This window comes from Dreissena polymorpha, chromosome 7 (assembly GCF_020536995.1).
Source record: "Dreissena polymorpha isolate Duluth1 chromosome 7, UMN_Dpol_1.0, whole genome shotgun sequence".
Taxonomy (NCBI): Eukaryota; Metazoa; Mollusca; class Bivalvia; order Myida; family Dreissenidae; genus Dreissena; species Dreissena polymorpha.
Window position 1 is genome coordinate 83,465,612 of NC_068361.1, and position 123,933 is coordinate 83,589,544.

General features: G+C 35.6%; 1 protein-coding gene and 1 long non-coding RNA gene across 4 annotated transcripts; one reads left to right on the forward strand and one right to left on the reverse strand.

Annotated features, from left to right (window-relative positions):
* Positions 1-12,547: 12,547 nt before the first annotated feature.
* On the forward strand, positions 12,548-115,752 carry LOC127838088 (ecotropic viral integration site 5 ortholog-like). Of its 3 annotated transcripts, XM_052365661.1 has the most exons (21): positions 12,548-12,668; positions 32,088-32,143; positions 37,311-37,912; positions 38,871-38,954; positions 60,409-60,551; positions 62,957-63,042; positions 65,396-65,620; positions 66,428-66,502; positions 68,129-68,254; positions 68,790-68,933; positions 70,221-70,408; positions 94,897-94,957; positions 96,902-96,955; positions 97,687-97,857; positions 100,237-100,392; positions 101,922-102,068; positions 102,851-103,024; positions 106,407-106,553; positions 106,904-106,999; positions 109,019-109,105; positions 110,691-115,752. In XM_052365661.1, the coding sequence occupies exons 3-21, from the start codon at positions 37,347-37,349 to the stop codon at positions 111,360-111,362; spliced, it is 3,402 nt and encodes a 1,133-aa protein (XP_052221621.1). In that variant the 5' UTR covers positions 12,548-12,668; positions 32,088-32,143; positions 37,311-37,346; the 3' UTR covers positions 111,363-115,752. The 3 variants fall into 3 exon arrangements, with proteins under 3 accessions (XP_052221621.1, XP_052221622.1, XP_052221623.1); XM_052365662.1 differs by lacking the exons at positions 12,548-12,668; positions 32,088-32,143; positions 37,311-37,912; positions 38,871-38,954 and adding exons at positions 47,431-47,576; positions 48,564-49,142; XM_052365663.1 differs by lacking the exons at positions 12,548-12,668; positions 32,088-32,143; positions 37,311-37,912; positions 38,871-38,954 and adding exons at positions 47,458-47,576; positions 48,587-49,142.
* Positions 83,000-85,567, reverse strand: LOC127838095 (uncharacterized). The gene is made up of 3 exons (XR_008029656.1): positions 84,939-85,567; positions 84,271-84,381; positions 83,000-83,651 (listed from the first exon to the last, which is right to left on the reverse strand). It is a non-coding gene; the product is annotated as an uncharacterized LOC127838095 (long non-coding RNA).
* Positions 115,753-123,933: the final 8,181 nt, after the last annotated feature.

Below are 123,933 nucleotides of genomic sequence, written 5' to 3' on the forward strand. Positions count from 1 at the left end.
TTTTCTGGTCTACAGTCTGTCGTCGTCTCTATTGTCTGGTCTACAGTCAGTCGTCGTCTATATTTTCTGGTCTACAGTCAGTCGTCGTCTCTATTATCTAGTCTACAGTCAGTCGTCGTCTCTATTTTCTGGTCTACAGTCAGCTGTCGTCTCTATTATCTAGTCTACAGTCAGTCGTCGTCTCTATTTTCTGGTCTACAGTCAGTGGTCGTCTCTATGTTATGGTCTACAGTCAGTGGTCGTCTCTATGTTATGGTCTACAGTCAGTGGTCGTCTCTATGTTATGGTCTACAGTCAGTCGTCATCTCTATTTTCTGGTCTACAGTCTGTCGTCGTCTCTATTGTCTGGTTTACAGTCAGTCGTCGTCTATATTTTCTGGTCTACAGTATGTCGTCGTCCCTATTTCTGGTCTAGAGTCAGTTGTTGTCTCTATTTCTGGTCTACAGTCAGTCGTTGTCTCTATGTTATGGTCTACAGTCTGTCGTCGTCTCTATTTTCTGGTCTACAGTCAGTCGTCGTCTCTATTTTCTGGTCTACAGTCAGTCGTCGTCTCTATCTTCTAGTCGACAGTCAATCGTTGACTCTATTTTCTGGTCTACAGTCAGTCGTCGTCTCTATTCTCAGGTCTACTGTCAGTCGTCGTCTATATTTTCTATTAGCTATTTACAAAATACCAGCGTAAGATTAGACAGTTTATACAGCAGCATCTGTCAACCATAACGTGCGTCATAAATTACTATGTAGTTATATGCTCCTTGCATAAAGTAATTTTACAATTGTCCTTTGTCAAAACAATAGCATGAATAGTTTCCCAATGAAATCACATTAAAACACTATTACTTCTTGTCTTAGTCGGCGGCGGCAGGGGTGGCGAAATCAAATGTCCGAGTTGCCCGAGTCGTACATTTGCTTGTCTGGGCAACTGATTTTTTTTCAATTAAGTTGTCCGTGGACAACAAGTTTTTTAAAAGTCGCGTCCAGGTGTATAAAAATACATTGTATCGTGTAAGTACCTGTTATCGAACAGCACCTATTATCGGACGTTTTGTTTTGATTCTGAATGCACATGTGCAAAAGTGCGCATGACGTCACATTGATAAACAAATGGTCGCACATAAAGTGCATGACCTACTTAGCTTGAAACAAATGCGCCGAAAACAGGTTAAAAAATGTATTTATTGTTATTTACACTTTTTTATGTGTTTTTTTGCTATTACTTTTTGAATGCATTTATCAAAACGTGCATTTACACACCAAAAGCATATTTCTGTTTGCAATTTTGATTGCAGCAGACGCAGATTTTTTCGCCGAGTCCGGGTCACGTGATAGTCATGTGACTTTTTATATGCTTGAGTAGTATTTATGAAGTGTCGGGTAATAGGTCATGTTTACATCGGCCGCCATTTTGTTTTGTCTGCTAGAGGTGACATTAACCAGGGAATCATTGTTATGAATTCTTGAAGGATATTTGCTGGCAAACTTTACAGATAAGTTATTAAATGATTAAACTGTTAGTCATTTGTTAAAACAAAATGTTTTTGTCATTTTAAGTGTTCCAATTTTAACATATTTTAAGGTAATTTCTTATGTGTTCGATAACTGGTTCGTCCACCATATTTAAGCCGTAATTAAGTTTTACAAAACCGGATGTTGACACGCGATTACATTGTCAGTGCTATTTGCGGCGCAATCAAGCTAAAATACTTAACTGGTCCCCCGTTGAATATAACCGTTGACTTCGTTGACTATAATATACAACAGGTACAGGCTAATGTATCGGCGATTTTAATTGGATAACGCGAAGACCAATCGGTAGCGCCGTTCGTGACGTGACGTTACAATGTTATCGTTCGCGCGCGGCATTCCCCGGATTATTTTTTTAAATCTCTCTATCATTCCGTTGATAACTAGATCAAATACAAACATTCAATTGCTCACAAATCAAGAATTTACACTTTTAAGTAACGCGAGGATATTATGTATCATGTAGTACTCAAGTTGCATATGTATTATGAATCTTATTTGACTAGAACGAACTTTCATTCTTACCTGTCAGCTGTCAAAAAGTTCGGGAAATAAACCGGAAACGGTACACGGATTATTTCCCCTGACATGTTTCTAAAAATAACCGGTCCAATTTTGGACCGGTAAAATTAGCTTGTACCGATCCCTATATTAGCGAAAGATAAGGGGAGGTAACCAATCTAGCTAAAATACGTGCACTCTCCTGCGCAGTGATCTCCCTTATTCTATAAGATACCGGGAGCATGCCGCATTTTCAACATTCGGCCCGACTGTTAGACAGCGTACAGACTGGTTTCTTTATTTTTACAATCAGACGGAAATAAAAAGTATCAAAGTAAGATAATCAAAACACGGTCTACCTTGTTATTTAAGACGACTTTAAGGTTACACATTCCTTCTTTGTTATATATAGAATTCGCAATCTTTGATCTCAAATTTCACCATGACCGAGCGATAAGCCAATATATTACTATACATGACTGGAAAGGTGGTTTCATAAGCTTACAAAAAAACTGCATTTGAAAAAATTCTATACGGCGTAACTCAAAATAATTACCTTAGAACATATGAACCGGTTTTGACAGCTATCGGCACTGCCATTTGAAGGCAAAAACCATGCCCTACTATTCAGGCTGGCAACCACTAACATACAAAGAAATGCACAAATCAGGCCTTTTGCCCTGTGACTTACACATGTACCTTTAAACTGATACCTAAACTCTTCATTTCAGATACATTTTAAAAATCTTATGCACCAGGACCTGCATCATATGTACTTAGTAGCAAACTGACTGCAACCCCCATAATTCCACTTCCGTTTAGGATTATGTAACCTTAATGGTAAAGATGAGACTTTTTTTTAATCTTCAACAACGGAGCAGAAACCCGAAGCTTTGAGCAGCCCACCTCCCAAAAAACTAAGAAAGATTATGATAAAAAATATGATCTAAGTAAACGCACCAGAACTTTTCAAGAAACTTGGCTAACAGATTTTCAATGGTTACCAGTTGATGATAATCAAATTGCTACCAGTAGCGTCGCAGATCCTCAGTCTGATGAGGTCCACATAATGGACTAGTTTAATTTGTTAAGATAACGATGTACTTATGTTCAACACATGTTTTAATAACACTAGCTTCGCAAGATTTAAAGTTTGGGAAAGTCTTTATATTGTTTATAATATACTACTATAATGAATGTACCATTGAAATACAGTTATAAACAAAAAAAGCAAATCATACTCATTTTGATATATTCCACATTATTTAACATTAATCAATAAATGCGTTTATAATTTATATAAACATTAACGGACAAGTGTAGTTCAGCAACGGACAAGTTAAATTTCCTAAATGGTTGTCCGTGGACAAGTATAGTTTTTTTGAGATTTCGCCACCCCTGCAGTCTTTTGTACAAGAGAACGGTATCGAGTTATGCGGTTACATTTGAAGTTAATTCCTTAGTATTGTTTAAAAAAAATGCACATACCTCGAAAGGAGAAAAGGATACTATTGTTGATAATACGACTTGAAGGAAACAGTTTGAACTCGAGCCAATTAATATTGGTATTTTTAGTATGGGTAAATATCCAGCAAGCAATCAGACTACGAAATTATTTAAGCTACGTCAAATCGACCAGACAGCAGTCGAATAGGTCGAATAGAGAGACATGCAGCAACAATTGACTGTTCAACAAAGAAAACTGAACTACATATATACTAAGAGACTTTTTTAACGCAACCCTCTTCAAACTTATCTCTGTAATGAGTTAAGATTTTGACTTAAAATGTGTAATGAGATCATTTGACTACATTCTGATCAAGGTCATGATACAATCATTCATCCGTAACGATTAGACGCTTTAGCGGGTATGTATAGTTTCGCCTTTTTGCACGTGGAAATGGCGAAACACAATATTATTATAAATTTATTTAAATTTCAGCATTTAAGGTGGATTCTTCCACCAGGAAAACATAAAAATAATTAAAAAAAAACGTATGGCTCATATGAACATTCAGAAACGCAACCGAGCATTCTGGCAAATTGCATGCTACCCAACAACTAAAAGCTGGTAATTACAATCCATCTATGTGATTGTTATAATTATTTTAATGGAAGTAGCTCGATGCACGGACCCGTACGGCTAGACAAGAGGCTAGCCATACGGCCCCGTACAGCTAGACAAAAGGCTAGCTGTACGGCTCTGTACGTATAGCCTTTCCTATGGAGATTGTCTAGCTGTGCGGCTGTTATAACACATATAATATTTTATGCACACATAAAAGATTTTATGTCATTGTACGATTTCTTAATTGTTGAACATTATATTGGTTCAAGCCTTATATTTAATTACTTGTGTATAACCTCAGGGTGGGGTCACATGGGCTCTTTTGACCAATCAAATTCAGTGTTGGCCATTGTGGCCCTTTGTATCCTTTTAGACTAACGAGGAATCCAATATGGTCGAAATTAACAATTACGCTCTTAGGCGATACTTCCAAGGATTAATTTTAATAGGATATGATGCCGTTTCATTCCGTTTATGTGAAGGATTATCTCTCGTTGTACGAAGACTTACACCAATGGTGTTATCCCGTGTGATACTAAGTTTAAAGGGCAGTTGAACGAGTACACATGCTTATCACTATCAGTGCCGTGTAAACAAGGGTAAATAAAAATGAAACTTTATTTTGCCAAACAACAATTACAGCAATCAATAGAAATCACAGCTATGGAGTATATTAATACGCATTGTACAGGCAAATATCAAATGTATACAATAAATATATAGTAAATAAAAAAAACATCAATAATGAAAACGCTATCCTATTTACCTCTGATTTTGCTTGCCTTCGCCTTCTGATTTGAAGTTCTTCCCTCCATGAATACAACTGTATGTTATTTCCGACACTTTAAGACTTTCATTGAAAGTTTTCTTAGGGCATCAGCTTTTAGCAGCCTCAATTTTCCTTGAACTACGTTTGTAAAACTGTACACAATTTGAACGCTGGTACAGTTCAATTTTGCCCATAATGCACCATAAGTGGAAAAAATGTCCCCAACAGTTAACGACACTGCCATTTTAAGGGAACCGATGTATTGCTTGTATGAAACTATCTATTTATCAATTATCTATAAGATAAGTAAATTATCTGTGTAACTCAATTTCTGAGAACTACCTTTGACGGCTGCCGTGATTGAATTTCATATCCATGGCGCAACTAATTAAGAACAGTTTTCACGTCTTACATAGGAACGTTGACTTATTAAAGAATAAAATTAGAAACCGAAGTAAATTATGTGTGTAGCTCAATTTCTAGGACTTAACTTTGACGGCTGCTTTCACTGAATTTCATTACATCGATAACAACACTGAATGACAATTCTGACGTACGGCTAGACAATATCCGTAGGAAAGGCTATACATACAGAGCCGTATGGCTAACATATTGCTAGTTTATTGTATATTTTAAATCCTGCAATCGTTGGGTAACTGTTTGGTTACCGCAGTTTGGTTACCGTTGGGAATTTCCTACACAGTAATGCGCTGGGCCGTGATTACTCCGCCCCGCACGGTCAATAAATACTCACAATATGCTTTATAATTTTAATTTTATAAAAGGTAACCTTGAATCTTCTTCAAAGTGGTATAAAATCTATTTCAATGCATTTAATACTTCAAACTTCTTTTTTTTTTCAATCTGGATTTTTTTTTATTAATTTTGTCCTCAATTAAAAAAGAGATTTTTAGCATTTATAAATAAATGTGAAGGAAAAGCGGCTCAAGAGACGACTGTTTTGATTGGCTGTTCAGAAAATTTGTACGTCGAAGTTCAAACATGTACGTCGAATGACAAATTGTACTTTGACGTACAAATATATACTTCAAATTGTATTTCATATTTGTACGTTGAAGTACAATTTGTGTACTTCGACGTACGCGTACACATTGTACGTCGACGTACAATTATCTTTTTACCTAGTAGGTCTTGTAAATTGACCCAAATGGAACGCCATAGAGAGATCGACCGGGAAAGACAGTGCGAAGACACCCCCGGACCGAAAGCAGTATTTCGGTTCGAGGGTGGGGAGGTGGCGAGGGGTCACTCCTGAATGTGGCTTCCTGTGAACAATCAAACGCTTTGTTCTCAGGGAACGGTCCAAAGCCCGTGTAAACACAGATGGGGGAGAACACAATTTCGATGAGAAGGATTATAAACATACTAAGGAAACATTCCCAATCCATGTTTGAATTTAGCATTTGTTATGCGTTATTTTGCCATTTACAGGCGACTTTTCACCCAAGAAGAACTACATCGCAGTTTGCGCACTGGGGAAAAGGCCTGGTAAATGCCCCAAATATCGGCCACAGCGAAGTTCCTTTCCCTGTTCTTCTTAACTTTGATTTAAATTTTTATTGGAATATATGCATAAGTTTTTTTTACATATTTTATATAAATTCTTAAATATTTGACAAAATCCTATAATCTCGCCATAAAATTCTTTTTTATTGTTTCAAAATTATTTAGCAGTTTTATAGTAACTGTTATGTTCTGTTGACTCAAGTTGATAGTTTTTCTCCAACTGATGAGTCCCGGAATTACGATTTATGAACTGTCCGTCTGTCAGTCTGTCTGTCCGTCCAAAACTTTAACATTGGTCATAATTTTTGCAATATTGAAGATAGCAACTTGATATTTGGCATGTATGTCTATCTCATGGACCTGCACATTTTGAGTGGTGAAAGGTCAAGGTCATTTTTCTAGGTCAAAGGTCAAATATATGGCTTCAAAGCGGCGCAGAAGGCGGCATTGTGTTTCTGGTCAAAACCCTAAGCTATTTCAGCATAATTTAAATCCAAGCCAGTTTGGTGTGTAAGATCCCAAGCTATTTCAGTATTAATAAAACCCAAGCCATTTTTGCGGTCAAGACTCCAAGCTTTTTCAGCATAATTAAATTCTAAGCCTCAAGTTGTTTCAGGCTTATTTAAGTCCAAGCCAGTTTGGTGGTCAAAATCCTGAGCTATTTAAGCATTTTTAAATCCAAGTCAGATTGGTGGTCAATACCCCAAACTATTTCAGCACAATTAAAATCCAAGCCACTTTGGTGGTCAAGATCCCAATCTATTTTAACATTATTAAACCCAAGCTATTTTGGATGTCAAGTTATTTCCGAATAATTAAAATCCATGCAAGATTGGCGGTCAAGACCCTAAGCTATTTCACCATAATTAAAATCCAAGCCAGACTGGCGACCAAGACCTAAGCTATTCCAGCATAATTTAAATCCAAGCCAGTTTGGTGGTCAAGATCCCAAGCTATATCAGTATTATTAAAACCCAAGCCATTTCGGCGGTTAATACCCCAGGCTTTTTCAGCATAATTAAAATCTAACCCATTTTGTGGTCAATACCCCAAGGTATTTCAGGCTTATTAAAATCCAAGCCAGTTTGATGGTCGAGATCCTGAGCTATTTTAGCATAATTAAATCCAAGCCAGATTGGCGGCCAAGAGTTGAAGACCCCAAGCTATTACAGCATAATTAAAATCAAAGCCAGTTCAGTGGTCAAGATCCAGAGCTATTTCAGCAAATTAAAACCTGGTCAAAAATCAAAATCCCAAGCTTTTTTAGCATTATTAAAACTCAAGCCATTTTGAAGTCAAAACCCCCAGCAACTCTGGCATAATTAAAATCCAAGCCATATTGGCAGTCAAGACCCCGACCTATAACAGCATAATTAAAAATCCCTGCCAGATTGGTGGCCAAGACCGCAAGCTATTTCGGCATAATTTAAATCCAAACCAGTTTGGTGGTCAAGACCAAAAGCTATTTCAGAATTATTAAAATCCAAGCCAGATTGGCGGCCTAGACCCCAAGCTTTTTCAGGATAATTTAAATCCAAGCCAGTTTGGTGGTCAAGACCCCAAGCTGTTTCAGTATTATTAAAATCCAAGCCAGATTGGCAGTCAAGACCCCGACCTATTACAGCATAATAAAAAATCCCTGCCAGATTGGCGGCCAAGACCGCAAGCTATTTCGGCATAATTTAAATCCAAACCAGTTTGGTGGTCAAGACCAAAAGCTATTTCAGAATAATTAAAATCCAAGCAAGATTGGCGGCCTAGACCCCAAGCTTTTTCAGGATAATTTAAATCCAAGACAGTTTGGTGGTCAAGACCCCAAGCTGTTTCAGTATTATTAAAATCCAAGCCATTTTGGCGGTTAAGACCCAGGGCTATTTCAGCATTTTCAAAATACGTGCCAGTTTGGTGATCAAGATACCAAGCTAATTTTTTTCGTACCCAAATAATTTTTTGCATAATTTTTACGTGCCCAAAATTTTCGTACACACATTTTGTTTTCGTACTCATATTTTTATTTTTTCTTCCCAAATTTGTTTTTTCGCACCTAAATTTTTTTTGACATAATTTTTTCGTACCAAATATTTTTGTACCCACATTTTTTTCGTAACCTAAATGTTCGTACCTACATTTTTCTTATCCAAAATTTTCGCACCCACATTTTTTTAGTCCCTCTCTCGGTTAATGTGCTGGGCCCCTCTGGGACATTGTCGCACAATTGTGAACTATGTACACGTGTGAAGGGAAGAACAATGGTTAAAAACCGGATAAAAACATTTTGCTCCAGAATTATACGCACAGCTCCCCCATCCTAGTCTTGAAGACATCTATGGATGGGGAAATGACCACCTGTTCTGGGAGACCATTCCAGAGGCGTATTCCAGTTGGGAAGAAGCAAAACTGGTAGGCATTTACGGTGGTAAATGGCACTATGAAGCGGTTTGCATGGCCTCTGATGTGCACTCCTGCTGGTATGAGTACACTTCTGGAATCGATGTCCACCAGGTTGTTTACGATCCTGTACATCATGACCACTTTTGCCGTTTGGCGTCTGGATACAAGCGTTGGCCAACCGAGCTTGCTCATCATTGCAGTGACACTGCTGGTGTATCGGTAGTCGCCTGTGCAGAAGCGGGCATTTCTTCGTTGGACAGACTCCAATTTGTTGATGTTGGATCGGGTTTTGGGATCCCAAACAGATGCCGCATACTCAAGCTGGGGTCTTACAAGAGATGTGTATGCCTTTGCCTTGATGTCTGTAGGGCAGGTTGCCAGATTTCTACGAAGGAAGGCTGATGTTGAGTTTGCCTTTTTAGCGGTGATGTATATATGGCTGTTCCACGTGAGTTTACTGTCTATGGTCACACCAAGGTATTTGGCTTTATCTGTCTGTTTAAGTGTTTGGAATTGGATGTTGTATGAGCCAGGTGTGATGTTCCGCTTGTTGGTAATACGTATCATTTCGCACTTGTCCGGATTAAAATCCATTAACCACTCCCGCTCCCATACTTGTAACTGGTCGAGGTCATCTTGAAGTGCCTTGGTGTCATCTGCCGATCTTATGGTCCTGTAAAGTAGACAGTCATCGGCGAAGAGGCGTACAGTTGATGAGACTCTACCTGTGAGGTCATTTATGTAGACCAAGAACAGGAGAAGCCCGAGGACGGTACCCTGACGGACTCCTGATGTAACAGGGGCTGGTGCAGATACCTTTCCGTCAAGTACAACTTGCTGCTGTCTATCCGATAGGAAGCTGTTAATCCACCCCAGAGTCTTGCCGCGCACACCATAGTGGTGCAACTTTGTTGAAAGACGTCGGTGGGGCACCTTGTCGAAAGCTTTAGAAAAATCAAGTAGTATCCCGTCAATCTGTTGCTTGTTACTCAACCCTGCTGCGAGATCTTGTACTGTATTGATGAGTTGTGACTCGCATGATCTCCTCTTCCGGAATCCGTGCTGTGCATCGGAGAGAAGCTTGTTTTCATCCAAGAACTTCATCAAGTGGCTGTGAACAATGTGTTCCATGGTCTTACAGCAGATAGAGGTAAGTGACACAGGACGATAGTTGGAAGCTTGGGTCTTGTCTCCTTTCTTGAAAAGTGGAGTGATATTGGCATGTTTCCAATCAGTAGGGACTTGGCACTGATAATGAGACGCTTGAAAGATGAGGGTTAGTTCTGGGGCTATGACCGATGACATCTCCTTCAGGAATCTGGATGATATCTGGTCTGGTCCTGATGCTTTGTGTGGGTTCAGGGCTTCAAGTAGCTTCCTTACACCATTAACATGGATCATCAGTGGGGGGGGGGCCTCCACTGGGATATCCAGTCCGAGGTCTGGAAGGTTCTCGCAGTCTTCCTTTGTGAACACTGAGGAGAACTGGTCGTTCAGGATTTCTGCTTTGGCACTAGCATCAGAATAGGTGGACCCATCTTTTTTCAGGGGAGCAACGCCTGAACTGAACACTGAGGAGAACTGGTCGTTCAGGATTTCTGCTTTGGCACTAGCATCAGAATAGGTGGACCCATCTTTTTTCAGGGGAGCAATGCCTGAACTGTCGCTTTTCATGCTTTTTACATATGAGTATAGCTTCTTGTTGTTGCCTCCAGGTTCACTTATCATGTCTCTAACATACTCATTTCTGGCATTTCTACAGGCTTTCTGGTTTTCTTTCTGGATCCGTCTGTAAATATTCCATTCTGTCTGATCTTTAGATTTTCTGGCTCTACGATATGCCCGTTTCTTTCTTCGAGCTAGTTTTCTAATATTTCTATTGCACCATGGTTGGTTGAATCTTGAAGATGTTAGCTTAGATGGTACATGCGATTCGATGACTTTGTTACATTGTTGTTTGAAGTCTGCCCATAGTGTGTTGATTGGTGAAGCGGTGCTGTGGTTTCCAACAAAGGTTTTGCTAAAGCTGTCAAGGTCTTCTTTCATGGCAGGTGTATTCGCCTTCTTCCATAAAAAGATGCGTCGTTGAACTGGTTTTTGACGTTTCGGGATCACATTTGTGTCTATGAGGACCGTATCATGGTCACTTAGGCCAGGCATGGGTAGGCATCTGTCGACAAGAGTTGGGCGGTTTGTGCAGAAAATGTCAAGTGTATTTTCGTTTCTTGTTAGGAAAGTCACTAGTTGTTCACTGGCGGTATCATTAATTGTGTTAATAAATGTCTCATTGATCTGGATGGAGTACTGATGACCAATTATGGTGTATGTGGTCCAGTCTACGTCTGGGAGGTTGGCGTCTCCTCCGATCCAGATGATATTATTGCGATATTGAAAGTGGAGGTTCCTTATCTCTTGGCAAAGGTTTTATGTGTAGTCAAGATTATTGTCAGTAGGCCTATACAGGCAACCTATAATGATGGGTTTCTTTGTACTAGATGTGTTAAATGGGGCTGCAATAAATTCTGAAGTAGTACTGTTTAGGATCTCTGTGCCTTCCATGTCGTGTTTGGCAATTATAGCAACTCCACCATAGGTGCTGTTCGTTCTATCTCTGCGGGAAACAAACACGTAGTTGTCCGGCAGGATCTCTCTTTCAAAAATACTTGAATTTAGCCATGTTTCGCTTGCGAGGATTATGTCTGGGCCATCCTGTTCAAGTAGTGCCCAAAATGTTTCACGTTTGGCCATTATGCTTTAAAAGTTAATGACAAGAATTTGCAGCTTCTTCTTAGGTGTTGGTTGTCTATGGCGACTTATAGTAGGCGATGATGTGAAAAGTGGCGAGCCTAAATTGGTACTACTGTGCGAAGAAAAGGAGGAGGATGTAGGTGTTGAGCAGTTGGACGCTTCATAATCCATAAATAGGCTGGAGTTAAATTTTGGCATGCCGCATTGACAGCAATGCCAGGTGTCGTCGTTTCCCTCAAGGGCATTGTAAACTCCTGATGACATTTGTAGACAATCCTTGTGGTACCAGGTAGTACAATCACTGCACTGGATGGACTTGACGGTTCGAGACCATGTGCAAGCCCTGCCGCATTCACCACAGGGGTACTTGGGCTTCTTAAAAGATGTAGGTCCGGGGTTTGGGTGACAATCTGATGCATTTAAAATCAACAGTGAAAACAGTTACAGAAAGTGACCAGACATGCACTTCTTTGGTGTCATCTTTAGGGCATGTTTGTTGAACGTAGAACGACTGCCGTGGAAAATACCAGGGTAAAACACAATATGTGATGGTGATTCAGGTCTGCATGGGATTACTATATCATACCAATTGCAACTGGTGGACAGGAGGATGATCAAAATTGACGACAGAAAAAGTACATTCATAATTGTAGTCTAGAATTCGAATAGTGCGCCGATTCGGACAGTAAACATTACGATTTCCGGTGGTGACGTCACCACTCTTTGTTGGGTGGAGAAAAGTAGATAAATCGTCAAGATGGAATCAGAATTTATCGGGAGTGGTCTCGTTGCAGTGAGTAACAAAAACTACATCTAATAAACCAAAAAGATGGAATAGGAGAGGCCAGGAACTCCTGGAACAAAATATTTCCTCAGCGATCAATTGCCAGAACTTCTTCCCTTCACGCATGCGCAATCCAAGTCTTCACTCATTCCATCCCGAAAAACCCTTAAGGTGTCGCAACTCAAGTAAAATTAAACAGACAAAAACATGCTGGTGGGTTGTAGCCGTAAACATTTGCAGTTTTTACAACTAATTGAAATTGTGATTATAACGGATTTCGAGGGCGTAGAGTGCAGCTGTCAACTTGTGTTTTTACTTGGAATACTAAACTATTGACAGTTACTAATGTTCAGAGGTAATTAAAAACATAACTTAAATTATAAGTGAAGAATTTCGCTGATTACGGAAATGTTTCAAACAGTCATAATGCCTGTTTTATCTTGTGTTATTTAATTTAACTATCAACATGATCAAAGTATATTTCATAAAACAAAAAGTTTTAACTTAAGAATAATAATTCTCTAGAATAATTTAATCTGACAGCGCAAAAACATAAAAAAGAGACAAGTATAGATGTTTCTGGAATTAATTAAACAATTAATTTATAAACGTAGAAAAGTAAGGTGTTTGTTCACTTATATGACAGACATTCACAATATTTACTGTCAGACCACAAAGATTTCCTGGCAAGACAACTACTGATAAGTAGATGACCAAAATCTAGGCCAGTATTTAAAATTATAGCAGTTTCATTGGCGTTGTAAAAGGACTGACAGACTTTCTAATAGTTCTAATCCTTGAAAAGGGTATTTAATGCTGCTATATCCATACATGCCATATGTCCCGATCTTGGCGGGACAGTCCCGCTTTTGGGCCCTTTGTCCCGCCGTCCCGATATGAGGCGATTTGTCCCGACATTCGTAAAAAACGATGTAAGGTCTATAGGTTCCCAATAAAATTCGCTATTCAAGCTCTGTTTCGCTAACACTTACCCCCGCTAATCCCTTTATTGCCCCCAATTAACAATCCGATTCTACTTATCGTGTGTACCAGTGTTGTTTATGACACCTTATCAGCGATTTATCGGCTAATTATTGATTTCATCAGGCATTCACACCATGGTGGTCTTCAAGATAGTGGTCGCTTATTGCTATCGATAGTTGTATTATAATGAAATAAATGTTGAAAATTTGTTTATTTTTGTATTTGTTTGAAACGGTTTACAAAACAATTGTTTTGTAAAATTAACTCTACGTCATTAATGAGTCTTTTACATTCAATGTTTAGTTCATAAATAGCGGGATAATCCGAATGTGAAATATACCAAAATCGCAACAAACAGTCCAATAAGTGATACCCATCCTGTCTAGTGTAATTGGGTGTAATTGTAATAAAAACAACGAGGTGCTATGCATGACAGTTTGACCCTACTCCAATAAAGCTAAAAACCACGAGGTGCTATGCATGACAGTTTGACCCTACTCCAATTAAGCCGCGACAATTGACAAGTAACAAACTGCGCATGGATACATGCTTAAAAAAACATCGCAACAAACAGTAAAAGTGGTACCCATCTTGTCTTGTGTTATTGTAATAAAAACAACGTGTTGTTATTCATGACAGTTTGACACTACCCCAATACAGCGCCTGACAATTCACAATTCAGTTTAATCTGTGTATATAAGAAGAAAACAAAATATGATTATTAACATTAGAGAAAAATAATTCGAGTAAAGCATCCATAGACTTCTTTTGTCCTTTTGTTTTTGTTGGTGTAAATACGGTTGAGGCGTTGTTGAGAGTTAAAATGAACACAAAGACAGTTTGCTTCCACCAAAAACCTACCTCTGAAATGTGTACGGCCGCGCATTCCGTGTGTAACTGATGTAAATGTTCGGTAGATAGTTTACTGTAACCAGTACTTTCAGTGTACTGGATAGCCTCCCCTGCGTTAATGTTTGCCATTGCAATTAATATAATGAGTATTGTTGTCGTAATGTTCTAGATTTTGTACTCTAAACAGATGAATATTATCCTCGTTGTTTGCTATTGTCTTATTTTATAAAACTGTTATTGTTATGTTTATGATTCCATGCTTCATATCAGATGTTTTATGTATTGAATAAAAGTTACTCACGAGTATTTGTTAGTACTATACTGACTACAGTAAAGGTGGAATGATAAATCGTTTTAGGTGTCCCGCTTTTGGGTCAAATGTCCCGACAATTTTTTATGGAATGTCCCGCTTTGGACCTAAAAAATTATGGCATGTATGCTATATCTAGCCTGTTTTCCTGTCTATTCGTCCACCTAAGAGGTTGAACGCGCATGCGCCTTACATGTTGATATGGATTAATGAAACTATTACACAAAGTTCAAGCAATATCTTATCTATAAGTTTAAACAACAAAAACATGTCGATAACTTCGGTAACACAACTTATTTACTTACAAAAAGGTTGCTGTCGACAAATCAGAATCATCCAAACGTTTCCTATGTATTCGTTCACATCATTCAATGACGTCACGCGCGCACAATTTGAGGCCTCGGAAGGGGAAACACAGATCGGTGAATTGCACTATGACTGAGACATAAAAGATGAGCCCTTTCGCCACGAGAATATATTACATATGCCGTCCGAAATTATATTTCCTGTCATTAATCATAAAATAAACACAAATTACAACTGTAGAAATAAGATACACGTCTAAACAACAATAAACTTTGAAATATTAACAACAAAAAAAAGATAACAAAGTTTGTCTTTCGAAGTTTAAATTATGCAGTGCATGCACCGAAAAGCATCTCCCCTCCTCAAGACTCTTTTCTTGTCACAGAAAGCAAGGTGAACCCAATGTCTGCACTCATCACACTGTGCCCAGTTGACTATTTTAATAAACGAATTTTCGTCAGCTTTGCGTGGATAAAAAAGTCCACATACGCAGCAAACCTCGCTTTCCCCTTCTGAATCAATTGTCGCTGTCATTTATGTGCATGTCATTTATGTGAATGAAATTTAACCCACTTGTAGAGGGCTGTGGACTTTTTGTGAGCTGCAGAAAGGCTGGGGTCACGTCATCCTTTTGGGAGGAATACAAGTCTATTTCTTCAATGTACTGCTCGCTCGTGTTTTCCTTACCACCAGGGTTTGGTTTAGAAAGTTTTTGTTTCTTATTCATGCAGTTACATTTATTCTTATTTGTTTGCACAGTTGTTTTATTTTTTTCTGCTTCTGACTTTTTTGTAGATAAGCATCGATTGCCTCTTTTCCTGAACAAAGTGCATTTATCTTTTGAAGCGGTGTCTCGTCTCTAAATGATTCACACGGGTATAATTGGTTCTGTGAAATAGCTGTCTTGTTAAGTGGGTATATGCCTGTTTTCTTAAAGGCAGACACAATGTTCCACGGACTCATAGTCTTAAGATACGCTTGACAGGCGATTGCAGCTATATCGTTTTTAGTTACGATTTTACCCATGTTGGTTTTCATGTACGCAACACATTCGCTGTAATAAAACCGCTTGAATGGCCCGAACACTGCAACATCAAGAGGTTGTAAAACATGTGTAGTGTGAGCCGGCAATGCAAATATGTGTATGTTGTTGGAAAGCGCCCATTGGATCAACTCGGATGATGTATGAGTTCAGGGGGTTTTTGTACTAAGAAAGTGACGCCGATAATCGGCGTCTTCCCCTACCAGAAATTTTCCCCTAAAACTACCATTTCCCCTCCAAAAATATAATTTTTCACCAAAATATAATATTTTACCCTCAAAGAAATGTTTTTTTCTTTCTTTTGGGAAGTCGACACTTATCCTATTTGTACCATGTACAACGATCTCGCTCTCTCTCTCCCGACGAACACTCAAATCTGGGAATCCCAGTGATTCTATATATAGCTTTTAAATTACGTCATGGAAACCGGGCAACTAATCGTATTAATCATGTGACTATTTTACTGGATTCCCGTCTTGCGCGAGAAGGGTGATTCGTCAATTAATTACCGGAAACCAGTCGAGTTATCATCCGGGTTATGTGAAAGCCAAGATGGGTATAAACGTTAAAACAGAAAAAAAGTCTCACAATTGGCGTTCATACACGAACAAAATAAAACGTTCGGACTCTGAAAACATTAATTGCGTTGACGCATTTTTTAAGAATGAATCATCAAAAACCGTTGAAACCCAGCAGGATTCGGAGGTACATGTAATCAACATCGATTAATACTGTCGGATTATTGTGAAAGTGAAAGTAGACAATCGGCAGCTGCCGCACCTTTCCCTTCCAATACTGTAGCAGATCTAGATCGTCAACCCATTCATCATGAAATTGAAATCACAATATTGAAATCTTTCCCCTGCCCCAGTTGAAAACATTTCCCATTATTAGATCTAACCCTGCAACTTTATTTAGGACTTTGACTTTAATACCATACTTGTTCATGTGTTTAAGAACAAAAAAGTCAGAGACATGCCTCTTTTTCTAAAAAAAAACCTGAAGTCTTTAGGCGAGTTATAGACATTGAAATGATCAGTTTTTATTTTTTCCCCAAATATGTCTCTTTCGCGGTCGATTTTCCCCTTTTACCCAGCGTCCAGCGTCTTCCCTTTTTTCTAAAAAAAAACCCTGGAGTTGTATGTCCATCAAGTATAATTAGGATGGGTTGATTCTCGTGGTCCCGTTTAACATGTTTTAGAAAATGGATTTTTAGGTTATCCTGAAAAACTGTGGTCGTTGACCACCCGGAATCGGACATAGCATAACCGGCCCCAGCAGATGCACCCTTCATGAAGTCTTCGTTGAATCTTTTACCTGTTAAATTATAACATATTATTTAGATTTAAGTCCGAAACATATCGTTAGTATTGATAAAAAAAGACGTAATATCATTTGGTCACTATCAATTTATCGTTTTAAATGAGATACATATTGAGTTTCTCTTTCTTTTACAGTGTTTTTTTACTTATAAAGTCATGTTCGTAATTAAAAATTGTCTGACGTAAAGTTGTATAAACTATGGTAAATGGCATAGATATTCGATATTCGTTTTTATACCTCACCTTTAAAAACAAAGTAGGGAGGTATGTTGCTTCCAGCTGCGTCGGCACATGCTATAAGGTCGTCGTTGCTGATCGTGGGGACGTTACTGAATGTGGTTTTTCATTGGAAGGGGCAATAATATCCCAATCTTGCACATTGTTCCGCATGTTCTACCAGCCCCAGTTCCTCTTCTGTCTCAAGTACGGTTTCCCTCGCAAAATCGTCAGGATCAACTTTGCCAGAGACTCTGTCCCTCAATGTCTGGTAGGGGACACCATATTCCCTCGCCGCCTTGCGCAGAGACGATCTATGTTTCTTTACATCATAGTAAGCCTTTAGAATTTTATCTTTTGTATAGTTTCAATACTTGCCATGATATCTGGATGGAGTTGGCTTTTGAACGAAAGAAATTATTAGGAATTATCGGGCTCAACAATTGTAGAATTTGCAAAAAGATAAACGCCAGAACGTTAATTGAAAATTAATTGACTACAGACATCGCAGTAACCCCATTGCGGGCCTCAATTTTTGAGCTAAAGCGTCTGTGTTACTTGATAAAATTAGGTCATTTGATCCGGGCAATCCAAACAGCCTTGCAGACGGAAAGACAAATGTAAACACGTAGAAAAAATGTGAATTACATGCATATTTCATTAAAAGGATGTCTGTTTTGGGCGAAAGGTTAGTTTATATTTTGAAAAATAGTTAAATTGAATAGATTTCTTACATTTTTAGTTCGCATTTTTCACATATCTGGGTAGCAAAATATCTCCTGTCAAAACTTGTATAGAAACCGGGCATGCGCGACTGTTCGGATTGCGGCAAATTTCGCGTGAAGATTGTTCACGAATAGATAGGGATGAACGAATAGATAGGAAAGAAGGCTATATATGATTCCCCACAGAACGATTTTCCACAGATAATACAATTAATTGTGATGCTTTTATAAACAATAATTGCTGCAAATTGTCATAAATTTTATTGGCACCTATTTCAAAAATGTGGTATGTCCTATTGACAAAACTATGGAGGGACCTTTGTACCCGTATAATTACAAAATGTATATTCCCTTATAATGATTGTCAACTTTAAAGTTATGTAATTACAAAATTAAACCCGTGTAATCTTAATAATACATTTTCAATACTAAAAATAATTTAGAATATTTACATTATTTTGATAAAATACATAAAGCAGTCTTGGCATTATTTTTTTAGGCACTAGCCCGGTCGGGCTACCAGCTTGGAAATTTCACTAGCCCAAATTAATTTTAACTAGCCCGAATTAAAGTTATATTCTGTTACATTTGTAACTATGTTTGTATTGAAGAAACATAGAACAATGAAGATTAAACAAATAAACACTTGATTCTGTTTTTATTCACAGTAAATGTCTGACAAAAAATTAACACAAGGTCTCCAGACATCTCCATTCTATCATGATCATTGTCTGAGTCAACGTGACATCCAGGTCTGACATGTCAGGTTTGCTCTTAAAGGCGGCCTGAAAAAAATAATGTTATAACATGATACAAATGTTCCACACAAATATCTGAATAAAGTAAATGCACTGTCAAACTAGCAATAAGCAATAATACCTGTGCATTAGAAGAAGAACAAAAATGCAACTTTTCTGCCCCAACTTCTGAGTCTTTTTAATCTATAACGGCATTTGTAGCAGTAGTACCATCGCCTAAGCCTCATCTGATTTGTCTCGGATGGTACCAGCATCTAAAATGCAGTATGTTACACATTTGAATATACTTTCAGGATTTGTTCCACAACATACAAACTTTATCTGTTAAAACTATACTTGTAAGTTAATGCAGGATATCTAATTGCATGTTGTTTTTTATGCCCCCGGATCGAATGATCGAGGGTATATTGTTTTTGGCCTTTCTGTCATTCTGTCCCAAAACTTTAACCTTGTTCATAAATTTTGAATTATGGAAGATAGCAACTTGATATTTGGCATGCATGTGTATCTCATGGAGCTGCACATTTTGAGTGGTGAAAGGTTAAGGTCATACTTCAAGGTCAAAGGTAAAATAATTATTATATGGCTTCAAAGCGGCGCATTAGGGGGCATTGTGTTTCTGACAAACACATATCTTGTTTACATGATTTATGAAATGCACTTACCAGCCAGTCAGAAATGTAGACACAGAACATGCAGAATCAAATTCCTCCTTACTTCGTCTTGCAGACATCAAAACGAAGCCAAGACCGAATATTTTTCCATGACAGTTGGAATTTTCACTTTGTTGACTGTTCATATTATTTCTTGCTACCTTCATTCACATTTTACGGTTGATGTTTGTGCGTTGCACCTTCAAAAATAACACAGAAAAAAACATTAACATAAATTAATCGCCGTGAGTTCTCCAACCAGTAATAATAATAGCTATAGCATCTCACAACATTGACTTACACCACTGTATGATAAGCGTCTAGTCATGCAATGAGTGCTGGAGGTAAATGACCGATTCTGTTTTAAAAAGTGTCTATATGAAGCTATTTCGGACTTGTTACTTAGTTCCGACATGAAAACAATTACTCGATCGATCGGGCTTCCGACTTGGAATTTTCACTCGACTGACGCAAAAATTATCGACTCGGTCAACGGTCGAGTGGGTTACGTCCAAGACTGCTTTAGTAATACATGAGCTATAATATAATGTTTATGTTTTTATGAAATTGAATTTTGTTTACTTTTTTTAAATAAGAGCTAGAACATTGAAAACCATAGTTTGTTTAGTTTTTTAGCTGTTTTCGGATAAAACCCGAGGTATTGTAATAGCCAGCTCGGCGTCTGTCGTCCGCCTTCCGCGTCGTGCGAAAACCTTAACATAGGCTCTAAAATCAAAGCACTTCCACATACAACTTTGAAACTTCATATGTAGATGCACCTTGATGAGGCCACAATAAAAATATTGTTGGTTTGCCCTTTACCGACCCTAAATTTTACAGGTGGGTAGGTAGGTAGGAAAATTATTTTATTTTATTTGAGAAATTATATTTTTAATACACTAATAGTCTATGAATATTTAAAACACTGTTATTAAAGCTTGATTGGTCATTGTCAGCTTGGGTACTACTTACATGTACCCCGGGTACTCTTTAGTATACTTACATGTACCCCGGGTACGGTTAATATACTTAATATTTAAGTCGATATTAGACTGTACCCGAGTAGTATTTCCTCCCCAAATAAGATGTTGTAAAACGCGCTTTCGATTAGCTTAAACAAACTTTTCTTTAAAAAAACTGCATCAACATGCTTTTTGAGTATGAGTTTCGATAATATAGAAGGCCATTTTACAGAAAATTGATATAAATGTCAATATAATTAAAAATTTAAAAAAATAGCCGACAACGACCGATTTAGCGTCAAATTTCCCAGGTACGATTAAGTATATTTATCGTACCCGGGGTACATGTAAGTATACTTAAGAGTACCCGGGGTACATGTAAGTAGTACCCGAGCCGACAATGACCAATCGAGCGTTATTAAAGCACTGTTGCAGTGTACGAAGCCCTATGTAGCTTTACATTATCTTGTTTGGTGTTTCTTGCATATATCAATATGAAATGCATGCTTGTGTGTTATAACATCAAATACGTGTTCATTATAATATGATGTTAATTGCTCAAATGCATTTGTCATTATTTAACTGCCAGACAGCTTTTATTTTTAACTTCAACCTTTCCCTTCAATTGGGCTTAATTAGCATGCAACAAGCATTGAAGGAGTGTAGAAAGACAGCCCAAAGCCTTTAATGGAAAAATTCAGACATTGCGAAAGACCGTCACATTTAACAGGCCAGACTTGCCTACCAGGAGAAACAATTCACAGGCCAGTTGAAATTTTTACAGGCCTCAATTTAAAGTGTTTGACCGGTTAGTGCATAGTGTCGGCATGGCAAAGTAAATTCACGGAAAGGCAAACTGAACATAAGCATTAGTTCTTCTTGAATGCTCTGAGCTTTAATGAGTACATTCGTACAGCTCAGAAGGTCAATAGCTGGGAGTTGTATTATTGCAACTAACATTAGCATGAAAACTTGATTTGGGGAAATAAATTAAGCGTGTTAGTTTCAGTTTGTGGATATATTAACGCTTGAAACATATATACTTGAGTGTTGTCGATGCATTTAGCTAAGAGACATTAAATTATATTAAATAAGTTTACCTTTAAATATCCATTTCACTAACATGCCATTACAGTAAACTGTTTAGAGTGGCAAGCAAAATAAAGCAGAATATGCACATGAATCTGATTAAACACAGATCCACTTGCATATAAATCTAATCATGTTTGTCTTTTATTTTGCATTTTCGAACAATAATCCTGTAACTGTTAGATGTATTTTTCTATGGGAGTAGACTGCATTTCAATTTTCAAACACTTGTTCTGTGACATTCAGTTCATACATTTTCAAAAAAAAAGAGTTTTATTTGTATCTAAAACGTATGCTTCATCGTAGAATGACACTTTCTTTTCATTAATCCATACTAATTATATGATGTCCATCGTAAATTCGATAGTTAGTATTCAATAAGACTACTTTCGCGAACCAATAGTTAAGTATGATGTCGTTTGGCCATTTTCACGGAACACCGCCGATCGCGATGCTGGTTATAGACGCTTGCATTACTGTCTATTCTGGGGTTATGAAATTCCAACCATCGGAGCGACCTAGCGACCTCGTCAGGGGCGATAAGAATGGACAGGGATATAAATATGCGCAGAAATAAATATTGCATTCGGCTCTTTTATGATTGGCGAAAAAAAAAAAAAAAAAATATGTTTTCAGAAATCGCAATAAAATTTTTTGGGTCGGGGGGTAAAAAGTGGGTCGGTCGGTAAAGGGCAAACAAACATAATTTTAATTTAGGCCTGAGTTCTACACACCACACCCATTTTTGGGTCACTAGGTCAAAGGTCACGGTCACTTCGTACAAGCTTTCATTTATTCAAAACTGCATCCACAGCCGAGCGTTGGCACCCTCTATGCGTTGCACTTGTTATACAGTATACCATTTTTAACCATGGTCTCACATGAAAGGCAATTATAAGTCTGGCAATGCTTCTTTCAACCATGACCAACCATTCTCATGACAATGTTTTTTTCACGGGATTTGATGTGTGAATATTGTAAAAATATGTCATCAAAATCAATAAAATACTGTTGTGACCATGTTGACATTTCACCTGTGATCATTATTTAACTGTAGCAAATTGTTTTGTGTGAATCATTACAAATTTGAATAAAGGTATTTAAAGCTTATTTATTCATTAATTCAAAGACTGTAACCCCTGTCAAATTAAATTGTCCAATCATAGATAATCTGATTTTTATTTATGTAACAGAAACATCTTGCATTGAGATGGAGAAATGGACATTTTATTTGCCCATAGACATACATGTACCATAATTACTCTATGTTTTCAAACACACTAAGTTTTCGGACACCCCTTTTTTTAGCAAAAATATTTATTTTTCGTGACTCTTAATTTTCAGACACACGAGTTTTCGACCATAATTAATGTCTCTAAGTTTTTTGACAGTATATTTACCAGCGCTATTTTACCAAATGTCTGTCCTGTTTTCGATATCTTATGACACTTCGATCATGGGGTTTTACAACCAGATTAACATCATAAAACATGGCAGGTGCATGCCTGAGGGCAACGGACCATTACATTTGCGTTATTGTGTAAATTACCTTGTAAACCGGTATTAAACAATTGTTTCGCCCGATAGCATAAGCGCTGTGACAATTACCATTGGTAGTGCCAATTAACAGTTCAATTATCAACCGCAATGGTACTACACCTTCTCAGTAAAATAACTGTGACAAATACTAAACGCTTCAAAGTGTAATGGAAGGTGTTAGACAACAACTATCGGAAATGAACAAACAAAGAATTCATATATTGCTTTTTTATTGCGTTAATTACAGGTTCATACTAGCGATTATCGGTACATCACTTGCTCATCTTTGAACTCGTTGGTCAAAGTACAACCTAATAGTAACTTTCTGTCAAATAAATTAAGCATTTAAAATTATTTAAAATGCATTGCAAACATATATAACTAAAGTAAAGTGAATGTGCCTATTACCTCTACATGTACATGCATGGCCCTTGCTACACTTTGGGGGATTGTGGCCGGGGCCCTTAAAGGGGGGGATTTCGCGTCGTTTTGGGCGAAAAGGGGGAATTTTAGAAGATCTTTTCACCGACCATTCAGCACTTAAAATTGCTATATTTTAATGTAATTTACATAAATATACATTTAATCAAATGTTAATAGTACAATACCAGCTGCAAGCTAAGGTATAAAAGTAAAAAAAAAATTATTTTTTTTTGAGGGGGGAATTTTTAGCTGAAATAGGGGAAAAAGTATTCTATTTTAAGGGGGGAATGGGGCCGAATTTCGGCCCCAAAAACAGCCAAATGAGGGCCCTGACATGATAAGATTATTTGCCATCCATGTTTATGTGACACGCATAATTGAATTATTTGCAGCAAATTGTTCAAAAAGTTACCCCTTAATCATAAATTTTCTTTAACAAATGAGCAAATATAGTTAACATGATATAAATTCATGTAGAAACGGATGTACAGTGTTGTACAACTTAAGTAGCGCATCAGGCAATAGACCATATAATTATGACATTCACATTTTTACCAGGTTGTGTATAAAACATGTGCTGAAGTCACCTAAATGCTTTAGGCCCTAATGATTCATGACCAGTTAATGAAAGATTGTGGTTACTAGTCCAGAGAAGTGGTGGCCAAGTGGCTACTGTGGATGTGAAGTTGTAGTTACTTTGAACAACACAATCTGGATAACTGTTTGTTACGGTAATCATGTTCATGTACAATCTAATCAGCGTTCATCATCATTCATGGTTATTCTCATTTGTTTCATTTATAAAATTTGAGGTCCTATCATTTTCGCAATATGTCCTTGTCAAAATGTGTAATTTTTTTAATGAGTTTAAATTATTGTGTAGGGATTTTCTTTACCATTTGAGAAATTTTGTTCATAAGATCTATATGTTTTGACAGGAGGACTGGCTTGAAAGCATTTCAAATATCAATTTGTAACTTTGAAGGGATGCGTTCACAGTTTGGTAAAATGAAGTTTTTCAAAATAATTGTCATAGTTTGAAAGAAGATCAATGCCTACATTATGTGTAAACAAGCAAAACAACACTTCACTTAGATTTTTTTTTAATAGTGCCAATGTTCGATGAATAATTTCAATTTAAACAGATAAAATAGTGAAGCTAATGTAATGCTTTTCTGGTTCTGGTTTGAAATGAAAGGACATATTTTGTATTAACCTTTTTTTCTTTCTTTAATAATATAATTATTACTTTTCAAAACATTATAGATTTTTAGGTAAAAATATTCAATATCATTTTTATACTAGAATAGTCTAGAGATACCAAATCTCTGAGATCTGTGCAGTTCTGCAAATATTGACAATATCATAGTATACATGTACAACTGACTTGTTGGCAACAATTTGGTTTCCCTACAATTTTGCTGATGCAACATAAACAGATTAAGGTTTTTTTAGTTATTGGATCGAAGGACGACAGCAAATTACTTTCATCTGCGAAATTGAATTTTCAGATGCCTTCAGCAAATGCATTTAGGAATTATCGACTTTAATCAATTGAGGCTTCATATGGATCAATATCACTCTCTCAGAAAATGTGCATTATTTGAAGTATGTGGAGGAATTTCTGAGCTTGAATTCCTTAACTCTCCAATGACCAGTAAACAAAGTGACAGTCTACCAAGTCACTTAGGTGTCTGATAAGATGAAGTCATAAATATGAATTAATAATTCAAACAATTTTAATTTAATGTATATCCTCAGGGCTTATTTGTTACCCACTGTCAAAACTTCAACTACAGTGAGCGTTCAGCAAAACTTTTTAACTCTGAGGCTTGAAAGTACAGACTTCCTGTTATCAAAACTTATGCATGCCCTGACAGGACTTGTTTTGAAATTTAATAATACTTGCACATTCACAATTTCATCAGTAAGGAGGTGAAATCGTTCAGTGGCTCTATGTAGCATTGAGGGCTCTCCTCATGCAGGGCCGTCAAGCACATGCTTGCAGTGTATTTTGTACCATTTAGGGAATGGGACGAAGTCCCTTTGGATTGGGAAAAACTGGGTTTACCAGACCCAAATTTGAGCAAAAAAACCACACAATACAGCTGTATGTTGCCACTGTGTCTGAATTTTCAAATCAGTGGTTACATTGTGCCTGAGTAAGTAAATCAGGAGTTACACTGTGCCTAAATTTCATGAAATTATTATTATGTGCTTGTCGTGTGTTAGGTCTTAATATATGTAGAAATCAATGTAGTACTCGTGAATTTAACGAAAATGAATCCATTGCCAAGTAAGAATCTTTTCCTTTGTGCATGAACAATTAAATTGTGGGGAAAGGCCTGGAGACATGAGATTAAAAAAATAATAATTAAGAGTACATGTAGATACCATGTTTCTATGTAATAAGCCTATAAACATTCAACAAAAAGCATATAAATATATGAAAACTATGAATATAAAGCAAAATCTTTTCAAAATGTGCATACATGTATTGTGGAGCAGAACCTGTAAAAATATTTGTACACTGTAGTTACCAGTATGTGACCCAGAAGAATGTAATTATGTTATAGAATTGTTAACAAACATTTATTTTCCTGTTAAAATAATATTTGTTTTATATAAAATTCTTCCTTAATTGACATGTATAGTGACATGCATGATACTGTGGACCACATACATTTCTAGTACCACATTGACTGTACGCATATACTTTTTATACGCCCGTTTTGAAAAAACGGGATGTATTACAGGCCTTGAAGAATTTTTCCAGAGCCACTCGCCCTGCAGGGCCAGTAGGCCTGACATTATCCACTCGCCCTTCACTCTAATTTACTTGCCCTGCCTTTAAAAAAAATATATATCTATATTTAAAGTTATGATCAACCAGAACCTTTTTGTTAACTTTTTGTTTATTAATAATTATTTTTTCTGTTTATTTTTAATTAAATATAAGAAGTATTATAAATAACTAGTTATGTATTATTTTTTTATTGATATTTACATTAAAATGAAATTTTATTCTTCACAGAATGACCAATATATTTAACTGTTTTTTTCACTTTTAATCGATTAGCTACGAGCACTGACACCTACGAAAAGAGCGCAGCCAATTTCGAGAATAATTTTAACTGTGCCTGTGACGTCATTTTTCATTGTCAAAACGAAAGTGCAGTTTCTTTGTGTACAAAACCTTTCTTTTTTTTCGAAAAATTGTTTGCAATTTGTATCGATGTGGCAGGAGTTCTGGAACTGAATTTATATTTCTCAACTTGAAAAACAGCACTCGCCCGGTCGGTCGAGTATTTAACAAACTTTACTCGCCCGACCGTCATCTTCACTCGCATATGCAAGCGGTCGAGTGGATTCTTCGAGGCCTGTATTATAGTTTCACCCTTGGCAGGCGGGTGGGCGGCGGTTTCCACAGCAGTGTCTGCTCTCTAATTCAAGTAGATTTCATCCGATCTTCACCAAACTTGATCAGAAGTTTTATCTAGACAATATCTAGGTCAAGTGGGTCACTTAGTGCATTTCAAGCATTTAGCATGGTGTCCGCTCTCTAATCGAAGAACTGTTCATCCAATCTTCACCAAATTTGGTCAGAAATGTGTCTAAATATTATCTAGGTCAAGTTCAAACATGGGTCATCCTGGGTCAAAAACTAGGTCACGAGGTCACTTAGTGCATTTCAAGCAATTAGCATGTTGTCCGCTCTAATTGAAGTAGTTTTCATCTGATCTTCACCAAACTTAGTCAGAAGTTGTATCTACATGATGTCTAGGCCAAGTTCGAACATGGGCCTTGCCGGGTCAAAAACTAGGTCACGGGGTCACTTAGTGCATTTTAAACATTCAGCATGTTGTCCGCTCTCTAATTCAAAAAGTTTTCATCCGATGTTCACCAAACTTGGTCAGAAGTTGTATCTAGATGATCTTAAATCCAAGTTCGAACATGGGCCTTGCCGGGTCAAAACCTTAGGGTCACGGGGACACTTAGTGCGTTTTTTAACATTCAGCATGGTGTCCTCTCTCATATTCAAGTAGTTTTCATCTGATCTTCACCAAACTTGGTCAGAAGTTTTATCTAGATGATCTGAAGGCCAAGTTGGAATATGGGCCATGCCAGATCAAAAACTAGGTCACAGGGTCACTTAGTACGTTTTACACATTGAGCATGGTGTCCGCTCCCTATTTCAAGTTACCGTTCAAATACGATCTTCACCACACTTGGTCAGAAATTGTAACTAGATGATGTGTAGGTCAAGTTCGAACATGGGCCATGCCGGGTCAAAAACTAGGTCACGGGGTCACTTAGTGTGTTTTAAACCTCACCTTGTTGTCCGCTCTCTAATTCAAGTAGTTTTTATCCAATTTTCACCAAAATTGGTCAGAAGTTGTATCTTGATAATGTCTAGGGCAAGTTTGAATATGGGTCATGCTGGGTCAAAAACAAGGTCACTGGGTCGCATAGTGTGTTTTAAACATCACAATGTTGTCGGCTCTCTAATTCAAGTAGTTTTTATCCAATTATTAAGACTTCACCAAACTTGGTCAGAAGTTGTATCTAGATGATGTCTAGGTCAAGTTTGAATATGGGTCATGCCGGGTCAAAAACTAGGTCACGGGGTATCTTAGTGCGTTTTAAACCTCACCATGTTGTCCGCTCTCTAATTCAAGTAGTTTTCATCCAATCCTCACCAAACTTGGTCACAAGTTTTTTCTAAATGATCTCTAGGACAAGTTTGAACATGGGCCATTCCAGGCCTAAAACTAGGTCACGGGGACACTTTTAACATTCAGCATGGTGTTCGCTCTCTAATTCGAGTAGTTTACATCAGATCTTCACCAAACTTGGTCAGAAGTTTTATGGAAATGATCTTAAGGCCAAGTTAGAACATGGGCCTTTCTGGGTCGAAAACTAGGTCAATGGGTCACTTAGTGCGTTTTAAAAATTGAGCATGGTGTCCGCTTTTTTTTGTGAAGACGACATGCAAAATATTATGTGTCAATGCGGCATGTGGGGGTATTCGTCATGTCTGTGACAAAGCTCTAGTTGAAGTAGTTTTCATCCGATCTTCATAAAATTTTGTCAGAAGTTGTATCAAGACAATATCTAGGTCAAGTTCGAATATGGGTAATGCCGGGTCAAAAACTAGGTCACGGGGTCACTCAGTGCATTTCAAGGATTTAGCATGGTGTCCGCTCTCTTATAGAAGTATAGTTTTCATCCGATCTTCACCAAATTTGGTCAGAAGCTGTGTCTAAATGATATCTAGGTCAAGTTCAAATATGGGTCATGCCGGGTCAAAAACTAGGTCACTAGGTCACTTAGTGCATTTCAAGCATTTAGCATGGTGTCCAAAACCTTCAAACGGAACATTCATTCCTTGGTCGCCATGACAGAGATAAACAAAGATTTTTGAGCTTCTGTTCTACAATATAAAGAAATATAAAGAAGAGGGTCCAGCCATCAGACATCTACTACCACCACAACAACCTACAACTCCAATGTCCCTTGCCTGTTAATTGTTGTTTTTTTCTTTTTCTATTTTAGTATTTCTACAAAACTTCGGACGTCATTTGATATTCGGAAACTTCTTTTGGCTAACTTTCAATTTTACAATTAAAACTATCAAATGACTTAACTTCTTATCATTAACTATATTTATACACTATATTGGGTTGTTTACCGGTGCGGTGCCAGTGTTTTTTTATGGAAATTTCGGGGCCGATATTCGGCCCATTCCCCTCAAAAAAGAGTATATATTTTTCCCCCCTTTTGTAAAAAAAAAATCCCCTCCAGAAGTTAAAAAAAATATATATGTTTTTTTTTTTGTTTTTTTTTTAAACTGTCTCATAATCATGATAAATATATCTCAAATTTAGTTCATAAACAACTAACAAAGTATATAACTTTGATTTAAATTATTTTGAATTATTATAAAGAGTTATATTAAATAGTTTTTCCCAAATCTGTGGACTTTTCACATTAATTGCGTTTTTCTCCCAAATTTAAATGGCCAGGAAAAAGCCTGATATATCTTTATTGTGTCAATATTTGTTGATAAAATCATTCCAATTTGGTTCATTTTATTGATTAAAAATGCTCAAATTTGCCATTTTATCGATTTAAAAGATCCCAATTAGACGCAAAATGGCTAAGAAAACTGAGACTGTGCATGACGGCTGAACTGTCTGAAACTTATGTTGAAAATGAAAAAATCAATGATATATATTTTCATTTTAAGAAAAAGGACAAAGACATTCGGCTGTGAATATTATATTCATACAAACATGTGTATGTGCTCATACTTTAGGCTTTACTTTGTAACAAGCCGTTATAATATCTGTGATATTTGTTTTATTTAACCGATTAAATATCTGTGATTTTTGTGATATTTATGATATCCTATTATAACTTATACTCAGTCTATTCAAGTATTAATCAATGTAATTATTCCTTTTTGTTTCATACATTTCCTAATGAAACTCTTCTTTGTTTACATTTTAAAAGTGCAAAAGAACAGACGCCATACAATATGATTGGTTATCTCTTTCACGTCCATGCAGGAGCGGACGCCATTTCAAGGTCGTTCTTTGTGTGAATTTTTCCATCTCAAAACGGATTGACCTACTTGAGTTTGTGCTGACGTGAAAGAGATAACCAATCAGAGCCAGGCTTTTAAATACTGTCAACCAATGAAAACGCCGCTTTCTAAAAGCTTTAGGCAAAACATTGTCCATTAAGATTATCGAATACCGCGTTCTTTAATTTACGCTTTTTGATTAGAAAAGTATAGATATTTTTAAACCAATAGATAATTATTGAAGAACCGCATCAACACTGCAATGTATTGTTGTATTATAAATGGTACAGCCCAGTAAAATTGGGCTGACCATATTATAGCCGTTTTCGGCTTCTTTAACGTAGAGTTTTATGTTAAGCAGTGTGCTCGGGCAATGGTTTATTAACCAAAGTCCCGAGGGTAAACAACCCCTTTAGTCAGTCAGTTCAAACGGGCGTATCTTGTGACAGTTTGGCAATCTTGTTAACTGATAAGAACATTGATTGACCATTATGTCACATTTCATCAGACATGAAAGCAATACGTTACCAAGAATATTAACGTTAAATAATGTGAAATATAAGACTTGATTTGTGTGATAAAAATATATGTATGATACACCTTATTTTTTGCATATATACACATCTTACATTAATAATTAAAGAGCTTTGGAAATGCTAATGAAAGAATTGAAAATACCAACATTTCCAAGAATATAACACTCAACTTTTTTTAGACAAAAGGTTCTTGACTCTTCTTCTTCTTTTTCTTTTATAATAATGGCTATGTTCAATACTTATACATTATGGCCATGCGTGGGGGTTAAAAAGAAATAGATTGATAGGTTACCCGAGTTACTCAATCCACTCAGGAAAATCCTATCAACAGTGATAAAAAAAAGGTGCAAAACCTAACACCTTAAGCCCTTAAGACTTTAATATATACATATACAACTGTGCATGTGGTGAGAATATTAGTCAAGTTAAAAACAGGATAAAAGCAGAAACATGTGATCTAAGGAAGGAACACTGATGTAAACAGCACTGATTTAAATCCAGGGATCGTATCAGCGCTGACTACATAAGATGGAAGTGTGTTCCATTGTACAACTGTTCTTGGAAAGAAAGAAAATTTGTGGTAATCAGCTGTACTTGGTGGTATTTGGTATGCCATGTGATAGTATGGCGTGAGTGTCTATTGTATGGAGTGCGATAGTGAAGGGGATTGATGTCAACATGCCCTCGATGTCGATGTCTACGTAGTGGATTTTGTCAAGTACCCCCGTTGAAGTTGAAGTTGAATTATATACTATTTTATAGAACAAAATTAGTCGATCTTGTTGTCTTCTTGATTGCAAGGTATTCCAATTCAAATCCTTAATTATATTTGTGACCGTGCCCGGTGTCTTGCTGTAATTATTTGTTACAAATCTGGCGGCTTGACGCTGAACATTTTCAATTTTATCAATATCTTTCTGATGGTAATTAAGGGTCCCACACACTAGAGCAATATTCCAAGGATGGTCTAACAATGCTGTTATATGCTGCTGCCTTAGTTTCCATTTTAGAAGAATGAATGTTTCGTTTTAAGAATCCTAAGCTCTGGCTTGCTTTACTTCTAATTTTATTTACGTGAGGTGACCAGTTTAAAGTTGAGCTTACTTCAACGCCAAGATAAGTAGCGTATTCCACTGTGTATTAGACATGTATGTGAACAAAATATAAATATATAACAATTTTAAGTAAAAAAATCATAAATCTTTTACCGGTAACTTGTTTTGTCAACTTGTTTTGTTTTGATAAAATGTAATATAAAATGCAAGTAAAAATTAATGAAGATAAAAGTAGCTGTCAAATTCATTTATTTTCTCATTTAACTTTACAATTTCCCCCAACCAAGACAATTTAAAGCAATTTTTAATTGGATAGAGAAATCGAACGCAACAGCAATCAATTGAAGAGTCATGTTCGGGCATTCTTCTTTTCAACTGTCAAAGGGTAGACACTACTTGTTCTTTTTTTCTAGAGAGCTGAAGCTGAGAACGCACAGGAACTTAAGATGGGAGGCAGAAGATAATACAAGTGAGTATTTTTCATTTACATCAATCCAATTCATGGATTAGTCAGAGATATATTACTTCCTCCAATGTTGGGTGTCTGTGTCTGCACAATGCTCTAGTTAAGGAAGAAGTGCAGCATCTTCATACCAATGTTCCAACTAAAGGTTTTTAGTTGTGAGCATAAGCTCACAACTAATGTAGAGGCAGTTTTGCAAGTCAGTCTGCTGTTAGCTACGCTAGGAAGGATAACTGCAAGTCAGTCTGCTGTTAGCTATGCTAGGAACAATAACCACTGCCTGTTTATACTTAATCACTGGTACACTGCAGACAGCCTGTATGTAATCAATAGTGTTAAAGAGCTTGTGCGTCAATATTGGCCAGTCTAGTGTTTATACAGTACAGGCACCGTGTACTTAAACAAACGCCACTCGCCCTGGTGTTCATCTCACTGTGTTCGCTTACCAATATCAAATCAAATGTCGCGGGGCCGTTTGCCATAAGGGGAACACCGCGAATCACCGCGGACCCATAATATCTAACGCGGTGTTCATCGTGTTCGCTAACTAAAAGTAAAAGTAATTGAACAGAAACGTATTGTATTGATCCCTTTCATTTAAGTGATAATGAATAATACTTTTCACACCCATGCCCATGACAGTGTTTTCTGTTCTTTTTAAACACAGCGTTTAAAAGAAGACCGTGTTTGAACCCAGCTGTAGGATATCGCACCTGGAGGAGTGTTAATTGCGTGTTTGATTATGCAATTAACAGTTTGAAGCCCTGGGCCCGATTGCTCAAAACTTTAACAACCAGTTAAGGTAACAGTCTGTTAACTTCAGAACCAAATAAAATTAATTCTAAAAGCAATGCTATTATCAAACATTATCAAATTATTCAAGCAAACAAATATGTTTATAATTAACACATATATTGAAGGGTTAACAGTTAAGTCACACAAATAACTTGATCCAAAAATTAATGGCGGTTTGCTTAACTGGCCGTTATAGTTTTGAGCAACCGAGCCCTGGTGAACTCATAACTGATTGTAGTAATCGTATTATCCGGAGTCTCTGGATTCAGGGATACGTAAGTGTCAACTGTCTCAATCGCATTCATGCAACTTCTCCCATCTTTATCCATTACTCGATAATCCCATATAAGTATCAAATGAATTTTGGCATATTATTCTATTTAAAGATTTGATGAAATAAGCGCCCAAGCAGGACAGTTGTATTCCAACACGCGTAAATCACCTGACACGGTTTGCACGCGTCGTGTACAGCTATCTAGCAAATTATTTGGCATTGACATTTCCTCTTAATAAAATATAATTTAAACACCCTGTATCCTTACAGTTACGCTGTTTCAGTTCCTTCATTATTGAAACAATTATTGTATTGTGTACTTACTCCCTTATCCCCCCCCGCCCCCCCCCCCCCCACCCCTCCCCCGCGAAATGTCACCCATCGGGAAAAGTGAACGTCGCGGACAGGCGTTTTTGTTTAAGTTCACTGTACTGTAACAGCTTGTGCGGCGACATTGGCCAGTTTATCTTTTAATCTGCACATATTGGCTGCTTTCAGGGCAAAACGTGGCTTAATGCTGCATTTAAAGTCTGTCATGTGGGCAAAATTGTTGCTCAATAATTTAAAGAAAATAGATATTAAGTATAAGATACACATAACACATGTACATGATTAAAGGCTTGTTTTTCTTTAGCAAGGGGCGACCAACCATCTAAAGATGGTTGCCAGTGCAGCAACCAATTGTGAAAAAAAAAGAGACATATTGTTGTTATTTTGTGTAAGTTATCTCTATTACATAAATATGAGGATAAACAGTGCACACACATCTCGACCTATGCTTTAAGACACACTCTTTATAAATTTGAATGGGTTGTGTTCATTTCAAACTTGTGATATAAAAAGCTATAACATAATTTTGAAAACTGAGTTGCGTCTAAGATTACGCAATAGCGAACAACTTCAGTGCCTTCAGCGCTTTGATTAATAAAGACTTTTCACATATGTTTGAGTTCATTGTGTGAGGCCACTGGATGAGTTCTATAACTCAGATTTAGCAGAATTATGCCCCATTTCGTGCCTAGAAATTCGGTTGTTTAAATAGAACGCATATGCATTCAGGGTCTGTATGAACATTCACTCACAGGATGATGGCAACAAGTATATATAAAAGTCCTGTTTAGGTCTGTGTGCAAATTGTTGCAATTGTGGTTCTAATTATCCAACATTAAATAATATTTATTCTCATGATTCATGAACCAAATAGGGTATGTGAAAAATGAATTGTGGTGTTTGCTTATTTTCATTTATGTTAATATTCAACATAACTGCCATATCATTTTTATTTGTGAGTGTTAGCTCACAAATAATGCAGACCGAATTTTGCAAATCAGTATGCCTTAGCTCTGCTAGGAACCGTAACCCATGACTGCCTGTGTGGATAACTCAAGTAAAATTTAGCAGATAACAGAATTCTAAAAGGCTCTGCTTTAACCACCGCATCTGCCTGTTCTCACTGGTACAGTACATAGTGTGTATTTAACAGCTTGTAAGACAACATCGGCCAGTCTAGTGTTTATCATTGAAATCAGTACATATTGGCTGCTTTCAGGGAAAACGGGGCTTAATGCATGTCAAATAACATTAGCCTGTGCACAACGATTAGCTGTATCAATGATTTGGAAAAAAACACATCTCGACCTGTGTTTTAAGACACACTCTTTATAAATTTGAATGGGTTGTGGTAATTTCAAACTTGCGATATAAAAATCTATATCATAATTTTGAAAACTGAGTTGCGTCTAAGATTATACAACAGTGAACAAATTCAGTGCCTTCAGCGTTTTGATTTTACTCTGTTATGAAACATTAGGCTGTGTTTATAGTTTACTGTCATTTTGTTGCTGTTGCACAATTTACAATCTTTCATTACATTTCTCCACTTATTTGTATCAACATTCTGTGGGAAATCATAACATGAGAGCTGTTTTGATTAGATGCCTGTGTGATGCATAACATGTTAAATATAGGAGAAAGTGCCAACAATAAACACTGGAATATGTGTGCTTTTTAAGCTTTTAGAAGCATTAGTGGGATCATTATTTTAATGGAATTAGATTATTACAAAAGATTGTGGGTGTTATACTTTGGTTTGTTTTGAAATGTGTGAGAAATAACATAGTTTCACAAGAACTTAGTTTCTTAATTAGGTTTTGTATTTAACCCATTTATGCCTAGTGGACTCTCCCATCCTTCTAAATTTGATGAATTTATTTCCACAATTAGGGATGTCTTGCATATTTATTTCTATATTAAGAATATTTCTTACAGAAATTCCTTTAAGCAAACAGCGCAGACCCTGATGAGACGCTGCATCATGCGGCATCTCATCTGGGTCTACGCTGTTTGCCAAGGCCTTTTTTCTAGACGTTAGGCATAAATGGGTTAAATTGAACTGCATGTTTTAAACTCTCATTATCTCGATCAGAAAATGGATTTTATAGCAATTTAAATATCTGTTCGTTTAATTTCAATGCATTGGGTTCAAACAGTCTGCACTTACCGGTAAGAGATTTGCATACAAAAGATCACTCAGTACATTCTGTAAAATGGTGTTTGTTAATCTGTATGGGTTCACATCAGTCTTAGTGTAAATAATGTATACAGATGTATTGTGTTAGTTAATTAACTCAATTTGTTATTGAAAGCAAATTGTGCTCAGATACATGCTGAGGTACCTCACTCAGCCTTGGCAGACCTTAAAGTTGCAAGTTTCAAAGCTGCACATTATGGATTATGGATTATAGTGGACTTGTGATAAAAGTTATTTTGAATTTAATGTATTTTTTTTATGTTAATGTTAAAAATGGTAATATACATTTTTTTGTAGAATTATGAATTATTATTTACAGTAGTCCACAAATATTTGTAAGGCCTTTGTCTCTCGCAATTTAATTTTGATATCTTTATAAACCCTTTACCATTTAGATACGTATTTTGAAGCATTTGTGGTCCCTTAGAAAGGTAAATTTAATCAAAGACTTTTTTACTAGATTCAAGTTTTAAAGGCTTCATTTCAAACCCTTAGCTACTGATGAGCAGCAAACAGCATAAAACCTGAACAGACTGCGAGTGACTCGCAGGCTGTTCTGGTTTTATGCTGTTTGCAAAAGCCATTTTCACTTTGCTTATGATGAGGGAAAGGGTTAAGACACAATTATGGATTTTTTTTGTTGAGAAATTACTTCGAAGCAAATGCATGAAGTACAAATAGTACAATATTACAAGAATGCATCTGTAACCTAGGTGTAATTTCTTAGTTAACGTAATTAACAGCAACACTAAAATTAATAGGCATATTGTTGAATTCCCTGTTTCTTTTAATGTTAATAAACAACAAAATTGACCACACATCACCATGTATAAACATTATACAGACAACATATTAACTGTATAGGGAATTTTCCAAATTTTCTCAAATTTTGTTGCACCAGTATTGATTCTCAAAGAGAAATTTTACTTCTTCCATTGGGTTCATTAATTCTTTGGCTTGTCTGTTCCATGTGATTGAACAGTTTGACTTTACGTTGATGTCAAGCCCTCCTATAAATTGTGTATAATTCCAGACATGGAATCATTTGGGAGTTTCTTATGGAGAGAATCCCTAGTTATTTTGGTCATGCTTTTGGGGGGTTAATGATTTCTGTCGCACTATGAATGTGTCTACGTGTGTTAAATGTCAAGAAAACTTGTTATCCAAAACGAATTGTGTTTTTTTCTATGAATGTTTCATAATCAATATGTATTGATATGTTAACTTTGTATCACAGTGCATGTTATTCCAAATGCTTCCAATTACTAAAAAGTGTTTTTTTCAATATGTAATCTTATAATATGTTGTCATAAATGTTAAGATATTATCAAATTCAGTTTTTCTTGATCTTATACAAGCATGTAAAAAGTCAATTTTAAAAGTATAGGTTATTGAATGTACTATATGAAAGTAGCAATTGGCGGACTAAACGTGCAGTGTTATACTCAGTATTAATCATATAAGAAGGTTGCAAATGTACAACTAAAAGCACAGTATAATACTGTATCAATTATTGTATGAATATAAAGGTTGCAAATGGAAGACTGAAAGGGCGGTATTTTATTGTATTTCAGGCCACTGTATGCAGATGTGATCTATGAGGCAACACTATGTCACATAGCAGTGGTGGGGCACTAGGTGGGTACCATGGCAGGTCATCCACGGCAACACCTGCAGAAACCACCCTTCCTTCATCAGCTGAACAATCTGCCACCCTACTGTCCACCTTTACAAAAGATGGCACCCCACCTTGTTCAGTATCAAAAGATCACACCCTGCCATCACACACAAAAAGCAATACCATACCTTCATCTGGAGAGAAAACTGGACGTTTTCCAATGTCAAAAACAGATAATACTCATCAAATGTCTTGCCAAAATGTTCCTGGCCAGTCAAATGCTTGTGACACACTTTCTAGCACCAATTTCTTAACAGGAAGTGAAAATCACCTGTATGTTAAACACAAAATAGCTGACTCATCAAAACACAATCAAAATAGTGGCACAAAACCCGACTGGGTAGAGGGAAGTGGTTGTTCTCAAAAGGTTGAAGTTGGGGTCGATAGTGGTAAGAAAGACTACAAGCCAGAGAGTGGAACAGCAACAACAGACAGAGGTGTGGAAAAGTTAGCACCATCTGAACTGGAGCTTCTGGCCAAAATGGAAGAGGCAAACAGGTAATGTGCTAAACAATTCAATATTATTTCTTTTAGTACCATCCGTCACCAGTTTCCAGCTTTGAAGTCATCATTGAGGAAAGTTATTAATGTTTAGTTAGAGTTGACTTAAATTATGTAATAATGATATTCTATAAATATACATTTTTAAGCCCCCACACAGTATTATACTATTGGTCCTACTCTAATTTTTTTATGGATATTTGATTGAGGGTCAGCTAAACCATGAAATCTAATGTTCAACAAATGTTTGTGTCTCAAGTCTTGTATAAGTTATTAAAAGAAAATCTATTATTTAAAAAATACAATCTAATGGCCATTACCAATTTTACATACACATATCCTCAAAATATCATGTCAACAAAATAACATGGATCCACACTAAGTATATATGAGGGCTGTAAACTAACACCAAAAAAAAGGTATTTGACCTACGCAATCATTATTTTAATGGAAATCATAAAACTAACCATTAGATCTGTTCACCATGCCACTCATTACCAGACCTTTTTTAGCTGTATCTACAGGTCTGTTAAACGACCTATATCCAAAGTAAAATGGTAAAAACTCCCTCTTTGCAAGTAAAAAATCTAAATTTGAAAAAATAATTTATTTGATTTGTTTTTCCCCCAGTCTATACTGGGGGACATATTGTTTTTGCCCTGTCTGTTGGTTTGTTTGTTTGCATCAAACTTTAACATTGGCCATAACTTTTGCAATATTGAAGATAGCAACTTGACATTTGGCATACGTGTGTGTATCTCATGGAGCTGCACATTTTGAGTGGTGAAAGGTCAAGGTCATCCTTCTAGGTCAAATATATAGGGGGGACATAGTGTTTCACAAACACATCTTGTTTTCCTTATAATTTTATTTATTTTATACTTCATTAGTTTTTGCCCAAGAAAAGGCTTTCCTGCACTGATGCTTATACTCAGTTTGTTTGTTTATGTTGCAGGCAGATAGGTTTGAGCCCCGCGTCTGTGATCACTAGCAGCCCAACTGAGCTTGAATTGCTGGCAAAGTTGGATCAGGCAAACAGGTAATATCCCAGTATGCAAGCATTACCCTTTCCCCCTCAGAGGGGAGAAGTGACAATGGCCATATGCAACCAGCATAAAAGCAGACCAGACTTCGAGTAACTCCCACCCATTTCAGGTTTTATGCTGTTTGCTGCTCATCAGTGTTTATAGTTGGAAATCAAGGCTTAAGAATTCAAGTAAGAAAGGTCTTTACTTGAATCGATTTTTTATTTTTTGATGTGTTGTTGGGTTATCAGTGTGTGTGACACATTTCCAGTTGGATGTCCACTACCAATTCATTGTAATAATTATCCTGCAACTCTTGGGTAATGTTTTCCAAGCTTTTATCATTGATTGGCCTTGTTCAGAGACCAAAAACAAATGGGTCAATGCTTTACATAATTATCAACCCAGTTGGGACCCCTGTATATTTTTCTACTCAAAGCAGACTTATATAATCACAGAATGCCAACTCTTTATTCATGTTTGTATCAAAGGTTTATTTTAACTTAGAAAATCTTTTCTTTTTTGGGTGGGAGTATGTACTTTTGTTTTAATCTCTTTGGCCCTGGGTGTAATTTACAGAGCAAAAACTATTTGCATTGTAACTTTGTCATTCGTTTACTTTGTTCAAATAGCTGCTGGGCGTTTAATTTCAGTTCTTGAATATATTAAAACAACAATTGATCATTGTCAGGAGCTATGTTTTATAGTTTTATGTTGATTTTTTCCTTTGATGTTGTTTTGTGTGGTAAATATTGAACACAACGCTGTAAGATGATCAATTACTGTTTGGTTATTTGTATGCAAAGTTAGAATTGCCCGGGGAATACATTGAATTTCAATGAGGCTCTATTAGGCTTATTTGCTGAGCATGGAATAAAAAATGTTTGAATTTTATTTAATTCAACTTTGTATTGACCTGACATTTCGTTGACAGAAGAATTACCTACTGTTCACAGTGCAATAAAATGATATTATTGTCGAAAAGCAATTTGTTTTGTTTATTTTTTAAGTAAAAAAAGTAGTTAATATCTTTCTTTGTGAAAAATGATTTGTAGAATCAAATGTAATGTGTACTACATGTTCTTTCTACATAAAAAAATCTAATAAATAAACATCTGATAGGAATCTTGCGTATTGTTTTGCTTGTCTGATTTCAACAGAGATTCACTGCGCGCTTGAAAAACAAGTGCATGTGTTTATGTTTTGGACCCAATGTTGGGTGCATTGATGGTAAAATCCTTGCTGTGAAAATGTCTTTATGCCTGCCCTTTGATAATGGTGTTAGAAAATATGGTGTTGTGTTTGGGATATTTAATGTCCTCAAAAATTTGTTGTGAAATATGGCATTTTGAAATTTATTGGCATAAATGATCACCATATGAAGTGGCGATTTCTCCAGTGTAACAACCGTGGTGCTTGCTTCTCAGTCAAGGTCAAAGTGGACATTTGAAGTTTGTGCTAATAGTGATAGTAGATGTTCATGTGACCGTCAGTTCTGATACTATGTAATGTATTGGCAAAACATTTCATCATTTCTATATCAAATTTGGCCGTGCTCTGTGAAAAGGGGGTTATATGCATGTGCGTCCACACAGGCTAATCAGGGACAACACTTTCCGCTTTAATGATATTTTTCGTTTCAAGAAAGTCTCTTCTGTGCATGAATCATGTTTAGGCGCAAAGTGTTGTCCCTGATTAGCCTGTGCAGATGCACATGCTAATATGGGATGACACCTGCGTACATGCAATAAACCCCCCTTTTCACAAAACGCTGCTCAATCCTATGTGCATCGACTCTGGTGTTCGCTCAATAGCAAAAGTCAAAATTGCTAAATCAGCTTATAAGTAGAAATAGTTAAAAAGGACTCAGGTATTTAGTACATGCTTTATTAATTGTTCACATTATTACTGCCAGTCACAACACTGGTTTCTGTGTCCAGTGACATATAGCATTGACATTTGTGTCCTTTGGACACTTCTCTAGTTAATAAATAAACTTATATACAAATATTGTTGACATAAATTGTCTTAACCCTTACAGTGCGGGAACCGGATTTTGAAGGCCTTTGCAAACAGTTTGGATCCAGATGAGACGCCACAGAACGTGGCGTCTCATCAGGATCCAAACTGTTTGCTATTCTGATAGTGTTCTTTGAAAAAAATCGAAGAAAATGCTAATTTTAGAAATTCAGCAGAAGACATTTTAGCAGACGACAAATTTCCCAGCATGCAAAGGGTTAAATTTGTCACAAAAGCTATATGCTGTTAGGCCAAATGAACAAAGGTCTTCTTGGAAAAAGATAATATTCTTGAGTTTGCTTGGTGGTGAAGTCTTTAACCCTTTGCATGCTGGGAAATTTGTCGTCTGCTTAAATGTCGTCTGCTGAATTTCAAAAATTAGCATTTTTTTCGATTTTTTTTCAAAGAATACTATCAGAATAGCAAACAGTTTGGATCCAGATGAGGCGCCACGTTCTGTGGCGTCTCATCTGGATCCAAACTGTTTGCAAAGGCCTTCACAACTCGCACTGTAAGGGTTAAAATGTGTTCTGATAGTATAAGTACCTGGTAGATCTTACTTTCTCATTCAAGTATTAGGCAGTTTGTATTGACTTCCTCTATGATTTCCATTTAGGTCTTAACAATATTGATCTTGAATTTACAAATTGATTTCACAATGTGAGAAAACCGTTAGGTGACCTCAAAATATATTCATCTGGATTAAAACTTGTATGATCTCAAGTAATAACATTCCAAAGATCACTCAATGTAACCACCTGTGAATACTATAGACAAAAGCACTTGAATCCTTAAGGGCTAGTAAGGACCAATGTGTTTAAGTGGCTTCTATGCATATTAGCACATTAATAAGTTTAATTATGTACTTTCTTTGCCTAAATCACACAGGAACGAGTCTTTGTTGCTGGCACTTTTGCATGGGGAATGTCTGCCCTGTATTGAAAGGGCTTTACAAAGGCTCCATTATTTACATGAAACATGCTACAAATTTAAAAAAAAATACTGGTTTACTCTAGTTGTTGACTTAACATATCTTGGAACTGACTTAATTTTACCATTAACGATTAATATTATAAACATTTTCACATTTCACAAAGTGTTAACAATATCATATTTATTTACTAAGGTTCAACCATTAGAGCTGAATAACCCTTTGCATGCTGGGATATTTGTCATCTGCTAAAATGTCGTCTGCTGAATTTCCAAAATAAGCATTTTCTTCGATTTTGTTTCAAAGAATACTATAAGAATAGCAAACAATTTGGATCCTGATGAAACACCACGTTTTGTGGCGTCTCATCTGGATCCAAACTGTTTGCAAAGGCCTTCAAAATTCGGTTCCAGCACTGAAAGGGTTAAGAAAGATTGAACTGATTATTGCAATTTATTTATTTGTTTTTTATTTATTTATTGTAAACCTTAAATTTGGCATTTTCCGCATTTATTTGGAACAAATGTATATATTTTTAGATTATGAATGAGGCTGAATTTTGGCCCCAAATTTTGCCGACCCCCCCCCCCCCCCCCTCTGATTAACCTTGTATGCCATTGATAGTGTTGGATATAAATAAGGATGTACTCTTCATCAATCAGACAGTGAGCACAAACTCTATATAGCAAACTGAAAATGGCTATATGCAAACAGTATAAAACCAGAACAACCTGTGCGAGTAACATGCAGTCTGTTCTTAGGTATTATGCTATTTGCAGCTCATCAGTATCTAAGAGTGTTGTGTGAAGCCTTTAAATATTGAATCTAGTTAGAAAGGTCTGTAATTGAATTTAACTTTCTGAGGGTCTACAAATGCATCCAAATGGGTATTTAAGTGGAAAAGGGTTAAAGGCTTGGGAATCAGTCTAACTTTCCAGTAATCTTATTACTCCTACTGTTTTATAGTTATAACTTTAAACATGATGCAAGTTCATTTTTAGATTCTGTTATCAGCAGCTTTGTTGTCAGTTACCCACACAAGTCTTCTCTCTTTCTACATCTTGGCTAGTCAATTGATCTGGGGTTGTTTTGTTCCTCTTTGTTTTCTTTCATGTGGTGTGTACTTATTGCCTGTCACACACCTCAGGATGTGGTGATGTGTGCAAGCTACTCACATTACCAAACCAACCTGATATCTAATGTGCAAAAAAGTGTGATTTTGATGAATTTCTTCTTTGATGGTTCATCAATGATTATGTACCACCAAGCCGTACATATCTACTGTATATCCAATTACTGGTATTATGGCTTCCTATTACCTTGGGGGGAGGGCTTTTCATTTTCCTCAAGAGTCCAATTGTTTTGTGTACTTTCAATATAAAACACATAATCATTTGAATGTACATCAAATCAAATAATGCTTTTTTATTCCCCGCCATTGGCAGAAGGATATTGTTTTTGGTATTGTCCGTCCTGAAAACCTGTGTGTCCTGAGCCATATCTGGAAACTGCTTGAGCTGATGTCATTGAAACTTGGTATTAACAGAGTAATGGCCCTGTTTTACTTGAAAATACCCTGTTTATATAGGATTTGTTGTGTGATTAGCTGTCTCTTCAATAACATATGCGCCATATAGCTATGCAATTTACCATAGTTGTTGTGAATAATTTTTGGTTTAGTCACATGCAATACCCATAACCCTAGAGGCAAGGTCAAGGTCCCATATTGAGGTCAAATATTTTGATGTCCATATGTACTACTCAGACATGGTTGAAGCATTCATAAAAGGAACTAGCAATTGGTCTATTAATTGTATAGAACATAATGATTTATTTATTCATTTTTCTTTTGCACAATATTTTGATTTTTTTTTAGGGGGGGGGGGGGAGTAATCGATAGCAAGCACAACTATAATTTTCAGATGTAAATTTACTGCGCATTCTAAAGATTGTATACATGTAGACCACATGCTCGACAACACTGAGACAGTCAGATATCCAAAACCAAACCAGGAAGAAACCCCATGAATCTTTTTCTTGTGAATATCAATCAATTTTCACCTGTCCATATGTAACATAACTACTTGCTAATGTAAGCTGGCCTGAGGCAAATAAATTCATTACGGTCATACTTTTCATTAATAACATCTGCTTGGGATGTCAGCGTTCACATTTGTGTTTTTCTTCACCCTTCAATTATGTGCATATCTGACTTTAAGCATGCATTGTTTTTTACTTGAAAATGTAATACAGACAATCTATGGGTAATTGCATTTGACCAAATGCTGATTCAGCTGTATGTACATGTATGCCTTCTCATTTTGATTCTTTTTTAAATCATTTTGAATGATTGCTTTACTACAAAAAGATACGTCTTACAACCCTCATTACTGTGCACTATAAGTATAAATACAGACACGAAATACTTCAAATTAAGATGATCATATTGATGATTGTGGTTTGAGAAAATGCATGCCCAAAACTGGATTTTGAATCCACATTATTGTGTGAGATTTGCCCATGGCAATATGGCTAAAATCAAGATAGTACATGCTTGTAGTGTTTTCAAAGGGAAGAAAGCAATTCCTCATCAGAGATCATTTGTATGTGGTTATTCCCCTTGTTTAAGTTACCACGATCATTTACTTCAAATTGTGTTGTCTGTGTTTCTACCTCATGATTATGTTGAATGACCAAGATTTTGTCATTAATTTTTGTGTTGATTGTTTTCCTCACCTCTTTTATGATGGTTTGTCTTCAGCCAAGTTGGGAATTTTATCACATTTCATTCTTTCTAAGCTGTCAAGAGGATGTTGAACCAATTAGTTATATATGGGTCATTAAATGAAAATGGGGTTTAATGCACATGCGTAAAGTGTCCTCCTAGATGAAACTGTGCACTCCGCACAGGCTAATCAAGGACATCACTTTCGGCTTTTATGATATCTAACGTTTAAAGAAAGTTTCTTCTTAGCAAAAATCCAGGGACTGATGACTGCACAGGCTAATAAGGGAAGACACTTTACGCACATGCATTTAACCCCCTTTTCACAGAGCGCAGCTCATATGCATTCTAAAAACAAATTGTCCCACATATAATTGTACTTGAATTAAATTCAGAAAAGTATCTTTGAACGGTCAATTCCTCATGGATACTTGAGACTTGAATGTGCCTTAGATTTCAGTTTCTTTCCACTTAAGTTTCATCAGGAGCACAGGTTTGCATATTTAGAATCAACATCATGACTGACAATCTCCTTGGTAATCATTACATTTCCTCATGGATATTTGTTTCTGATTTGGAAAAGTTTTACTTTCAATGTGAGAGAAATGGTCTGAAAATTTGATTTGAAATGGTAATGTTTTCTCTTACCAACTTAATATTGAGGAAAAACTCTGCAGTTAACAACATGTTGTTTGGGAAGTTAAAAAAATATATTTGTTTAATACCCAATAAAATACCAATTGCCACATATAAATTTATTTGATCTTGTGGCAAAAGACAATGGACCATTTGTCTTGCTTTTAGAGTTCCTCCCCTCCCCTGTAAGTTGCTTTACAAAACCTTTATATGTGTATTATTTCTCTTTGTTTGCACAATATGTAAACTTAATAGAGACAGTACATTACCATTTTTGGAGAAAATAGAATAATATAAGATAAACAACAGTGAAATGTTTTATCATAAGAAAATCAACAGTTTACTTGATAAAGCATCATACTGGTATTTATCATTAAGTACTGTGCACTTGAGAATAATTAGTTCTTTCCGATGTCTGATGACAATGACCCAGTTTCAAGCCCTATGTTTATTTCTTGTGTGTAGTGAAAGCTATACTAATTAGCCAAGTCTATAAATTTCTAAATTAGAATGCTAATTAGTTTATCATTTCAATGCTAGCCTTTAATTTTATGTGTAGTAACAATTCTTTTCTTATGTATTGATCATAGGTCATAATTACATTCTGATGTATCAATCTAGTTGTATGTGCCAATCTCAACAGTTTACGTTACACTTAATTAGAGTTCAAATGTAGAATAAGGAACAGCATCTAGGTAAAATGGTCAAGGTCACACTTACAGGTCGTTAGAAGTCATATATCAGCGATTTTATTTTGCCCAATTGAGAAAAGTACCTGTAGTCCAGCCCCATTGGGAAAATTGTGCGCGACAAACTCTGAAATTGGGAAAATTTGCGTCGTGAAGTCTTCATATTGGGAAATTAGTGGATTTGATTTTTTGCTCCCAAATACTTTAAAATTAATAACTAAATGTTGTCATGTCGTCAATATTATATTTACTTAGGTTCAAGCCATAGAGCTGCATAGGGAAACTAACTAAATGTTGCATTTTATTTTAAAAAATATTTTTTTAGAAACATTCAATTGGGATTTTTTTGACAGCAATTGGGAAATTTGTAGTTTTTTCCTAATTGGGAAAACTCGCTGTATATGGGCATCAGCCACAGCCCATTCAATTTGTGCTCTTATCACACATAACTTAAATTACTGATGCCCTTTTTTATGCCCCCGGATCGAAAGATCGGGGGTATATTGTTTTTGGCCTGTCTCAGTCATTCATTCATTCATTCATTCATTCATTCATTCATTCATTCATTCATTCATTCATTCATTCATTCATTCATTCATTGTATGTGTGTGTGTGTGTGTCCCAAAACTTTAACCTTGGTTTAAGTTTGATAACTTATGCATTATTGAAGCAACTTCATATTTGGCATGCATGTGTATCTCATGGAGCTGCACATTTTGAGTGGTGAAAAGTCAAGGTCAAGGTCATCCTTCAAGGTAAAAGTCAGATATGATTGTATTTTTATTTCCTAAAACTTAAACCTTCGTTAAAGTTTGGTCTTAGCTTTTTTAATATTGAAGATAGCAACTTGATATTTGGCATGCGTGTGTATCTCGTGGAGCTGCACATTTTGAGTGGTGAAAGGTCAAGGTCAATCCTTCAAGGTCAAAGGTCAAATATATGGCTTCAAAGCGGAGTCAAAACTTTAACCTTGGTCATAACTTTTGCAATATTGAAGATAGCAACTTTATATTTGGCATGCATGTGTATCTCATGGAGGTGCACATTTTGAGTGGTGAAAGGTCAAGGTCATCCATCAAGGTCAAAGGTCAAATATATGGCTTCAAAGCGGCGCAATAGGGGGCATTTTGTTTCTGACAAACACATCTCTTGTTTAAAGATTAAAGTAGGTTTGTGCAAACAACAACATGAGATGGTGTTTTTTTTGTGTAATCATAATTAAACTTCATGAAAATTGGAAGTCAAGTTTGGTTTGGGGCATAATTACTTTTATGGTACACTAGTTTTGATGCTTGTTGGGCAAAAGAATCAAGGAATTATTGTAGGATAAATATAGGCATGAACAAATTTAATGGTGTTTCACTAACTGTGGTATACATCTAGAAGTAGTGTGTCCCTTTAAATAATTAAGCTTTTTAAGAAGACAGCTGAGAAGTTTCAATGTTATCATGTGAGTTGCTGTGTGTCTAGTGCATGCATTCAGCAATTATGTTTGCACCATATTTGGAGTGTCTGATGATGTGGCAAAGTCTGGGAAACAAACAGAATAACAGAGTCAATGTAAATAAAACTGGAATTGTTTAACTTGGAAAAGAAAAGAATGTGTTTTATACAACGTGTTTAGTAAACATTAGATGTAAGCGTTTATGGTATTTCTTAAAATTCTATTTGTATTTATTTTCATGATGGCAAAAAGTGTTATATGGCTGTTTTTAGACTATATTTTTATCTTACACAATTACATTTTATATATTAACATAAATGTTCTGTTATGCTACCACATAGATTGAGCTCTATACCTTTAAGTATTTGTGTTAAATACAAATTTAAAACAAATGAAGAAAATTGACAAATTGTATATTTCTTTGATTTTTTATACATTCTTAAAACTATTTATTGTATAATATTACATTTTACAATAAAATCAAGTGCTACTCTTAGTTTGATAGGCTAAAATATCTGATTGTCAACTATTTATGTTTGATTAAATTTATATATGAATAATATTGTTTACACAGGGATTATATAAAGATAACAAGTAGGATGATCTCCAAAAGTAGGAGGGGAATTTCAATTTAATTTTTTTTAATCTTAAAAAAGAAGCCTTGTTTTGTTCAATGTTTTTTTGGCTAAGATGTGTTCAACAACAATTTATGTGTAATCTATGTATTAATGACGTCATGAAAAGGTTTTAAGATAAACTGAACAATACAGTCATGAAGTCATCTGCCTGACTACCGTTATTCCCTCCATCTGTATATCTTATCTGCGGTGAAGAATATTGTCTTCCTTAAAAAGATAGTTCCCCTACATGGAAATAAACAGGAAGAAGCATCTAATGAAATATTTGTATGTGGGCCTTGCTCTGTGAAAAGGGTGTTTAATGCATGTGCGTAAAGTTTCATCCCAGGATAGCCTGTGCAGTTTGCATAGCCTTTGCAGTTTGCACAGGCTAATCAGGGACAACACTTACAGCTTTTATGGTACTTTCTGTTTAGCGGAAAGTGTCATCCCTGAATAGCCTGTGCTGACTGCACAGGCTAATCTGGGACAACACTTTATGCTCATGCATTAAACCCCCTTTTCACAGAGCACGGCTCATATGTTTGATCTGATATTCTAGCTATTGTGTTCATTACTATCTAGGGACAAAAATGCAGCTCTTGAAAAAGTATTTTATTAGTTTTAGGACTGAGCATAATACAAAGTGATTACGTATAACAAGGAACTTTGATGAAAACAACAGATTTGTCTTTTATTTATTTTGAATTCTAAATCTAGAAAACTACTCTGGACTGACAAATTTGTGAACAAACCACATTTGGTGTCTACAAGGAAGAGAAATTTGTTCAATATAAGTGAAAGTAAGACTATATTGATTGAGCACAAGAATGTTTTTGAAATTTGAGTTTAATGTCAAATGCAAACATTTTACTATAGAATGTGGGATTGGACAACTGCAGATGTACATGTAACTGATACAATGAAGACAATTATGTATTTGAAAGAGGAGATTGTGCATTGAGTCCGATTATTGTAAACTATTTCATGTTTTGTTTACATATGTGACCTAGTTATGAAGGAACAATTGTGAGAAAAAGTATGGTTATATGCACATACATTCAGGCCACTGTAACTTTGCTTGTAAGCTGCCACAAATTATTGTGATGGATAAAATTCGTTATCGTTCAATAAAGAAAAGGTAAGATTTTAGAATAAAAAATCAAATGCAGTATTTCTGTATAGAAGTAATAAGTTTGATTAAGAAGTCCAAAGCTTCTGTCTATTTCTTGTTTTATTAAGTTATTATGACCAGTAGGGTTGGATCTATCTTCATCTTTTGTTATATCAACTCGCTTCTTTTCGACAATCATTTATTCGTTATTTTATTTCCTTTCATAACACTCTATGTCTTCAATATTCGTAATGAAACTCTTTGTATGTCTGTTAATCTGTTGTCTGTATGTCTGAACGAGTGTCCTCATGTCTGTCCAAAAATTCCTGTCTCAAACTTAACCTTTCACCACTTGGATACCTATTTTGACACATTTGTAGTCCCTTAAAAAGTTAAATTCATTTAAATATCTTTCTGACTAAATTCAAGTTATAAGGGCCGTATTTCCAACACTTTTTTTATGAGCAGCAAACAGCATAAAACCTGAACAGACTGTGAGTTACTCGCAGGCTGTTCTGGTTTTATGCTCAACTTGCAAAATCCATTTTCAATTTTGCTTCTTAATGCTAAGTTTACATCTGGCAACGATCTCCCCGATTAGCCAGAGGCTAAAAAATCGGGGAGCTCTACGATTAAATGGTATACTCCACGTTGTGTTACGCTTCCTTACGAAATCAGCATGTTTTGTTGCTACGATCGAGCCCAAGATTTGCATCACGTTCTGTTACGCTTTGTTGCGATCAACACAATTGGCTTTCACACTCCACCACGTTCCGTTACGTCCTGTTAAGATCTCCCACGACAAAGCCGCTTTGTTGCGATCTCCTGAGATTTGACCAACGATTTGAGATAAGAAAATGAATCGGGGCAATCATGGTGAAATGTAAGTTTGATTTAAAATCTGTCCTGATGCCCACGATGTCCCCGATTTAACCACGTTCCGTTACGCTCCCCCACGATCACCCGATTCGACTCCACGCTCTGTTACGTTCGCCACGATGCTCTGGAATCGGGGACATTGTGGTAATCGTGGCCAGATGTAAACCTAGCATAAAGAAGAAAGGGTTTAACTTCGTAAAATATTGATGGATTTAAAAAATCTCAGGAAAACATTTGGTATGTGCAACGCCTGTCTCAATACCTCTAAGGTCAAGGTCACATTTAGAGATTAAAGGTCAAATTTGGCCATAACCAGCTTGAAATCCCTGTCTGAGCCCTTACTTTTGCCTTTTTTTGACAGATTTTAATAACTTTGCACAAATGTAAACCTGATCATCAGGCATTGTGTCACATGTAACATTTGTCTCCCTACCTCAATGCTTAAGGTCATAGGTCAAATTAATTTAAATAGGAAGAAAATAGGAAGAAAGACTGCATTTACTGACTATAAATCTGACTCTTTAGATATTGTGAATAGCACATTAAAGCCCAGCAATATAAAGTTTAGTTTTAAATATCTCTTAAAATAAATTTTTTAACACAAGCTATTGTTCGCATTTATGATAATGTGTTTCAAATATAGAGAATCAAATAATCTTTCAGTATAATTTGCATGTAAGATCACACAGTCTCTTTTAATAGTCCGAGAAGAAAGGGCAATAGCTTGAGATATGGCAGACAGTTGGGTCTTTGGTGGCCAAACAGGTTGTTCTTGGTCAATAACTTATGTTTTCATAGACCAATCTTGACTAAGCTTTGAATTTAGCAACCTTGCATAGAAACCAAAATTGGGGTTGCATTTTTGTCAAGGTTAATGCCCTTATTAAAGCAGATGTAGCTATTGAATGGCCAAAGTAATAATTTTATGACCATTATCACCACAGCTATGTGGCTGGGCTTGGCAATGAACCCATAATCTTTGGATTTTCACCCCAGCACTCTACCAACGGAGCAAGCCTGCATTTAATGTGAATTTATTTATCAAACTCATTTTTTTTAACAAAACAGTAAAACTGATGAATGTATTACACTAATGTATTACCAGGATATATAGCAAGTTTACTCCTGGTTGACTTCAATTAGTATATGGAACAGGAAGAATCATGTAGCTATAATCATGGTAAAGTCATTACCTATGTCATAGAAATTCACTTGTTTTTGTCTTTTCAGGAAAACATGCTCAATGTATTATACTTGGAACACGGAAAATAATGTTTAAATAACGTCTAAAAACACTTATGGACATTGTTTGATTTGTTTGTAAACGTACTTAAGAATATTAGGAGCTCTTGAATATTTATATAATGTACTGTAATGTCATAGTGCATAAATTGTATTTACTCTTCATTAACCCTTTTCCCCATAAGAAGCAAAATGAAAATGGCTTTTGCAAACATCATAAAACCAGAACAGCCTGCGAGTAACATGCAGTCTGTTCAGGTTTTATGCTGTTTGCTGCTCATCAGTGACTAAATGAAGCCTTTAAAACTTGAATTTAGTAATTAAGGGTATTGTATTAAATGTAACTTTATCTAAGTGGTAAAGGGTTAACTTATTCTGATCATGACATGAAGAATAGATAAGTTCATGATTAGGGCTGTCACGATACGCCGTGAGCGTTACGCGATATATCGTGATACGACAACACTGTATCACGATACGTATCGCGTTATTTTACTGAATATATATCTGTAAAGAAAACAGCAGAATAACATGTTTTACAACTTCGTTAAACTCAATAATCTGACAACACTGGTATCATGGTATGACTAAAAACTATTATGAATAAAAAAAATCATTGTCTGACTATAACCTGTCAAAAGGGAATTGACACAACCTAATAAACTTGATAGAAGTAATTATAATTTATATCCAAAACACTCTTTCTATAGTTTTCAAACTGATAATTGTATTAAAATATGTATTTAACCTCTGTGTTCATAAATTATAATTAGATTAAAAAAACCGGTGAGGCAACGCCGTACCGCGGTGCCATTTTTTTAACGACATGCACCGCAATTTACCGGTTTACCAGTGAATCATGACAGTCCTATTTATGATTGAAGAACAAAAAATAAACCAATTTAATACTGGTAGTTCAATTGTCAGATAAATTCTGTGTTTTAATATACTGCAAACACAATTCATGTGAGGGTAATACAGGAATCACTTTGCTTGTTGTTTGTTTGGTCTTTTGTACATCACGTGAATGTGTACTTTGTGTTGTGAACTTCTCTCTCAGTTTACAACCTATCAAAATGAAACTTCACAGATATGTTGTCTACACTATGTTAATGTGCAATATACATTTTTGTGAATGGTGCAATATTCTAAATGCAAAGTAAAGTGCCCTTGAACTAAAGCATATTTTGGATACTTATATCATTGCACAAGACTGGTATACTGTCAAGAACTTGTCTCTCTATGGTCTCTGCATAAACATCAAAGTTTATAGATATGAAGTTTATATGTGTTTTTTTATAACTGTGTAGAAGTGCAAGTGCAAAGCCCTTATTTTTGTGTATTTATCAAAATCCTTAGCAGAATTATTTACCCTTGTTTTTTTTTCAAATATTGGATACTAACATAATTGTTCCTGCAAACTTTGTTTCACAAACAGCTTTTCTGTGTATCAAACAAAACTTTATAGGAGTTTTGTTGATACTATGTAGAAGTGCCAGACATTATATTTATGCCCCCTTCGAAGAAGAGGGGGTATATTGTTTTGCACATGTCGGTTCGTATGTCCGTATGTCCATCCACCAGATGGTTTCCGGATGATAACTCAAGAACGCTTAGGCCTAGGATCATGAAACTTCATATGTACATTGATCATGAGTCGCAGATGACCCCTATAGATTGTGAGGTCACTAGGTCAAAGGTCTAGGTCACGGTGAACGGAAATAGTAAAATGGTTTCCGGATGATAACTCAAGAACGCCTATGCCTAGGATCATGAAACTTCATAGGTACTTTGATCATGACTCGCAGATGACCCCTATTGATTTTCAGGTCACTAGGTCAAAGGTCAAGGTCACGGTAACATGAAATAGTAAAATGGTTTCCGGATGATGACTCAAGAACGCTTATGCCTAGGATCATGAAACTTCATAGGTACATTGATCATGACTTGCAGATGACCCCTATTGATTTTCAGATCACTAGGTCAAAGGTCAAGGTCATGGTGACCCGAATAGAAAGATGGTTTCCGATGATAACTCAAGAACGCTTATGCCTAGGATCATGAAACTTCATAGGTACATTAATCATGACTGGCAGATGACCCCTATTGATTTTCAAGTCACTAGGTCAAGGTCATTTGAAAAAAGTTATGAGCTATTGTCATCACCTTGGCGTCGGCGTCTGGTTAAGTTTTGTGTTTAGGTCCACTTTTCTCATAAAGTATCAAAGCTATTGCATTCAAACTTTGTGCACTTACTTACTATCATGAGGGGACTGGGCAGGCAAAGTTAGATAACTCTGGCGTGCATTTTGACAGAATTATGTGCCCTTTTTATACTTAGAAAATTGAAAATTTGGTTAAGAAAAAAGTATACTTTTTGCGATTGGGAATATACCGGTAGTCGGATTTCGGCTATAAAATCGGGCCAAAAAAACAACCTGCCTAGGATCATGAAACTTCATAGGTACATTGATCATGACTGGCAGATGACCACTATAGATTTTTAGGTCACTAAGTCAAAGGTCAAGGTCACAGTGACTCGAAACAGTAAAATGGTTTCCGGGTGATAACTCAAGAATACTTTGGCCTAGGATCATGAAACTTCATAGGTACATTGATCATGACTGTCAGACGACCCCTATTGATTTTAAGGTCACTAGGTCAAAGGTCAAGGTCACAGTGACAAAAAATGTATTCACACAATGGCTGCCACTACAACTGACAGCCTATATGGGGGGCATGCATGTTTTACAAACAGCCCTTGTTGTGTATTTCTTACAATTAGTTGCAGAGTTATGGGCCTTGTAATTTATTATGCCCCCCTTCGAAGAAGAGGGGATATATTGTTTTGCACATGTCGGTCGGTCTGTTGGTCGGTCTGTCGGTCCGTCCACCAGATGGTTTCCGGATGATAACTCAAGAATGCTTAGGCCTAGGATCATGAAACTTCATAGGTACATTGATCATGACTGTCAGACGACCCCTATTGATTTTCAGGTCACTAGGTCAAAGGTCAAGGTCACAGTGACTCGAAATAGTAAAATGGTTTCCGGATGATAACTCAAGAATGCTTAGGCCTAGGATCATGAAACTTCATAGGTACATTGATCATGACTGGCAGATGACCCCTATTGATTTTCAGGTCACTAGGTCAAAGGTCAAGGTCACAGTGACTTGAAATAGTAAAATGGTTTCCGGATGATAACTCAAGAATGCTTAGGCCTAGGATCATGAAACTTCATAGGTACATTGATCATGACTGTCAGATGACCCCTATTGATTTTCAGGTCACTAGGTCAAAGGTCAACGTCACAGTGACTCGAAATAGTAAAATGGTTTCCGGATGATTACTCAAGAATGCTTACGCCTAGGATGATGAAACTTAATAGGAATATTGATCATGACTGACAGATGACCCCTATTGATTTTCAGGTCACTAGGTCAAAGGTAAAGGTCACAGTGACTCAAAATAGTAAAATGGTTTCCAGATGATAACTCAAGAATAATTAGGCCTAGGATCATGAAAAGTCATAGGTACATTGATCATGACTGGCAGATGACCCCTATTTATTTTTAGGTCACTAGGTCAAAGGTCAAGGTCACAGTGACAAAAAACATATTCACACAATGGCTGCCACTACAACTGACAGCCCATATGGGGGCATGCATGCTTTACAAACAGCCCTTGTTGGCAATTGATTTAATAAATCAACAAGGAAGTTGTTTATGTTTGTGTGTGAGCATCATGATGTGGCAAATGACATAATTTTTAGATGAATATTACAAATCCTCAAGTACCTCCTTGAAATGAACCATTTTGGCAGGGGTTTATGACATTCCACCAAGGTTTAAGGCTCAATAACATTGTGAAGCCAATGCTCCTCTATGGAGCAGAGACCTAGAGAACCACTGTCACCACCATAAAGAAAATGCAGGTCTTCATCAACACCTGCCTCAGGAAGATCCTCAAAATCTGTTGGACAGACAAGATCCCCAATGAAGAATAATGGAGAAGAACAATTTAAAGCATGAGCCTGTTTGAAAAAAAAAACCTTCAGAGACGTTGGGGATTGATAGGCCACACCCAAGCATGCATCCAATGCAACAAGGCCATCTCTCACCTGGAACCCCCAAGGGAAAAGGAAGAGAAGGGGCTTAAAAAACACTTGGTGCCGCAACTGTGTGCAGATTCTAAGCAGATGGGCAAGACTTGGGGGCAACTGGAGAGACTCGCCCAGAACCATGATACTTGGAGGAATCAGATTGGAGGCCAGTGTCCCAGACAGGACTACATATGAGATGAGATATGCAATCTTCAGTGAAAAACCAACAACAATTTCATTTTGTTTGTTTTTATTATGAATTTTTTAAAACTGCTTTTGAACATGCAGTGTTGTGAAACTGATTTGTATTATATGTATCATTATAATATTGAACACACAGTTTGAGACTGAGAAATTCCTCTTTTTTGTAAAATTGGCATTCTTGCCCGTCTTATTATTGTCTAACAATTAACTTATTGTATGAAAATCTAAATATATCATAGAAAACTTCTCTTTATAATAGCAGCCAAAGTTTAACATATTTGATAACTGTTGTGAAATGTAAAATATTAATTAATGTCTCTATTGGCTACATGTATAATATGACAGCTTTGTAAATATGTTATAAAAATTGAACTTTTGCATACATTTCTTTTTAACTATTAAATTAACGGTTAAATTTGATGTCCTACTCCTGTCAAATCAAATTTTAAATACCTCCTCATATTATATCTAGCTTTTATCCATTGGTTAAGGCTTTAACTTAATTTCAAGGAAATCATGTGGATTTATTTGATATTATATCAAATACTGAGCAATATCAAAAGGCCTGAGGTATAGAAAGATGTTTGGGGCAACTGTTTGATTGGTTGAAAATGTATACATGTTTTAATGAGTTAGTTTTAACAGTCTTTGTCATTTTGTGTGACATTCAAAGTTGGTGATTTTGCTATTGCCAGGAATAAATGTTGTGGACTGGAGTAATTTAAGTTAAATACATGCAGTGAAGCCTGAGAAAGTTGCTTGTTTCGTTTAAAAATAAATGCATAATTAAATCAAAATTCTTGAGGCGCTGATGTTTAAGTGCTTAGTGCTTAGCAGTATAGTGCTGCTTTCGATTTGATTTGCTTCATTTATTGTATTGAGTATGATGATTTAATATTGTATTTTTATGGTAAATGATGGTTAATAACAATATTTTGCAGTTTATCTGCTGAAAAAAGGAAAACAACAAATTCTTGCTTTATGACAATGAAGTGAGGACATTATTCCAGTCTTTGGTGTTATGCAATTAATATACTAATGCTAATTGAAAACTGAAAATGTGTAATAAAAAAAAGATCATTTGACAATTTTGAACAAACTTAAGTAGAATGGATACTTTTGCATATAAAAACAAGAAAAATAATAAATTGAATTTGGTCAGTTAATCATTTGCCTTAAGGCCATTAATTATACAAGATGACGTAAATAATCAGTCACCATTTGCTATGTGCTGTTTTTTTTTTACAAAACAATTATGGGCTGTTGGCTAATGTTTGTTTACAGGGATAATGCTAAAAATGGGGCTGTAAAATTGACTGTTTTGACATGGTGTCAATTTATCAAAGTCACAAAATTGTGGTGAACCTTCAGATCTTTGCCTTCATCAATACTGAAACAACAATTGAAAAATAATATTGTATTTAAATGTAATTTTGGTGTACTTTGCATCTAAACATTTACAGATATATATTCATACAATAAAAGCACAAGTATAGTTTGACAAGTGCCTGAACATGTTTATAAAATGTGATCATTTTAAGTGAAAAAGCTGAGCATTGTTTAGTTACGTCTGTTGAACGTTTAAATTTTTACCAACTGCTTTAAATAGACAAACAAGAAAAAATGTTTATGAAAATTTGTATTAAGTGGGTCAGGATAAGGCTATTATTTAAGACAGCATAACTTTGCAAACTAGAATGATTTCTTTATTTCCATATTTGTTGTTCTTAAATTAAATGTTCTCTTCTATTGCCAATGTTCATTTTCAGTTTCTAAGTTCAAAAGTTCATATTATTATTGTAACGAGATTGGTGTTGTCCTTTAGGATTATTTTTAATAATAGGGCTTTTATATAAATGCTTACATTTAAATTTGAATTTACATACTGATTTACAATTTTTGTTGAGAGTTTGAAGAGCTAAAAGATGCTTTGCATGTTTGCATCATTTAACATCAAATATATACAGGGCTTTTCCATATTTGTGAAGCTGCCTTAATTTGCTCCCTCGTTTTGTGATAAAATAATTTGTAGACTGTTCAAAATTGTGAAAAAATTAGAACAGAACAGTACAGACATTTTATTTAGACTTTTACATAAGTACATCGTCTTAATATATACAGTATAAAAGTAAATATGTCATGTTTTCATTATATTTAAGTTCAAAACAAATGAAAAAAAAATACACACAAAATAAAATAAATACAAATGAAGAAAATGAATCAGTCACACACTTTATAAAATTGTCAAAATTTGAGTCGCTAACTTCTCAAATTTGTGAAAAACGGCCATTCTCTAAAAAGGAAAAGCCCTGGTAAAATAAAATTAGAATTGTTAAACTTACATTATAACACTAAAATGTTCTTATATGGTTGGTAAACTTACATTATCACACTATAATGCATTGATAAGTTTGGTGAAAATACATTTTTTAACCAAATTGCATTGATAAGTAAAGTAACATTGTAACATCATATAAGTGCATGGATCAGTAAAGTAAAATTATAACATTATTATACAACAATATAATAGGTAAATTGCAGATAATACACCAATAAGAAAATTATAATTGCATCATTACATTATATATATAGTTATTTTGGGTAATAATCTGCATGTAAATGTTGATGTTACTTTTATCTGCTCTGAAAATGTATTTACGAGTTTATGATTGTTTTATTGAGACTTATCGATTGATAACATGAACTGTATTTAAATTGGATATATTTTTTACTTAATAATTGTTTGCTTTGTCCATTTACTCAAGAATTAATTTATCACTTCATTTATTTTCATCTATATATATCAAGTATACTCATTCATAAGGGTGCCAATTACATATAAATTGGAGCATATACTTTTTAGCAATAAAAAAATGTAAATTGTTCCTGAGGTTACAAATGATCAGTTGTCACGAATATGCAGTTGAATGACAGCCAAACAATGAAAGCATTCATTGTGATAATGAAATAGTCAGCTGAATTGTATTTTTACTGTTTTGAAGTACCTTTGACATTAGGAAAGTATTCAATGAACTGTACTGGTGGTTGTACATGGTTGGAAGGAATATTTTGCAAGTGTGCTGATTTAAATGAATTTAAGGATTGTTTAACAGCAGTGTTCATCTAATTTGATGAACTAAAATATCAGAATTTGTTGCAAGCGAACACAAACACATTTAAAGAAGTCAAAAAAATTGAGAACATGTTGAAACTAATAATAGCAACTGAAATGTTAATTAAATGCAAGTTAATTAAAGTGTTGGCTTAATTGTTGATTTTGTTACACATAACAGTGCATTTATAATTGATTTTTTATTGTGCTGAGTTATTTAATTTTAATAAGTAACTTAATATGATTTACACTTAAGTGGGTTGTTTTATATATAAGATTAGATTTATTGCTTACTTGACCAGAAGGAACTTTCTAACCTCATAATGCAATGGCAGTATGCCAAGCATTTATTTTATAATTCATGAACGAAATATTATTGCAGGTTTGGAATTTGTAAATTCCATTTAAAGCTTTCAGTCAGGGAGTGTTGACAGTTCATGGTTATTATTCTCCTATGTAGACCAGCTAATGAATGAATTTTGTTGTCTATAAAGGGCTTAAATAATTATGAATATTTAAAAACTCAAATGAGTGGATAAATAATTATGTTGGAAGAGTTTTTTTTTATTGTTAGGTATGTTAACTTCTGAGTCGTTATATTTTTCTTTAATTATATTAAGCAGGCATGCTAACAAACTAAATTCATTTTATATCAAAGGGAACATGGATATCGAAGAAAAACAATGACTGAATGTGAAAGAAACTGAGTGAAAATATAAGTGTCAGAGTGTTATTAAACTTAAATTGAAGATTGCACAAGTCATGAATTCAAGCACATTGTCAAGATTGATTGTCCGTGGTTGGACTCTGGATTTTATATGTGAAGGTTTTAAATAAACGATTACTTAATTAACTGATAAAGACAAATGTTTGCAGTGACAAACACATTGGATGCATTTGCGATTATGATGCTTTTATTGAAGGAATTCAACTGCACGTAATTGAGACTTATATCTGGCAGTAATGTATAAAGAGCGTGACAGGCTATGATACTAATGTTTCAATCCTTGTGTGATTTATTAAAAAAAAAAAGAAGTTGGAACATTCTGAACATCACTAATAGCAGTAAATAATACTACATGTATGTACGAAGCACTGTTTAAGCCATGATACATCTGTTTGGATTGTTGTGTCATTTATAAAAAAGGAGTTTGAGAATAACAGATAACAATCAATAATACTTAATACTGAGTACAAAGCCCTGTATAAGCGATGATACGTCGGTGGTTGGGATCGTGGGGAAGTGCCGGTGAGGACGACGTGTTCACTGACTCGGGTAGTGACCTTGAAGGCGATGATTATGTTGTCAAGGTCCAGCGAACCCCAGAAATAAATTATTTGCTGAGAAAACGACATCTCGCGGTGCATAGGTAGCTGACTATGGATCCTATAGATCTGAATGTTATAATCAATAAAATGGTTTTCATTTTCATAAAAATTTAATAAAATTTTTATGGATGAAATGTTTTCTTTGAAATTCATCCAAAAAGTTATTTAGTGCTGTTCACACCCACTTGATGGGTGGGTGCAAAAAGGTTGTAATCAAACAACATTACTTTGCATTAAAAACTTTGAATAATGTCTATTGATTTTTTGCAGATAATGTTAGAAAATGCTATATACCGCTTTCTTGAGCATTTTGTTGTATAATATTTTGTTAAGATTGTGTTATTTTTCCAGGCAATGCAAAGTAATCACCACCATGCGTGCATAGACTTGCTGTTTTTTCAAATATATGTTGTTGTTTTTCCAGATTGCTTGAAGCTGACAGCCGTTCATGTCTGAAGGGTCAAGGTCTCTCAAGGGCAAGCTCAACAACAGGGGCCGGGGGTCATTCAAGAACGGGGTCAGGGACCAGCCAAGTGTCCTTGACCTCCCAGCCTGAGGATATAAATAGTAAGACGACTAGATGTTATATTGAGCCTTTTTTCTAGGAAGACTGGGCTTAATGCATGTTCGTAAAGTGTTGTTCAGTAATAACCTATGCAGTCAACACAGGCTAATCAGGGACAACACTTTCAGCTTATATGAATTCTTTGCTTTAGGCGGAAAGTGTCGTCCATGATTAGCACTGCACAGGCTAATCTGGGAAGACACTTTATGAATATTCAAATAAACTTTGTTTTCAGAAAAAGTTGCTCATCTATCTCGAAGGATTCAAGAAATTAAATACTGTTCCTTTAGCATAACCGGTATGTTGGTGGTGTGATGTACAACAAATACGAGGGTCATGGGTTGGATTTTCAGCCCAGCGGCATCACTAGTGTAGGCATTGGTCGTTTTAACGGCCATTGTCATCCTACCTCTTCTTCATCTAGGGCAGTTGTCAGTTATTGGCATTAGTATGTGAACTTGATCTGATAAACATGCTTACCCATCATTTTAACCCTTTCCCACTCAGAACCAACTTAGGGAAAATGTCTATGGGCAAACAGCATTAAACCCAAACAGCATGCGAGTAACTCGCCCTCTGTTCAGGTTTTATGCAGTTTGCTGCTGATCAGTATCTAAGGGTTGTAAATGAAGCCTTTAAAACTTTAATTAAGTGAGATAGGTGTTTAATTAAATTAAACTAAGGGACTTCGTAAGCGTTAAAATACATTTATAAGTGATTGAGGGTTTAAGGTGAGAGTAGGTAAAATGACCACCATCATAATTATGACTTAAAAACAGTTGAAATCAGTGAACAATCCAAATAAAGAAACAAACAGTGATTCTGTAAAATCAGACTTAATAAGAGCTCCAAAACATTCCAAATGCAATTTTCAGATTGACAGCATCACATTTTTTCCTGGACATAACTATATACTGGTAGAACAAAAAATGTCTTTGACAAAACTGTCAGGCTGATAACTAAACAAATATTGAAAAGAGATGTTTACAAACATGTAAAATAAATATATAAGTAAAGCATTTTTGTTAAAAATAAGTGCTTGACTCTTAACTATAATTGCATGGTTCATTCTGATGAGTTAATGATTCACTTAAACTATAAATAATGCCTGATAAATATTGGTAGAAATGATTTATTCAGTGTTACTAACCAAATGGTCTGTTCAAATGATTTCCGTGTTATTTGTGACTCATGACTAAAAAGAAGATTATTAAGTTATTTCCAATAAGTGAACAAAGTGAAATATTCTTGATGTGGCCTTTTGACCCTATTTTAGTGATTGGTTTTACAATATTTGGTGAATTTTGCAACAATTTTGCTTTGTATTCTTTAATAAATAGATTTCTGGAGGATATCTCCAAAACCTAAAGAGGTGTTTATTTGATAGATATGTAGATCTCATTGGTGTGAACAACAGCCATATCTTTCCTATATTTTCAGGTTGATTCCCCTTTGTTAATTTTTTTACTAAAAATTTTTCTGTAGCATTATATATAATCTTGAGAAAGTAAAGAGGGGTCAACTTGAAAATTAATTAGTAAGTGTATTTCATTATGAGAAAGTGTAGCGCCCAAGAACTAAGATTTGCTTCTTTATTTTTTAGTAGTTGCCCTTTGTATGTTTCTTCATTGATTTGTGTGTGGGGACCAACTCTAGAAAGCTATATAAGATATAAATTAATGTTCATGATAACATTGAGTCGCATGAATGTTAACTTCAATAATAATTTAGTAATAATGAGGTATCAAGATGAAAATTAGAAGGTAGGAAGCTTGCATTGTTTGGGACCAGTTCTTAAAACTGGACTACCATTGTTCTCTGACAAAATGGCGTGAGGCCCGGGAGGATATTGAAGGCTTGACAGCGACATTTTTAGTTTGTGTACATAATCCAGTGCATTTTTTTCACAATTTTGGCTTGGGAATGGGTCTGGCGCCTGTGGAATTTAGAAATTTCGCCTCATTTTTACTACAATTCATGTTGCAGATTTTATGCTTACAAAAACTATAAAATTGATAATTAAAGTGATTTCAATATTATATTTTCTAAGGTTCAACTTATAGAGCTGGATTTGGAAATGAATGACATGTTAAGACTTATTTATAAAAAAATATTTTTTTGAAACCTACGATTTGGGATTTTTTAGGTCCCCTTTGGGAAAAAATATATCCTTTTTTTCCGTTGGGAATAGGTCCCCTACCAGACACAAATGTGAACAAAAAAAAACAACATTGTAATCATTAGTAATACCCCTGTTAACAAAGATGAAATGGATTCCAGAGTTTTTTGTCTAGGCCTTATGTGGGTGTATTACTCTTTACCTTGTTGACATTTTAGTTTATATCAAGTTTATTAGTTGATAATTTTAACAAAAACTTATATTAAAGAAATTTTGCGTTCTTTTCAGGTCAGTCACAGAGCAACCTATGGGAAATCTGGGGAAAACTTGTCAATGACTGGGCAAGTGCCAAAAAGAAACCTGCTTTCATTAAGGTGTGTTGAGTTATTTATAAATGAAAGGGTCGCAGTGTTGTATAGAGGATATGTTGTCTGCCTAGCGACTGGGAGGTCGCAGGTTTGATCCCCAATGTGGGAGCATTCCTTAGATCTCCCTCAAACACATCCAAGTACTGGTTCTACCCAGAAAAGGGACTCGAGAGCGCCTTAAACAGCCTTCAGGCTAAAATAAATAGTTTAAAGCTAATTATCCCCCGCCAATGGCGGAGGGATATTGTTTTGGCGTTGTCCGTCCGACCATCCGTCCGTCCGGCACTTTTGTGTCCGGAGCCATATCTTGAAAGTGCTTGTTAAACTAAAGGTCTTCCAGAATATGCAGTGTTTCAAGCAAACATGAATGCTTTTTGACATTATTAATAGCCTTTAGGCCATGAAAAATGCTACTTACCCATTGAAATCTACATGATGATTGATACAATCAAGGACAAATTATTGACCAGGTTTTCCGAAGGAAAAAACTGGTTATTAGATTGGCGAATGCGGGCGGGCTGGCTGGCTGGCGGGCTGGCTGGCTGGCTGGCGGGCTGGCGGAATAAGCTTGTCCGGGCCATAACTATGTCGTTCATTGTCAGATTTTAAAATCATTTGGCACATTTGTTCACCATCATTGGACGGTGTGTCGCGCGAAATAATTACGTCGATATCTCCAAGGTCAAGGTCACACTTTGAGTTCAAAGGTCAAAAATGGCCATAAATGAGCTTGTCCGAGCCATAACTATGTCGTTCATCGTCAGATTTTAAAATCATTTGGCACATTTGTTCACCATCATTGGACGGTGTGTCGCGCGAAATAATTACGTCGATATCTCCAAGGTCAAGGTCACACTTTGAGTTCAAAGGTCAAAAATGGCCATAAATGAGCTTGTCCTGGCCATAACTATGTCATTCATTGTGAGATTTTAAAATCATTTGGCACATTTGTTCACCATCATGGGACGGTGTGTCCCACGAAAGAATCACGTCAATATCTCCAATGTCAAGGTCGCCACGACTAAAAATAGATTTAAAAAAAAAAAAAAAACTTACAAAGGGGGTTAATTTTTTTTGGTCATTTCAAAAGTTCAGTTTGAGTTTTCTCCCTTTATCAGATTTTTTTTTCACAATGAAAACCTGGTTTTGTGACAATTTTGTCCCTTGTATAATTGCATGATTGACTAACAACGCCAGTGGAGTGGATTCTGATTGTATATGCTTTGATAAGGAAAAGTGACTAATTTGTTGTTGGTATATACATGGCACAATTATCTCCCATGTGAATTATAAGTTAATTTTTGCCTATTTTAAACCTTTTACCACTTAGAAACTAGATTAAGTTTAAAGGCTTCATTTCCAATCATTAGATACTGAAAACAGCATAAAACCTGAACAGACTGCAAGTTACTTGCCTTAACTGGGTTTTTGTTTTGAAAAGAAAAAAACATACAAGTTTAAAGTGTCATCCCTGATAACTGTATGCAGACTACACAGACTGGGACAACACGTTTCACACATGCATTAAGTCCAGTTTTCCAAGAACGCGGCTCATATATTGTGGCTTGTCTCAGTTTCTTTTGTCCACAAATCACAACAATCAACTTGCATCAGTTCCAAATCAAAGTTCAACAATCAACTTGCTGCAGTTCCAAAGCAAATCACAATAATCAGCTTGCATTAGTCCCAAATCAAAGCACAATAATCAACTTGCATCAGTTCCCAATTCAAAGCACAACAATCAACTGGTATCAGTTCCCAAATCAAAGCACAACAATCAACTAGTATCAGTTCCCAATTCAAAGCACAACAATCAACTGGTATCAGTTCCCAAATCAAAGCACAACAATCAACTGGTATCAGTTCCCAAATCAAAGCACAATAATCAACTTGCATCAGTTCCCAAATCAAAGCACAATAATCAACTTGCATCAGTTCCCAAATCAAAGCACAATAATCAACTTGCATCAGTTCCCAAATCAAAGCACAATAATCAACTTGCATCAGTTCCCAAATCAAAGCACAATAATCAACTTGCATCAGTTCCCAAATCAAAGCACAATAATCAACTTGCATCAGTTCCCAAATCAAAGCACAATAATCAACTTGCATCAGTTCCCAAATGCCCTCACAGCAACTTTTGCGCATGGGGATCCGGCACCTGTTCTGTTTAATTTGAGTGTTTTGATAAGCCTGAGGCTTTCAATGCAATCAAGCTTGAATAAATAGGTTCTTTTTACAGCAACTTGTGTGCAACGGAATCCCTCATCGAATTTGCAGGCTTATCTGGGACAATTCTTTAAGCACATGCATTAAGTCCCGTTTTCCTAGAGCGTGGCTCATTCAAACTTTTTTACAGCAACTTGTGCGCAAGGGGATCCCGCACCCGTTCCGGGGTCTGGCCTGGCAGCTGCTGCTGGACGTGAACACATCGCCCATGAAGGAGCAGTATGTGGAGTACCTGAAACAGAGGTCCCCCAGCGAGAAGATGATACGCCGAGACATCGCACGCACCTTCCCCGAGCACGACTTCTTCAAGGAGAAGAACGGGCTTGGGCAGGAGAGCTTGTTCCATGTCATGAAGGTATGGCGATCAGTTGTTTGTTTTTGTTTGTAGTTGGGGCTTTTATAGTGACTATTCCCAATGGAAAAAAGTATGCATTTTTCTCAAATGGGACCTGCAAATTCCCAAACGTTAAACAAAAATGGAGATATATTTATTTTGTTATCTTAACCTTGAGTTCATTTCCCATTCAGATCTAAAAGTTGCAACGTAGTAAATATAACATTGAACCCACTTTGATGCTCAATTCGAAATATATATTAGCAAGGAAACTATAATTTTCCAAATTTAGTCAGAATAAAGCGATTGTTCTCAATCCAAAAGGACCAAGCCCTTTTTCCATAATGGTAAAAAAAAACTGGGAGTTCAGATAAAACATTGTTGTAGCTCCCCTGAGCACATTGTAACAGCACATGTGGTAAGCTTCTGTGGTTGCCTTGTGTCAGTAATCTGTCATTTATTTTGCTTGTGAACTCTTCAGAGGCCACACTCTTCACCTAATATCTCAGCTGAAATTGAAACTTTGTCCTGTGGATCTAAAGATATGTTACTACATTAAATTGAAGAAAAACACTTGCAGACACTCTAAAATTCACAATTTTTTACAAAAACAACATGAAAATTAGTAAAGAAATGTGTGTCTCAATGGGTTTGAAAGCGTGTCTGCTACATGATAAAAATCATAGCTGCCAGATGAGTTACAATTTTCCTTATGGCTATAAATAAAAAGCATGTTTGCTTATTTATTATTTCCTACTGGAACTAAATTATTTGTGTTAAAATATCTCTGCATAAATGTTTGCCTAATGTGTGTTGCTTACACTGCAGGCGTACTCGCTACATGACCGTGAGGTTGGATACTGCCAGGGAAGTGGCTTCATTGTGGGTCTGCTCCTGATGCAGGTAGGTTCCCATTTACAGGATTCCTTGGCCCTTTTGAGTTAAGGATTAATTTGTCACCATTGTTTGAGTAAATGATTATTTTGCCCCTTTTTAAGACTTCAGGAATCATTTGCCCCTTTTTGTTAGACTTCATGATTTATTTGTCCCCTTTTGTTAGTCTTCAAGATTTTTTGTATTCCTTTTGGTAGACTTCAGAACTATTTTTTCCTTTGTTAGACTTCAGAATTAATTTGTTCCTTTTGTTAGAATTCAGAATTAATGTGTTCCTTTTGTTAGACTTTAGAATGAATTTGTTCTTTTTGTTAGACTTCAGAATTGATTTGTTCTTTTTGTTATACTTCAGGGTTAATTTGCCTTTTTATGCCCCCGGTAGGATGGCATATAGCAGTTGAACTGCTGTTTAATTTCCCCTTTTGTTAGATATCTAGATTTGATTTGTCCCATTTTGACTTCATGTTGAAATTTGTCCATATGGTTAGTTTCAGAATAAATTAACCGCTTTGATCAGAATTCAGGGTAAATTTGCCCCTTTGATTAGCTTTTAGGATTACTTGGTAGTTTTCAAAATTAATTCACCCAATTGGTTAGACTTAAGGATAAGTTTGCCCCTTTGGTTGGACTTCAGGATTAACTTGCACCTTTGGTTGGACTTCAGACAAAATTATGCAGAGAAATGCATTCAAACAAAGTCCATTGTTTAACGTTATTATTGTTGAAGTATGCACATTAACAAATAAATTGATTGTGTGAAATGGATTAAGTCAATGCAGAAATGCATTCTCTAACTACAGTTGATGTAAGTTTTGGTGTTACTGGAAATGTAAAATCCTTTAAACCGGAAGCATTCTCCATAAAACTCAAGTGATCGCTTTCCTGAATTTTTTTTGTATGCAACTCTTTAGATATTGAGCTGATTTTTGTTTTGTATGTGAGTCTACCTACATGACTTACAGGTGAAGTGTGAGTTTCCTTCTGGTCCATTGATTTTTGGTGAAGTTATGGGCCTTGGGCTTAGAAATGTTCTCTCTAATAACCATTTTCTGGATGTTTTTACAAAACACTTTTAAGATATTTATCTGATTTTTGGTATGTGAGTTTTCCTACATGATCCACAGATAAAGTGTGCAATTCACTCTGGTCTTTTGATTTTTAGCGAAGTTATGGGTCTGTAGGGGGCATTGTGTATCACAAATGAAGGCGTTGTTAATCTAATCTTAACGAAACTTCTTGCCAATATCTAGGCCGAGTTGGAATCTGAGTCACAGGCATCAAAAAACTTGGTCAAATGTAAGTAAAGCTATTACCAGTCTAGAGGCCAAATGTATGAATCAATCTTAATTAAACATGGTCAGAATGTTCATCTTGACAATATCAAGGCAATTAAGAATATGGGTGAAGTGGGGTAAAAAAAAAGGTTACCAGGTAAAGTCTGTGGCACATGGTGTACCTTGAACTGATGTGAACCTTTCAGGACCATGATGGCCATCTTGTTTCTCTCTGGCCTCACATTCTGACATTTCTCCTTGATTCTGACATTTTCCTTTGAGTCTGACATTTCTTGTTGATTCTGACATTGCTTGTAGAGTCTGACATTTCTCATTGAGTATGACATACCTTTTTGCCTAGATGCCAGAGGAAGAGGCGTTTGCGGTGCTAGTCAAGCTGATGCAGGAGTACAGACTGAGAGAGCTGTTCAAGCCAAGTATGGCAGAGCTGGGTATCTGCATGTACAAGCTGGAGTGTCTCATACAGGTCAGTGGAGACTGTACACTTAAACTTTAATTTTGCTCAATTGCATTGAAATCCATCGGCTTAAAGAGACACTTGCAAGTCCGTTTCCTTGTGAGAACCATTACTGCGTGTCTGTGGTAAGATTAAAAGAATACTCCCAAATGAGGATCGAACCCGTGACCTCTCAGATGCAAGTGTTTGATTTACTGTAAGTTGTCACGTTTAACCACCCCATATATAGCATGCACCTTGTGTTTTTAATTCCAAAATGAAGAAAAATAGATCTCAAGCCAAAAATGCCTAGCATGTCGGACGGAAAATTGACACCATTTTACTTTTGCGCAATTCCACTTCTAGTCTTTAAATAAATTGCTATAATATACTAGCATGGTCCATTATGCAATCATAATGAACTGGTGAATTTGCCCAACTGTATACCTCATAGAATATCTCCCAGCTTAAATTACAGGTGACTAGCTCTTAATCTGTGGGGCTAGTGAGAGGTGTAACAACTTCACTCCAGTGTGTCATAGCCATACCTTGTTTTATATTCCAGGAGCTACTACCAGACCTATACACACACTTCCAGACTCAGTGTTTTCACACCTCCATGTACGCGTCACCGTGGTTTCTCACTTTGTTTGCTACTTCTGCGCCACTGTCTGTGGCTTGTAGGATTATGGATCTATTTATTTCTGAGGTGAGTACAGCATAAAACCATTCATAGTGTTGTAGGAAACCTATTGAGTATGGGCTTTTCAGGTATATAGGGAATTTAATTGTGAAAGAAAATTTGATCATGAAAAAATAAAATGTTTATTATGACCTGTAGTGAAAATATATAAAGCAATATGCAATAGTTTTCCATTTACAACATCAATCTTCCAGCGTCATTTACTTCCCTTAGCACATATACATGCATTTAGAATATTCACAAACATATATAATATAAAACAATGACAAAACATATTACTTCAAAATGTGACAGATTATAACTTTTTTCACTCCATGTTGGAAAACAATTCACATCTTTTTATAATACCATGATACACTAAGATGTATAAAGTTTAAGCTTCTTTCACACAAATAAATTAATTAATTTAAGCATGTATGGCTATTCCCTGAATCTGTTAATAATGATCACTTTATCCCGTTATTCAAAAACAGATTACGAGACCAGTATATTACCAACTGGGATGTCAGTGTGACGTCGTGTAGCTCAATGATCCTATATAAGGAACTCAAACCGGTTTTTGAAAGATCATCGTATCTTGATATTGTTGACAACAAAAAACATAGGAACATTATTGCAAAATTACGTTTGTCCTCTCACAAATTATCCATAGAAACGGGCAGACACCAGAATATTGACAGAGATCAACGCAAATGTATATTATGTAACCTTAATGACATCGAGGATGAATTTCACTTTGTTCTTAAATGTCCTTATTATAATGATGTTAGGAATGCATTAATTCCGAAATATTATAGAATCCGGCCAAATATGTTCAAGTTTATTAAACTACTAAATAGCTCAAACAAAACTGTATTAAGAAAGCTAGCCATGTATTGTTTAACATGCTTTAAAATTAGAGAAAATGTCATATATATGTAGTGTTAAATAGAAATACATTTTTACAAAAAAATAAGGTCAGAAATATGTAATTATACCTATATTTGTAAACCTATATGCATAACATTGTGTGACCACTGTGTATTAAACCCATCCATGTACCATTCTCACGAAATATGTTCACGAACTATGTTTATTTCGTGTTTATTTAGATTATTTATTCTTTAAAATGATGTGTGTTTTTGTGTGTACTTCAACGCATGCTGTTATTTATATGTATGTTAATGACGATGAGCTTCACATGCTTAAGTCAAAAATAAACTATTCTGTTCTGTTCTGTTTTTAGGGAAACAAAGGTATAGTATGCCATACTGAGTTAAATTTTTTAAATCCTAAAAATATTCAATTGCACAGGGCATGGATGCAATATTCCGTCTGGGCATAGCCATACTGCAGTCTAGTCAACACGAGCTGCTGTCCATGGACATGGAGTGCATGCTGCAGTACTTCCAGCGGGAGACCTCGGGCAAGTTTGAGCGTGACGAGGACACGCTCTTCAACATGGCCTATCAGGTCCGTCTCAGCCCTAAGAAGCTGAAAAGGTGAGATATACTTGTGTGAGTGTGAAGTTTGTGAAGAGGGTGTATTGGGGTAATTCTGTTAAATGGATGGTTAATTTTTCAGTCAGTGTGTACACATAAAATGTTATTAGTTTTTGGTGTGAACTTTGTCCCAATAGCTCAACCAATTAAGTAATTGCAACTGAAAATATAAAGACTACATGGGCAAGGCACTTAACATCAGCAGTGATCTGCATATTCCCCAATTATTTGCCCTTTGAACATACATCAAGGAGGGCTGGAGGGGTATTAGTCATGTTTTTAACAAATCTCTAGTTGCATTAATAGCTTGACTTAAGATCGATAGGTGAGTCATTGATGTTTTACTTGAGGTAATGCATTTAAAGATTGCCTAAATATCTGTGACTAAATATTTTATTTACATTGTTATCACATTTGTTTTCTCCCATAAGTATAACCTTCATCCCAAGGTCTATGTTGCAAGATACAGGAGAGGTCATGTTAAAAATGTCCCTGGTCAGGGTGTTTTTTTCCTTCTTAAGCAATGGCCTTATATAGGCCCCTTCCCTCAAGAGAAAGGCACCTTTCCCTTGGAAAATTTCTTTAAAAATGATGCAAATATCCCAAAAATGTAATGCTTACTTGGGGAAATTTCTTCCCCTTTTTTTTCTTGTGTCAATAATTGTGTGTCCCATTTTGGAAGGCCAGGCCCTTTCCACTAGTCAATAAAAATAGCCCTGGTGGTTTAAAGCAACTCTGTTGATCATCTCATGTGAAATAAGATTGGTACAGTGTAGGTTGGGTGTACCAGGGGATCCAACCTAGGAACCTAAGATTGTGAAACCTGTATATTACCTCTGCTCAGATTTGCTATTTGGTTCTGGCTAAATGATGAGGCATTACAATAATGTGAGATTACATTGAAAGCTGCTCAATGATTTAAGTTAAACAAGTAACAGCAATTGTTTTGCTTTTAAGTCATACCTTTTGAGCTGTAGTTGGAACCTACGACAAATTTGTGTATGAACATTTTTTTAGAACAATCATGAGACTTTGTTGATGTGTCACTATGCTTTGAAGAATCATTTAAGTGAAAACTTGAGAGATTGGAGTTTGGTTTAGAAGAATTCACATACTGTTTTTTTAACACAAAAGTCAAGTGCATTGTTTGCTGAATGTAGTATTCTTTAGCCCAGTTTATTTTTAACATAAGGGAGGCAACTGAGATATTTTAGGCTGTTCAGTTCAAGTACAAGTTTTCTCCCTTTGTATGGCTCGAAGTACCTCTATATTAGGTGAAAACAAATGAGATTTAAAAAAAGCATTTTATGATCATGATCTATTTTGGCAGTTATTACAATTTGACGGTAAAACATATTTGTTATTGTGTTATTTCCAATAGAAATGATGTTTGACAATTTGAACCTTAATTGGTTCCCAATGCTCAAATTTAAATCATAGAAACCGCTACATCTCTCTTTATTTAAATATTAAGTCATGTATGTCCAGAGTGACCTGTACAAGTTGGTGATGACGTATGCAATACTTTATAAATGTGACATTGTACATCCAGCTACAGAGTATATCATAAAGTTCCCTGCCTGTATTAAACAGTGTATTCAAAACTTGGCATGTCAAGCTGGGCTGTATTCTATACAATACCAGGGGTTTCAGCCTTAAATAATAGGGGCCTTTAAGAGGCCCCATCCCGATTGAAAATTTCTTTAAAATCATGCAGTTTTCGCAAAATCCTAATTTACACCAGCTTTTTCATTTCCCAAAGCAGTTTTTTTAGCGAGAATTGTTCCCAAAATGAGCATTTTTTTCCCAAAATCCATAGGCTAGGGCCTCTTCCCAATGAAGTGAGGAAAACCCCTGAATACATGCCATATTGTATAGAATACAGTAGCACATTTTCTACATGCTGTGTAACAATTTATACATGTAACTTCTTAAAAGCATACTAATTTTTTATGGAAAAATTTAAGACATCATGAATAAAAAATATTCACCATAGGGTTTCATTAAATACTACCTGACCTTATTCACCAAAAGCCTGATAATAGGTTACACCTAGCTAACATTCATTTACATAATGGTATTAACTTCAAGCATGCTCATTATTTATGTAATGAGTACTAATCTTCAATGTGTTAACCATCCAAGTGTTAATGTCCTATCAGGGTGGTGGTGGGTTGAGTTTCTTTTATCAGTGACATTTGTTCCTGGGGACTGAGATTTCATGTTAAGGATTATGTGAGATTGCATGCTGAGTTGGAGGGCATGTTGGGGTGAAGATTGTAGGCCCAACATTTTTAACAACCAAAAACATTTTAAGTGTTTATTTTAAAACATACCCAGCAGGTCAACAAAATTCAGTAAAAGTCCAACTTGCATAATACAGTCCATAAAATAAACTCAACATGTAGAAGACCAGAGTATAAAAGAAGCAAGGAAATCTGTCAAATAATATCAACTTGGTAGAGAAAATGATGTATTATTTAGTTTCTTTATAAATTGGATAGAATAATGTTCTAAAATGTTTAGACATTATTCTGTAGAAACTAAATAAATTGTACTCAAACAGACAAAAAAACATTACAATATGAAAACTGAACTTGATAATTTTCTTGTATCTATGTGATGCTTTTCAGGAATGCAATTAGCTCTAAGCTTTGTGTATTATATGTATTCCTTCATTTCATTTGAAACTGTTTTTCAATTAAAGAAAAGCTCAAAACACTTAGAGGTTCAATTTTCCTTAAGGAAGATGAAAGATTCATATGCCTTTGCGATAAAATCAACTCACAACAAACTGAATGTTTTTGAAAATAGAAAATTAAAAATAAAGTCCTTCCTCTGTCGAGCACAGCGTGTAATTTCTACTGATTGTTTTCTCTGTAAGGAAAATAAATCACACATATTTGCGAATGCGTTTAAATTTTATTGGTATTAAATGGCATAATTTGGTAATACATTTATATTATAATTATTTCTCTATGTGTATTAAAAAAATGTTATTTGAGTTTAGACCATTAGCATGTATGGATGGGTATTTTTTGTATTTGATAAAGAAACAAGGAAATAATGACGACATAATGGAAGACAATTTGGAAAGACCCTTATCAGAAATGCAGGTGAACGTTATCAACAGGAGCCTATGCTATAAACTGATAAAAGACATTGTAGCAACAAAAACATTTCCCACTACTTTGATCTGTATAAATAGGCTGCAGGGAGTAATGAGCTAATGATCATGGAATTAATTGAGCAAGTGTGAGTTAAAAGCATTTTTATTATTCTGTTAATGGATTCTGCTAATTTAAACATTGCTTTTGCTTATTATATTAAGTATTTTGCTTTCCCTGGCCAGGAAAAAAAGCAATATAGTGTTGAATGAGGAGATAGTGTTCTCTATATATTTTATTAAATTCAACATTTTTTTTATATTTGTATGCCCTTTCTACTAAGAGTTTGTGTTTTGCACAGCATTATTGCTTCTTCTTTTCTACAAATAAGCAAGAATGTTGTTGTTGTTGAATTGTCGTAGAATATTGTTGTTTATTTTAACACAAAGATGTTTCCGATATTTTTTGTTTCCTCCAACAAAGGGTCTATTTTGTCAACATCTGTCCTATTATTGAATTTCCATCTCTTGAATACTCTTCATATGAGAAGGTTAAACAGGTCGTCTGCTCTCTATTTAAACAGCATCTTTTATGGACAACAAATTGTCACTGTGAATGTTTACATGTTTAAAATCTTACCCTCATCAGTGTAGCCACCACATTACAATAGTTTTCTGTCAGTAAAGACTCACCTGAAGAAAGCGTTTGGATAAATCTTAAGATTTGGTTTAAGTGTTTGGACATTCATTTTGAATGTGACTGAAGAGTTTATTGTGCTAAGGCGCTTGTGTTTAAGTTAATTGTGATAAAATAAAATAAGAGGTGAATGTGATTGGGGTAAATTTCTCCAGATTAAGGGTGTATCTAAGCAAATTTTATGGTGTTAAGTTTGTTTGCAGTGTTGGATTACACAGGGTGTTTCTATCACAAGTATATAATATGGGGCTTTTTAAGTAATGTGATTCGCTTGTTTCTTATGGTTATGTTGCAGAATAGTAGCTGTTTGGGGATAATATTGAACTTCTTCTTGATTTTTATGTAGTTTACTTTTGTATTAAGTGTTATCTTTTTTATAGTACTTTCATAATTATTTTTATGCCCCCCTACAAAGAAGAGGGGGTATATAGTTTTGCACATGTCGGTCGGTTGGTCCGTTGGTCGGTCCGTCCACCAGATGGTTTCCGGATGATAACTCAAGAACGCTTACGCCTAGGATCATGAAACTTCACAGGTACATTGATCATGACTGGCAGATGACCTCTATTGATTTTGAGGTCACTAGGTCAAAGGTCAAGGTCACAGTGACTCGTTCTTGGATGCAGTTTAGGACCACATTTGCAGATTATATTATGTACTGTTGTGGTGGGGTTTCCGTCCGTCCACCAGATGGTTTTCGGATGATAACTCAAGAACGCTTTCGCCTAGGATCATGAAACTTCATAGGTACATTGATCATGACTGGCAGATGACCCTTATTGATTTTGAGGTCACTAGGTTTAAGGTCAAGGTCACAGTGACTCGTTCTTGGATGCTATTTAGGACCACATTTGCAGATTATATTATGTACTGGTGTCGTGGGGTGTATCTACCAGGGCTAACACTGTCCCAAAATTTCTTTGAGCCAACCATTTTTTTTGTTTTTCTGTGCGCGAAAACTGGTTTGGAAATAATTATATATAAGCTCACAGTGACAAAAAACGTATTCACACAATGGCTGCTACTACAACTGACAGCCCATATGGGGGGCATGCATGTTTTACAAACAGCCCTTGTTTTGAAGTTTATATTTGATATATTTTCAATTACAAACAACTAAATTGTAAGAAAAAAATTGGGCATTTAAATGCTGACTGTCACTTCAGTTTGAAATTAGTTAAGTTTTAAAACAAACACAAAAATAATTTTGGCTATGATTTTCATTCAGAAGTGTAAGCAAAATTATAGTTACATGTCATATTGTGAAACTGTTAACCATTAACAATTTGTTCCACATTCAAACATTTGATATATATTACATAACAACAGGTTTAATTTTCTTACTTAAATTCAAAAGTGTGTCAATGAGGATTATTCTCTACCAATTCTGCCACTCAATTAACCGTCATTTGTATATTATAAGAAAACATTAATTGAAAAACTATCTGGACCTTGTGTCATGTCCATGTAAATTTGGCCTTGGGTCAAAATTCTAATTATTGTTACAAATGGAGTGCTGGTATTTTTTGGCCTCAATTTCAACATTGCAGTGCAGTTGATTTATTATAAGCCTGCAGTACTGGCACACCTATAATAAGTACATGGTATGCTTTAGTAAACATCAAAACAACAAGATAATTATTCACACATTTCAGTTGTGTTGTTATACAAGTTTTTTACGTTAACAAGTTAATAGTCTTTTTACGTTAACAAGTGTATTGTTATTTTTACATTAACAAGTAAATAGGTTTTTATGTTAACAAGTTAAAAGGTTTTTTACGTTAACAAGTAAAAAGGCTGCCTATGGTATAGCGTCAGTTACTAAAATACTGAAGTCAAAGGAGCATTACTCCTTTATAAATGTACACCACTTTATTGAACAGAATGTTTTTGTTCAAGTCGAAAACCAGAAAATTGCGAATATATTTATATTATTTATATCAAAATGATGTACGGTAAAGAATTGACTGTAGTCTTTAAATCAGACAATTTCCATCAACATTTTCAAAAAAAGCAAAATTTGTCCTGTGAATATTTGTGTTGGTTTGAAGTGTTGAAAGTAGCATAGTGTTCGCCTGTCTCTTGAAGTGTTACTTTAAGGTTAATTACCATAACACAGGTGGAAGTCAGTGCTCTTGATGTGTTTTCCTCTGACTTAATGTCATGCCCTGGTGAAAATGGTCAAGCAGTTTGTCATTGTGTCTTTGTTGACATAGTTTCTGTTGTATAATGCTCTTGTGTTGTCAGACAATCAGGTCATATAATTTGGGATGTAGGTTTTTATTCCTTTCTTTTTGAAAGTCATCTTACTTTGGGTCTTAAATCATGGAATTCAGTTGTAATTTATACTTGCATAGACCTTAAGATTTTATTCTGAGCAAGCCTAGTTATTTTACCTTCATCATTTTCAAGCAAGATTAAAGCAAACATCATTTTCAATAAAGATTGAAGCAATCACCCTTTTCAAGCAATATTGAAGCAATCATCATAAATTTTCATTTCAAGCAAGATTAAAGTAATCATTATTTTCAAGCAAGATTGAAGTAATCATTATTTTCAAGCAAGATTGAAGTGATAATTATTTTCAAGCAAGATTGAAGTGATCATTATTTTCAAGCAAGATTGAAGTGATCATTATTTTCAAGCAAGATTGAAGTGATCATTATTTTCAAGCAAGGTTGAAGCAATGAACATTGCTAGCCTGAATTATGTCCCCAGCTATATCAGAAGTGTTAAATTGATTTACCACCAAGTTTTTTTCGACCAAGGAGCATTGTTCCAGAGTAAATATCTGACTTGGCCATAGGCAATTAACAGTATAATATTGTTTAGGATGCATTCCAGTACACAAGTCACATGCTGTTTGTAACTTAAGATTCATGAAGAAGATTTTTTTTAATGCAGAAAATCTTTGACAGAGTTGTATCCCTTTGGTATAATATTAATTGACAGACTGTGTTTGTGACGAATTTGGTTTCAATTTCTCACATATGCCCAGTGAATTTATTATATCATTTATTGCTATATTAAAATGTTATTCTTTCACCTAAGTATGTTGGTGGCAGTTTGATTGTTCTTTGCTTGAGGGAAATTGTTTTTTGACTGAGTGAGCAAAAGGTGGTCAAATAATTATACGTGACCATAACATTTAGGCTTTATTACATTAGATGCTTGGGGCTTGTTTATTCGTATTAGTTATCCGCACTGGCTAATCAGGGACGAAACTTTCCTCCTAGACTTGATTTTGATTTAGAAGAGACTTACTTTAAATGAAAAATTCTATAAAAGCTGAAAGTGTTGTCTCTCATTAGCCTGTACAGACTAGTATGTGACAACACTTCACACACATGCATTAAGCTCAGTATATTTACAGAATACGGCTAATATGTTAGAGTTTATGACGTGTTCTTCATCTCATAGTTCAGAATTTTCCTTATTAAACAATCAGGCTCTAAATGGTGATAAAGTATTTTTATGCCCCCCTTCGAAGAAGAGGGGGTATATTGCTTTGCTCATGTCTGTCGGTCGGTCTGTCGGTCCGTCCACCAGGTGGTTGTCAGATGATAACTCAAGAACGCATATGCCTAGGATCATAAAACTTCATAGGTACATTGATCATGACTCGCAGATGACCCCTATTGATTTTGAGGTCACTAGGTCAAAGGTCAAGGTCACAGTGACCCGAAATAGTAAAATGGTTTTTGGATGATAACTCAAGAACGCATATGCCTAGGATCATAAAACTTCATAGGTAGATTGATCATGACTTGCAGATGACCCCTATTGATTTTCAGGTCACTAGGTCAAAGGTCAAGGTCACGGTGACCCGAAATAGTAAAATGGTTTTCGGATGATAACTCAAGAACGCATACGCCTAGGATCATGAAACTTCACAGGTAGATTGATCATGACTCGCAGATGACCCCTATTGATTTTGAGGTCACAAGGTCAAAGGTCAAGGTCACGGTGACCCGAAATAGTAAAATGATTTTCTGATGATAACTCAAGAACGCAAACGCCTAGGATCATGAAACTTTATAGGTAGATTGATCATGACTCGCAGATGACCCCTATTAATTTTGAGGTCACAAGGTCAAAGGTCAAGGTCACGGTGACCCTAAATAGTAAAATGGTTTCCGGTTGATAACTCAAGAACGCATACGCCTAGGATCATGAAACTTCATCGGTAGATAGATAATGACTCGCAGATGACCCCTATTGATTTTGAGGTCACTAGGTCAAAGGTCAAGGTCACGGTGACCCGAAATAGTAAAATGGTTTTCGGATGATAACTCAAGAACGCATACGCCTAGGATCATGAAACTTCATATATACATTGATCATGACTCGCAGATGACCCATATTGATTTTCAGGTCACTAGGTCAGAGGTCAAGGTCACAGTGACAAAAAAAGTATTTACACAATGGCTGCCACTACAACGGACAGCCCATATGGGGGGCATGCATGTTTTACAAACAGCCCTTGTTTAAATCAATTCAATTATTGTATAAGCACTTTATTACAAGGTCCATAGCCCTGGTTAAAATGAATAACTGTGCATATCACACCGTAATGCATTGATGATGATTATGATGATGATGATGATGATGATGATGATGATGATGATGATGATGGTGATGATGGTGATGATCAGGATTTTTGTTTGAGTGAAGAATAAATTAGCACAGTCCAATCAGTTTGAACTAGATTTTTTATATGGTGTGTATCTTCAAATAAAAATGATATTCTTGCATGTTTTCCATTCTCTTTTATTGTCCCCTACCAGTTTCATCGGAGGGGACTTATGGTTTGCGCTCTGTGTGTCCGTCTGCGAGTCTGTCACACTTTTCTGGATCCTGCGATAACTTGAAAAGTTCTTAGTAATTTTTTATGAAACTTGAAACATGGATAGATGGCATTATGGACATTTTGACATTCATTTAATTTTGTTCCTACATCAAAAATTCTGGTTTCTATGGCAACAAATAGACTAGAAATACTGCAAAAAATGGTGGTTTTCTGGATCCTGCGATAACTTTTAAAGTTCTTAATATTTTTTCATGAAACTTGCAACATGGATAGATGGCAATATGGACATTATGCACATCATTTCATTTTGTTCCTAAGTCAAAAATTGTGGTTGCTATGGCAATCAAAAATAATAATAATCTGAAAATGGTACAATTTCTGACAATGGTGGAGCCGGTAGGGGACCATATTGCTTGACAATAGCCTTGTATTTATTTATTATATATATATGATTATAATGATTATTTTATTATATTTATGATCCAACGGTTGAGTCATCATAAGACTGTGGACATATACAGCATCTGTTACCGTTAGTTCTCCATGCATTAAAGGTTGATGTTAAACTATTGTATCTCATATTAAAACGTTGAGCATATAAAACAGTTGTGTGTTGAAACTCTTGGACTTAATAAACAATATGTATGGAATGCAAAATACATGTGCACAGAGTCTTTCATTGGAATTCTAAATTGATAAATAATGTTGTAGGAGCTAGATTGACTCATGCAAAAGACAACAATGTCCTAGTCATGGCCAAGTCTTCAAGAAAGGTGTAAATTAAATAATTAAGATGAAAACTCGATTACAAATTTCATATTTGCTATATCTCTGATTCATACCAATCAAGTATGGGTGGATATTGATTCGAACTAATACTTCACATAGTTTGGGTGGCCACTTGATCTGTAAAGGGGCTCTTTTTCATGCCATATCACATTTAAATTGTAACATAATCTGTGGCATATGGTCAGTGCAGACTTAAACAGCTTTCAACTCTCACAGGATTGCTGGATTGTTAGCTGTGCCTAATTAAAAATTGAGTTACAACTATGTTGGTTATTAAGTGTGAGTGTAATTGTGAATGAAGAGTTTTAAATAAGATTTTATAAAGGACTCAAATAATATGCATTTTCTGCAGTTATGATTTTAGGGCGGAAAGTGCAATTAAAAACTAACTCATCATTGTGTAACTGTGTATTGGAATACTGTGCAGTATTTAATTGTATTGCTGGACAAATTGATCGTATAAAAAGAAAATAGATAAAAATGATATATGATGAAAGAATCTTTTTTTAAACACACATGTATCTTTGAAGTATATCAGACAAAATTAAATGTTGATGAGGTAATATTCTTTGAAAGCCTTTTTAAAAAAAATTAAATACATAAATTGACTAACAATTTTTTTTATAACTTATTTCAAGTGAAAAGACTGTACAAACAAAGACATTCAAACTATTTGTGCAGACAAAAAACTCAAGTAAATGAAACAATTTTGTTGCGAACAAATCGTTATTAAATTTTGGGTTCCAGTGCACCAATAATTGTATAAATAAGTAAAGTAAACAGTTCTTGATAACAAACTATAATAAACACAATTGTAAAATCCTATTTGCTGACAGTTTAATGTCAGAATGTTTATTTGTCTGAACTAACAATGGTCTTATAATTCTAAAGGAACATCCCGGGTGTACTTTGTCCAGGGTTTTCCATGGAAATCCATGGAAAATATGAGGCTGGAGTATTCGGACTAAGTTTCCAGCCTTTTCCAGCGTCAATATTTAAAAAAAAAGGGTGGAAAATTGTCCATGGTATGTGGAAATAGCCTGGAATAGTTTCCATGGTTTTCCAGGCTCCCTGGAATAATTACCATGGAACAATTTCCAGGGTTTTCCAGCCAGCATGGAATAAATACCGTCCGAATACTCCATGTAATCTGGAAAACCATGGAAAACCATGGATTTTTTTCCAGGGTTTTCCAGATTACATGGAGTATTCGGACGGTATTTTTTCCATGCTGGCTGGAAAACCCTGGAAAATGTTCCAGGTTTTTTCTTTGTTTAATATTCCATGGATGCCTGGTATAACATGGAAAATTGTCCAGCGTTTACCATGGTCACTGAATAGAAAAAGAAATTTCTGGTCTAAAAACAATATTTATGTATTAAATGAATACAATACTCACAGCTTAAATAAATCATAATTTAAGGTTAGATTAAAACAAAACAAACAAGAGCACCGCCTTGCGGGTGCAGACCGCTCATCTATTTTCTTTTTAAAGGTGAAGGGACTCTCATTTTCAATCACAAAGGAGGGAGGAGTGGAGTGAAGAAGGGTGTATAGTGTGGGGTTGTGGACATTTATTACATTATCTTCCAAAAAAGCGAAAAAAAAAAAAAAAAAAAAAAAATCGGTGGGGGGGGGGGGGGGGGGGGGGGGGGGGGGGGGGGGGGGGGTTGGGTTTTTGGGTGCGATGGGTTGGACGTATTTCAAACATAACCGTTTTAAAAAAAAAAATGGGGGGGTATAGTGTGAGGGTGTGGTGATAATTTGTGAGATGATCTTAAAAAAAAAAAAAAAAAAAAAAAAAAAAAAAAAATCAAAAAAAAAATTGGGGTGGGGGGGGGGGGTGGGGGGGGGGTGGGGGGGGGTATAGTGTGAGGGTGTGGTGGTCATTTGTGAGATGATCTTAAAAAAAAAAAAAAAAAAAAAAAAAATAGGGGGGGGAGGGGGAGGGGGGGGAGGGCACGGGGGATGGTTTGGGTGAAGTCTATTGTGGTATGTCAGGTAAGAGTAGTTTCATCAAAGTATCAATCAAATCTAATCATAAATAAAGAAGTTATGGCAATTTTAGCAAAATTTAATAATTTGACCTTGAGAGTCAAGGTCATTCAAAGGTCAAAGTAAAATTCAAGTTGCCAGGTACAGTAACCTCATGATAGCATGTAAGTATTTGAAGTTTGAAAGCAATAGCCTTGATACTTCGAGTGGATCGAAACACAAAATTTAACCATATATTAAAAGTTACTAAGTCAAAAAAGGGCCATAATTCCATAACAATGACAACCAGAGTTATGCAACTTGTCCTTTTACTGTACCCTTATGATAGTTTGTGAGTGTTCCAAGTATGAAAGCAATATCTATGATACTTTAGGGGTAAAGTGGACCAAAACATAAATCTTAACCAAATTTTAAATTTTTTAAGTATAAAGGGCCCATAATTCCGTCCAAATGCCAGTCAGAGCTACATAACTTTGCCTGCACCGTCCCCTTATGATAGTTCATAAATCTTGCAAGTATGAAAGCAATAGCTTTGATACTGTAGGAATAAAGTGGACCTAAACACAAAACTTAATCAAATTTTCAATTTTCTAAGTATAAAAAGGGCACATAATTCTGTCAAAATGCCAGTCAGAGTTACATTACTTTGCCTGCACAGTCCCCTTATGATAGTTAGTAAGTGTTGCAAGTATGAAAGCAATAGCTTTGATGCTTAAGGAATAAAATGGACCTAAACACAAAACTTAACCAAAATTGTCAATTTTCTAAGTATAAAAAGGGCACATAATTCTGTCAAAATGCATGCCAGAGTTATCTAACTTTGCCTGCCCAGTCCCCTCATGATAGTAAGTAAGTGTACCAAGTTTGAATGCAATAGCATTGATACTCACTGAGAAAAGTGGAACTAAACGCAAAACTTAACCAAAATTTTCAATTTTTTAAGTATAAAAAGGGCACATAATTGTGTCAAAATGCACGCCAGAGTTATCTAACTTTGCCTGCCCAGTCCCCTCATGATAGTAAGTAAGTGTACCAAGTTTGAATGCAATAGCATTGATACTTTCTGAGAAAAGTGGACCTAAACGCAAAACTTAACCGGACGCCAACGCCAACGCCAACGCCGACGCCAAGGTGATGACAATAGCTCATAATTTTTTTTCAAAAAATAGATGAGCTAAAAATCAACATAATGCCTTAGTTTCTTCGATGTATTATTTTGTTCACAATTCATCAAAATATAACATCAGATTACAAATTGTGTTACATTTATTTAACAAATTATTCAGATCAAACAAGTGTTGTTTAATACATGCTTACAAAGCCTCTAGGTCCATTATCATAAATCAGGCCCTTACATAACAGAACAGGCGCTACTTTAAAAGTTAAAAAGTATAATGCAACCTTAACAACATGTATTCAAAGTAACAAAATACAAGCAAGTCAAGTAATATACAGTAACAATTCACGAACCCTGTACAAACGATATACAAGAAACAAAATGAAAAATTTAAGTTATTTTAGCTACTTCATGTTTGTCACAATATATGTAGCTGCCCATGAGAACAATTAAGGATACTATTTTTCTCAGCTACTTTCACTTTAATGCAATTTAGGTGCTCAATTTCATTAAAATACTTTTATATAATTTTATTGTTCAAAGAAATTCAGAACATGAATGCATGTACATGTATTACTTTCCAAGTGACAGTTAGTAAATTATAAGTACCCAGGTGGGATAAAATTACAGTTTTTAAAAACTTTTTTGTTAATTAGCTGGGCTTCAGTAGGTCGTGGATCTTTTATAGAACTTGTACTGCTGTTATACTGTACGGCTCCTGCATGATCTCTGAAAGAAAAACAAAGCAAACAATATTACAAGAAAGTCATAAGTTTTTTACATTCATCTGTAAAAGTAAATGTGCAGCAATCATATGATTGAATATCTATACTTCAATGCTCATTCACATTTTAATCTATTTTAGATATTTCATATCACTGCTCAATTCGGTACATCTGGCTTTTTTGTATTTGAGCGAACATTTACGATCCTAAGTAGTTAGCAATTATTTCTTTTCCATTTAGTGAAATTTATTCTCTTAAAGTTTGCAAGCGGGCTTTAATCTACTTGCAAACAGGCAACCACACAGGAAAACTGAGACTTTCAAGTGAATAAATTGTTGATTTAACATATATTTTTATATGACTCTCTTTTATTTTGAAATTTATATTGTTGTTTTCTTAAATGCCCCAAAACGGGGTACACTAGCATGTATCTGGAAACTCAAACATATATAGGAATTTTATATTCAGATATTGCTATATGAAAGATATGCTAATTTTCTAATTCATATAAAAATAACCTGTAATTGAAACTAGACCAAAATATTGGATACCAAAAAGACAAAATACTTTCAGGTGGTTAACACTAAATTACTTATATGAGCCCGGGGCATAACAATATTTACCATGAATTTGTGGCCATGTTAGTCCTCTTGGTAAATGCGCCAAAAGAGCCGCTTTGCTGTCTTGGGTTATTTCCCTGCCAAACTCTGCAGTATCTTCCATCAACTGGTCAGCTACAGTTAAAGCACATAATGAAAATGTATATAGAAAATAATTCAAGTATTGTTTTAAATATTTAGTAAAATTGTCTTTAAATAATAACTTACAATGAAGTTAATACATCACAAAGCATAGCATAACAAAATTTGTAGGTATGATTAGTACAAATTTATTATTGCTATAATTAGAATGATGTGTAATTCTATTGGTATGAAAATGTACAGTGAAACCTAAAAAACAATGCTATTGGTTTAATTAATTTATTTATAAACATTAACAGCATTAATGAGCATTGATTTCTCATCATGCACAGCACATAACTCCCTTAGCCTCAGTTCCCTAGCCATGCATTATAAACTTCCGATACTACATTCAAGCTTATTAATATCTCCACATAGGACTTCCTTTATCAAGCTGCAAACTGCACTTAGTGAAAATGTGTGTGACAGCTGCTTTTAAACTTCTATATTTGCCATACTTTTACCTAAAATGTCACATAAAAAAGGTCTACAATGATGACATAAGAAGAATAAATTTAAAGGAATATTTAGAAATAATGAAAAGCACAAACCTTCAGTTGTTGTTCTATTCCTAGACAGACTTCTGAAACACTTGTATGCATCACTTTTTAACAACATTTCATGTCACTTTCCAAATGATATCCATACATTATTATTTTAAGAAATTCTTGTTAATGGAAAAACTCATTAAGTTAAACTCTACTGTTTGTGAAATTACATTAACTTCATTTTAACAACAAGTTTAACCTGCATTTTTTCTTCAATACGCCTTCTCCATAATTTCAATCTAACAGGTAAACTTTCTGTATTTGAACTCAGCCAATCAGAAAAGGCTGTGATATTTTATAACCAATAGATTAGCCGCAGACACATCTGACTCACACACAGGCTTTTCAGATAGTTTGTTAATTGCAAACCTGGACTGTAGTTAAATATTGAGTGTGTATACACCTTGAACAGGGTTAAGGAATTTAAACTTGTAGACATTGCTTTGAAAGTTACTACTTTTACTTCTACTACTAGTACTACTACTACTACTACTACTTCTGCAAAACTACTACTACTATTACAACAGCCACAACAACAACAACAACTACCTACTACTACTACTACTACTACTACTACTGCTACTACTACTACTACTACTACTTCTACTTCTACTACTACTACTACTACTACATCTACTACTACTACTACTACTACTACTACTACTACTACTACTGCTGCTACTACTGCTACTACTACTACTACTACTTCAACTACTACTACTGCTTCAACTACTACTACTACTGCTACTGCTGCTGCTACTGCTGCTGCTGCTACTACTCCTGCTGCTGCTGCTACTACTACTACTGCTACTGCTGCTGCTGCTACTATTACAACTCCTGCTGCAGCGACTACTACTACTGCTGCTGCTGCTGTTACTACTACTACTACTTCTACCACTACTACTGCTGCTACTTCTACTTCTACTTCTACTACTACTACTACTACTACTACTACTACTACTAGTACTTCAACTACTACTGCTACTACTACTGCTACTACTACTGATGCTGCTGATGCTGCTACTGCTACTACTGCTGCTGCTGCTACTTCTACTACTACTACTGCTGCTGCTGCTAATGCTACTTCCTTAACTACTACTACTACTGCTGCTACTAGTATTGTTATTATTATTTATACTACTATTGATACCATTACTGCTACTATTCCTGTAAATGCTAAAACAACAACACAATAGTAACTGCTACTGTCACTTAAATTTGCACCAATAGTATAATTATCAGTAGTTTAACTGCTTGTACAACTTATACAACAACCACTTTTACTTCTACTCCTACAACATATTCTACTGCCAGCACCAGCATTACTACTTCTACTACTACTACTACTACTACTACTATAACTACTACTATTTCTGCCCAAACTATGCACATTGTTTTATGTTTTATTCATATGTTGTGTAAATTGTTGAACTCTGATTTACTTTGAATAAAATGTGTTGCATTTTTATAAGTTATTTTCTCCTCTTATAAAGTCTAAGTTTTTTCCAGGGTTAGCTGAAAATGTTAGAGTCTTTTCCATGCTTAAAAAATTCTATGTTCCACTTTCCATGCTATCTGGAAATATTTTCCAGGGTTATCCAGCCTAAATCCAGCGTTTTCCATTCCTTTTCCATGCTTTTCCATCCAAGGCTGGAAAATGCTTGGAAAAAAAGTCCACGTTTCATGGACATTTCTAGAACAAAACCCTGGAAACTGTTTCAAATTCCAGGGATTACCATGGAATTCCATGTTATACCATGGATTTCCAGCCTAAGTTCCATGATTACCCTGGACAATGTACACCCGGGATATTTGATGTGTTTACTATTTAAGAGACTAAGAATTCAACTGTTTGCCCATTTTAAACTTGGTAAATTATACTTTTACTATTTATCAAGGTATTTTTTGAACAGGAAAATTGATTTCCTCTTGAACATTTTAGTTTTGTTTTTTTCTCCACCATAAAAGGAAATTAAAGTATTCATTATTTTTATTTTATTAGGTGTCATTCTTGAACTACTGAGAAAATAAAAGCCATAAACAATAAACGCCAGAGTCAGTATCAATGTTTGAGTATCATGAATAGACAGATGTTGTGGAAGTTCAAATCTAAAATACTTTTAAACCACATATAAAAGCTCTCCCTGAATTTTCTTGGGTGCGGAAGAAGAGTATATCACTCAAATTCATTTTCATGAAAAGCAGTCTAAGGTACCAGCTATGGCGTGACTGATATTGCAAAAAACAAGTACAAAAATGGTTTTCATCTAGAAAACCTGTCAATATTCTTCCGTGCAATGGTGATATGATGCATAAGATATTAAAAATATAGCAATATGACCCCGGGATGTCAATTTGATATGGCATATCATTAATATGGCATGTTTACCTCAAAATTTCGTCCGAGTATTCAATAACATGGTAATCTGTAGGTACATTTTTGTTTAAATTAATGTTTATTTTATATTACATGTATATCAAACTGTATGTTTAATCTTCCATATTTGCTAAATTGTTTATCTGTTTTTTCATTTCCCATTTCCGTGTTACGAACTTATGAATCTTTTTACCTGATTTTTGAACCCAGCTGCAACTTAAAGTATAAAAAATTAATATTAACTGATAATATAAAATACAGGAAGTTTCTACTTAATCATAACTCTTTGACTTGTATTACTTTAAGAACTCTTTTGTTTATTTTTTTTTATTGAAAACCTTTCACATCTTAAACAATATTAAGTAAGCACATGCACTTTGAACTGCATTAGAAACATTTGTGACTTGAGGCTCATCTGTTCATAATTTCCGAAGTTTCAGTAATAAAATAAAAGTTTAAGATCTTGATATATTATCAGGGGACAGCAATAAATATAAATCTTGTTGCTATTGGGCATATAATATAGAATTGGCACATTAATTAACGGTGCACTAGCTGGCAAAATCGGCGTATCATCGTTACCACTTATATTCATGACACTGTGAAAGTTCAGTGGACCAGAAACATATGATGTTATTTCTTGTCGTATTAGTATACTATACATCTACTCTCAACTATGTGGTATAAAAGGAGAATTTTTTCGCAAAATAAATTTTGTTTGCCTTTTATTACCCTGTGCCTGTGATGTTTAAAGCATAAGTATGTGAACATATTGGCAAAGTTGGAGTATAATTGAGAACCTTACAGCTGTGTCTTTGATGTACTGGTATAGTTCAGAAGGAAAATATTGATGTTTGAGAAAGAAAATATGAAAAATATGTAACGCATTCCATAGCTTTGCATAAGTAATAAATCATAGTGGCAAATGTATATGAAACACAGCGACAGGTTGAGGGAATTGGAAGGGTTAAGTATGTGACATAGTCAACCAGTTCATTTCCTAATTTAAAGATTTTGGATCAACATTGCATTTGTGAATTCTCTGAATATTTTTTTATTTGTTTTAGTCAGTGAATTCAAAACCAAAATATGTGATCAGTGAATATTTATGGCAAAAATAGAAACTGAATTTATTTGTATGATTCAATACTTTGCAGTTGACATTTGCTAAGTAATCATTGAGTAAGAAACGAAACAAAACATCAGTTAGGTTATTTACTGTTGTGACTAATTTAGTTGGATTAAGTTACTTTTGCATAATTTGATAAATTCAGCTAATTTTGTTGTTTGGTTTATTGGTTTTAGGTTTTATTTGTGTACCTTGCTGATTATTGATTATTGATTGGAAAATAAATCATGGGTAGATGAAGGTATCAACTGTGTCCCCAGAACAGTTTCCTTTTAAGTGGCTTAGAGAAACTTTCATGTGATGTTGATAAAAAGCTTAGATAGGGAGACATTTATCATTTTGTGTGGGTGGTCAGTTTGGTCAGGCTGGTAAATCTTTCATCTTAATTTACCATCAATAGCCTTTGGCTTAAACAGTTTATGGTTATTAAGTTAGATGAAAGTAATGTGAATGGGTTATACATGAGTTCTCAGAGATAGATTAGAAAGAAAACTGGGCATGAAAAAGTATCTGTATGTCATAGTATGTCATACTGTTCTGAAAACTTACACATTTTATTGTAAATGGAAGCTGTGATGACACTTAATTCAGATGAATTTTATATTATCTTTACAAGGTTGAATTAGGGAAAACATTTTTATTACATCGGCTATTAATATTTGACTTGTTGTGATTATTTCTTCTTAAGGATGCTAACTTTGGGCATAAATTAAGTAACATGAACATAGACAAACTTAATGTATTAAGACAGCTAATGTATGAAATAGCATTAAGCACTCTGAAACTAGACTGAAAAGCTATCTGACTAAATGGCTGTAACAGGAAGTGCATGTTGTCAAAGTGATTGTGTGAATAGTGTTACCATAGCAACCAATGGATTTTGTCGACTTTGGGGACGATGATGATTCATGCCAGTACGTGCCTGCATTTGCAACCAAAGAAGAGTAAGTGATAATGTAGCCAGGTTACTTTTGTCCTTTTTTTTTTAGGTGTTGTTTTGTTTAAAGTTTATTTGGATTTTTACGAAGAATGTTACGGTATTTCAGTTGTATAGTAGCTAAACCATGCATCCATGTTTGCCTAGTTGAAGTTAATAGTGCTCTAATTGTATGAGAGCTTGGGTTGTGAATGGTTCATGACTCTCTTGTCACAAGTTTTAGGTTGTGCTCATAGTTAGATTGCACACAACCTGTATTGACAGTCTATGGCTCTACCAACAAAATTTGTTTAATTTGTTTGCCCCGACCTTTTAGATGTGTTAGATCATGACAGTCTTGGCGTTATTATTGTTAAGTTAACCATATAAAACCATTCAGATTAATTGTGAAGCAATTCCAATTTTCAAACATTGGAAAAAATCTTCTAATATTGTTATTAGTAGGGAACAATTAATCATATTTTCATATTTTTGTGTGATGTTAAATAATAAAATTCACAATTGAACATCTGTTCAAGATAGTATTCTGTATAATTATGATTATTTTATGCAAAAATACATATTAATAAGTTTACAGTTACATTAAATGGCAGTGCACACTTAGCCAAGGTATAATATTGTGAACAGCTAGGTTACTGGCACACTTTTGCGTAGAAAAGTGATAAATATGGCTACTACATAGTTTCTGTGGCATTATAGTAATGGATAAAATATACCAATATGTAACCATAACAGTTACTGTAGATGTGGAAATATGTGTTTCATTATTAAATCATGTTTTTTAGATCCATCCAAATTCAGAATTTACATAGCAGGATACAAAGTATCAAATTACTGGAACATAATATGTTGATATGAATGCAAAATAACATTGTAATTTATGGAAATATCGTTTTATAATGTGTCTCAGTATTTCTTGCATTTTAATATACAAAAATGGTATAATTCTTTAAAAACAAAACATTATTGTTATGTAGTGCATATTAAATATTTTGAATATTTTATCAAACACTTATTAAGGTGTAGTCAATTAGAAAGGTTGATTTGCTGTTTTTTTAATTAAACCGGAAAATAAAGATATTAAACATTTTTTTTATATACAGATTCACCAAGATTTGACTATAATATATATATTTACCAATTCATATAGATTTGTTTATATTTTTGACTGATTCACATAGATTTGGCTTTATTTGACAGATTCACATAGATTTTCCTATAAATTGACAGATTCACATAGATGTGCCTATATATTTGACTGATTCACATAGATTTTCCTATAAATTGACAGATGCACATGGATTTGCCTATAAATTGACAGATTCACATATATTTGCCTATATATTTGACAGATTCACATAGATATGCCTATATATTTGACTGATTTACATAGATGTGCCTATCAGGGATCATATTTTTTTCGGTTTTGTCGGTCCTAGACCGATTGGGGTCGTGAAAGACCGATTGAAAATCCCAAACAGTCGGTCCGATTCTGTGTGCTAAAATTACCATGTCATGAAATCGATTACACAGTGCACATGCTAACAAAGATCTACCCTAATTACATTCTTATCTCGAGTAGGTGTGAAAACCATTCACTGCAGTCTCTAAACCGGTCAGGACCAGTTTATTGCGTTGCAGCCGACTAGTATCATAGTATGACCCCAAGCAGCGAAAATTCGCGCGGTTGTGTATTAGTCATGCGTGAATAACCCCGTGTCAATAACCATCGATAATTTCACTGGCTTATACCTAGCACACTAATCGGTCCATTATGTGTCAAGTCGTTGTCAGTTACTTCGGAGATGAAAACTTCAATGTTCATAATCCTCGTGGAAAGTGTGCATTTCATGCATGATACAGTTAACTTTCATATAAACAAAGAAGAAAATCGGATATTCTGCAATAATTCATAATTATTGTGGGCGGACCGTATACACTGAAAACACGCGCTGTAACTAAACAAAACATGCCGATACATTTTCCACCAGCGTAATAATCCGGCAATAAATAAATGAAAGTACAGCCGAAAGTTATGTTTATGGGCGGAACTTCACATAAAATAGTACACAAGAAAAATAATATACATTGTATAAATCTTTAGTAAAAATCGTGTTAGAATCAAAATAATTCGTGTACTTAATCGTTTGTTGTATAACTCACCACCGGAAGTTTAGATGCATGGTTTCAAATCACTCGTGCTTCGCACTCGTGATTTATCCTTACGCATCTTAACTATCGGCCGTGGTTTTTTTGACAATAAACTATAACGTACACGAATTATTTCGCAATTATTTGGTTTTGTTGTTGCCAGTATCCAACCTACGCACAGACATTTATGAGGTTCAGTGCATGTATGTAAGCTATTATCGAGTCGACAACGATTTAAAACATCGGTATAGACTTACACAGATAAATTATAGATTTTGACAACGATGAAAAAAAGTCAGATACAACAGCACACGAAACAACAATAAAAGAGAAAAAATATCATAAAACCAATTGAGAAAACTCGTATGTTCCGTTTAAAAAAGATGCCAAAGGCAATTTAACTTGTACATTTATTATACCACCTTCATGAATGGCAAAATCAATGGTATATATGTTAACGTAATTTGTCATGATTTCGGATATAAATTTTCGGACACTTTTCCCCCATTTAAATCCAGACCGATTGATGTTGCGGGAAAATATGATCCCTGGTGCCTATATATTTGACTGATTCACATACATGTAGATTTTCCTATAAATTGAAAGATTCACATATATATTTGCCTATAATATTATATATTGACCAATTCATATAGATTTGTTTATATTTTTGACAGATTAACATAGATTTTCCTATAAATTGACAGATTCACATAGATTTGACTATAATATATATTTGACCAATTCAAATAGATTTGCTTATTATATTTTTGACCGATTCACATAGATTTTCCTATAAATTGACAGATTCACATAGATTTGCCTATATATTTGACCTATTCACATAGATTTGCCTATATATTCACATAGATGTGCCTATAAATTGACTGATTCACATAGATTTGCCTATATATTTGACTGATTCACATAGATTTGCCTATACATTTGACTAATTCACATAGATTTTCCTATATATTTGACTGATTCACATAGATTTGTCTATATATTTGACTGATTCACATAGATTTTTCTATATAATTGACTGTTATTTAACGACTGATCCAGCTTACCAAGCTAAACCTGCATCAAATTTCTTTGTTGTGTCTCACAGCTAGAACATGAATAAAACATGAATAGAAAAGGGATTGGATAATAAAGGTTTTAATATTGCACAACTAGGCATTGATTTTGCAGGAATCACTGCAAATCTTTTAGTACATTCTCTTGTTCATTATTGACTTTGCATATTAGATGAGCAAAATGCAGTTCCTCAACATGCAACCTTGCCTTATCATGTTGTACCTTATATGATGTAATGTTATTATCTCATATATCTCATTATAACCGATGAAAACAGCAAACAATCTGACCTCAGAAGCAAACAAACAATATAGCACATAATGGATAATAACATAGGTCAAGCAATAACACTCACCAGGCTTTGCTATCCAGGGGTCACATATTAAACCCCTTGCAACACCCTAACCCAAGTTTTGCCTGAGCCATTAAACCCGTGTTGGAATGTTGGTGCTTCACCTAATCTTCTAAATGATCTGAAGTTGCCTATGAAATGGGGTGTCACCTCATACTGTGTAGTCCTGCACTATGCCCGTCTGGCGTTGTTTATTGACTCATAAACATTAACAACATGTTAAATAATTGCATCCAATCAACTTCTTTCGATAACTTAATTTTACGCCTCTACTTTATTCATGTTTATTTTGTAGTTAAACAATATTATTTTTGTTCTTTGTCTGTAGAAAAATCATTCTAATGTAAGAATTCAGTTTTAAACGCTTAGATTTAGGGAATCAATAAGCTTAGCTTCTTGATTTAAAATCACTCAACCATGCAATTAGCATAATAATGGCCAACAATCAAGAATCACACAAGATAACCCAGCATCAGTTTCCTGTCCAAATTTACTTAATTTTCAACAGTATCAGATTCATCTGGTCTCCTTCAATGTTGACTTCTGACCTCATTTCACATTTAAAAGGTCCAGCTTCATTGAAAATCAGTCAAGTTGGTAGTTAACTTTGATTGATACCAATTTCATGGGTGGATGAACTTTGAATAGTACCATGAGTAACAATCGCCAAAAGGTTTATACCATCAATGATCAATTTACCATGAAGATATGTTAAACCGAATTGAAATGATACTGTCTATCAGTGTTGATTTTGCTAATGGTTGGCCCTTTTATCATATTAAATTGTTTGATAATGCATACTACAGTTGATTAAATGTATTTGAGAATTAAATAGCTCTGTAACACTAATGGGAAAAAAGAAGTTTATTAAAACTTTGATATCTTGATAATTGTTGGTAAAAATCACTGACACGTTTGATCATTGACCGAAAGATATCCTCAAGTTATCACATAATCTGTGCTTAAATTTAAATAGGTTTTTTGATGCAGATGATATGACAATTTAGCTGGTACTTCAATACATGTATTTGCTTGAGTTATGGTAGAATTTTGAGTTATGATTGTTTCTTGGTGTCTGTTGGTGAGGGGAATACTTAATACATTGCAATTGAAAATAAAAGCAGCATAGTTTTTTTTACATTTAAACAATCTTTTTTAAATAAAATCTAAATTATGACAGGAATATATGGAAAATGTAGGCTTGCCAGTGTTGTTGTTTTTAATTCAAATTTTAGGCCAGTATACAGCCCCATTCCGAATGGAAAAACAGTATATTTTTTTTGCCCAAATGGAACCTTAACATTCCCATATGAAGGTTTCCAAAAAATAGATCTCAACAATTAGTTCATCTCCCGTGCAACTTTATAAGTTGAATCTTAAAAAATATAATATTTAAAACACTTTTTTTTCTCAATTTTGTAGCATTAGTTACCAAAATAACAACAACACAAATTTCAGAATTTTAGTCAAAATGCGGCTCCCAAAATGGTGTCAAAAACACTGCTGCCAGCATTGTGGTCTAATGTGGTGGGCTTTGGCCTATATATAGGAGCAAAAGGTGGAAGGGTTGAATTCTACATGCTCATTTTGAAAGACTGGCAGCAAGTTGAATTAACCATTCAGCTAGTTTAATAGAGGGGTCTCTGCTGAGTGTCCAAGATATGAGATTGAAATTTGGAGGTCCATTGTTCGTCAATTAAGATGTCTCATAAGTCAAAACTTTATTGCAAAGGGTGGCACCATAATAAGCTAACATTTAATTTGACTTAATTGTGGAGATCTATGCTTTTCAAACAGGTAAATTGGCCTTTAAAACACTGCATACTGCATGTAGTTAAAAAATACTGCCTCTTTTAGGTCTATATTTTTTCCCGCTGTAAAATCATTTGCCAGAAGCTGTTGCAGTTGTTTTGCATTCTTTTGTTGTATTTTCAGATTAGAAAAAGAGTATACAGCGTTGAAGAGCAAGGAAAGTGAAGATCAAATTGAGCTGAGGGTAAGACTGTGACTTCTATTCACTTGAGCTATTTTAGGTCCTTAAGATGTAAATGTATTTTTGAATAATTATGTGTCTGTGTTTTTTATAATACAAAAACTGCTGTATCTTCTACATATTTATGCCTTCCTTCGAAGAAGAGGGGGTATATTGTTTTGCACATGTCGGTCTGTCGGTCCGTCCGTCCGTCCGTCGGTCTGTCCACCAGATGGTTTCTGGATGATAACTCAAGAACGCTTAGGCCTAGGATCATTAAACTTCATATGTACATTGATAATGACTGGCAGATGACCCCTATTGATTTTCAGGTCACTAGGTCAAAGGTCAAGGTCACAGTGACTCGAAACAGTAAAATGGTTTCCGGATGAGAAACTCAAGAATGCTTACGCCTAGGATCATGAAACTTCATATGTATATTGATTTTCAGGTCACTAGGTCAAAGGTCAAGGTCACAGTGACAAAAAACGTATTCACACAATGGCTGCCACTACAACTGACAGCCCATATGGGCCGGGCATGCATGTTCTACAAACAGCCCTTATTCTATAAGAGATACAGCTGTTTCACACTAGACCCTTGATATATATTGAACAGAAAGAGATGTATTTTAATTCAATAAATTAGCTTGAGTTTTCAATTATTAGCACTGCGAACACATACCACTGTTTTATGTTGCAATTAAAAAATTGAAGCGGCTTTGTAAAAATTCGCATAAAACAGTGGTATTTAAGGGAATATTGTTTTGATGTTACATGCAGAATTTCAAATGTAAACTTCTTTGAAGTGTTTAACAAGATATTTCAATTTATGTAGTGTCAAGCTACAGTGTTGTATTAACATTTTAATGGGAACTGCTCATTAAGCTCTGTTAGGTCACATTTTAAGTTTCTCGTCCAGCAGTGATGTTTCCTTCACATGCTCATGTTTCCATTAACATGGGAACATAGTTCTTAATTGGTTTTTAATTGATTTTGCTATGCAACATTAGACCAGTAAACAATGCCTTTGTTTATTGCTGAAGTAAGGAGGTAAAGACTGCAATTATGCCCTTGTTTTCAGTCAGGGTACGGTCAGGGATTAATTTGGGCGACACAGTTTAATTTAAGACTTAATTTCAAAATGCCCCAACCATTTGCGTTACTAGTAATAAAATTATTTGGGGAAAATATCATCTCTCTAAAATGATATTCATTTATTACCTTAAAAGATAACTGAACCTGAAATTTAAGGCGACCACAAAATTAGCAAGGGTGACCTGATTATGTCAGCTGGAAGCCATGAAGCAGGAGCATAACCCTACGCAAATTGTCTTTCTTGCCTAAAATCCCCAACTGGAAGTGAAGTCCCTGAAATGCTTGATTTGCTGTTTGTTCCCAACAACATTTCTTTAAAGTTTGCATTGTGATGAAATCAATGATGATATCAGAGACTGCACCTTGAATAGTATTGGTTATCTCCAAGTTTTTACCCCGTCATGTTAGGTGATCTGTGGAAATCAATGATGATATTAGAGAGACTGTGAGTCACTTGTAGTTCACTGCACAGATAAAACTGTTATTACTGATGAATGTTCTTAAATTGTTGGACACATGCCTTGGGTGTTAATAGAGGATAGTTTAACTTTTTAAAGGATGGTCAGTAAAAATACATGTAAGAACCGTTTACATGGACAAGTGCATACAGGTAAATGAAATGTATACAGTACACTGCAACATGCTGAAATATAACAATCCTGATTTCCCATGTGATTTCGCATGTAATGCAAACTTAATAAAATCTAGTAAATTGCTTCATAATGGTGTGATTCCGTATATTATAGATTTAAGATTTTTATACACCATTTCCTGTTTATGGAAATGAATTAAGTTTCATGCAAATGAATAAGATTTACAGCAGTTTGTGACAGATGGAAATAATGAAGTATGTTATACTTTTTATTTTCAGAGATTACGAACTGAAAACAGACTTTTAAGACAAAGAATCGACAACTTGGAAAAGGTAATTTCTTAAAGCTCATACAGTTTTGCTTCACGAATCTCGTTTAAGAGCAACCTTGATTGAGTCATATAAATTATAGACATTGTTCCAACCATGCATACAATCTAATGAAATATTGTAGACTTTACTATTTTAAATAAATTAAGTCAAACTTTATTTTAAATTTTAACATCATAATAAACAAAATGGCAACTCTTATGTTTTAATTATACTGAATATTAAGTAAATCAATATACGTATTGAGCTTTATTTCCCTATTGAAGAGTCAATATACGTATTGAGCTTTAATATTTCCCTATTGAAGAGTCTGTGTAGCTGACCAATCGGGTGAGCCAGTAATAACTGAGTGTGAGCCAGTAATAACTGAGTGTGAGCCAGTAATAAATGACAATCAGAAAACAGGGATTTATGCATGCGGTTAATGTGCTTCCTGATGAGCCTTTGCAGACTGTATTTAATGTATCTGGAATCCATCATGTATTTTTGGTCAAATTTAAGGCAGCAATTTAGCCCCCTTCCCAATCTTTTAAGTATAATATTTCCGAAATGACTATCTAAAATGGTGAAATAAACACACTGTAACCCAGAAAAAAATGTACAAGTATTGTCCAAGACACAGGCTGATCCAGATTTACCATTGACACTTGTACTTCGAATCAGGATTTTTCACAATTTTTTTATTCTCAAAAATAAGAAAATAAAATACATCTACCAACGTCTTGACCACCCAGGAGTCCGCGACGCTGGCCGACCGGCTGATCCAATATCAACTGACACGTGCCCAGGAGGCAGAGGAAACGTACGCCCTAAAAAATGAGCTCTCACTGACCAAACAGAAGTACGCGAACACACAGAAACAGCTGAAAGAGGCCGAGTCACTACTTGGCGACATCAAAGAACGGGTAGGTGGTAAATCAGGCATTGAAACTTTAACTGACTATATTGTAAGAGATCTTCCGATTATATTGTTCTTTACTTCAAATAGGATAGTGAAAATCGTAAGTGGAAATTTAGTAAAAATGCAAGTGAGAACTGTTTACATGGACAATGTCATGCAGGTAAATCAGGTAATTAATGCATGAAGAAGCCATAAAGGATCTGGTTAGTGGAAAACAGGCCTTGAAGCTTACTCTGACTGTATTGTTAGAGATCCTTGATGAATATTTTTCTTAATCCTTTAACCACTTCAATACATATTTTTACGCATTTGTTGTTCCTTAGAAAATTCAATTTAATTTAAGACCTTTCTTACTAGATTCAAGTTTTAAAGGCTTCATTTCCAACCCTTACTTACGGATGAGCAGCAAACAGCATAAAACCTGACTTGCGAGTTACTCGCAGGCTGTTCTGGTTTTATGCTGTTTGCACATAGCCAATGTCATTTTGCTTCTAAGTGGGAAAGGGTTTAAAAAGAAAGCATACTTTCAAACCAGAACAAAAAAGTGGAGTCACATCTTTGTGTGGTTAACCCATTTATGACTAGCGTCTATAAAAAAGGCCTTGGCAAACAGCACAGGCTTATTAGGGACAACACTTTCCACCTAACTTGGGTTTTCATCAATAAGAGACTTTCAATTCAAAAACACAAAAAAAGTTGAAAGTTTCATCTCTGAATAGCCTGTGTTTACTTCACAGGCTAATCTTGAACGGCTCTTTATGCATTTGCATTAAGACCAGTTTTCCCAGAACACATCTCACATCATCATATACGGTCTCTGCTGCATGGTTTCCATGGTTTCCGCAGACTGACAGTATCCACTCCATCATATACAGTCTCTGCTGCATGGTTTCCATGGTTACCGCAGACTGACAGTATCCACTCCATCATATACGGTCTCTGCTGCATGGTTTCCATGGTTACCGCAGACTGACAGTATCCACTCCATCATATACGGTCTCAGCTGCATGGTTTCCGCAGACGGACAGTATCCACTCTCATCATATACGGTCTCTGCTGCATGGTTTCTGCAGACTGACAGTATCCACTCTCATCATATACGGTCTCAGCTGCATGGTTTCTGCAGACGGACAGTATCCACTCTCATCATATATGGTCTCTGCTGCATGGTTTCCACAGACTGACAGTATCCACTCTCATCATATATGGTCTCTGCTGCATGGTTTCCACAGACTGACAGTATCCACTCTCATCATATATGGTCTCTGCTGCATGGTTTCCACAGACTGACAGTATCCACTCTCATCATATACGGTCTCAGCTGCATGGTTTCCACAGACTGACAGTATCCACTCTCATCATATATGGTCTCTGCTGCATGGTTTCCACAGACTGACAGTATCCACTCTCATCATATATGGTCTCTGCTGCATGGTTTCCACAGACTGACAGTATCCACTCTCATCATATATGGTCTCTGCTGCATGGTTTCCACAGACTGACAGTATCCACTCTCATCATATACGGTCTCAGCTGCATGGTTTCCGCAGACTGACAGTATCCACTCTCATCATATACGGTCTCAGCTGCATGGTTTCCACAGACTGACAGTATCCACTCTCATCATATACGGTCTCTGCTGCATGGTTTCCACAGACTGACAGTATCCACTCTCATCATATACGGTCTCAGCTGCATGGTTTCCACAGACTGACAGTATCCACTCTCATCATATACGGTCTCAGCTGCATGGTTTCCACAGACTGACAGTATCCACTCTCATCATATACGGTCTCAGCTGCATGGTTTCCACAGACTGACAGTATCCACTCTCATCATATACGGTCTCTGCTGCATGGTTTCCACAGACTGACAGTATCCACTCTCATCATATACGGTCTCAGCTGCATGGTTTCCACAGACTGACAGTATCCACTCTCAGGCTGCTTTTGCTTAAAGTGTCCTACCAGATTAGCCTGTGCAATTCACATGGGCTAATAAGGCACAACATTTTCTGTCAAAACTGGATTTAGCACAAGAGACTTTTCAACACGTAATGCAATACATGTTGAAAGTATTGTCCCTTATAAGTACATTAAGCCTCATTTTCTCAGCGAGTTGCTCCTATACATAACTTTCTTTTTCCACAGACAGATAGTATTTTATTCTGCCTGTGCATTTGCGTGAAGTGCCTTCCCAGATTAGCCTATGCAATCTTTACAGGCTGTTAAGGGACGACACTTTCCGCCTATACTGGATTTTTGCCTAGTTCTTTTGTGGACCCCACAGGCTAATCTGAGACCACACTTTACGCACTAAGCATGAAGCCCTGTTATTCAGAGGTAGCTCTTATACACGGTCTCTTCTGCGTGATTATCGGCAGACGGACAGTATCCACTCAGCCTCGTCCCTGGATGATGGAGAGGCCCAGGTGGTGATCCAGTCTCTACAGGAGGAGCTGATCACTGTGCGACTGAGGGAGGCCGAGAACATGACTGTCCTCAAGAACCTCCGCAACAAGATACAGGAGCTGGAGCAGGTACTTGTTACTCTGAACGTTAAGTGGGAATGGGCTCAAAGCATGCTGTATAAGAACATGACCGTACTTAAGAACCTCCGCAACAAGATACAGGAGCTTGAGCAAGTAATGTATAAACCCAGTCATTAGTCTACCTGCTTATAAGTGGGGGGTATAATATGGTAAAAAAATGGTGATTTTTATAATTTCCACTTCATAAGTTGAAATAAGCCAGAAATAGACATAATAAAAATCTTTCTCAGTAAAATTAATCATCTAAATAATTGTGCAATTCTATGACACAACTGTCTGGTTTAACATGACCGTCATGAAGAATCTCTGTAACAAGATACAATAGCTCGAGCAGGTACCTGAACACCGAATGCTTCGTGTAGATATGATTTATATGAGCCAGGCTGTGGAAAAACTGGGCTAAATACATGTGTGTAAAGTGTTGTCCCAGAGTAGCCTGTGCAGTCTGCATAGGCTAATCAGGAATGACACTTTCAGCTTTCAGTGTATTTTTGTTCAGAAGAGACTTTAATAGTGAAATTTCCCATAAATGGGCAAGTGTTGTCCCTGTTAAGCCTCTGCCGGCTGCGCAGGCTAGTCTGGGATGACACTTTACGTACATGCATTAACCCCTTCAGTGCGGGAACCGAATTTTGAAGGCCTTTGCAAACAGTTTGGATCCAGATGAGACGCCACAGAACGTGGCGTCTCATCAGGATCCAAACTGTTTGCTATTCTGATAGTATTCTTTGAAAAAAATTCAAAGAAAATGCTTATTTTAGAAATTCAGCAGACAACATTTTAGCAGCAAACGACAAATTTCCCAGCATGCAAAGGGTTCAAACAAGTCATCCCAGAACAAGGTTCATATGTAAGCAAATGCAATAGTTGAAGTCTCATGACCAAGGATGGCAGGTTCTGTTTCCAGCAGCCACATAACTTGTGTGATGATTGTACGGGTATTGGTCATGAAAGTATTTCTATGGTCATTCTTCCACCTTTCTCTGACACAAGTAAGTCAGTTGTCATTTACTGACATTAGTGTGTGAACTAAGTACTGACATACCAGCTTGGCCTGGAAATGTGTGAGTAGGTTCACTTTCAGTCAGTATATGATTGAAATACTGCTGAATATGGCATAAAATCGTATTAAAGAAACAAAAAAGCCCTCTTTTAAATACAAAACTATTTTATACTTACCATTACTATCTTTATATTGTACTTGCATAGTTAATAACATCTACGCCTAGCAACCAGGAGGTGACAGGTTCAATTTTCACTGTGGGAGCATTCTTAAGAATCCCAAAACACACCAAATATGAGCTCTATCCAGGAAATCGACTTAAGAGTGTTTCAATAAGAATTTAGCTATTGATGTCATTGAGCTTAGCTAAATAGGTTTTGAATAATATTTCTCTGTAAACCTCTCAATATTTTACTGTAATCGTCTTCAAAAATAGGTTTGAACTTATATTTTACTGTTACCCTGAGCAGCATTTTACCGTAACGATGCTAATATTTCATGGGTGCATTTTCAGATGAATCAGCGCCTTCAGCAGGCGCCTAGCAATGATGTGCAGTGCCTGCAGGAGGAGTTGATAGCCGTCAAACTGAGGGAGGCGGAGGCAAACCTGTCCCTGAAGGAGATGAGACAGAAAATAGGGGACCTGGACACCAGCTGGCAGGTAGATGAGCCAAACTGTTATTTGGAGCTGTATTCTTGGAAAACTTGGCTAAATGCATGTGGGAAAAATGCCTTTTCAGTCCGCAAAGTGTTGTCCCTGATTAGCCTATGCTCATTGCAGAATAATCTGGGACGATACTTAACCCTTTGCATGCTGGGAAATTTGTTGTCTGCTAAAATGTCGTCTGCTGAATTTCTAAAATTAGCATTTTCTTCGATTTTTTTTCCCAAGAATACTATCAGAATAGCAAACAGTTTGGATCCTGATGAGACTTTGGCGTATCATCTGGATCCAAACTATTTGCAAAGGCCTTCAAAATTTGGTTCCAGCACTGAAAGAGTTAACGCGACTAGGCACCTCTTGATCCTTTGGTTTCATGATTAAAAAAATAACTGTTATGTTACAGTTTGTGACCAGAATTAATGAAATAAAAAGAGAAGTCTGCTATAGTGGTTGTTGTTGTTGTAATCAAAAGCAGTCAACATTCACCAAAACACACACATGTTAAATAAAGTCAGTTTACTTTAATGAGTTCATTATGTGCCTTTTATTTGGTACTCTGTGCAAGGGTGTAAAAAATATTTTATTGTAAATTATCCAGTTGTCTTCCGTTTTCTGAAAAAAAACACTATTCAGCTCTACCGAGGCCAATAAAACTGAGTTCTTACTTGGGATTTTACCCATTTTTGCGGGCATGTGGTATGTTTTTTTGACAAAAGAAAATGGCCATTACCCCTAGAGAAGTCTAACACCATTCATACACCAAATACCCGCACTTTCAGCGCCACTTGTCAAGCTTGGATTCAGGCTCTGCCGATAGCAAAAACAGCAAGAGTGAGCTCAAATCTGAGCTCAAGAGAGCCCAGGAAGAGCTGATGACGACCAAGATCAGAGAGGCCAGTGCCCTGTCCCACCATAAAGACGCAAAACAGAAAATCATGGAGCTAGAAACATCGGTACTTCTTTTTTTTTTCAACACATTTTATGTCAACACTGCAATCAAGTACATTTAACATTTACAAAGTAAATCAAAATTGTAATGCAATAAGAGATAAATAGAGATGCCTATGCAGCAAATATAAATGTTAACATAAAATAGATACCAATCATGAACAGAGAATTAAGGTTTGTAAAGTGAAAAATTTGCGATACAGATTAAACTAAGGCTGTACCATTATACACAGATTTTTTGCATGCTAATTTATCTGTCAATTAATAATGTGAAGCATGTTGATGTTCACAGACCAGAAACCTTGTGAGTATCTCATCTGTGAAGACCAAGCTTGGTCATGTCTTAAAGAAGGCAATACAAAAGCAGTGTTTTGGGAAAACTGGGCTTAATGCATTTGCATAAAGTATCGTACCAGATAAATCTGTGCAGTCCGCACAGGCGAGTCAGGGACAACACTTTTCACTTATATTGAATTTTTTGTTTAACCCTTTCAGTGCGGGAACCGAATTTTAAAGGCCTTTGCAAACAGTTTGGATCCAGATGAGACGCCACAGAACGTGGCGTCTCATCAGGATCCAAACTGTTTGCTATTCTGATAGTATTCTTTGAAAAAAATAGAAGAAAATGCTAATTTTAGAAATTCTGCAGACGACATTTTAGCAGACGACAAATTTCCCAGCATGCAAAGGGTTAAAGGAATGTTTTGTTTAAATGAGGTCTCTTCTAAATGAGAATCCAGTGTAGGTGGAAAGTGTGGTCCCTGATTAGCCTATGTGGGCTGCACTGGCTTATCTGGAACGACACTTTACGCACATGCATTAAACCCAGTTTTCCCAAAAAGAGGCTCAATAACTCATCAATCCTTACCTAGCCATAAACACTGTATGAAATGTGCTGTCATTGGTGTATGCTTATGCAAAATGTCAATCATATCCTAAGTTAAAATGTTTGCAGAAGATGGTCAAATCTTTATGCAATATCTTGCATTCATAATTCTGTAATTCTTTTTTCACGCAAGATCACATCTGGATGACAATAACGCTCGAGTTATCTAATACCTCGAGTAATCAAGGTTTCCATATCACATTTCCTTACCCTTAGTTGCAAATAACAATTTAAATATCAAAGACTATCAGAAGATTAATATTTTTGGACTTAAATGTAAATATATTTTCACCGATAAATAAACATTGTTCACACAAAAAATATGCAGTACACAATCGAATGTTAAATGTGTAGACACGTATGTAAGATAATTAATTGAAGCAGTACACAATCATATCTTAAGATGTGTACACCAAAATTTTAGGTTTTAAATTGAATAAAAATTCAGAGGTTATCAATCTATATTTACTCATACCCATTGTTCGTTTGCAGCTAGCACTGAGTAAAAAGTCTTTCCTCCTGTCAGACAGCACTACAAACGAATCTGTGAATAACCTCCATTAGTTACAGAGTGTATATTTGTATATTGCATAGAAATAAGGAACCAACACAACTTCTGAAGTTATAAATGCTCCAGTTCAAGATGGTTATTTCTAAATGAATTATGAATGATTTCGCGAGGATTATGCAATTGGTTCGAGTCCCCATAAATTTTTGTTTTATCAATGCTCTGGTTTAAGAAGTTATGCGGTTACTTATTGTGAAATTTCTGATGCCAATTGGAAAAAACTTTGATAAAAGGCTCTGCTTTGTGAAGGTAATTAATTTTTCATAGTTTTAAAATATTGCCTTTCAGTTGAGATATACATCCATTCCCTGTACACTATTGCCTTTTTGCACCTTATTTATGGATCTTGCCATAGTTAATCAACCTCTTGCTCTCTATATTGCAATTTATTTTAACTTTGTACAAGCACTGAAAATCCATCAAATACATGTATACATATCCAGTTCATTATGCTTTTTATGCCCCCCTTCAAAGAAGAGGGGGTATATTGCTTTGCACATGTCGGTCTGTCTGTCGGTCTGTCGGTCCGTCCACCAGGTGGTTTCCGGATGATAACTCAAGAACGCTTGGGCCTAGGATCATGAAACTTCATAGGTACATTGATCATGACTCGCAGATGACCCCTATTGATTTTGAGGTCACTAGGTCAAAGGTCAAGGTCACGGTGACCCGAAATAGTAAAATGGTTTCCGGATGATAACTCAAGAATGCTTATGCCTAGGATCATGAAACTTGATAGGTAGATTGATCATGACTCGCAGATGACCCCTATTGATTATTAGGTCACTAGGTCAAAGGTCAAGGTCACAGTGACCCGAAATAGTAAAATGGTTTCCGGATGATAACTCAAGAACGCTTATGCCTAGGATCATGAAACTTCGAAGGTAAATTGATAATGGCTGGCAGATGACCCCTATTGATTTTCAGGTCACTAGGTCAAAGGTCAAGGTCACGGTGACCCGAAATAGTAAAATGGTTTCCGGATGATAACTCAAGAACGCTTATGCCTAGGATCATGAAACTTTATAGGTACATTGATCATGACTTGCAGATGACCCCTATTGATTTTCAGGTCACAAGGTCAAAGGTCAAGGTCACAGTAACAAAAAACATATTTTCCCGAATATTCTATTCATTGTAAAGTTTTGATTTGCATTTTTTAAATATATCCATTAACAGTTCAACTACCATCAAATGCTAAATGAAGAGGAAATTTCAGGAATTATCTGATGAACCAAAATTGAAATGTTTTAATACGGCATTCACAACTACTTTTGCATGTTCAGTTTTATGCATTATTTAATCTGGTAAATGCATTGCGAAATGTTACTTTCTTCAATTCAGTATAATATGTTTTAAAAAATATTTGTTCAAACCATATTTTCTCTTATCAGATCCACTTTATCATGAGATTTAATATAAATATCATTGTTTATGAACCAAATTAGCATGTTCAGAAACATACATTATCAAGAAAGGTCAGGTCAGAAACAGATTTGCTTACCACATCTTTAACATATAAAATAGTTTTGATTGGTAATTTCAAATCCAGATTTGAACCAAAAAAAAAATCTGAAAAAAATTAACACAAATTGAAGAGTATTGATTGGTCATTTTAGAAACAAGTTTTTAACCATGAAGAATCATTTCACAATCAAGATCGGTCATTTTAGATCCAAATAATGAACACATCACATGATTTATGTAAAACAATTTTAATTGTTGATTTCAGAACCAAATATCCAACAGACACATCTGAAAATATATTGACCAGCTTTTATTGGTGGTTTTTGAACCAGATTTGAAATTTCAAAACCAGACTTTCACGGAGCAAATCTGAAAAACATTAAATAGTTTTGATTGGCTGTTTCAGAACCAGATTTGCACCAAGCACATTTAAATAACATGAAATAGATTTGATTGGCTATTGCAGAACCAGATTTGCACCAATCAGATCCGCCGTATGGATGAGGAGAACAAGGGTTTGAAGTCTCAGCTGGCTGCCCATCAGAAGCAGGTGGAGGAGGCTGACAAACAGACCAAGAATCTGCTGAGGAAAATGGACGACCTGGAGTCAAAGGTGAGGCTCCTCATTTTGTTAATTAATTGAGCCTTGTTCTTGACAAACTGAGCTGAATGCATGTTCATAAACTGTCATTACAGATCAGCCTGTGAAGTCTGCACAGGCTAATCAGGACAACACTTTCCACATTTATGGAATTTTTCATTTCAAGAAAGTATTTTCTATATGATATCCAGTTTAGGCACAAAGGCTTAAAAGTACTGTTTTACATTGGCCCAGAAGTACATGATTTTGTTGCATAATTGTGCATTAAATATGTACACAGTATAGAAAAAAAAGTCATTTGAGCTGTTAATTTTCCTCTTGTTTGCATATAAACACATTCATTGTTTGCTTTTCCACTTTAGCACAAAGAAGAGCTGATGATGGCGCGTATTCGGGATGCAGAAAGTGACCAGACCATTGGTGAACTCAAGCAGAGGATTGCCCAGATGGAGATACAGGTAGTGTGCTTTATCACATCATCAGATGTGCATTGTTGAAATAAACCACTGTGGAATATATTTTCCTTTATTTCGGCAATGCTGAAATATAGCTGTCACAAGCAGTGGCGGATGGTCATATTACTCGGAATCAACTATAAAGTAATCATTTTTAGTCAAATCGAATCAGATTCAACAAAACAAACAATTTGATACCAGCTGCAAGATGTAATATATTTTAAAGACAAAATGCAACACAAAAAGCAAAAAAACATTATTTACAAATATTAAGTGCGCGTTCTCATGACGTCATTATTAACACGTCAAACGACAAAAGTCATATTCTTTCCCACTAAAGCTGCAGTTGTTTAGTGTTTTTATTTTCATTATTTCTTTAAAATCGGGCAGGTAGAGGTATGATAAACAGAAAAAAACAGGTTAGTTACTGATCTTTTTCTAATATATATGGCTCGGCACGAATAAAATAATAAAACAATGTTTGCTTAAAATAACATTGGGATTTTCCGTGTAGTTCTGTTATCGTATTCTATTTTTAAAGAAATAATTTACGACTAAGACAATTGATGGGATAAATCAAATACTAGGTCGGTGCCGAATAAAGCGAAGTTTATTTCGCTCGGAGTGAAAATCTGAACCACTCGCCAAGGCTCGTGGTTCAGACTAGTATTCTATATTTAACCTGCTTCTTGGGGTCTAAAATAGTACCCAATCACTGTAGTGTTCAGGATCATAAATTGCGCCCCATAACCGTGGTGTTCAAGCTGTGAAAAAACACCCCATTACCATAGCTAGGGAGTGGTTTTCAAGGCCTTAAATAGCACAAGATTATCCTACTGTTCAAGCTCGAAAATAGCACCCCATTACTGTAGTGTTCAAGCTCTAAAATAGCACCCGTTTACCATAGCTAGGAAGTAGTGTTCAAGCTCTTAAATTGCTCACAATTATGCTAGTGTTCAAGCTCTTAAATAGCACCCCATTGCTGTAATGTTCAAGCTCTAAAATTGCTCCTGATTATTGTAATGTTCAAGCTTTAAAATAGCACCCCATTATAGCATTCCATTACTATAGCTAAGGACTAGTGTTCAAGCTTTTAAATATCATCCCATTACTGTATTGTTCAAGCTCTAAAGTAGCACCCCATTACTATAGTGTTCAAGCTCTTAATAGCATCCCATTACTGTATTACTGTATAGCGCCCCATTACTATAGTGTTCAAGCTCTTTATAGCATCCCATTACTGTATTACTGTATAGCGCCCCATTACTATAGTGTTCAAGCTCTTAATAGCATCCTATTACTGTATTACTGTATAGCGCCCCATTACTATAGTGTTCAAGCTCTTAATAGCATCCCATTACTGTACTACTGTATAGCGCCCCATTACTATAGTGTTCAAGCTCTTAAATATCATCCCATTACTGTATTGTTCAAGCTCTAAAGTAGCACCCCATTACTATAGTGTTCAAGCTCTTAATAGCATCCCATTACTGTATTACTGTATAGCGCCCCATTACTATAATGTTCAAGCTCTTAATAGCATCCCATTACTGTATTACTGTATAGCGCCCCATTACTATAGTGTTCAAGCTCTTAAATATCATCCCATTACTGTATTGTTCAAGCTCTAAAGTAGCACCCCATTACTATAGTGTTCAAGCTCTTAATAGCATCCCATTACTGTATTACTGTATAGCGCCCCATTACTATAGTGTTCAAGCTCTTAATAGCATCCCATTACTGTATTACTGTATAGCGCCCCATTACTATAGTGTTCAAGCTCTTAATAGCATCCCATTACTGTATTACTGTATAGCGCCCCATTACTATAGTGTTCAAGCTCTAAAATATCACCACATGATGAAGTGTTCAAGCTCCGGAGTAAATTTATATACAAATTAAACTCTGCCAATTATCAGAATTCCTTGTGCAGTCTGCACAGGCTAATATGGTACGACACTTTATGCACATGCATTAAGTCCCATTTTCCCAAAGCACATCACTTTGTGTTTGTGTTTTCAGCGGGAGGAGGTTCTGGCTGCTGACCAGCTTGAATCCAAGGGAGGCAAGCAGGAGCTGGAGAACACCATCTTTGATCTTCAGGAGGAGGTATGTATTGTTACAGTTGTTGTCCCCTACCGGTTGCAACGGAGGGGACTTATGGTTTGCGCTCTGTGCCTCTGTCACACTTTTCTGGATTCTGTGATAACTTTAAAAGTTCTTAATATTTTTTCATGAAACTTAAAACATGGATAGATGGTAATATGGTCATTATGCAAATCATTTCATTTTGTATCTATGTCAAGAATTCTGGTTGCTATGGCAACAAATAGACCAGAAATACTGCTGAAAATGGTGGATCCTGCACACATTTCTGGATCCTGCGATAACTTTTTAAGTTTTTCATATTTTTTCATGAAACTTGAAACTTGGATAGATGGCAATATGGACATTATGCACGTCATTTTATTTTCTTCCTACGTCAAAACTTCTAGTTGCTATGGCAAGAAATATGAAAAATAATAATAATTCTGACAATGGTGGAGCCGGTAGGGTTTAGAATAGATTTTTCTGTAACTAACTAGAATTTGAAAAACTAATCTGACCTATTTCAAATCTTTTCCAAATCACTTGAAATGTTTCCTATATTTATCTGATCACAACCAGATTTGATAGGATTTCTAATATTTTGAGATCAAATTACATGTATTGAAATGGTAATAAACTGAGATTGTACTTACTTCCTGCATTCTCTTCAGCTTATGAAATGTTTTAACCAATGGACAATTTAACACTGTCTTTTTTACTTAAGCCATACATCCATAGGTTCACCTTATTTATTGTCCCGTACCGGTTTCACCGGAGGGGACTTATGGTTTGCGCTTTGTGTGTCTGTCTCTGTGTCTGTCTGTGTGTCTGTCTGTCTGTGTGTGTGTCTGTCTGTCTGTCTGTCTGTCTGTCTGTCTGTCTGTCTGTCTGTCTGTGAGTCTGTCTGTCACACTTTTCTGGATCCTGCGATAACTTTGAAAGTTCTTAATATTTGTTTATGAAACATGGATAGATGGAAATATGGACATTATGCACGTCATTTCATTTTGTTCCTACGTCAAAAATTCTGGTTGCTATGGCAACAAATAGACTAGAAATACTGCTGAAAATGGTGGTTTTCTGGATCCTGCGATATCTTTGAAAGTTCTTAATATTTTTCAATGAAACTTGCAACATGGATAGATGGCAATATGGACATCATGCATGTCATTTCATTTTGTTCCTACGTCAAAAATTGTGGTTGCTATGGAAACCAAAATATATAAAAAATCTGAAAAATGGTGGAATTTCTGACAATGATGGAGCCGCGCCCGGTAGGGGACCATATTGCTTGACAATAGCCTTGTTTGACTTATTTACATACCATACATAAAAGAAAAAGCAAACATGCAAAAAACTTATTGTGAATTTACTATTGTCAACTTTAAATGAAATTAATAACCATAATATTAGCAGACACAGTATAGCTAACTCATTGTAATTGTTACGTTACGTTACAAATAATAATAAAAAAAATTAATCTAATACCTGTAATTAAAGTTCAATGTAAATTGAAGAACAATGCAGCCTTTTCAAGCCTGGTCTATTTTAGCTTAAAGCAGCTTTCATGTGTATCAAAATATCATAATCACATCTTATATTTCAGGTCATGCAGCTAAAAATGTCTGCTAGTCCCAAAACTCCGAATACCTCTGCTTCCTCTCACAACTCGAGCGTTTCCAGTAAACTTGCAAGCAACATTTATGACTTCAATGACAACGATGATGAAGACGATGAAGATTTGGAAGACCCAGAGAGTCTGAACCGAACACTGTCAGAAATCATCGAGGGAAAGCGTAGTACTAATAGTCTGATAGCAATTCTGAACCGAGAAAACTCTGACTGTGATTCAGTTAGTATACAGTCCAGTGGTTCTGATAACTCCAGTCCTGGGAGTAAATTAGTAAAGCAATACTCATTCAAGAGTGCAAAGTCTTCGCTCAGTGTAAACAATGCAACAAACGATGCAACAAACATAACTTCTGGTGGCTGTGATAATGAGAACTCAAGGGACAGTACTCAGACTGATGTTGTTAGTGCAATAAACCAGTCTACAGGAAGTCATGGGCTTTCACAGACTGGTCCTGAGGGTGTGGGTAGTGAGTCAAGAGAGAGTAGTGCAATTGCGGTAAACCAGTCCAACAATGACTCAGCATTACAAAGCAATAGGGATTATACCTCGTTAATTGATGCCAATGACAATGTTCATAAAAATGGTGCAAAAATAGACACAATTGATGGCACGGGACAGATGAGCAAAAAGACAGCAGTTTCTTAGTAGAAATTGTACAATTGAAGATATTATGTTATTTTTGTTGTTGTGTTGTTTATTTATTTGTATACTAAATAGGTTCGTATTGTTTATTTTCGAGCAATGTCTTGTTCAACAAGAATTAAAAAAATAAAATATTTTATATAACTGAATATGACATTTGAAGTTTTCCATAAAAGCATGAACTATGAACAAATAATAGGTTTAGCAGGTTTTTAAACAATCTAAAACAAGATTTTGTAACACTTAAAGTATTATTGTACTCTCATTTTACCCCTAATGAAGATGGTGTGATGTATTATGGTAATCTGAAAGTGTGGTTAAGTAAGTAAATCTGTCAATGAAATGTTTTTCACTTTTTCAACAGTTTTATCTCAAATTCTAAGAAAAATTGTGCTGGTATAATATCACACTAAATTAGTCTCATCATCCTCAAATTCAATATACATGTAGTAACTGGCTTACTGCCCATTATTAATTTGAAAACAGTTCTTTCTGTAGAGTCCATTAGCTTATCTGTTGTTTGGACCTAGGATTTCTAGTTTAAAGCTACATCTGCTGAATTACCTTGCTTTTCTATTTTTAATCAGATTTCATGTGGTAGTCTGCTAAAAAGGTTTTACTAATGTGTTTTTTATGGTATTTGTTGTTATTGGTGTTTTACAATCAAATTGTTTTAAAACAACCTTAGCGTTCTTGTGCACATTTTACCATTTAATTTAAAGTTCATATTTGCGACAGTAGAAATAAATGAATAACAACTCGAAACTGTTAACCAAAATTGTGCCCTTTTTTTTTATTTCTCATTTACCATTATCATAAAATTTACATTTTTAACCACCTTTTACTTACAAGCATTGAATATGTTTGCATTGTCAATGAATGTGATATGTTTTCCATGTTAAATCAGATTCCAGTCACTTAAGTTATGCAAACTGCAGTGGATATGTGATTATAAATGTATTTTGTTTGTAAATAAGCTGTGCTCTAGGAAATGCGGCTTTATTCAGATGCATTAAAGGAAGTCCTGGATAAGCCTGGGAAGTGTGCGCAGGCTAATCAGTAATAATACCTTCTGCTTTTATCGACTTTTTTGTTTCAAATTCCTTCTAAACATGTGTTTGAAAGAATGCTCTTATTAATTAAAATCCAGTCAAGGCGGAAAGTGTTGTCCCTGATTAGCCTGTGAAGACTGCACAGGCTAATCTGGGAAGACACTTTACACACAAGCATTAAGCCTTGTTTTCCCAGAGAACGGCCCCTATTAATTTCCAGCTGTTTTTATGCCCCCGGATCGAATGATCAAGGGTTATATTGTTTTTGGCCTGTCTGTCTGTCTGTCTGTCATTGTAAGTACGTGTCTGTCTGTCTGTCTCAAAGCTTTAACCTTGGTCATAACTTTTTCAATATTGAAGATAGCAACTTGATATTTGGCATGCATGTGTATCTCATGGAGCTGCACATTTTGAGTGGTGAAAGGTCAAGGTCATCCTTCAAGGTCAAAGGTCAAATATATGGCTTCAAAGCTGGGCAGTAGGGGGGATTGTGTTTCACCAAACACAGCTCTTGTTACAGCTTAGTTTTGTTTCCTCAAATTCTCTTAAAGTTGTTCGCAAATTGTCAATGAAAATTAAAGTAATACACAATATAAATTGTAGTCCAATGTATATTGTATATTTTGTGATCAGTACTATTTTGTAAGGATTTGTTGTCATGTTGGAATGCAATATATACAAATTATGTCTGTTTCAAGACAACAAAGTTCATCTCTTAAATGACACTTAATATTAACATGTGATAATAATATTGATATTGTTTAAAGCCAGTATGTGCTTCTTCTCAAGTAATGGCATTCTGACTGGTTGTGCAATGTTTTGGTGCATACCTTTTTCATTCTTACTGTTATATGGCCGAGTGATTAAGTTGAAAACCTGGTACCACGATGATGAACATTTTAAAAACCTAGTTTTTCTCTTGCTCATAAATAAATAACCCTTGGTAATCAATCCAAAAATGCTTCAAGCATCTTGATTGGTCAATAACTTAGGTCCATACTTTGTTCAAGATTTAGTTCAAAAGTGTTCTTTTTGTAAAACACTTGGTATTGAAATACTATTTTATACGGTAATGTCAACAATAGTAGTGTTAAAGATCCTTTTTTTAGAAACACAGCTCTAGATTTAATTCTTTTGTGTTATTTTAAATATTGTACACAAGATTTTCCCTTTGACTACAATACAGCAATTTTACCTTGAATGTTTTTATGAAAGTGTAAAGTAAGTTGTGCTCTCGGGAAAAAAAAGTGATTAATGCATAATGCATGTGCTTAAAGGGTCAAAAAGATTCGCCTGTTCAGTCAGCGCAGGCTTATCAGGGATGGCAATTTCAGCTTTTACGTAAAAAAAATTCAAAAGAAGTCTGTTCCAAACCAAAATCCATTCTGGGCAGAGAGAGTCATCCCTGATTAGCCTGTGCTGACTGCACAGGCTAATCCAGGCCAACACTTCACTCACATGCATTAAGCCCCGTTTTCCCAGAGTGATGCTATATGCAAAGTGTTTGGCTTTGAAATGCTCAGAAACTGGTTAAGCAAAGGTACTAGTATGTAGTTGTTATCACTCAGTCTTGATTCTACGATAAGGGCGCCTTAGGTTGTCTTCCAAACTGTTGTTATGTGTCTTAAATAAATAAATATTATATTGCCAATTTGTATGTATGTGCCAGCCTGAGGATTTAAAACTGATTATTGAAACCAATAGTATTTTTAATCCTTTTATGTACCGTGCTTCTTAGAAGTTAAAACATTTGTTGAACATGTTTATCAAATCTGTAATGAGACTGAAAGTGTTTTTCAATAACCAAAATTAAAAACAAATTGTAATTTGTGTTAAGCATATTTTTGTTTGTTCTCTAGAATTTCGTCATAAAATTATTCTTAATTTGATTAGAAGACCTGTACAACGAACACGTGATGATCCAAATTACAGTATTGTGTGTCAAAATTGTGCTATTGTTTATGAAAAGCAGATTACACTATGATCCATTGGTCTTGGCAAAAGTAATATAATGGTATAGTGCAATACATCTTATTTTACAAATAAATGCAATCTGGTATGTCAGTGTCAAACAATACGCATATATGTATGAATGGATTATCTGTTGAAAATAATACTTGCAAGTCAAGAATGTTTGCATGATTGTGTTTTTATTATGTTGGTAGTGAATATTTCAATTGTTAAATTATGTTTGTAAAGGCTATGAATATTTTCAACATTTGCAATCAAATGGGCTTAATAAACCATTGAAAAAAATCTGTGTGACCTAAAATACTTTGGATGCATATTATTTTGCAAAGAAATAATTTGAAAAATCATTATCTAGTTATCAATACTAGTTATCAACATCCTGGGGTTTAAAGTTTGTTTTTTTAAAGCTTGAGATATTTCAACACAACAAGATACAATAAACAACTATCGTAATGGTTTTCCAATTCATGACCATATTATTTATGATTAAGTCTGTAATGCACAAATTTGCAAGGCATTGCAAACATTTACAATTTATCCATTGATAATCTTAAAATGACCTTCAAATATTAATGAATTTTAAGAATTTCGGCTCAAGTGGTTAAGGTGAGATGTCTTGCTGGGCGTAAACTTTAAGCTCTTTACCACTCTAGGGATCACATTTTCATCCAATTTGTATGAAAATTGTTCAGCATCTTTATTTGGACAATGTCTAGGTCAAGTTTGAATCTGGGTCATGTGCATTCAGAAACAAGGTCAATGGTTCAAATCTTTAAAAAAACAACTTGAAACACTCTTGAAAAAAACATTTATGACTCTGTCTTGATGAAAATTTGTCAGAACTTTTATCTTGAAATTATGAACCTGGATCAAGTGGGGTCAAAAACAAGATCACAATTTCAAGTCTGCAACAATTGGTATCCTTGAACTCAGACAGCACTTAACCCTTTCCCACTAAGAAACGCATTTTGACGCATTTGTAGTCCCTTAGAAAGTTGAATTTAATTCAAGACCTTTCTTACTATATTTCAGTTTTAATTGTTTCATTTCCAGCCCTTAGATACTGATGAGCAGCAAACGGCATAAAACCTGAACAGACTGTGAGTTACTCGCAGGCTGTTCTGATTTTATGCTGTTTTCACATAGACATTTTCACTGTGCCTCTGAGTGGGAAAGGGTTAAGTACCATCATGGTTCTCTTGTTTCTTGTTTATTAATACTCTGTTGTTTGTAAACCGAATCCTTCAGTGCCAAACTGAACCAACAGAAAATGCTTATTTTCTCTCAAAGTTGTATAATTTTCTTATAAAAAATATATATTTATGTTATAATATGTGTTTACTGATTATAGAAATAAAAATGCACCATACCCCATGTGTTTGTTGTTGCTGTTTATGTTATGATATGCTGTTTTACAATCATCAATAATTTTATTTCACAAACAAGAAAATATCGCATGTATATTTTATTATGCTGGTAGCATAGTATTAGTACAGACTACATCACTTATTATGTTCTGAAATTCCTCAAACTTTCAGCAAGTGATTGTGTAAAACTGGTGTAAGTAATACTGTTAAACATAGTCTAAACATTTGATATTTACAAGATTTCAACAAAAAGCTTGTGTTTGGCTTAATATCTGTCTTGAGCTCATTGTGAGCTTTTGAGATCCCCTTTTTCAACTCCTCTAGATTTATGAAACATGGTAAGAATATATAGTCCCAATGATATCTTAGCTGAGTTTGAATCTGGGTCGCATGAAGTCTTAATCAATGACACAAGGTCAAATGAAATAAAAAAAAACGTCTTAACTCATTTATTATGCCCCCCTTCGAAGAAGAGGGGGTATATTGTTTTGCATATGTCGGTCGGTTGGTCCGTCCACTTCATCTTAGCTGAGTTGGAATCTGGGTGGCATGAATTCTTAATCAATGACTCGAGGTCAAATGAAATAAAGAAAAACGTCTTAACTCATAGTTAAATCTTAATCAAACTTGGTTAGATTATTTTTAATGATACCTAATTTCGAAAATGGTTATGCAATGTCAAAAAAATTAGGCCACAAGGGGTGGGAAAGTCTTCCTGATAATGCTACAGTGAAACATTGTGAACACTCTTCTAGTTTCATTTTAGTCCTTTTTTTAAAACTTGGTCAGAAAATGTGTTATTATAATTCGGCCGAATTGTGGTTGTGGTTCGTTGAAAAATACGACCATCAGGGGGCTGGGTAGTTTTCTTTATATGACTTTAGTGAAATCTTGTGAACTCTCTGGAAATCATATTTTAGTCCATTGTTCATCAAAATTGGTCATAACATTTGTTCTAATACTAGCTCGTTGGATTTTGAAAATGTTTCCGGACTTTTAAAATACATGACAGAGAGCTGAGAAGTTTTCCTTATCTTGCTATTGTGAAAGATTGTATATGCTCTATTCGCCACATTTAATATCCCATCTTTGTGAAACTTAATCAGAGCATTTGTCTAAATGACATCTTGGCCGATTTTGAAACATGGCCATGTGAGGTGAAAAAAGGACACTGGATCAAATTAAAAAAAAAAGCTTCATAATACTCTTTAAGTCTTATTTTTGTAAATGCTTCTTAAAACTTGATCGAAACATTTGTTCTGTTGATATCTCAGCCTATTTCAAAATGAAAATGAAAATGTGCAAAGAAATAAAATATGTATGTTTATAAAAGAACTTAAAATATTCAACTTAACAGAAAAGTTTAGTTCCTTAGTTTCTAAGATCAGCGCCATAGGTCCATGGCGTCTTGTTCATAATCCTTAGTGTCCTTTGCCATCACTCGTCTAAGGTTGCAATATTGATTATACGCTTCAACTTTCTACGATAGGTATTGTATATGTCTTTTGGAAGAATTCTTATAACCATGCAAAGAGTTCACTGTGTCAGTTTGTCGGTACATTGGTCAGTCAGTCCGCATACAATTCTATACGTTGGATGAGCTATTAACTTCCACATGTGTCAAGGGATTAAATTGAAATTTCAAAAAGGTTAACACCTTGAAGATATCCAAGACATTTTGATATTTTCATCCTCAGTGTTGCATCGACACACTCCTCAGGTGTTTCACCGTCTTATTCCTTTATGGAATCACATGTTTCCTTACCACATGTGTTGGCTCCCATGTTAACAGCCACACATGTTGGAACTTCAGGAGCGCAGCTAACAACTACTGCTACATAATCAGCACCACGGGTGTCTTTGACCGTATCTAGTCGTGTACCCCCTAATGCTACCCATTCGAATCCTGATGTTCTATGGGTACAGAATGCGTCCGGTCATTTTGTACCGGTCAATACTGATAAGCATTATCAGATTGCTAACGTAGTGGATGATCATTCATCTTTACCAGACAATCTGGCACAAGAAAGTTTCATTCCTGTTCCTGCTGTTTCTCTACACAGCTCTGTTCCTGTAGAGAGTGAAGCTGAATCGGACATTGATACGGATAAATTTTTGGCTTTCAGTAATCAAATTTACGAGCTGATATTCCAGACTCTGGGTGAAGAGTTGTGTCCACGACCTGTGGAGACTTCTTCTAATTCGACGATCTCGATCACTGAACAACTCGTTCGTACATTTGATCCCACCATGGTTACTAAGGTTCGTTTCCGCTTGGATACACGCCTTCCGATTGGTACTACTGTCTTATCTGTTTTTCAATCGTTGGAATCAGTGAATTAACTACAAACCACCAGTACCCGATCCGACTTCCGGTTTAGATTGTTCTAAATTACCATCGCAGGATCAAGACATCAATAAGCTGTTGCTTACGATGCCTAGTTCATCTACTTCAGTGTCTGTCCCTTTTTCCATGATAGAACATTGGGAAAGTAGAGAGCGAAGATCGTTAGGTCTATCCAACCAGGAATACTTAATGCTAGCAACCTTGTTACACTTGGTTTGAGATTGGTCTGATTCAGTTCCGGAAGAACTTCGGGATTTATTGATCAACCTATCACGAACAGCATTATCCCTTTCACATAATGCTGCTTCTTTAATGTCTGAGATGTTAAGGATTCGTAGAGATCTTATCCTTTCATCTTTACCTAAAGATTTTCTCTTAGAACCAGGTATGAACTCGCTCAGAACAGTTTTCCTTTTTGGTGGAAGGATACAAGTAGCAATCACAGCTGACAAGGATGATCAACTTCATGCTTCTTTAGCTAGAAACAATTTTGGACAACGCCAAGGAGCCTTTAAGCAGCCTTCTTCTAGGCCACCAGCAGTTCCAGCACCCAAGAAGGCTAAGAGAAACAATCTTTTCTCTAAAAGAACTGCTGTTAATCCACGATCGGGTCCTAACAGGCCTTCTTCCTATAACAGACCTTCTTTTTCGAAGAAGTTTTCTGGTAGAGATTCTGGGAAAAAGAACAAACCCAAGCTGGATCAGAGGAATTTCAAACCTTCTGCTGGCAAGGGCGTACCGCCTCCTTATCAGCCCTAGGTCCCTACCCTTCTACCTCCACAACCTCCGATGCCGGAAATACCAGTCGGGGCCAGACTTTTCCACTTTTCAAACCGATGGCTTCAAATTACTTCGGACGCATGGGTTCATTCTCTGGTTACAAAAGGCCTGACTTCAATTCGAAAAAAGGCCTTCACTTTCTCGCGTTCCGATAGAACTAGTATCTCAGCATCCACATATTCCACAGTCCATTCTCGGGCTCTTGGAAAAACAGGCGGTAGAAAGGGTTCAAGATCCTTATTCTCCAGGATTCTACAATCGTCTTTTTCTTGTTCAAAAGAAAATTGGTTACTGGAGACCTGTAATAGATTTAAAAGTGTTAAACATGTACCTTCTCAAACCAACTTTCAAAATGGAGACTCCTTCCTTCATACGGAACTTCTGGTAAAGGTCAACTGGGTTTTGTCCCAATCTCATATAACAGCTCAAGAATTCCTCTCTCTCAACGGTATCCTGAGCTCAGTAGCAGACTTTGTGCAGTTGGGACATCTATTCCTACGTCCTCTTCAGCATTATCTCTCAGCTTGTTGGAAATGGTCTCCGGGCAATCTGTTAAAACAGATTCCAATCCATCCTTCCCTAGTGTCTCATCTTCAGTGGTGGCTAGACGAGGAGACTCTCTTAGCAGGAGTACCACTTCTTCCTCAGCAACCGTCAATACATCTAATCACGGATGCGAGCAAGGAAGGATGGGGTACTCACCTGGAACCTTTCAGTCTAATAGTTTTAGGGTTGTGGTCTCATCAAGAATCTCACCTTAATATCAACAATCTAGAAATGCGAGCAGTATTTCTAGCTGTATCTCATTTCCAGTCACATCTTTGAGACTCTTATGTGATGGTGTCAACAGACAACACATCCATCGGAATAGACACTTCATCAAGAAGTGACCAACCAGATCTTTTTCAAGTTCGGTTATCCCCTGGTCGATCTGTTTGCGACCAGACACAACTACAGACTACCTCTGTATGTGAGTCCAGTTTACGATCCAGCAGCGTGGGCAATAGACGCGCTTTCGTTCGCTTTGGACCAACTGGAAGCTTACGCCTATCTCCCACCCATTCTAATTCCCCAAATATTGGCGAAAATCAGGGTGAGCTCATGCCGGATACTCCTGATTGCCCCTTGTTGGCCCAGGAGATCTTGGTTCAACGATCTTCTCAGTCTCCTGTACGATTATCCCAGGAAACTTCCTCACAGGTCAGATCTCTATCTCAAAGCGGCAGACTACATGCGGATCCAGTAATGTTCCACTTACACGTCTGGCCGTTATCAGGCAATCTCTGCAGAAGAAACGTTTTTCTGTCAGGGCTTCAACCCTCGTTGCTTCTGCAAGGAGAAAATCCACCAGAGCAGTCTATGATGCTCGCTGGAAACTCTTTTCTAATTGGTGTATTCGAGGGAAAATTGATCCCCTCAATCCCTCTGCTAGACGCATAGCGGATTTTCTCATCTATCTTTTTGATGATTAAAAACTTTCTCTTAGCTCTATCAAAGGATACAGATCTATGATTTCGCATACATTGGCTTTTACTAAGTCATCACAAATCTGTGCTGATCCAGCGATTTCGGAACTGATTAGAGCTATGGAACTTAAACGTCCTGTATCTCGAACACTGGCTCCTAAATGGGATTTAGCTTGTGTACTTGGTTCGCTTACTTAGGCTCCCTATGAACCTCTTGATCAGGCTTCTTTACAGTTCCTAACCTGGAAGACCGTTTTTCTTCTTACTATGGCTTCATCCAAACGGAGAAGTGAAATTCGTGCTCTTTCTATAGAAGATTACCATCTTCGTTTTGATGCTGTTGATGGATCTGTTACATTATTATGTCAGCCAGGATTTCTTGCTAAAAATCAACTTCCCTCTATGGCTTCCAAACCCTTCAAAGTTCCAAGTCTTTCTAGAACTTGTGGACATGAAGATGATGATAGACTCCTTTGCCCGGTAAGGGCTTTGAAGTTCTACCTTAAAAGAGTAAAGTTTATTCGAGGTTCTCGTAAAAACTTTTCATTCCATTAAAAGGGGGGGGGGGGCGATGTTTCTGCGTGCGGCTTCTATCTCCCGTTGGATAGCCTCGACAATTATGAAAGCTTATTCTTCTCTTTCATCCAGTGATTTATCCTTGTTTAAGATAAGACCGCATGAATTAAGAGCTCTTTAAGCTTCGTGGGCTTATATTAATTATACTCCACTGTCTGAAGTGCTTCAAGCTGCTTTCTGGAGGAATCCTACCACGTTCTCCTGTTTTAATCTTCGTTCTCTTGAGTGCCAACATGACAATTTGTACATGTTGGGTCCTCTTGTTGTGGCTCAAACTGTAATTTCTTCTATGGCGTAAGTACTCTAGGCCATCCGAGAATTAAGTACGTACAATATGGTACTAACAAAGATAATCTGAGGACATGATCTACTATCTCTGGCTGAAAACCCTAAATATGGGTTCTGCTGTGATGGGAAAAAATATGCAAACCTTCCCGTCGCAGCTGCAAAATCAGCTAGAGATTACAGGTATGTATTTATGATATAAAAACAAATTTTTAAAGTAAAATGCATTTTAATTATTAAATACTTACCTGATATCGGTAAGTCCCACCTCCCACACCGCTCATCGACATTTTATGTTTTTGTAAAGGAAAGATGAGTTGTTGTTCTTGTTTTCCGGTTAGGTTACATTGTACTATGTTTAACCTGACTTTATTTTCTTTATTAGAGGTGGATGATTCCCAGCGCTTAAAGTTTTCCGGATAATTAACTCCCTGGAAAGGGATTAGCTAGAGATAACAGGTAAGTATTTAATAATTAAAATGAATTTTACTTTAAAAATTTGTTTTATTGCAGGATGCATCAGTCTAAGTGGATAGTATGCAGATGCAAACTTAAAGTTCGCCAGAGACGGCCTATCAACAAGCATCTAAGAAAGTATCTCAGAAAAACTTTCTTGATTGAAAGCAGCGAGTCTGACTTTATTTGTGGCAAATGTTCGTGACCTGGGTACGGACAAGCTCCATCTCTGTAGCTACATCAGGCCAGTCTCCAAAATGGTGGACAAGAAAATACATGCAGTGCGGGAAGTCCGCCGTCTGTGCGACTTCGACTTAAGACAGCCTCGAAAAGCCATGCTTACTGCTTCATTTGTAAAAAGCCTGGGCCAAAACTTATCGTTGTGCCACAACAGCTAAGAACAGAAGTGTTTATAAAGCACAATATTTTAATAACTACTCATAGTAGATGCTGCCCATGCCATTTAGATTTTTCATAGTCTCAATTCCATCCGGATACATTTGTTAACTTTAAATCAATGGACAATGCCTTTGAAAGCAAACAAACAATTACAGAGCTTTTAGATACGGTACGTCAGTTTGCCATTAAATCAACAGTTAAACGAATGGCCTTTGAAAATCTTGAACATTACTCTGATATTGATCTTCAAAACATGACTGGCCTTAACAAGGAACAATTTTTGGACTTCCACAGCATGTTAAAAGAGCACATTAGAGACACTCCAGTTAGATCAAAATCGACAAAGACCGGTATTTTTTTTTTGTTCAAAATGAAAACCGGAATCTCTAATAGTTTACTCGCAACTCTCTTTGGCATTTATTTCAAAATCAAGTGTACGAAGGGCTATTGCAGCTGTAAGGACCCTGTTGATGCAAAACTTTGTTCAACACTATTTAGGTTTTCAGCATATCAGTCGTGAAAATGTCATTGACACTCATACAAGGACTTTAGCTCAATCTCTTCTGGCCGAAAATAATGATCAAGTAATATTAGTTATTGACGGTACGTACATTTATAAACAGGAAAGTTCCAATTTTCAATTTCAACGGCGTTCATACAGTGTGCACAAAGGCCGTCCTTTAGCAAAACCAATGGTTATAGTAACAACTACTGGATATTTTGCAAGCATTCTAGGGCCATATTTTTCAGACTCAAAAAATAACGACGCATCAATTTTAAATCATATTCTTAACAACAACATAGAAGAAATCAAAGAATGGATAAGGCCGAATGATGTCTTCCTGGTTGATCGTGGGTTTCGCGATTCAATAACGCTACTTTCTAACATGGGAATTCATGCGGAAATTCCAGCTTTTATTAATAAGGGAGTTAAACAAATGCCAACGGAGGATGCCAACACAAGTCGCTTGGTTACAAAGGTAATCTATTTGAGAATGTTTTCGATGTAAACTCCGAATTTTCTAGCACGGTCTGAGCATAAACTGTATGCTAATCTTAATATGATGTGTGTTGTCCTCTTTGAACTGTTAAATATACAGCTAATTTTTTATATTTTACTGAAAATATAACTATGGAATTGTCGTCGTCTAGCATTTCTATTTAAAACAAGATTTACACATTTATGTATTCAGTCTTAAAAACAATGCCGCCTATATAAGGAACTGACTAACAACACATGCATGCAACTTTAATACTAGGTGTTTCATAGACAAATGGTATTGAAAGCGTTTTAAAATAGTAATGATTTAGTATTTACTTCCACGTGCTAAGCGGGAAATATGCTACTATAAGTGATATTCGCTTGTTGTTTGCTGGTTGCGTATTTTAAGACCGAATTATGTAGGACTAATCTGTTTAAGACTGTTTTATCAAATATATGTGTTATTTTATAACCTAAATATATTTTAATAATGATTATTTAAGACATATTAATCAAACGCAAACTTTTATAAAATGAACAGTTCGCTCATGCTTATGTGTGAGTTTGTGCACATGTTACATACATAGACAAACGCAATTTGAAAACGTAGTGCCTAATATGTATACTAAACATCCAACCACATGCAGGAACGTATTAAAATATTTATATTAGTTAAATACGGATTCTAAGACGGCACGTGGCGAATTTCATATAAACAAAGAAGACAATCTTCTATGGGTTATCCTGCAATAATTACGGGCGGAGCTTATACACTGAAAGCACGCGATGTTACTTAACAAAACATTCGATACATTTTCCACCAGCGTAATAATCCGGCATTTAATGAATGAAAGTCGATCTGATCGACAGAACACTCGTGATTTAATCCCTAC

What these genes read in the sequence shown, in the direction of transcription:
- LOC127838088 (XM_052365661.1), top strand. Translation starts at nt 37,347, where the DNA reads ATGTCACATAGCAGTGGTGGGGCACTAGGTGGGTACCATGGCAGGTCA. An exon ending in GCTTGTTCCATGTCATGAAG is followed by an intron (nt 65,621 to 66,427) that starts GTATGGCGATCA and finishes CTTACACTGCAG; the next exon opens with GCGTACTCGCTACATGACCG. An exon ending in AGCCCTAAGAAGCTGAAAAG is followed by an intron (nt 70,409 to 94,896) that starts GTGAGATATACT and finishes TTGTATTTTCAG; the next exon opens with ATTAGAAAAAGAGTATACAG.